At 32.7% G+C, this 123509-nt stretch overlaps 8 protein-coding genes across 10 annotated transcripts; 4 read left to right on the forward strand and 4 right to left on the reverse strand.

Annotated features, from left to right (window-relative positions):
- Nucleotides 1–4428: 4428 nt before the first annotated feature.
- On the forward strand, nucleotides 4429–11183 carry LOC129801520 (alpha-tocopherol transfer protein-like). Its single transcript, XM_055846686.1, has 5 exons — nucleotides 4429–4577; nucleotides 9628–9772; nucleotides 9845–10260; nucleotides 10327–10540; nucleotides 10604–11183. Exons 2-5 carry the CDS (start codon nucleotides 9628–9630, stop codon nucleotides 10753–10755), a joined length of 927 nt encoding a protein of 308 aa, XP_055702661.1. The 5' UTR covers nucleotides 4429–4577; the 3' UTR covers nucleotides 10756–11183.
- LOC129804850 (odorant receptor 83a) lies at nucleotides 11181–14876 on the reverse strand. The gene is made up of 6 exons (XM_055852545.1): nucleotides 14334–14876; nucleotides 13963–14162; nucleotides 13604–13904; nucleotides 13219–13305; nucleotides 12993–13148; nucleotides 11181–11260 (listed from the first exon to the last, which is right to left on the reverse strand). Exons 1-6 carry the CDS (start codon nucleotides 14874–14876, stop codon nucleotides 11201–11203), a joined length of 1347 nt encoding a protein of 448 aa, XP_055708520.1. The 3' UTR covers nucleotides 11181–11200.
- A 9940-nt stretch (nucleotides 14877–24816) lies between these two features.
- LOC129801534 (glucose dehydrogenase [FAD, quinone]) lies at nucleotides 24817–44918 on the forward strand. 2 transcript variants are annotated; one of them, XM_055846713.1, is made up of 5 exons: nucleotides 24817–25143; nucleotides 39453–39614; nucleotides 39693–39813; nucleotides 43172–44580; nucleotides 44651–44918. In XM_055846713.1, exons 2-5 carry the CDS (start codon nucleotides 39465–39467, stop codon nucleotides 44786–44788), a joined length of 1818 nt encoding a protein of 605 aa, XP_055702688.1. In that variant the 5' UTR covers nucleotides 24817–25143; nucleotides 39453–39464; the 3' UTR covers nucleotides 44789–44918. The 2 variants fall into 2 exon arrangements, with proteins under 2 accessions (XP_055702688.1, XP_055702699.1); XM_055846724.1 differs by lacking the exon at nucleotides 24817–25143 and adding an exon at nucleotides 35369–35462.
- Nucleotides 44919–46152: 1234 nt separating this feature from the next.
- On the forward strand, nucleotides 46153–50718 carry LOC129801535 (uncharacterized). Of its 2 annotated transcripts, none has more exons than XM_055846740.1 (3): nucleotides 46153–46184; nucleotides 49972–50376; nucleotides 50464–50718. In XM_055846740.1, the coding sequence occupies exons 2-3, from the start codon at nucleotides 49987–49989 to the stop codon at nucleotides 50563–50565; spliced, it is 492 nt and encodes a 163-aa protein (XP_055702715.1). In that variant the 5' UTR covers nucleotides 46153–46184; nucleotides 49972–49986; the 3' UTR covers nucleotides 50566–50718. The 2 variants fall into 2 exon arrangements, with proteins under 2 accessions (XP_055702715.1, XP_055702723.1); XM_055846748.1 differs by having other exon boundaries at nucleotides 46154–46242.
- Nucleotides 50719–56027: 5309 nt separating this feature from the next.
- Nucleotides 56028–63059, forward strand: LOC129801546 (microprocessor complex subunit DGCR8). The gene is made up of 4 exons (XM_055846761.1): nucleotides 56028–56143; nucleotides 56496–56653; nucleotides 56729–57021; nucleotides 61402–63059. The coding sequence occupies exons 2-4, from the start codon at nucleotides 56533–56535 to the stop codon at nucleotides 62668–62670; spliced, it is 1683 nt and encodes a 560-aa protein (XP_055702736.1). The 5' UTR covers nucleotides 56028–56143; nucleotides 56496–56532; the 3' UTR covers nucleotides 62671–63059.
- A 6502-nt stretch (nucleotides 63060–69561) lies between these two features.
- LOC129801557 (uncharacterized) lies at nucleotides 69562–77301 on the reverse strand. Its single transcript, XM_055846772.1, has 5 exons — nucleotides 76982–77301; nucleotides 74110–74343; nucleotides 72718–72894; nucleotides 72535–72649; nucleotides 69562–72477 (listed from the first exon to the last, which is right to left on the reverse strand). Exons 2-5 carry the CDS (start codon nucleotides 74177–74179, stop codon nucleotides 72342–72344), a joined length of 498 nt encoding a protein of 165 aa, XP_055702747.1. The 5' UTR covers nucleotides 74180–74343; nucleotides 76982–77301; the 3' UTR covers nucleotides 69562–72341.
- Nucleotides 77302–79270: 1969 nt separating this feature from the next.
- LOC129801567 (glucose dehydrogenase [FAD, quinone]-like) lies at nucleotides 79271–85452 on the reverse strand. Its single transcript, XM_055846784.1, has 5 exons — nucleotides 85240–85452; nucleotides 81398–82693; nucleotides 80105–80238; nucleotides 79734–80036; nucleotides 79271–79671 (listed from the first exon to the last, which is right to left on the reverse strand). Exons 2-5 carry the CDS (start codon nucleotides 82605–82607, stop codon nucleotides 79468–79470), a joined length of 1851 nt encoding a protein of 616 aa, XP_055702759.1. The 5' UTR covers nucleotides 82608–82693; nucleotides 85240–85452; the 3' UTR covers nucleotides 79271–79467.
- A 6403-nt stretch (nucleotides 85453–91855) lies between these two features.
- Nucleotides 91856–116914, reverse strand: LOC129801576 (uncharacterized). The gene is made up of 4 exons (XM_055846796.1): nucleotides 116668–116914; nucleotides 99920–100041; nucleotides 92615–92867; nucleotides 91856–92549 (listed from the first exon to the last, which is right to left on the reverse strand). The coding sequence occupies exons 2-4, from the start codon at nucleotides 100023–100025 to the stop codon at nucleotides 92219–92221; spliced, it is 690 nt and encodes a 229-aa protein (XP_055702771.1). The 5' UTR covers nucleotides 100026–100041; nucleotides 116668–116914; the 3' UTR covers nucleotides 91856–92218.
- Nucleotides 116915–123509: the final 6595 nt, after the last annotated feature.

The following is a 123509-nucleotide window of genomic DNA, read 5'->3' on the forward strand; positions in this document are numbered from 1 at the left end:
CGATTTTAAGTTTTGCATATATATAATGATTTCTTACCCCCTGAAGCGACAAATTTTGGTAGAATTTTGGAAATTCGAAGGTTCGAAATTGTATTGTCACCACGCTTGGTGAGGTTTTATCTGAATAAATCGTGAAAAACCTCTTGAATAAAAATTCTCCCCAACAATTTGTGATAATTGTACCTGAAATGAAGAGAATACATGTCTGTTTATCATGGCGAAGGAGGATCAATAAAAGTATTCCTCCGTGTTCTTCTGTGCAGAGGTTTTTTCTCAAAAGCCTCAACTCGTTGGGCTGGTTGTACGAAGCTGCACAATTTTCCAATTTTCTTTAGCACATGACATTTTTTTGAGACACACTAGACTAGGGACTTCACATGATGAGGGTTAACTTAAACAATGTATGCAATCTGCAGTCGCGAAAGATAACTTTATAATATAATATTGAATGAACACAATCGATTTGAACTTGAGAAAAGGAAGTAGAGAAAAAACAGTCCGTTATTGAGCAAAAATCATTAATCACTGATGCATCCATGAATCACTCAATAGCTAAATACGCTAGAATATGTCTACGGATAAAAGTAGGAAATGCTTTTTTGCGTGAACCACACTGTTTGTCCGTCTGATCCATTCAGTCGTTACCATCTCAAAAGGTCAAACGGTTAGGGGGAAACGATTTGGGATCTTCCACCAACTCTCCTCTTCCCTTCCAAAACTAATTTTTTGGGTGTTTTGAGACTACTTACAGTAAAATATTCTAATTGAAAACTAGGACCACCTGAGACTAACGTAAAGAGCCTAAATATAAAGAATGGAGTCATAAATATAATTCACCATTATTGAGGGATATACAAAAATATTTCGTTTCGCATTTGATCTGAGTCTGTAATGTTATGGTCCGGTTAAGCCACGTAAGTCAATCTTCCCTAGATACTATTTTCCTTTTTCTGCAACCCATATGTTCTTTCTTATTACCACTAGAACTATATTTTTGTATATCCCGATGTCAAATTTTTTAAATATGTGAGAAATCTTCAAATAAAAATGTTCTATTTTAACGAAAAATTCTCAGTGTGTAGAAAGCTTTAAAAGACCCATAAACATTTAAACACCTTATACATTATACTTAAACATTTTGAAGTGTTCTTGTAATACTGAAAGTTCTTTGGATTTTAACTCTGTTTTAACAGCAAATCTGAAACTTCATATTATTTTGTCTTATAATAAAGATGAAGAGTACAGCAGAATGCAAAATCTCAATGAATTGTAATCTCAATGTGTTTGCAAGTTTTACCTACAAGACGTGTTTTTCCACTCAAATAAGGAATATTTTCTTCTGATATTTTTTAAGGCTCACAATTTCATATGTGTGGCTTCGAAATGGATGAAATGACTTCCCAATGTGGTATGTTTTTTTTGTACTAAAGAAAAATAACAGCTAGAAAGTCAACCAAGTTGCGTGAGAAAGAGTCTCATTCTTGGGCTTTATTGCAACATTTTATGACAAGCAATCCAATATCTCCACACCACTGTAACCCTTCAGAAATCTTTCATACCGTGATTTACGCACACGAAATTGCTTCTTTTTTTCTCGCCTAGCTCCTCTTTCTCCCTACCATATCAGTTAGTAGAGCGCAAAAATTTTATTAATTACTCATTAATTTCCAGATCGGTAGAGAGAAGAAATGGCATTCTGCACGAAAATTTTCATTGAACTCAAATAAAAGCCAATTCTCAGTAGTTGGTAGATGATGTGATTTTTTTATCGACTTGAAGAAAAAATATTACTGTTAACAAAGAAATTGGCAGCAATTTGAAATAAAACGTTGAAGTTTGGCTTCCAAGTGGCAACATGAGGTGAATGACGTCTTTAGCTAAATTTCAATTTCAACGTTGATCTACGTGGTGCGTTTTGTTTTGCTGAGCATCAAGTTCAATTCCACCGCCAAATTAATCTCACTCCCATCTCTAAGCTTTGCTATATTTTCCCTCCTTTTTTGCACATGTATTAGTTCATAGGTACACGTTGGCACTATTACCTGTAGAATTGGAAATGCTTTGTGTTGCGGTAGCGGTTTATGAGTCATAACACAAGATCGCGCGATATCCATCAGGAGTCCACAGCTTTCGTAATTTTCGCATTTTATTGCGATATAATTTACAATTACATTGGAAGAGAAAAATGAATAACAAAGGTACAGAAAAAAAAGATTTCAAATCAAATTAAATCAAAAAGAGAAACTACTGGCCGAGTACTGCATTAAATAAAGACTGCTCGTATGATTTCTTCATTGAGAAATGCACAAAGTTTTAGAGCTTTTGACGCATGTACTGATACATCATAAAAGCTCATATTGATGGTGTTGTAAATAATTAATTTTTATTTATTTTCAATTTAAATTCATTCCAATTTGTTATGCTGGAAAAATTTTATTGAAATATTATATATAAATGAATAACATCAATGAAAATTAAGCTTTGAATATGAGTTGAAATCAATTAAACTATGTTTGGGAAATGTAATATATTTCCAGTCAAATAATTATTCTTTTGTTTGTTTATTAGCTCTTATCATTTAATATTATTACTTATTCTTATCAGGCAACGAACATTGACTTTTATATAAAATAAATTTTATCTGAAAATGCATACCTTAATGCAAACCTAATTTATAAGGGCGAATAAAAATTATTCTTCTATTAGTTTACTCTATGTGATCAATGATTATATCCTGAAATTTTATTTCAAAATATAATAAGATTTCAAAATTTTTGATTCTTTTTACTTTTTTTAAGGGGGTTCGAATTTGGATGATAAAAATTTGCCGTTTTTTTGTCAGTTTTTTTGGAAAACACAGAAATACCAAGCTTTCGAATTAGCTTTTAAATTTTTCATGGTATATTCTTAGATAGTTTGTCAATCTATTTAAAAATATAACAAAAAATGTAGATATCTTGTGATAATGTAATTAGGCGAACCCCCTTAAAGGAATCAGAGGGAATAAGAAGAGAAAGAAGCAGGACTGTGAATTCTCATTTATCTATTAAAAAAGAATAATTATTTTTTTATAATGTTATTAATTCCTCTTTCGAATAAAAAGAGACATTAATAATATAAAGTAATAGTTTTTAAAAAGGAAAAAAAACAAAACATAATTAAGAAAAACGATTATATATATATTTTTTAATTCTTTAGCGTTTTGTTTAAATTGACTATTAAACTATTATAAAAAGGAATGGCAAAGCGTTGCAGGCTTTGTAAAATCCTTGAACTCCTGACTTGATACTTATACCTAAAAGTACTTTCGCATTATTTTCCGTTTACAGGTTCTCAACTGATATGAATCGATCCATAAATTACTAAGGAAATCCCAAATATAGTTTTAAGACTAATTGAATTGAAAAACAGTTATTAGTAAATTGAATAAATATTTCTATATTAGAATAAGTAATCGAATGACCATAATGGAAGATGAAACCTCTAAAGGAGATCTTTTTAGCTTTATCCAAGTTTAAGACAATAACAAAATTATAACGATGAAATTGTAAAAATAAAAAAAAATACGTTTTACTCTTCGAATTATTATAAGCCTTAGGCTTAGAAAGACGTTAATTAAACTGAAATTGGCTGATATGTTATATTGAATTTAATTAAATTTAAATATTTCTAATCCAAAAATTTTTACGTTAGGTTTTAACAATACATAGCGTTATTTAGCAATCCTAAATAACGGTATCGGAAGTGAGGACAATCTCTCCATCCTGTAATGTATTTCAATATGCAAAATCTTTGTAATAATATTAAAATATTATAAAATAAAAGCAAGATAACAAGTTTCTCTGCAGAAATAATAAGGAAAACAGAAGAAAAATAGGTAATTTATAGAGATCAATTTTATGACTTTTCTTGCAACGCTGTTTAATTGCAAATTTTCCTTGTGATGATCACCACAAAGGTATAAAGTTCTCCAACAAGCTTATTAGAAGTGGACAAAATGCCAAGTGGAACAACAAAATGTGGTGTAATTAATTGTCTTGAGTTTTTTTTTATATTTATAGAAAATTAAATAGCGGGATCATTAGTGATAAATATTGTGATTTGCTGTGAAGTAGTGTTCTCTCCTAATTTAATTAGAAATATTACAAGCACAGCTGTAACCAGGTAGTGATATAAAAAAATATGAGTATTGGGTAGAATCATCCAGGCGAGAAGAGTAATTTAATGTACTTTCGCGTTGTATTACTTTAATGTGTCTCCCACCCTTTCTTGAGGAGTCAAGAAATTTTGTATAATACACCAGGTCTACCACTTACCTGCTAAATTGCTCACACACATTTACAAGATTTTTACACTATCATCCAATGTATTTTGCTGATGTCTGAGGTGATGGGCCCCAAACGTATATAGTTGTGCAAGTTCCCAAGCACTGCCAGTCTTCTTCCAACTACCAAAGTGGTTAGCAATCTTACACTTTAAGTAAAGCTAGTGAAGGCGCGATCGCTCAGTGGATTACTCATAGCACCTGTGCTCCCATTTGTGATCATTTTCCCAGTATCAATTACCATTCAATAAAGGTAAATTTACAGCCAAAGGATTAATTCTCAGAGCCAAGAACAGTGTGAAAATGGAATACAATGTGTTCCTATAAAGATCATCAGAGAATCTTATAATACATAGTATTTACTTAGAAGATCGTATCACAACAGTTTTTGCTATGCAATTAAGCGATCGTCGTGATTAATTCGAAAAGAGATTGTGATGTGTATATATGTACTAGTATAAAAGAAGTGAAACTCCAGCGAGTTAAGTTTGTTTCTTCTCCTTCTCTTTGGCTCAACGTAATGCCAAATCATTCAAAGTTTTTACAACATCCAAAGTTTCAGTCAACATTTCAATACACAGAGATCTTATTGCCAACAATACACGGAAAAGTCGGTAAAGCATGCGCTTTCTCTTTTACTTTGCATTAAATTTTCATGTTGGTGGAGATAAAAGTACGATATTCCTATGCTGAAGGCCAACATGGGTATTTTACGTAAGATTTACCAAAGGAAAGAAAAAGTTTGCAGATGTATGACAAATTCAGCTGAGTTATTATTTTTTCACCTGAAGTACTTTGCCTTACTCAGCAATAAAATACATTATTCTAATTGGCTTGATGGGAAATCTCCAAATGAGCCAACAATCCCTGAGATATAATAATTCCACATACGTGCTAATAATATTCTTGGAATTGTGTGTAAGAGTGAGACAGAAGCGGGAATTTCCGGAATTAACGATCATCGACTTTATGACCTCAGAACCCTATTGGAGGATATTTTTTTACATTAAAATAATCTATACGTTAGTATATTTTTTCTGAATATACAATAATGATTTAGCCATAGCAAATCATTTGAAACGCATTATAATTACTTTGGCTACTATCGTCTATACTATTCAAGAGTGTTCTAATAAGATTTTTTTTTTTACATATATGCAATTGTTGTTTTGATTACTACTGTTTTATAACTTCATAAAAATATTCTTTTCTTACATTGTTAGGAATACTCTTAAAGAAGAAGTTTGTGCTTCAAAAAGCATTTCCTCCCACATAGAATTTAAAAAATATATCTAATCAGGATCCAATTGGATCTTAAATATTTAAAAAAAAAAATGTTCTTAAATACAAAATCTAAATAAAAACAGTTTTATCAATTTGGGTAATTACGTTCTTATTCACATATTTAAAATAATATAAACTTGATGGCATTAAAAACCTTTGCTTTATCAGTAGTTAAATTAGAAGCGCAATTTAAAACACAGTCAACAACAAATATGGACGATCTAATAAAGAACTCAATAGATTATTTCTTTGTCAATGTAACTTAATTTTCATGTTATGTTTCGTGTTTAATGCAAAGAAAATTTAAAACAAATCTGTGGTATTAAAAATAACAATAAATATAAACAAATAATTGAAGATGCTTAGAATGTTAGTGAAAGAAACATCAATCAAATGTCATAAAATATGATAAATTATCAAATATTGTAGTCCATTTGGTGCTCTCTGATAGGATAGATGTTAAAAGCAGTGAACGGATTCAAAGTACTACCCAATCACAGAGACTTAAATATTTTATAGAATTAAATATATAATCACATGCGAATAATTTTTCAGATTGACATTTTATAACATTTTTTCAAAATTAGGATAAGTCTAATAGACAACAATGAATAATATTGCGTTTTCTTCATTATCAATACTTTAAATGATTATAACCTTAGCCAGAATCCCGGGATAGGTGAAATTTTATGCCTTAAAGTTCATAAAGCCAATGATATTATACGTTTTATGATTTTGATTAATTAAAAAATACATATGAAAGGATATATCTTTGCAAAATTTATTATTACTTCTGTATTTTTATTTTTTTATTTTTTACATAATTTATTAAATAAATTTTTAATAATATAAATCTTTGAAGTTAAGCTCTTGGGCTAATTTGTGCTTCTCACATCAGGGCCCTTATTCTGCTGTGAAACGCAGATTTATCACTAATTTCGTGATAGTGCTTGTGTGTGTGAGGCTGGCTTCGGCCCACATTAAATGAAATTGTGAACAAAATAATCACAGTAAAGCACACAAACACCTTTCACGAGACTAAAATTGTTGTCCTTTGACTTACCAACTAAGAAAATTCGCGAAAAACTCTGGAAAAATCCGTCAACTACATTTAACTCCACTGCAGTTGTCAATCTTGAGCACACTCTTGCTTTCGCTCGCACTCTCTCATTCGCTCTTTGGCTGCGTGATGAAATTTCAAAATAATTACCGTTGGACATTCTATTTCATAAATTTAGCCAATTTTAATAAGTTTTCTTGCAACTACTGTGCCAAGCAAGAAAATTAAAATTTTCAATGATTTTCTCTTTTAATCTATAGTTTTCACTATGTGTTTCTGTAAAACCTCGAGAAATCACAGGCAAGGAGGAAATATTAAGTTGGAAATGGTGTACAAATTTTGAAAGTAATTCATATAAATTATGAATTGTCGCAAATATTTTAGACGGATGTGTCAGAATTGGTATTCATAAATTTAGCAGTAATTTTTTCACAGCATGAAACTTATGCTCTTGAGTATGTCGCTGGAAAAAAAGAAGAAAAAACACGGAATTGTAGAACGAAGTTTTGATGGGTATTGTTTATGGAGTGATTGGTCTGAAATTTCGTAGATTTTGTGAAAGAAAATTTGTTTTCCCGGAGTAAGTAGTCGGATCGAAGCATCTACCGTCGCCACCATCGCAAAAGTTAATTACAAAGTCACCCATCCGGCAAATTTTGCTGAATTCTGTAGAATTTACTCTAAGATGGTTCCGATCATTGCATTGTATGAAAATACAATATTATAAATTTTCGCCACTTTCCACAAGGTATTGTTCTGTTAAAATAAGCTTGGCTTATTTTCTTTGAAATTATTTATCAACTTGGTGGAATTAACCATGATTTTCATAGTTTATATTTTAGATAAAAAATGAACACGGATTTGCCCTTTGACTCCTTCTCCTTTATTTACAAAACAACAATGTTTTTTACAAAACATATTGTCACAAATTAGGACTTTTCTTTGAACATACATTAACGTTGAAATCGAAACATAACTACTAATAGGGAACTTATATGGAAAATTGGAAAACTTGGGAATTATATTATATATTTCTTAAAATTAATAGAAAGAATATTAATAACTATTTCTTTGCGTTAAACAGCAATTTTCCACCTCAAATGCATTTAATTTTTCATCTCGGGACCTCCAGGAGCTCGCGAGATAAAATTTGCGTGATTTTTAAAATAACAGCCATTTTCACGATTTTTCCTCACTACTACACATGCTATGTCGCTGAAAGCGCCAAATCTCCACGCACACAGAGCGAAAGCTTTGTGTATGATGTGTATTTGCATCACGCAAAATCGTGATTTTTAGGCGTGATAAGCTCCGTTTCAACAGCAGAATAGGCCCACAGACTTCAAAATCCTCTGTTCAGATCACGCCAAATTAATAGACTTTTGATAGACTTCAGAGTCGCAATGACAATCATTTTATATCCGAAAACCTACAATGAACTTAATTCAAGACATGTTTTCTTGCAAAAAATTTTGCAAAGTGTTTAAATTTTTGCAATATAAGACTTTTTATATCGTACGTTTTTTGAAGCATAAGGTTCATGTGAGTATATAAAAAGATTTTCTTTGAAGAAAATACCGGGCGGAACAAACAAGTAGTTAAAATATTTTATTTTTAATTTCAACTTTATTGTCTTGTTACGATTGTGAAAATCTGAACTTTTTATTTTCAGTTTATTTTTTTTTAATTTTGAATCCTTCATTTTCGTGATGGGAAAAGACCTTTTAACAAAATTTTTAATGATGTCAAATTAAGAGGCTGCTATATTTTTTAGAATGGATTAAAATTCGCAGGATCCGATTATGATAATAAATAAATTTAAAAAATAAAATATAGATAAATAAAATATTAGATCTATAAGACCACTATAAGAAAAATATTCATAGCAGCAATTAACTTAGAACAGCTTTGCACGGTGCAATCGAATTTAATAACATTGGATGTAAAAACATCGTCATTCTATTAAAGAACAACACAAAATAGAATTGATGTTTGATCGTTTGGCACACGATCAATTATTGGACTGATTATAAGATCCACTTGTAATTAAGAAGTTTGAATTACATTGAGTAATGTATAAACAATTATAACAAGAAGTATATAGTAATACGTGAATCACTGTACTCTGTCCTAGTTCAACTAGACCATGAAATTTAAAACTTTTCCGGAACCCCTCACGCCACATCATGCAATATTTCACCCAGAGTACAATGCTCCAATTCATCGCAAAAATATAAACTTATCTCTGTGGTGATGATCAAGATTATTTTTATTTTCTCTTAAATTGACAAAATCATACACCTTGCGAAATTAGTCTTGTCTGTAGAGTATATGATGAATTTCTCTTTTCTTACAACAGTTATACTTCTACCAGCTAGAAAAACTGTGTTTATTTTTTTCTTATTCCATTTTCTCAGAGTCCCAATTTAGAAAGTTTCAATGAAATTTGGATCGCGCTCTTTCTCCCCACTCTTTCAATATTAGGCAATTCGTATAAAGTGAAAATGATGAAATGACAAAATCTTCAATAAAACACGTTAAACTTGAATCTTTACTATAAATGAATTTCGAAAGACATCAACAGGCATTGTACTAGAGATATGGAGAGAAACACTATGCTGATGTATAATATTATATAGTTTGTGTGATCTATGGAACAAAAACACAAGCAATTTCCTCACAACGTGCATATATCAATTGATAGAGCTACGTGTTCTTCAAACAAATCATTTAAAGATCTCTTAAAATCGATGAGAAAAAATGCTTAACCAATCAAGATTTTACGTCTTAACTCACATATTTACGTGATTCACGGACAAAATTGCCAAATTTACGTTATGTAATTATTCAAATCTCAATTGATCGAGTGAGCTTAATTTGCATTATGACTTTGACTCCAAACTCAGATAATAATGGTTGTGACCTTTAGTCTGTATTAAATTTGGTTTGACCTTTGCAGATGACTCTCGTTCAGCCATCCGGAGATATGTGCGTGCAGATTCGCCAGGAGCTGCGTGAACCGGACTCACCTGAGGAGATTGACCGTGACATCGGACTTATCCGTGAGTGGCTCGATAAACAGCCACACTTGCCAAAAGATATGGGTAAAGCAGCTCCCCACGTTAACATTCAAGTACAATCACTTTCACTAACGAGAAATGTGTCCATTTATATAGATGACGGTCGTCTTCGGACATTCTTGCGTGGATGCAAATTTAGCTTGGAGAAGGTTAAGAGAAAACTGGACATGTACTACACCATGAGAAATGCTGTTCCGGAATTCTTCAATGATCGCGACATCGATCGGCCCGATTTGAAGGAAATCATGGACAATTGCCATATCCCACCTCTACCCGGACTTACTCCCAACGGTCGTCGTGTTACCATCTTGAGGGCTCTCGACAAAGATATTCCTACACCAAATGCCGCTGAAGCCATGAAGCTTGTCATGATGATTGGAGACATTCGTCTCCTTGAAGAATCTGTCGGTGTTGCCGGAGATGTGTTCATTTTTGACGCCGTTGCAGCTTCCCCCAAGCACATACCTAAATTTACGCCACAAATCCTTAAGAAGTTCTTCATTTGTGTACAGGTACTTCAAACATAAATCCAAAGCTGAGCTTAGTATATAATGGAGCAATTTTTTTTTGTAATCCAGGAAGCCTATCCAGCTAAAATCAAGGAAATCCATGTAATTAATGTCTCACCTTTGGTGGACAGCTTGGTAAACTTTGTTAAACCATTCCTCAAAGAGAAGATTCGCAACCGTATCTTCTTGCATAGCAATATTGATGAACTCTACAAATACGTTCCTAAATCCATGCTCCCAAGCGAGTATGGTGGTGATGCTGGACCTATTCGTGATATCAATGGTAGTGCAGGCTTACACCTAAATAATTGTCAATAAGATGTAACAATTATTTTTTTCTTTGCAGAACAATGGCGTCAGAAATTGAGATCATACACGCCATGGTTCAAGGAACAAGAGAATTCTAAAGCCAATGAATCCCTTAGGCCAGGTGCTCCAAAGACTGCTGATGACTTGTTCGGAATGGATGGTACCTTCCGCAAGTTGACGATTGATTAGATACTTAGAGAAACAACTCATATTCAGATTGATACTCTTCCAATTTTGGGACAATAGAGCCACCATATATCACAAATCTCATATATAGAATCGAAAAAAAAAAAACTATTCCAATCTCATCTGTGACCTCCAACATCCATCTTTTCTAGACCAATCTTGCAGCGAACCATGTACATAACTTTTCTCATGTGAAATACAATACACAATGTTGTAGTATTAATCAGAAATTGTCACTCATTACTGCACCACATTTTTTTGTTTATAATATTTGCACAAAGCCAATTGCATAAATTTTTTTATACATATTATACATAATACATAGATTATCATGTGATAATGTGTTGATTTCTATCATTCTTTTTTGTATACGTAAATTTTTTTGTGAAAGAAAATTTTGAATAAAGATCTTTAATCCGTTTCTCAAGGTATAGGAGTGTTTTCAATTTCAATCTACACGTCGAAATTTGGTGAGAAGGGTGTAGTACGAGAATGATGCAGTCATCGTCTATAAAAAAAAATTGAAAAAATTACTGTATATTTCGGAAAAATAATATCAGAATATTTTAGTTACAACTTCAAAGCATTTAACCCATTTAATTTTTTACCCAATCCGAAAAATTTAAACCTATTATAGGATTTTATATTATATAATTAATATATTTTGAAACATTTCCGTAGGTCAATGTCAAAAAACTTCAATTGAACCATTTGACGTTATCTTTTATAAAAGTACTTAATATTAATTCTAATCCTAGGAAATCTCGAAGGCTTTTTGAAGACTAGATACGTGAGTGTTTCTATTAAGTGCTTATGACATTGCTTCAATTGAATAACCTGAATCAATTATGAAAGTTAAAAAATATATTTGCGTCATTGATGATTCATAGTGGCAGTGGTGAAAGGTAATTAAAAATGTAAAATTATAACACTGAAATTATTTTTTAACACTTAATAGCAACTTCGGACACTTTTTGTTATTTTCGATTGGATATAATATTAAAAGTGTGTATATTTATTAGAAAATTCAAATATTTAGTATTATTGTAAAAGAAGAGCGAAAAATAATAATCTAATAAGATTTGCAAGTCTAAAGCTTGAAACATAATGATCCATACGACCAAAGTTTTCTAATTTCTTATCAGGTCAGATTTTTGAGAAAATTTCAACTTAGAATTGGATATTAAGGACAAATGATCCATCGGGTTTTTGAAAAATAACCAAAATTCCTTGTTATAAGATTTCGATGCCTGGCAAGAACTGCACTAAACCTCCATCCTGGGGCGGGGGGGGGGGGGGTAAATTCTGTAACGATATGACTATGTCATATGACAAATTTTCATGGTAAATTCGCGAGCAGGGTAACATTAAACTACAGTGAGCATCCATGGTCATTCCTAGCAGGTCAATTAAGCTCTTAGTAACTAATATGAATTTGATTTCCGATTATTTTTTCCGAATTTACCAAATAAATATATTTAAATTTGTCATATGACATTATCACACTGTTACAGAATTCCCCTACTAGCTAGCTTATAAATAATGTTATGTTTCCGTTGGAAAAAACATGGAATAATAAAATTTTGATTTTGTCATTCAATTTTTAATTTCTAGTTAAGAATCTAAATTCTAAATGTTTAAAATCTGAGCTTTCATCATTTCAGTAAAAAAAAAGATTTGTATACTGTCATTTTCTGCAGAGAAAAAGCCAACAAAGTATCTATGAAAACACAACTTATCATTCTAGTGATCTGGAGTTTTATAGATAATGAAATAATCCCGTTTGGAACAACCGCCCTTGTCAGATCTAGCCCAGCTTCCTCTTCAACATTACTTTAAAATTCTATAAGTAGCATAATATCAATTTAAATCTTTAAGAATGTATGAAACTTCCCGGTTCTCTCATATCATTAGCTCAGCATAAAAAACTTTTATTGTCCTGGGTCATTTTAATTACCTCAAGTGAGCACTAATAAAATGGAAATGCGAATAATTGTTGATGCTGCTGTAAAAGTGTAAATGAAAATAGCTTTTATGTGCAGTAATGTCTATTAGTTATTGTTAAATTATAAAATTAAAATGATTGAAACTTTCAAATATGTTAATGTTTTCCTCTTTTTCTCTGTCTCTAGAGATCTGTATAATTTTAGTTCATTAGTTTTCTTAATGTCATGTAGTTCGACAATAACCGTAATTTTATTAGCTGTAAATTTAAGATATAAATGAATTATGAAACATACCGTACGAAAGTTATCAATGGTTACTTGGAAAAACTTTCCACCAGTAAGGACGAAAGGTTTCACGGTATTTGTCAGCATTATTAACATATCTCTCCTCACTGGTCCACCACACATGTACCATGGACTACGAATTATGGCCTCATTGAGACGAGTACTCTGAAAAGCAAGGGAAAGGTGAAAAGTTTCTATGATGTTCTCACCCCTTTATTTAACTAGTTACTCGCACCTGATATGTTATCATGCTGGCATAGTGACAAAATATTAGCAATTCTGAGGAGGCCAAGCTGAGGTATTCAGCTGAAAGGAGTAAATTCTTAGTAACATAAAAATATCATTGAAAGATATTTAGGGAGAAGCGGGGCACCTTTGAACTGGAGCAGCCTTGAAATTGGGCTTTTTTGTCCTATTTTAAATAGAATTGAGCTTTATCATTGTGTAATTTAGCTCAGCAAACTAATTTCAAAGATAAAGGTCAGTTCCATTTAAAAATATAAGAAAAAATCCAATTTCAAATTTTTCCCACTTCAAAGGTCCCCTACTTTCCCCTAAGTAATCGTCTTACTTATTGTTATCATTTTCATTAGTGAATTTTGTCCTGTGGTCGCTGTTACGGCTAAGAGGCAGATGAGAATAGTGACTTGAAAGAATTTTCCAAAGTTGAAAGCATTGTAAAAGTCTTCTAATTTGTTACAGAATATGTTAATCATTTGATGATGTTTTATGCAGTCCCTGAGAGCCATCATCAATTCATCGTTGTACTCCATCAGATAAGTATCTTCCGGTTTCCTCTTTGAGTGTGGAACTTGTGAGCATTTTGTCTCTGGAATGTCTGACAAATTCTCCAGAATGTCTTTACTCACGTAGTACTCATTGACCTCACTCTTGGACCAATCGATAGCATCTTGTAATTTTCTGCAATATAGAAAACGTGGTATATTTCTATGTAAAGCTAGATATCCGGAGAGATTACTTCAGCTCTTTCATACGATTTCCCTTGAGTATCATTGCGGTGTACAGTAAATTTTTAATACTGCAGAATAGCATATCATACTGCACATTGACGAGTGTTATCTTACTCATGAGCATTGCACCAACAATTCCAAATCCAATTGCTACGTTAATTTGGCCCAGACATTGGCAAGCGTACAAAATTTCGTATTGAGGACTCTTCTAAAAACGACGTTAAAAACATTAACATATCCATTATGGCCTCTACACACTAGAGAAATTTATGTCCATATTTAAGTAAATTCCTTACATTGTAGCAAAAACTCTTCAATACATAAATTTCTCTAGTGTATAAGGGGCTATTAGTCAGGATCAAGAGTTACAATATTTTACCAGAGCATCAAATGGGTACCAAGATTGGAGCGGAAGTGCACGAACACCGGTCAAAATGGGTGAAAACGCCCAATGCAACGTGCCAAAAATGCAAGATATTACCCAGATATTGGTGAATCTTTTGGCAGCTTTGTAAGCTGGTTCTATAGTAACATACGTAAGTCCTTGGGCTGAGCGCATCTCAAAATTCTCATTTATATAAGCGATAAGTTTTGCATGAGAGTTGTACTTGAATTGAAAATAGGTGATGATGAAGTATGTGAAAAGATAAATGACGCTATTATTCAGATACGGCGAAAGCTCATCCAAACTCTCCCCCCAATAAACATAGACACTTGCAATCTGCACAATGGCAATATGCATGCTGATGAGCTGCCAAAAAGCAAAATACATCCGGTTGAGAACACTTGAGAGGAATTCCAGACGTTGAGGGAGGAACTTGGCATAATCGATAGGAAACATTCCCACTATCTTCATGTAAGTTATCTGAACATTGAGATAATTTTCACGGCGGAATAACTTCTCACTAGGTTTTCCGGCCATTCTGAACTGAACTTCAATACAACTCCTAATGCAGGTCTCTTACGAGAACCCAATCTTATAACCAAAGGTGTTAATCTCAGATTAAATTATTTAATTAGTAGGAAAAGGGTGTCAGAATATATAATTATTAAACTTTGAAAAAATGCATTGTAAATATTTTAGAGCTCCCATGAAAGTTTTTCCAAGACATATCACACATATTATGGCAAAACATCAATTTACACTTTGAAAGTTTATTAAAGTTTTTTTTTAGTCTTCCATTTTACGTGCAGTAAATCTCCTACAGTTATGTTAAATAATTTATACCTGACTTTCATGGAGCTTGTAGACCATACTCAAACCACTCGAATTCCTAAAAAGCTAATATTTTGTGATATTTGTTAACAAACCTCTCGGCTAAATAAAGTACCATGAGTATGTTCCGTGAAGCTTAAATTTTGTCGATATATTTCTCATTATCCAACTATAGATAGCAATATGGTTCTCTTCGGAAACATTCTCTTAACTTTGTCATACTCTACGGAATGATACGCAATAAGTCCTTTTATTATTAGGTGAGATTCTTAACAATCTCACCTACTATAATCCTAACAAAATTTCATGTCCTCCGATCGCGCTCAAACTTGGCCAAAATGTGTTTCGCCACTTCCTGATCACGAATATATGGGGGGCTAAGTTACGTTCCCGGCCGGCCGGCCGGCCGTCCGGCCGCTCTTTGGAGCTTAATAGCTCCTAAACTAAAAAAGATATCGACTTGCGGTTTTCGGCAAAGGTTATATATCGCATGAAAATTGCAACTTGGTGCATTGACCCCCCACCCCCCACCCCTCCTTCCGCCATTTTGAAGACCCCCCTTTTTTTGTTTTCTCAATAGCTCCGCCCCTATGGCATCGATCGGGCTCAAATTTTAGTATGTTATAGCTGGGCCTTAGAGCTTTCCATCAATACCAAACTTAAGGTCCCCCGACCCCCCTGACCCGGGCTATAAGGGTCCAAAAAAAATTTCTTAAAATGGCCATAACTCCGGTTCTAATTGTCAGAATTTAAAAAATGAGGACTTTTTGGAAAGCTCTCGTGAAATGCCACTTCCTCTTCTAACATCGCAAGTTCATAAAACCACCGCTAGGGGCGCTTTTTTTAAAAAGAAAATTTTTAAATCTTAAAAGTTAAATAACTCAAAAATTCCTTATGCGATCGGGCTGAAATTTTAGTATGTTGTAGCCGTTGATTATACCTATCAAACAAAAAAAACCTTAAGTCGATCCATAACCCCTGACCCGAGCTATAAGGGGTCAAAGTTCGAACATTGACCGGCCTCTATCTCCGGTTCTAATTAACATATCGACATAAATTTTACCTTTTTGGTTTCGTCTCGATGAGCACTTTCAGATGGAAGTTCAAAAAATCACCACAGGTGGCGCTGTGATAACGTCAAAATTCATCGAAATTCAAAGACATTTTTCTCAAAAACGGCATTGTGCAAGTTAATCAAATTTTAGTATGTTGTAGTCCAGTCTAGGACGTTTCCAAAATGGTGCGTATGTGCGCTGTGGTTTCAATAGAACCAGAGATATGAGGGGTCAAAGTTCACGAAATTCAAAAAATCATATCTCCGGTTCTATGTGACCGATTTTGATGAATGAGGGCTTAAACGAAAGATCTCACCAAATGCTACAACTTTCTAGAATATTTGAACTTCGTGGGACCAACACCAGGGGCGCCACAGTCGAAAAATCAATTTCAATATCACATAACCTCAATTATCTCGACTGTCGCTGAACCGATTTTGATGATTACTTCGACATAATTGTAGAGGACATTTGTCTCTACATTTCGTCCATACATCATTTTCCGCTCAGACTACGCTATCACTCCGATTTTGCCGTTTAAGTGTGAAAAAATTGATTTTTCCAATAATAACGCTTTGAAATCACTCAGATGCCAATTTGACTGCCTCTACTCCACCAAGACACTTAAAATAGGGTTTTAAATGGAAAATCCCACAGAATACAACAATTCTTTGATATAGTTGAAGTTCAACAAATGACTACTTGGGGCACTCTGGATGAAAAAACGAGTTAAGAAACAAAAAACCTCGATTATCTTGGCTTCTGAGTAATCGATGAGATCATGTTCTATGGGAAAATTATAGAGAACATTCTGGTCTACATTTCACCCATATAACACTTTTCTGTCAGTTCATCCAAATCCTTGATATTTTGGTTTAAATACAAAATTTGTATAATTTCACGAATTTGATTCAAGATGACTGAATGGCGTCTCCCAACTTCAGCTCTAAATCGAATTTGCATGCACTCCGAGTTAGCTCACGTTAAGAATCTCACCTACATAAGCCGGTTAGGATTATCTGTCCCTTTACTCTGACATTAAGCAACAAATTTATAATTCTCTTTGAGCACAGATGTACGATTTATCGGACTTTACGTTTATGGCAATACGTTTAATTTGAACTTAAGTAAGTAAGAAAAGTAAGTTAAGTTTAATTGGAATCACATCCATTAAATAATCTATTTATCGTGTTACATTAATTGTTAAATGTTATAAATTCTTCTTATTCTTTGTTGATTTGTCTTATAGTCCTAGTTTTTAGTGAACTAAATTTGATTGCTGAGTATCCGTTGAAAAAGTAGTTAATTTACACTATCGTCAGTTAAATCAGCATTTGTTGTAATTTAGTTTTGACGATTTTAGATTACATGCGTATTTTGGAATTTGTATAACTTTGTTATTAATATATAACTTGAAGAAGCTGACTTCTCAAGATGAAAATTTTACAACCCTAATAAAAAAAAACATTGTAAATAAAAATTACAATATAAAAACTTTCAAGAATATGTAATTTGGCTAATTTAGTCAGATAAAGATGCCTATCATTGATATACAAAGTCACTCATATTTTGTATTTCGGCAAGTTATCGTAACTTCGAAAATCTTCACACCGTAAAGTAACGGTTTTGTAAACGATGGAAGTTACGATAAAGTTATAGGGGAGACCGGGGTAGATCAGCCACCAAATGAAATTTTTCATTGCATATAATTTGTACAAAAAATGTTTGTTTGGCTGATAAATATTTCAATGAATAGTAAGGGAAGTTTATATTTAGAATAAAGAGTAATTCTTCAATATTCCTTCGAAGACAAACTATAAGATAACACTGTCTAATACTATACATGACTAATTCTGCTAATTCTACTCCAATCTCCCTTACTGTTTAAAAAGAGTCTAGAGAGCATATTTTTCAAGGGATTTTGAAATGCTTAAGATCATTGGAATGGTCTTACCATTGATAAGTCTCAATAATCGGTAACGAAACGGATCTGAAATGTTAATTTAGTTTTTATTCTAAATTTTATTCTACTATTTCTAAACTATTTTTGAGGATCTTTTTATTCATTTATAAATCGATTGAAATCGGTTCGAACAACGGTTAGAGAATTTCTAAACACGCTTGTAATCACCTTCACCTCACAATTCGACATCATTTTATAGATATTGTTAATGATGCCTGAGTTAACAGGGGGTCTCCGGAAGATCATATTTAGTTCCTATCTCAAATCTCTTGGTTTGCTAATGGCTTGATAAAAGCGTTATCCTTTTTCCGAAATCGTTTCACTTAAAAAGAAAGGTCAGAAATTGTATCTTGAGGAGCTCGAGGGGTATAAGATGGAAAATTTTCTAGCCTTGAATTAAACTGGTTTATTAACTGTTAATTTTCTTTTTTGAAATGACATTGTACTACTTCAGTGCATCTTTAGACATCAATTAATTTACACCAGTATCGAGAAAACATTAAAAAAAAAAACGAAATGTGAAAGAAGTTTGTGGAAGTCTCGTACTTGTGAATGCATGATTGTTTTTCTTATAAGTTGGTCCGCTAAAGAGTTCTAAGAATTGACAAATGATAGTTTGTGAAATAGTAATGAGAGATATAGGATCAGTGCTCCGAATTCGAGCACTTCATCAGTTCGCGCGCGGCTTTTGCCCATTGCAGACGTGTTTTACCAAGTGCTCTGTGCATAGTGTTCAATAATTGCTGATTTAAATACGCCGGCGAAGAGAGGTCGTTCTGACGATTCAGACGACTCTCCTGCGCAACCTTCCAAAATGCCTTTATTTGGAAAGTCAAACAAAACCCCAAGGACCCCGCCAGCCACCCTGACGACGACTTTCTCAACGCCTACAACTGCCACGATCTCAAACACTACAATTTCATCTCTGTCATCTTCATCTGCGACATCTATGTCCACTTCAAAACTTAAAGTTGTTCCAAATATCCCCACGAGGAACACGTTCGATGTCTTGGATCATGAAAAAAATGACGATAATCCTGAAATGAGTGGTGATGAAATTAACCAAAAACCACCACCAATAACAGTTATTCGTGAGGGCAATAACACTGTAATTGCAACTGAAATTGTGAATCGTCACAATATCACAGACATTACTCTGAAAAATATGTCTATTGGTGCGAAATTAATGCTAAAGAAAATGACCGATTATGCGACACTCGTCCGTGAGTTCAAAAATGCTGATGTGAAGTTTTACACTCACGATGTGAAATCCAATATTTCGATAAAATTTCTTTTGAGGGGCCTTAACTTCTCAACAGACGATGATGATGCATCAAAAATTTCAATTGTTGAAGATGATTTGAAAGCCTCCGGTGTAAATCCTGAAAAAATCCAAATATTGAACCCGAGGGAACGGAGATATGAAGGAGAAACTCTGTTCATCATTTTATTTCCTAGAAATACGATGAAACTTGCTGATCTACGCAAAATCAAAGTAATTAACTACACAGTGGTTCAATGGAAACCATTTATCAGGAAAAACAAAGGACCTACTCTCTGCCGAAAGTGCAATCTCTACGGACATGGATCCCGAAATTGTTTTCTTCCCGTGTGCTGCGGAAAATGCTCAGGAAGTCATGAAACTTCCGCATGCAACGAAGTCATTAGATGTTGCCGAAATTGCAGAGGTAATCATTTCGCCGATTCTCCAACCTGTCCTAAAAGACAGGATTTCATTGAACTCAGACAACGGCTATCGGCAAGAAACAACAAGCGATCAAACCCTCCCCCTACTCGGACTGAGGAGCAGCCTCCACCTCCAAATCCCCAGCGGAGCCGAAGACAATCTTACGCCAATGTGGTTCGTGGGGGGCCTTCAAACTCTCAACTTTTCTCCCCCGTGGAGATTTCTACTATCTTAAAAGAAGTTTTTACGAGGATGAAATCCTGCAAATCCAAGGAGGACCAAATCGGCTTGATGTTTGAGATCACCTCTAAATACATCTACCCATGATGATTCAACCCCAATTGCTTAATATTGCATTTTGGAACGCACGTAGTATAAATCAAAAATTAACTGAAACTAACTTTTTTCTTAATAGCAATTCAATTGATGTATTTTTAATTTCAGAGTCATGGCTCAAAAGTGATTCAAAGTGCTATTTGGCTGGCTATCGAGTTTATAGAAATGATCGGAAAGACAAGAGAGGTGGTGGCGTTGCAATTGCAATTCGCGATAATATTCCTCACAAATTACTACCCCATCTAAATACAAAAATAATAGAGACAATTGCCATAGAAATAAGTCACCCAAAAAATCCTTTTACACTAGTCGCCACGTATTTTAGTCCAAACCAATGCACAAATGATTTTACATCTGATCTTAGACTATTATTTAATAAACCCAATGTTATTGCCTGTGGTGACTTTAATGCACGTCATAGGCATTGGAATTGTATCCGGGCAAACAAATATGGGACAATTTTATTTAAGGATATGTGTAAACATGACTATCGAATTATTTCTCCTAACTCTCCAACTTTTTACCCTTCTCAATCTAACTCCACACCAGCTACTTTAGATATAATTCTCACGAATTCAAACTTTGCCCTTGATCAAGTCAGAACTATTCAGGCGTTGTCATCCGACCATCTCCCCGTAAACTTCAAAATCAATACTACTTTTCAAATGAGAAATTACCCAGCCCTAATTCAGGATTATGCATCGGCCGACTGGAAGATGTATAAACAATTGATCAACGAAAATATTTCTTTATCAAACAAAGAAATCAAAGACAAAACTCTAATTGATCATCAGATTTTAGATTTCCAATCTATCATTTTATCAGCTGCTAAATCGGCTATTCCTTTAAGGACACTAAAATCCAAAAAGAATTCGGATATTCCAGACTATTTAAAAGATCTCATTTCTCATAAAAATAAAATTCGACGTCAATGGCAACGCTCTAGGGTGGCGGAGCTCAAAGTCGAACTTAGGAATCTTGAAAAAATAATAAAAGAACAAATTAACCTTCATGAAAATGATAATTGGCAATCACATGTTAAATCACTAAATTTCAATCGTCCCAATTTATGGAAAACTGCCAAGTTACTGAAGAATAGAGCTCAAGGTATTCCACCCCTTCGGAAGGGTAATCAAGTTATCATAACAGATGAACTTAAATCTCAAGAAATTGCTGATAATTTTTCCAAATTTCATAAAAATAATTTACCTAAAAAAACAACGATTACTGAAAAAGTCGCACAAACTTTAAAATTACAAAAAATTATAAATTCCCCTGTTAAGGCCGAACATCTTCCTACACCCCGGTTAATATCTACAATAATTAAAGACTTAAAAAATAAAAAAGCTCCAGGCATGGATAAAATTAATAACAAATTAGTCAAAAATCTTCCTAAAAAAGCAATAATATATCTCAACAACATCTTCATAAACTGTCTGAGGATCAACTACTTTCCAGACCCCTGGAAGATAGCTCAAGTTATCCCCATTCCCAAACCCGGTAAAGATACTTCTTTAGCATCAAATTATAGGCCCATAAGCTTATTACCAGTATTTGGAAAAATTTTCGAAAAAGTGATCTATAGAAACATTAATAATTTTGTAAACAACAACAATATTTTGTTAAACGAACAGTTCGGTTTCCGACCTGGACACTCCACCAATCACCAACTGCTTAGAATCACTAAAGAAATTAAATCTAAATTAAACTCCAAGACTTCAACTGGACTTATTGCATTTGATTTGGAAAAAGCCTTTGACTCCGTATGGCATGATGGCCTTCTATATAAAATGAACCTTTTCAAATTTCCTATAAATTTTATAAAAATTATTGAATCGTATCTTTACAACCGTAAAGCATTTGTACAAATTAATTCTGGGAAGTCCTCTTTGTACTCTTTAGATTATGGTGTCCCTCAAGGAAGTGTCTTATCTCCTCTACTTTATAATATTTTTACTTCAGATTTAAAAATAAATCCTCCTGTAAAAATAGCATTATATGCTGATGACACAGCTTTTTACTACTCTAATACAAATCCAGATGTAATCATCAACAAATTATCAAATGCTTGTGCTCAGTACATTGATTATTGTTCTGATTGGCTAATTAAAATTAACATGGATAAATCTCAAGCAATTTTCTTTACGACCAGAAGAGCTAAAAAACGTCTTCCAAGTTCGCCCATTCGGATTAAATCCATGGAAATAAAATGGACTAAAGAAATTAAATATCTTGGTATGATTTTGGATCCTAAGCTAACGTTCAAAGATCATATTAACTATACTATAAATAAGTCATTAAAGGCACTCAAAATACTTTACCCTTTAATCAATAGAAAATCGAAACTCTCCACTCCCAATAAAAAGTTATTATATATTGCTATTGTACGCAGTATTCTTCTGTACGGTTGTCCCATCTGGGAAGTCTGTGCTAGAACGCACAAAAAGAAGCTTCAAATTATTCAAAATAAATTCTTAAAAATTATTTACAAGAAATCATGGGACTTCTCTACAATCAAACTTCATGAGATTGCCAAAACTCCTCTTTTGCAAAACCAAATTTCTAAGATTAAAGATAACTTTCTTCTGCAATGCAAAACCTCCCACCACTCGATTGTAAGTCAATTAGCACTTTAAACAGTATCATTTGTATAAAATACATATCTGTCTCGCATTAAATCTGTAAGCACCATATTACCTTGTGCTTAATTTATTTTTTCTTAATCTTTTATCTCTTAATACAATTCAAATATTCTTAACAATGTATTAAAGTTGAAGCAAATCAATGATTTGGAACACTTACAATGTAATTATTTTGTAAATGTACAAAAAGTAGCTCAATAAAATATTTTATAATATAATTCGAGCACTTCGCAGAGTTGAAACGCATTACCATCATTTATACATTTTTTGGGAGGGCTAAGTGTGAAGCTTTCGAGCAATAAAAAGCTTAATCAGCTTTTGACAATTCTAAGTCAGTTTAAAGAATACTGCGAATTTTTAGAATCAAGTTAATTCATAATTTCACTGAGAAAAAAAGAGTGTGCGATTAACTTCTTTTCTTCAGAACTTTAACACTTTTTAGGTGTAAAAATATATCAACATTTTTTAATGTTAATTTTACACATTTTAAGGTTAAAATTAACATGAAAAAGGTTTACTTTAACCCCTAATACACCTAAAAGGGGTAATATTTAATACTGCAGGGTAAAATTAACATTTCCGGAATGTTATTTTAACTTTTTCGGATTTCTTTCAGTCAGTGTTGCAGTAAGTTGAGGATTCGGCTCGTTTAATCCCCTTGGATTTTTACATTTTCAGAGTTGACACGATTTTAATTAGCAATCAATTGACATTCACCCAGGGAATCCGTCTGGAGAGTACATAATGTTCCAAAGGGAATTACACAAATTGTTTACCAATGAGATAATTACTAAAATTACTAAGCAAAATATTATTGTATGCAGATAAGCTTATGATACCTGGAATTTTATGATACTGCAGCTACTCGAAAATAATTTACATAAATGAAGTTATACCTTATATACTTTTATAGTTTTGCAGGAAATAATCTTTCTGAAAATATTATGAAATGTTGCTTTTTCATTTTTGTTCTAGGTATTAATTAAAAAGTATTTAACAAAAGGAAAGTATATACATGGTATTGCAAAGAATTTTTGACAAATAAATTACTTTATCAAACCCAAAGGAAAAACTAAAATTTCTCAATTTGTATTTTTCATTCTAAGTTTCAATAGCTGCAGTAAGAATAAAACTTACATAGTGATGTCATGATTTATTACTTCACATGAAAAGATGCATTAGTGATAATTGATGACAGAGTCAATTGAATGTTCTACCCGATTCCCATTAATATTATGTTCGACATTTCGCAGCGGGCAAAAAGGTAAATTTGCAATATACGTGTAGTTGAGAATTAATTGCTGAAATTGGGATAAAAAATTACTTCCTCTTGGATAAACAATTGGTCTTTTCTTTTTTCCCACCCCGATACAATTAATATAATCCAATTATACCGTGAAGTGGTTCCAATTTGCAATTACTCGGAGCACTTTTGTGCTTTCTTACGTAGAACATCTCAGCTTAAGTAGGAAAAGTTCTTGAGGAGTCTTGCCAGGAGAGTTTTCTTTTCATTGAAAATTCCTTAAGGGAGCTTATACTAGTAGTGTATTCTATTGAAAGTGTGTCATTATATTTTTCATTTAATTTTTTTTAAATGAATATTACAGAGGAAAGCCGAAGGAAGTGTTTAGCATGTCATATGATGCATGGTTAAGTAAAACCCATAGATGGAAGAATTTACAGTTTATTTAATCGATTAATTATGAGCTAATTGAACTCATAAATAATTTCCCTCTTGAAATTGTGATAGTAAGATAAGGTCTTAATTAGGATTTGAGTACTTTTGAAAGAATATCTTTACCATGCAGTCCAACTGCATGTTATGTATAACATTTACAGTACCGGGAGGAGAAGCCGGCGAAAGACTATAGGCCGAAGACATGAAGTAGAGGCCCCAAGTCTTGTTTCCCTCTCTCTTAATGCTGGAAAAAAGCGTCTTGAGCCGCAGTGTCGGTGTTGTGCAGAAATAATATAACTCCAAGAAGTAGTCATTGACCAAGTCAGTCGATTCCCCTACCTCGACGGAGCAACAGTAAGATTTCGAGTGGTGGTGCCTCAAGATTGGATATATCTCCTAAGTTTGGTTTCATCCTCGAAAGATCGTGAATCTGAGCTGTGCAAGATATACATCCAGTTACATTAGTGAAGTGATTAGTTCAAGGAAATCTCTGCCGGAGACTTTAATACAGTTTCTGCAATATTTCTGCCTAGGGGAAAGTAAATGTAATTAATTTGAATTGAAAGATTTTAAAACGTGGTTCTTCTCATCTTATAACATTTTCCTCTAAAGGTGAGTGAATCTGTGATTTTGCGCCAAATATAAAACACCTCAAATCTCAAATGGTGATTGAAGGCTTTTGTTGTTCTGATTTTATCAAGATGGTTTTCAATCTATCTATTCAATCGTGCACCATAACATCTTAAGACCCTTGAGTACGCCAAGAGATTGCTAAACTTTTCTTGAGATTTAAGGTTGAGACAGCCAAAAAGCATCATGCAAATTGAAGTGAAAGGAAACCATAGAGCGTATTTGACATAGAACCAGTCGAGATCCTTATGCCGAATTGATTGGGTGTTAGAATATTATTTGGTAATATGGCAAATTGTGTGGTGAATTCAATAAACGGTCAAAAGATAATTCAATAAAGTGGACAAATCAATTTGTCGCTAAGTGTTTCGCAAATAAGTGGAAAAATACGCTAATGAGTTTCACAGTGTTTGCTAATTTATTGTGACCATAGCGCAAGAACAAGAAATTTACCTCGCGAAAAATGACCTCAAGATTGCCTGTACAGCTGAACCCTTTATTCAACCGTCTTTTGACGCGAATACCTGTCACCGGATCTTTCGCATGTCTCATCACTTGAGGTCTTTGCACTTTCCATATGCGGCAACATCCATTGATTGAATTGATGAAAAAAAAGTAGACTTCAGGTTGTATATCTGAAGCTCACAAGATGATAGATATCGCATGTATGTCGCACGAGAGACACTCATTAGGGATTTCCTTTTGCACAGCCTGGCAAATAAACAACCGCCACAGTTTGATGAATGGCTATTATATCATATAATCTTTTCTTGTTTTTCACACAGTCACAAACTTTATCCAATTCGCTTACCCGCAAAATGCATTTTACATTTGTTGGCAATGTCGACGACTTTTCAACACCTGTACAACCACCCAGATAACATTGGACTCTTCACATTTTAAAGCGCACCATTTCCCAATCATTTTTAGAAAATCAAGTTCAACATTCACTCTTGCACTTTGAATTCACGGACTGTTCTGTGTCCGCCCCACAAGATTGATAATCAATTTACATACACCTTACGTTTTTTTTTTCTAAACTTTCCCCCCACAAAACCCTCGTATTGTGGCCAGATCATTCAACTTCCTGGCAACAAAAACCACCCACTCGATAAGTATTTAATTCCTGAGCACGTACCTGCTTCGATGGGGATGATTCCCAGTCCAAGCTACCCAATTGTGCGGTGGAACGTGAGAAAAGTTTCTTCCATAACATCAATTGTGGATGGTTGGCACTCCCTTAGAGTATTGTATTCAAAAGAATCCACAATATAAAGGAGATGATGCTTATGCTTTAAAGAGGGGACAAATGACAAAGACCATGCGTTATGCTCGAAGTCAGAAAAAGTCTTTTGAAAATTTTTAGATAACCGGTTGAAAGTATTTTGAATTATTCAGTCATGAGACCCATATAATGTGGTATTCAGACTTGAGGTTTATGTATAAAAACTCTAGTTCTTTCCTTGTACAGTATAATGGTTTCGATAACGCATAGGTGTTATGTGAAGCTTAAAATTTGAAATTATATTAAATTGAATTTTCCGCTCATAAGCATGCGTCTCCAAAATGTTTCAATTATTTTAATTTTCATGATAGTGAAACATATTCATTTTAGGACTCTAATTTTATTTTTCATCCAATTTTTAGAATTTAGCGTTTTCTGTCCTATAAGTGAAGTGGGGCACCTTTGAAAGTGGAGTACCTTTGAAATTGGGATTTTTCACCTATATTTAAGTGAAACTGAGCTATATCATAATGTAAATTATGTTCTCAATCGATTTGTGCAGCTAAACTATATTATGATAAGGCTCAATTTTATTTAAAAATAGGTTAAAAATCCCAATTTCAAATGTGCCCCACTTCCCCTTAAGTTTGAAGATTTCATATGGAGCTCAATTGAAAGTAATATAAAAAATGTAGTTATTAACAGTTACAACAAAAATAGATTCTAAACTAACCATTTTTTAATACTAACTAAATATAGTTTTTCACTGATATGATATTTTATTGACAAGAAAATGAATTTTTATTTGCCATAATCGAACTAAAATTGATTTTTTTCTAACCAATTTTGAATTATTCAATCGCGAAAATTATTTCTGTTAATGAGTGTAATTTTTTTTACTGAACAAGTTTTTTTTTTTGACCAAATTGGATGAATAGGTAATCAGTTTGATTTTTTTACCGACCAAATTTGCTATTTTGCTGATGGAAAAATATTTTTTTTACTGAATAAATTTGAGTTTTATAAAATAAAAGGTTGTAAGGGTATACTATCAGTGTATATAGGTTCTTGGTAGTTACGCAAAATCTCTCAAAGGTAGTTTATTATATTAATTTGATGATTTTATTTGTCGTATTTTAAATTGTTTTAAAATATTCTTGTATAGAGAAATATACAATTATACAACATCGGATATTCAAATTACGAGATTTGTAATACGAATCTGCCAACTTTACATAGCTCTTCTGCAAAAGTCAGTCTAAATCTAAAGCCCCAGATAGATTTAAGCTGATCTTTGAGAATATTTAATCTGTCAAATTTGGCGGTAAAATATCAGAAAAAACTATCATACACTTAGGAGTTCAGGATCAGTGATTAGAGGTTATTTATACATAAATTTTGTATTCCTGACTAAGTAATGCTAAATTTTACAAACAAAATATCCTTAAGGATCAGCGTAAATCTATTTGAGGTTTAGTTATACCAAAATTACGAAAATTAGGGGCACAGTTTAATGAGGACTTGAGACTTCATAAACTGAACTACACTGACGTGTCTTATCATAATTGTTCAAATATTTAGAAAACTACAGTAGAGTTCCTCAAATTTGAACATTTGGGGAGTATAGATGACATTTCTCACTCTTCAAATTTGAACAATATTTTCAAAAACGTAACGAAATTCATGTAAAATTCACTTTTCCTAAATTAAGGAAAATAACTTTAGAAAATTTTATCAATTGAATTTGTTGTTAAAAAGGTGGAATTTGTTGAGGAAATTAATATAAGACGACAATATTGAGGAAACACCAGAGAAAAATAGTTCTAATTCAGACTCCATGCAAAATTTCTTTTACATAACCTTACATTTTGAATGCAACCGTGTCGTTCAAATTTGAGGAACTCGACTGTAAAACAATAAGCATTTACGTCTCACGAAGGATTTTGGCTTTTCAAGTTAGAAGATTTATAGAAATTAAGTAACACTGTATGCAATATATGTATCTATCATGGTGTTGGAAAATTCATTAACTCGAAAAGCATTTGATTCTTATAAATTTCAATGGTAAAGCTAGCGCCACAAGTCAATCGTTGATTTGATTTTGTTAAAATTATATATTTTTTCTCAGTGACTTTATCATTTAGCATTTAGCTAAAAGTTTTATTTATACAACGGTTTTCGAGATTAAAAACGTCAAATCGATTTCTGTATAATATCTTTTCCTGTGAGGACCCTCAGTGAATATTAAAACGGTAGATGACACCCACATAAAATTCTTTTCGTGAGAATGTTGTCACAAAAATTTAGCACCGTTGCTCCAAGTAAATTCCCAAAAAGACAGCAAAGTGCTCAAATATGCGAGGAAGATATTGCGAAAAAAATGTACAAATTATTCTCGAAAACCATCTGTGCTAATGACTTATGGGTAGCCTTGAACTTGGACGTGCAAGAATACAAGTTGACTGACTTGACATCATCTTATTTGAAAGCTCCCAACCAGTTCTTTTTTCTTGCCATTGCCCATCCACCAAGTCATTTGATGTGATTTCTGCATTCTCCACTCAAATGGTTCGCAATTTGACTCGCAAATGGAAAAAGTTCACCTCATTAACATTTCAATGTGCAAGACGTCTTCCATACTTATTTGAAATTCCGTCATTCTCAGGACTTTAAAAGAATGTCCCACTCTTCTATCGCAATTCAGAGTGATGTTGAAAAATTCCATCCAGCCATCAGCACTCTTCTATGTGCATATATAGAGCAATTAATTAAATTTAGAAAGCGAAATAGCACCACAATTTGAGAGAGTTCTGTAAAAAGCTTTTCCTCTTGCATCCACTTTGAAGTAAAGATCTTCGAGACCTTTTTGCCCGCAGTTTTCTTATGGTACTGTTTTTTTTTGCTGATTCTCATTCTTTCCATAAGACTAAACACAGCTTCCGTTAGAGATTCAAAATCAATATGCTGTCTTTATGTAACTTTCCGACTCACTTGCTTCCGGTTGGTATTTGTTTATCTAATCGTATTAGCAAACTGTAGGGTGGAAAAAAAATCACAGACAAATTTTAAGTATGTCTGAAATTGGTATCAAAGTGAAAGAACTTTTAATTCCACTGGCTTTTTTTCTGCCTGACCCAAAGAAGAATTTCATCTCAACTCATATAAATTTACACACCATTTTCTGGCGCTTCAAAAGATGTGCGGAATTTTTACAACTCCTCTTATCTCGGCTCTTCGTGCTGGGACTTCCCGCAAAAGATCTTTTCGCTGAAACAGAAAAATTTAATTGGCGGTCGACGGAATGGCAAGCTTAAGAGATATTAAAACAGGCTTTTTGTGGAACATTCTGACAATTAAAGTTTGCAATAAAGGGAGGTAAGAAGAAGATACACTGTATCCGATACAGCTTCAACCGCTTCAACCTTTCACAAATGATGACACTGAACTTTTTCCCGTTATTAAAACAATTTATTTTGAGTAGATATGGGTTTTGATATATTAAGGAGAAATGTTATATCATAAAATTATTTAAAGATTTAAGTCGTTAATGGTAAAAAATTAAAACAATTAGAAAATCGAATGTTTTTAATTAACATTGAAGTCTAAAGACCTACAGAAATGAGCTCAATTTATTACATTATAAAATTAGTATCCAAGATACTGAACATAAAATTTTCTATATTTTATTTTTCCAAAAGGCTAAAGTTTCAATAATGCTCCTTATTCAAAAATTCTAAGTTAAGTCAACTTTATTTGTTCTTTCGAGGAAGGCTCTTCGGCCATTTTCCTCAGTTAATATCTAACCTGAAAAATATCATACTGTTTTTTAAGAAAGATCCACTAGTTTATTTATATAAAGTGATTGAACAGACTTCTGTTCCCTTGGTACGTAAGCCCAAGAAGTTTTGTGTTTATGCACAGAGAGCGACAATCAGAACAAGTGACTTCCCAACTCAACAATTCAACCCAAATAGAGACAGGAAAACAATCCCTGCCTCCACCCAGGCTTGAGCTTTATTTAAAGTTCCAAATAATTCAAAAATTGATATTTTGAAAGAAAATACAACAAACTGAATAATATAATACATTCAGTGTATTTAATGACTTTACGTAAGTATATAAAAATAATTTTTAAGGATCATTTCATACCGAAATTCGGTGTTCTTTGGTATTTTGATAATTCTAGATTTAAAGAAGGAGTTGGATTTTTTGTATTGAAAAGTAGTTATAGTAAAACTTCTACCACCCTTCCTTGAATTATTTTTTAAGAAAGATTTTCAATATTTTATTGATGACTTGTACGATACAGGATCATATATATTTTATATATTATTTTGCTTATTTTAACTTAAGATGAGCGATATGATCAGCTTATTAACGCCCAACAATTTTTCTATAGGGGAATAAAAAGTAAAGCACAGTCATTAAATTTTATGCAAAAAATGTAGGTCATTACATAATCTGTAACCTGTACCAAAAAGCACTTCAAAGTAATTAAAATAAGTAAAGCACGTTTTACTTCTTTCAAACATTACATCTACTGTTGAAAACTTAAGATTTCTTTAAAATCTTATTAAGCTCTATCAACATAAAAGTATTTAAGTGTGAAAGTCATTTCAAATACAATTTGTTATAGCTAAAAAATAACACATCATTTGAATTTCCTATAAGATCAGACAATACAACAGAGAATTTCTTTATCAAATTCTTTTACAATAGCAAGAATATGAGCTTTAAATTCATTTAACTTCACTATGTTTTTGTTCCTAAGAGCTTGAATGTACTTCCATTTCCGGTACTTGCAAATTTGAACAATTGGAACATTTAAGGGAGAAATGTTTTGTAGTGATGACTTCTATTGCTATCCAAAGTGCTTTATTCAGAAATATTGTACAATGATGGTTATCGAGTTTTCGCAAAGGAAACACGATTTGGCGAGTGTCACGATCTAAGTGATGTCCAATTTCTATTTAGGATGGTATGAAACATTCGGCGAAAGCTGTATACTGTAGAGATTTACCAGTCGAGAGTGTAATTTATGCATTTACTGTTCTGCACAAATCACTAAGCGCACACATATGGAAGAGCTCAGAAGTTCAACAATTTATTGCAATTGAGGTTTAAATATTTCGTGAAATTTAGGAAATGAACATTTCATTTCGAATTTTATTGACTTTATGCAGTTCTTACGGTATTTCTAAAAAAAAAAACTCAAAAATATTTAATATTGAAATTAAAACTGTTTTAATTAATAAAAATGCATGATTTTTTGAACGGTGTAAACAAATATGATAATTTGGAGTTTGGTTGAATTTTTCAACAGTTAAATTTGTATAATCAATAAATTTATGCACATGACCGTTTTTAATGAAAGTAAAAGTTCTGAATAAAGTTAGAACAACTGCTGTTAACTTTGAAATAGTGAGTAAAGATTCAATTGAAAATCTAAAACATTATGCGGATTTTCTTGAATTTAGAAATCCTCAATGCAATCCACTGAAGCATGATGGTATGATGTTGCAAAACGACTCCAAATGCCCCTCTTTTTGCTACTCTTCCCAAACACCACAATTTTTATTTGATTGACTGTGATTTCCACAAGATCTCCAATTCACATGCTGCTACCATAATCGAAATGATCGTGTGCTCCACTATTTACATTGACGATGTACAAAATTGCAAATTAATTTAATGATTTGATTTGTGCAGTGAGAGTGTCTGGTTTCGACAAACATCTCCCACTGGAGCTCAGACCTACAATCATCTTATATAATGGTGGTAGAGATGTGAGGAAATTTTTTGAGATCTTCACGTCTTCTTGGGCTCACCGGGGCTCATCTCTTTCGCATTGCCATTAAATCAATCGCACTGGATGAGAAATGGAACATCTCTACTTATTATTTTTCGCGCGTCTAGCACTAATACATGACTTCAGATAAGTTTCCATTAAACTTTCGTCGACTTCATGTGGATAGTGGATACTTCTTGTGCTATATATATACATATGGAAAATTGATTTACACCCATATATTACATTATAGTATACAAAGATTTAAAAAGGCGGACAAGAAAATAGTAGACTTAATAACAAACTAGTAATATTACAAATTCATTTAAGAGATAGTATCATGGGAACTGCTTAAATTATCTCCAAAAGATACATAGGAGGAAGTGGGGCACCCTTGAATAGGGATATCTTTGAAGTTGGGCTTTTCACTTATTTTCAAAAGGACTTGAGGCTCATTATACTGCACTGCTCCACTTCCTTCTATTGATGATAAAAAATTTCAATATAATTTGATATAAAATTCTAATTACGATAAAAAATATTAGATACATTAGCCGTACTCACTATGGCGTTGTTATCTCGTAATCTCCGTAATCTGTTATCTTGTTATAATTTTTCATTTATAAAATACATTACGAGAACATAACGAGATAACGAGATAACGATATTACAAGATAACAGCGCCATAGTGAGTACGGCTATTATATTTTAAATATAATATTTACCATGTGGTTTATACTAAATAAATAAATGTTTCTAATAACAATTTTAATTATTTTTAATTTCCTCTAATTTATCATAAGCTAACATTTATTACAAACATCCAATATAGGAAAAGTGCTCATAATTTTAGGACAGCTTCTAATTTTGGACACTTTGAATTTGAAGGTATAATTGGACACTAAAAATAAATAGATTAAAGTTATGGAATTTTCTTCCAATATTTGATAAATAATGTATTCAATCTATTCGTTCAATTCGTTAAATTTTGAATGTGATTTGAGTTGAATTTGCTTTGTTGAACCTTTAGTTTGAGCAGCTTCTTACGAGAAATTTGGGCATTATGTTGAGGCGAATAAACTGTCTAAAATTACAAGTAGTGTCCAAAATTACAAGCAGTGTGTCTGAAATTATAGTCAGATTCATCTCTACATATTTATTAATTTTAAATGTATTAAGATTATTTGTAGAAGAAATAAAGACGATAAACAAGTTGTCAAGTTTATAAACAACACTTCTGAAAAGGAAACTAATAAAATTTTTAATTTGTTTTGAAAATATTGGACTCCAAATTTAGGACATTGATTCTTATAAGCACCCTGTCCCAAATTATGAGCATTTTTCCTACACTAGGAAGTTGTAACATTTCCAAAAACTCAAACTTTAAATTTGAACCTAAAAGTTTCTTTCCATACATTTTAGTTAAATTAGAGATTTATCAATTTTTAATTATTCAAAACTGGTACTATTATCATAAATAATTCATCAACACCCTCTACTGTCATGTAGACAGTTTTTACCACAATATTATGAATATGAGCTTTAAGAAAAATTATAAAATCGTATTTATCCATACGTTTCGCCGTTACTAGGGGAATGTAGGCATGGTTCGCACACAGTGAACCTTCAAGCGATACGAATTTTCTCTTTGTTCCCAAAGAGCTAGTTTACCCTTTCTCATCTCTTTTCATGAGGTTAATAATTATCTATCTTATGGCTAAGAAATGATGAACTAGCTCTTTACAAGCAAAGAAAAAATTCGCATCGTTTGAAGGTTCATTGTATAAGAACCATGCTTACTTTCCCCTACAGCTAGAACTGAAACGGTGACAAATAACAACATGAGGGTTATGGGTCATAACTGTTCAGTCTACCTTCGGATCATTTCCAAATATATACGGTAATTGAAGTAATGGGTGTATTACAACCCAAGTGTTCCCAATTTCTACTAGTCAGAAAATTTTCTTAATGTACATAATGCAAAACTTGGAGTTAAAAAAAATACAAATTGAAAGCAATACACCGGTAAACTCTTTTTCTTTATGTGCATAAATTAAATTTAGATTGTAAACGAAAATGCATGCATATGTATACAAACCATTAAATAAATAGACAACAAACTTTTGCTCGCGTGCAACATTTATTCTAAAAGATTCTTTATAAGTAATATGATTAATAAATTTTAGTTTCTGTATGCAAAATAATGTATTATGTAGGGGGAGTTAGGGCCACTTTGAGTAGTGGGATTATGTTGAAATACGATTTTTCTCTATTTTTAAAGACAGATGGAGCTTGTCATAATTTAATTTAGATACACAATTGTTTTATTAATCTAAATTACATAAAGTAGCCCTACCTTCCCCTACTACATATAAAATCTAAATGTATTTAGGAAATTTTTCCGTATGAATTTCATTAATAATATTTTTCATGAAATTTTGCCTACCTGGATGAGGCAACAAACTTTTGGAACCCACTGTATATTAAGTCTGACCAGAATTTATTTTTAATAAAAATTTGACCTTGTCGGAAAACTTCTAGGACTTAGTATAATCCACTAAAAAGTTCGTAGAACTTTGTGTTTTTTCACAAACATTGCTCGTAAAATGATCACTTAATGAGCATTTTTTGTTCTTTTGAAAACATTTATTCGTAAATGTTCGTAAACCACACTAAAAATGTTTGTAAAATTTTCTCATTTGTAGAGACAAAGAAAAATGTGTGAACAAATGTTTGTAAAAGAACAAGTAATGCCCAGCGCACAAAAACTTTTGTTTTTAAATATGTTTTCAAAATTTCCTATGAGAGTGAGCGAGATGACTAGATCTAGATCTCACTCACTCTCATTGAAATGTCAAAAACATGTTTACTAAACAATAGTTATTCCGCGTTGGGTATAATGCCCAACGCACAATACCTTTTATTTTGTAAATATGTTTTTGAAATTTCAATAGGAGAGAATGAAATGTAGATCTAGTCATCTCGCTCATTCTCATGGAAAATTCTGAAAAGATGTTTACAAACAAGAGTTATTTTGCGTTGGTCATAATGCTCGTCAAGTATTGTTTGTGAAAAGGAAAATACAAACTTTTACGAAAGTTTTGTGGGTTGTATGATTTACGAGCATTTCGTAAGTTACAATAGGAATTCAAAAACATTTACAAACTACTTTACAATTTTTTGTGTAGAGAGAAATATAAATTTTTGTCCACCACCGTCTTAATATTAATTCTCAACCTCCAATGCATAACGGTGGAAAATCCCTCTCACTGCACATACGTACCAAATGTAATTTAAAGTAAATAATTCATTTTACATTATTAAAAAAAATCATAACTCATGTTATCTCATTACTATACAAATATTTAGAAACCAAATGGCTAAATTTCCCCTAAATAGAATACTAATACTTTGTTTTAGGAAATTATTTGACCACTTTATAAACTTTATACCGTTTGGTTGTTGGGAAAATTGTATGTGAAGTAAACAATGAAAATTTAGTGACCTCTTGGGTGGAAAGTCTTAGAAAGATAAACCAGTGTGGGAGTAGATTAAATGTCTGGAGTCGAGATCGAGAGTTGTCTTCTTTTCCTAAACCATTCAGATCAATTCATGTGAATCGAATCATAAAATTGCCACGATAAAATTTTAATTATCATCCTCTCGGTCACGTTCATCACACAAAATTCCCAAGAAGATTAGTTTAAAACAAAATGTACAATTAGGTTTGCACTGAGGCTCAAAAGCTTCATGTATGTAAAAGTGCAAATATATTCTGCTAAATTAATACTAATACAGAGTTTGCAGTCCACTTTATTCCATCCCTATGTTTATTGCTGCAATTATATCATTTTAGAGAGGACTAAATTGTGTCACGATAGTGTGTGAGTTATCTCTCACTGAATTAAAGTGAAAATTAAATTGTATAGGAAGTGCGGGAAAAAATCACAGAAACGTAACACGTATGTAAAAGAATTAAATGAATTTTGCAACAAACATTCAACGTAACATAACCGATTTGCGTTGTTTTCATTTTTCTCACTAATTATGATAAATTTTCTTTACGACTTTCCTTCACTCTCTCGATCCAAGAAAATAGGTTGAAGTCTGGGCCTGAGTGGATAAAATTATATACATAAATATAAAGTCTCTTTCTCTTAACTATACATAATACAGCAAAAGACAATATTGCCATCCTCATCACTCTTTTGGTTTCTTACCTAAAAACGGATGTGACTTGCAAGTCCTAAGCTTGAGTCTTTTAATTGATGGTTCTGACAATATATAATTTACTACACATAGCCAATTTTAAACTATATTCTTCACGATTTCTATTGTTTAAAACCACAAAGCTTTGCCATAAACAGAAAATGAGACACTACAGAGCAGCACAACCAAGGTGTTCTAGTGCTTATTTATGTAATTCACTTTCAATAATATCCCAATTATTACAATAACAAAAGAATGTAGGTATATTGAAGAAAAAATGTTATTGCAGAAGACATCTAGTCTAGTCTTTATTGCTGTATCAATATGCAATCGATTGAATTCCCATCGAGATCAAATTTTATTTAAATATAACTATAATATGATATCTTGCAAAATTTGCAAACATTTTACTAATAACACCATTTAAGAAGCGTATAAGCAGCATATAAGGGAATAAATCATTGCATTGAATGGTGGCGGAACTAAAGATTGAGGCTATTGAGCTTTTTTACATCGTGCAATCGGGTTAAATTTTATAATCGAAAATAGAAAAAAAGAATTCGTGATTAATTTAGAGACATTTAACAATCCCATTGTAAAATGGAACGTCTCGAGAGTGGCGCATTTTCTGTTCAAGTATATAGCAAAGTCGAGTTATTGATCAATGTGTCGCCTGAGAAGACTTCCCAGGGCAAAAAGAACTGCCACAATATGTGAGATTCAGAGACAAGAAATCGAGAAGATGTGCGATATTGCAAGTGAATTCCATTACATTGATACAACAAAATTAATATCTTAATTAAAACGAAGAATTTGCCTACGAAATCATTTCAAAATACCCTCCTGCACTAGATATGCAATTAAAATATAATTTGATTAGATAATATGAATAGCAATGAGGTCGGCTGACTTTACATTTGCAATTACCATCGTCGTTGCAATAAACGATGGCAAGAGCAAAAGAAGAATCCATCATGAAAATTTATAGGGGAGGTAGAGAGTGTATACATTGTTATGATGTTTTGATTTATTTCAGTATGTTTCATACTATGGAAAAAAAGATCAAATATTTCTCGATTTTTTTTTCACCTTGCACATAGTACACGCCATTTATGCCATTGTAGCAGAAAATCTCATATAAATTAACATGAGTTGCTAATTCGGTGATGAATCTTTCATCTAAGATGTAATTTAATTTTGGTGGTCTCGTGATTAACTCATAAAATTTGAGAGGATATCATTTTCAGATACTTTTTAATTTTTGCTTTTCTTTTCTGTTAGCTCAAACCTCACATTTGAGGCATTTTACTAACAATAAATTATAAACTTTATAAATTTTGTTTAATCTGAATTATTTAAGAAATTACATTTCTTATACAAAAAGTTTTTTTTTATATATTTATTCAACTTATAAATATTCCTCTCTGGATTTATGATGCAGAAAAATTAATTGAAAGCTTCCGTTTGAAGATGATAAAAGTGATAACTTTGCATAAAATCGTGAACCAAGTTGAAGGTGATATTGCCGATACTTTATAGAGAGGGATAATTGAAGTGATTCGGTATTGCAATATGAAACGATTTAGATACCTTTGATGTTGTAAAACTCTTTCTAATAAACAGACTGTAGCTATAACTAATTACAGTTAATATGCATAAGAAGCTAATATTTTATCGAGTCTGAATATAGCTTGACAGGAACACAATAAATCAAACATTACAACTTTATTCAATAGAATCATCTATGAAAGCTTCTTAAAGTAAAATACATCAATTTGTTGCAAGCTTACATGAGTTTTTACTAAAAAAATTAAACGTAAAGGCAAACAAATAATAATGTAAGAAAATCAAATTGAAGAAAATATAGTCTTAAAAATATATCAGTACTGTACAAATCAGCAGTAAAAAATTAAATTTGGCCAAGAAAAAATCAAATTTGATCATTATCTAAATTTAAAAATCTTAAAGTAGTAAGTTATGATGGAAATTTTGATAAAATGAAAATAAAGAGTTTTTTTTGACGAACTTGAGTTCGTCATAATTCAATTTATCACAATTGGTTTGTCGAGTTAAATTACATATCATGGTAAAGTTCAGTTCTATTTAAAAAGGTACTCCAACTCAATGGTACGCCACTTCTCCCTAATCAAGAAATAAGTAGAAATTTCAAAAAAAGAAATTTTGAGAAATGACATTTTGATATTAAAATAGTAAGTGTTAAAATGTAAATTTTTCGTGACTATTGAAAAATATTAATTTAATTTTAGTTATAAAAGTGATGAGCAATAAAATAAGTAAATTTTATTTTTAGCGGTATTAATGAAAATCTTTCATCTGATAGATAATACATAGGTATCATATGTGACATTAACAATGGAAAAAATTAAAAATTCATGTCTCCTAATTTTTGAATAATGTTTTTTTTCGCGTAATAATTTCTTGTACGACTTTTTTCAGTACATATATGCATTAAGATCATCGAGGTAGGGAAATTTAAAACTTTATCTTGTAAAGTTGACATTGAAAAGTCTTTCTTTACTTGCAATAGTACATTTTACATATAAGACATCTAAAATATTTTTCAATTCAATTCTTTCTCTTTGTAAAATTTGACTTGTCGAAGTATTGATGTAAGTACAATAGAAATATTAAAGAAATCATTATGTGGTATTTCCAAGAATATCTTTTCAAGACATTAGACTTTAGAATAGAGTTATTAATGCGCCAATTACATAGAATTTTTAGTCATTATTGGGGTATTTTGCTCATGTTTTTGCCAATCAACAGAATTCCCCGCTGTCAGTATGTTTTTTCACCCAATGCATATTTAATTTGTTCGAATCGTGATTGAATGTCTCGTTCAGATTGATAAATTATTTCGCGATAGGAATTTTCATGAGTTGAATATTTTTCCTGATAGACCAAAAGTGACACAGATTAGCATTCAATAAACTTTTAATCGCCATTTTTGAGATTTCTGACCTCGTAAAAAAGGCTGAACTATTTTAAATGTATGTAACTTCTGGTCCAATTTAAATAATTTTTCTTTCTCTTATGGTATTATTTCAGTGTGAGCATCAAATGCCTCTCTGTGATTGTCCGGTGGGGCCTCCAGTTGGGCCCACCTTGGCGTCAGCATGTGGCGGGAGTGCTTTTATGCTGTTTATGGGTCTCTTGGAGGTCTTCCTGCGTTCACAATGTGATCTCGAAGATCCTTGTAACCGACCAAAAGTAGGATGAGAAAATCCATTAACTTCTTTCAGTGTCAAAACATCTCACAAAGTCATTTTTATCCCCTCATTTTTGCAGACTCGATCGGCTCCAGACATTGAATATGATTTTATAGTTGTGGGTGGTGGTTCCGGAGGAGCTGTTGTGGCTTCACGTCTTTCAGAAGTCCCTCACTGGAAAGTTCTTCTCATTGAAGCCGGTAAGTTTGGGGAAGGCGGAGGCAGAATTTTAAATCTCCCATGGCACAGTATACAGAATGTGACAAGGGGACACTAACGTTCTTCATAGTCATCGACTTCTTTTTTTTTTTGTCACTAGCAGTTTAAAAAGGCACATTTCCATACAATCTTGGATATAAGCAGTGGGGGAGTGGGAGATTGACGAAAAAAGAGTGCGCCAAAATAACAATGAGGGATTCTGTGAAATTTCGAAACACTTTCCCGCGTCAATTGCTTCACAATTTATCAATCTTATACATGGCAAATCACCGACACTGCTGAATTCTCTTCATATGGCACAAAACATAGAGATAGACTCGACAATGACCTCGTTGAAAGTAAAATTGAAGTTGCAGAAAATCTTAAATTCATTCACACTGTTTCCATCGCAATGAAATTGACTTTAGATTCCAATGTATATTATATACAATGTATACTTTCCGTGTATTAATTATGTAGATTTTGCTGTCTTATACCAAACGTGCCCATGGCGTTTAAGACTCTCTGCCATTCCCCTCCCATCATATCAATCTCAGAGCCTAACAGACAAATACACAATAAACAGGGGCTGTTAAATGTATAATTATAGGCTTAACGGTTCCTTGAAAATGGACTTAAATAATGTTTTCTTAAGTTTTTAAAAAGCTTTTCAAAGATTTTGAAAATGTCTTTTTTTTGTAAGTATTTTTCAATTTCACTGGAAAATTTACGAAATGATCAAGAATTGTATAACTCATTAACAAGTTCGCTAAACTCTGTACTTTTTTTCTTTAAATTAATTTCAGGTAAAAATTAATTTATCAATCAAATTTTGTGATGCACCTTTACAGTTTAATTTCTAAAAGAAAACATATAAGGAAGCACTAAAAAACTTTATATTTCTAATCTCACTTATCTTTCTTATTCAAAATTTTTCCTATGGATTAGATAAACAAGAAATTCTCACTCTCGTACATTCATACAAAAGTATGATTTTTGTGTATTACAACACTTGTAATCTGTGCATTTTTGAGATTCTTAAAAATTATGATTTGTATAATTATTTTTTTTCAAATTGTACTCTTTTCAAATTTTGGATATATTCCGATTTGCAACTCATATTTTCTCGTGCTGTTTTTTGTTGTCTCATTATATTTCGAATTTTTAAATGAATTTAAATAGGGGAATGTTGGCATGGTTCACACAGAGTGAACCTTCATACAACGCAAATTTTCTCTTTGTTTACAAAGAACTAGTTCGTCATTCCTTAGCCATAAGATAGATAATTATTAAGCTCATGAGACGAAACGAGAAATGGTAAGTCAGCTCCTTGCAAATAAAGAGAAAATTCACATCGTTTGAAGGCTCACTCTATGCGAACCATGCCTACATTCCCCTATTCTATATACACTGAGAAAAAAAGGAAGTGCGATTAACTTTTATTGCTCGTAACTTTACCACTTTTTAAGTGTAAAAATATATCAACATTTGTAATGTTAATTTTACACCTTTTTAAGAGTAAAATTAACATGAAGGAGGGTAACTTTAACCCCTAATACACCTAAAGAGAATAATATTTACACAGATTTCGGATCAATAATGCAGGGTAAAATTAACATTTCCGGAATGTTATTTTAACTCTTTCGGATTTCTCTCAGTGTATAAGTCCAATATAACCCTAGACCAATCTTAAAATATATAGGAAATCGGATAAACTTGTAAATCATAAGGCAAGGAATTTGGAGAGAAAACCGAATAATTCACTTAAAACCAAAAAGTGTCTTTAAGGAGTGTAGAGTTATGATGGAATTACAGGGAATTCCATAGCGATGTCTTTAACTGTTTCATCTACGCCTTAACTAACCCACGGAAATTGACTTTATCGATCTTATTCAAACTCTTGACTAGTTTGCAAAAAATGATCTGTGTAATGTTCAAACTCATTCGAAATATCAAGTCTTTTGAAAGAAATCCAATTTTTGACCAAATCAGTTGAGAAATAACTCACTGGTGTTTTACGGTTTTACGTTTATAATACATAAAACACGTGATGGAAGAAATTGGAGTCAATAAAGTAGAAAAAAAGGTAATGTCGACTTATATAGGAAATAGGCAGAATTTCGCCATGCAAAACCATATCTCATACTTTACACCTACACAAATAAATAGAATTAGTCGGATTATAATTTTTCTTGAAATTTTACTGGAAGATACCACTATTAAATCATTTAATGCATTTATTAGGTCTTTCAATGAGGAAGAAGTCTAAACGAACCTCAATACGACTAGTGTGTAATTCTTAAATAGCAAACCTACTTACAACTGAATAGCTCTTAGCCCCTTGCTGACAAAAGTAATCCTCCACCACATGTTAAATGGGTGTCTAATGTGTACGATTATGCTTCAATGAGCATAAATAATTTTTATATCCTCAACATACTCTCCTCTGATTTACATTTCTCCCACCGATTTTTCACACCCACGTTTTATGACATCAGAGTAAGGGGGGAAGGATGCTGCCACGAAGGAATAAGCAATAATAGAGTAGGAGGTTTGTTGTGCAAGTATAGGTAGCGGAGGGAGGCCTTCTCAAAGAGGAGTTGAGTGGAATGAAAAAAAAAGTAGAAAGATGAGAAATTGTTGGATGAGGAAATACCAGCAAAAATCAAATTAAAGAGAGAAATGGTGTTTTAATTTGGTACTTTATTGAATTTGAATTTTCGCGCTATGGGCGAGTGAAAAAAATAACAACCCAGAGGTGCTCGGTGGGAAAAATAGCATCTCCATTAAAGACATTAAAGTCTGTATCGGCCTTTCAATTGAACCATCGAAAACCTTGAGATGTGACATTAAAGAAATCTTTTTCCAAATTGCCATCGACGTGTAAAAGAAGCCAATATGACTATCAATTTCAATGTAGAGCAGTCAAGAGCTCTCGGCATGAATGGTGTATTTCTTGTCTTCTCCTGGAGCAGTATTGCTCAATTGAGGTGTTAGCATGCGAGGGTATAAGAGAGCAAGTTAACCTGACAAAAAATAAAAAAAAAATGTTGGTCAGAACTGGTATTAAATGTCATGATCTCGCGCAAAAAGAGCACTTCAAGTTGAAAAAAAAATCTTTCAACAAAATTGCAACATTCAAATTTTGTTTAATCTTCTCTGGGGCTCGCACAATTTCGGGTCATGAAAGTATGCAGCTGAACAATGGACTCATTAAGATTGAATGAATATTTGAGAAATTCCATCATGTGCAGACATCGCATAAGGTTTAATTAAGAGTATGCGAGCTGTAATTGCAAACAATTTCTGATACCTATCCGAGCTTCATCTTCCAATATTTTATTTGTTTTTTTTTTGCAGGAGGGGACGAACCGACGGGAACGCAGATTCCATCAATGTTCCTCAACTTTATCGGCAGCGACATCGACTGGGCTTATCGTACGGAACCGGAAACGAATGCTTGCCTTTCGTCTCCGGAGCAGCGATGCTATTGGCCACGTGGGAAAGTCTTAGGCGGTACGTCAGTCATCAATGGTATGATGTATATCCGTGGAAATGCTGCAGACTATGATGATTGGGAGGCACTAGGTAATCTTGGCTGGGGTTATGATGATGTACTGCCATTCTTCATGAAATCCGAAGATAATCAGCAAATAGAGGAAGTGGACGAGAGGTATCACAGTTGTGGTGGACCTCTTCCCGTCTCCAAATTCCCCTACCACCCACCGTTCTCATATGGCATTCTCAAGGGTGGTCAAGAGTTGGGATACAATTTAGGTGACCTTAATGGTGCCAATGCCACGGGATTCATGATCGCCCAGATGACAAGCAAGAATGGCATCAGAATGAGCACAGCACGCTCATTTATTCGACCAGCTCGAGATCGTCACAACCTCCATATAATGCTCAACACTACAGTGACCAAAGTTCTCGTCCATCCAATGTCAAAGAGTGCTCACGGTGTCGAGATAATTGACAAAATTGGCCACACTCGGAAGATACTCGTTAAGAAGGAGGTTATTGTGAGCGGTGGTGCAGTAAATTCACCACAGATTCTCATGCTAAGTGGTATAGGGCCTAAAGAGGATCTCATGAAAGTGGGTGTTCGTCCTATTGTTGATCTACCAGGAGTTGGACGAAATCTCCACAATCATGTTGCATATTTCATCAATTTCTTCATTAATGACTCTGACACTGCAGCACTTAATTGGGCTACAGCTATGGAGTACCTTCTTTTCCGAGATGGCCTAATGTCTGGTACCGGTATCTCAGATGTAACAGCTAAAATAGTCAGCAGATATGCTGAGAACCGAGACAGTCCTGATTTGCAATTCTATTTTGGTGGCTTCTTAGCAGATTGTGCCATGACTGGTCAGGTGGGTGAGCTTAGATCCAATGGTTCCCGATCAATTCAGATCTTCCCTGCTGTGCTACAGCCCAAGAGTCGAGGGTATATTACCCTGGCCTCAAAGGATCCACTTGACCATCCCCGTATTGTAGCCAATTACCTTCAAGAGGAACATGATGTCAAGGTTTTGGTGGAAGGTATTAAATTTGCGATAGCCCTGTCTGAGACTGCAGCTCTCAAGGCTTATGGAATGCAATTGGATAGAACTCCAATTCCTGCTTGTGCCAACCTCGGTTTTGGCAGTCAACAGTATTGGGAATGTGCTGTTAAACAAAACACCGGACCTGAAAATCATCAAGCCGGATCATGCAAAATGGGTCCTCTGCGGGATCCGTATGCTGTTGTTGACCACGAACTGAGGGTGAGTGCCATGCTACATGATTATACAATTTTCCTCTTATGCAAATCAATTCCTCCCACATCCTGTTTAGGTTCATGGAGTGCGTGGTTTGAGGGTAATCGACGCGTCCATCATGCCGAAAGTAACATCTGGGAACACAAACGCCCCCGTTATCATGATTGCTGAAAAAGGCGTCCATCTCATCAAACGGGCCTGGGGCGCTCGCTAAGTAACTTTCCCATCATCCCTCCTTTTGTATGATTTTTTTTTCTATACACAACAAAGAGACAACAACACTCTGAGATTAAGATTGTAATAGGATGTCCCTTGGAGACAATAAATTTAATTAGGAAATTTGAGATTTCGCTTTTTCATGTGTGGGCGGCACCATTTTTTTTTTTTGCACCTTACCTTGCACATTGGGCAAATTAAATGAAACGGAATGGAGATAACCTGGTGGCTAAATGGTTGTCAGCAATTTGTGAAAATTAATCAACAAAATTGCATTTCCCCAATCAGTGCAACCTAGTTCCTTAATTGGCAATAATTGACAACTTATCACCCATTTCGTGTTTCAATTTTGAGTATATAAATCCCTGCGAAAGTCATGGTAGTCAACACAAGTTCTAAAGCTTTCTCAGAGGTAAGGAAATATATACATAGAAAAACATTTTTTGTGAATATTTTATTTCTTTCTTCACAGAACCCTCCAGCTAAATCACAAATATAAAGTTCGTTAAAAATGGCTAAAGCAAGTTTCTATGTCTTTGCATTGGTTCTCTTTGCATATTGTACTCTTCTCATCAGTGGTAAATAATAACTTTGCATACAACTGAAAATTAAATTTTACTGTATATGTAAGTCATGAAATGATTTGATTTACACCAAATTATCTTTACAGAAGTTTCAGCAGCACCTCAAATTTCTGGACCTGTATCTCAGGCTGAGACTACTGCCCAAAACCAAACCAACTCGGCTACTCAGGCTCAGAATGACACCATGCAGGAAACGCAGCAATTAGCATGCGGAGGTGGAGGCGGAAGCGGAGGAGAACAACCCTCAGGAGAACCCGATGCCGAATCCCCGCCAGCGGCTCCCAACAGCTTACCCAACAACATGATGGAAGGCGTTCCTGAAGCTCCAAATTCCAAAAAGCACCATCACTAAATGTTTCCCGATTATCAATTCACAAAAAAAAATTCAACATCCAGGATATCAATGACGTCAGGGCTTAAGGGATGCAAATTGTAAATAAATTAAGTCAGCAAAAACTCCCAATTGCTTTCTCATTTGCTTATGGTTTTGCGTTCTCCTTTTTGCTGAAAAAATTGTCGGGAAATTGCATAAAATTGACATAGTGGATGGACTTCATGTCCAATGTCACACTAATTGAATTGGATATTATCATTACTAGTATTTAATTGGATGTATATTTTCTCATTTACCGGATACTTCGTGTTTACGTTGGAAGAATGAATCTTCCGGACCTAATACTTCTGACCACTGATCACGCATTCATCAATGGAGACACTTTTCATTCATCAACCGTAATTTTGCCATGGTTATAAAAATGCATTTTCTTGCTTGAATATTCATCACTCAGGAGAGATTTATTCAAGTGGAAGGTAATATAGAGTTTAAGTGTTTTTCTTTCGCTCCAGTTGGGAATTATTGCAGCGCAAGGTGTGTGCTTTTATTGGAAATCCTTTAGTGCAAGAAGCAAGATTCATCTAAAATTTGGTTCAACGACAATATTGACAGAGAAAATGTTTGTCGTATTTTGCTTTAATGGAATATTATTAATGAAAATTTATAGAACTTTTCATTCGTTGAAATTAGAACGTGCTTAAACTGATTATTTTGCATATAGTGAGTTTTATATTGAAAGTTTTCATTCGGTAGAGTAGGTGATAGCACAATAAATGAATAATATGTAAAACCACTGTAGCAAGTGTTCTATGAGGAGATAGCCATTAAAAATTTAAATTATATTATTAGAATTCTCTATCTATCTTTTGTGCTATATTTAGTCATAATTCTTTTTGAGCTACCAGTTTTCTAGTCCATCTAACACTTTTTCTCCGTAATTGATCACTTTGTCATTCTCTTAAAAACGTTAGAAACTATTTTTTTTGTGTAAAACAAATATTAAATAAATTACATAAATTTTTAGAATATCCCTTATTCATTATAAAATCTTAATAATAAAAAGGAACTTATCAAAGAAAGCATCATATAACTTCCTAAAATTATAATACTGTTTTTAATGTTCACTTCGAAAACCTTTTTTCAATATAGGGGAAGGCTTTCAGGCTTTGTACATACTCTGGCTTCAAACACTTCATATATTTTTCCCATATTTTTTTTTAATGAATCTGACCTAATTTTAAAGAAATGCGTAACTTAATACTAGCTATTAAAATATATTGTCATAGGTTAGATTCACTAAAGGAATATGGCAAGCATATGAAGTGTTCGAAGCCAGAATGTGTACAAAGCATGAAAGCCTTCCCCTACACAATTTATGGACTTTAACTCTCTGTAGAATTTTTGGGTAGAAAATTAATTTTAAGAATTTACTGCTTTTAACAAAATATTTCCCACTGAATAGCATAAAGCATTTGGTCAGTAGAACTATATATTAAAAAAATGTGTATTTTTTAAATTTGTATGTATTTGCTGCTGTAAAAATGAAAAACATCTTATTTATTTTACTGTTTGTCAAAATTTATATGTTGCTATTAAAGTCATAAACTGATCAAATTTATTTTTTACTAAAAATAAAAAATCGAATATTTTGAAGTGAATGTTACACATACAGTGGTGGCCAAAATAATACGACCACTTTTTAAAGCTTATTTTTGATTCAATTTTTGTATATTTTCCCAACTTGTTCCCATAATTTTGATGTAGAAATCTTTAGATTATTAACATTATAGAATAAAAGTTGTTTTTCCGCTAGAAGTCTCTATATTGCGCAGAATACATCAATACTGAAATTAAATTTGGACAATAAAATAGGAAAATTGTCATTTATACTTTCTAAATATAGCTTTAGTTCCACTTATTCGATTTATAGTCACATTCATTTATTTAAGTGAAAGTGGTCCTATTACGTTTTTAAAACAGAATTTCACTATTGACATATTCTGTGAAATATAAACACCTCTTGAGGCCAAAACAATATGTATTCGACGTAAGGTAATTATTTGAACATTTCCACATCAAAATTATTTGAACGAATTGAAATAAAAAAATACAAAACAAAATATAATGGTTTTTGCAAGGGTGGTCCTATTATTTTGGCCACCACTGTATATCGCACTTTCGCTATTTTACTGACATTTTGAGATTTTTCGAATATTCGATAATTACAGATTTAGGTAGAGAGTTTTGTGTTTTTTTAAAAATCGGATTTTATCTTAAGAAAATGTGTACTGAAGACTTTCTATAATTTTAGAATATCCTTGTTTGCTGTATAAGTGACGTTTTTGAGATTGTATGGAAAAGATTAGTAAAATGTACTAGTACTTTTGCATAGTTATATACTGCACACAACTCATCTAATGATAATAATATAATAATCAAGCACTAAAATTAATTTATTTTATTAATAATCGTAATGTGTCGCATTTACGAAAAATTTGAGTTAAGTTAATAATAGCGTTTTTCTATTTAAGAATAATAGTGTCGTATTACACTGAAAGAACATATTTTGCTTCAAAATATTTAATTTTTCTCAAAACTCAACAAATTCCTTTTATTTATATTTCATAAAGTTGTATTATATTATTTACATTTGGATGACTTTTCCATATGATATTGAAATTAAAAGGTAACGTAGATCACGCAGACAGCATATTTTTTATTTTTTTTTTCAACCTAATAAAAAATTTTAATTCAAGCTCTTACAAGTATAACATTTCAACAATATTTTGTAAAATTTTTTACCTGTTTTTAAGACGGTTCTTTGGAAAAATTTTCTTTACGGTCAACAAGATTGTTTGACTAAATTAAAAAAAAACTAAATATTCCTGTTAGCTGATGGATTAAACTCGTATGCGAACGGTGATTTTTTGTTGTCTTGATCACAAGTTTACGTAGTATAAATACACCAAAAATGATAAAATCGTGTATAAAAATCTCACAAAAATATAATTTTTTTTTCAAAAGTCCACCGTTCAAGTGGCTCAAGTACAAGTTTAATTCTCATCAGTTAACAGAAAAATTTATAGTTTTTTGATGTCAGATACTCAGAGTGATTTTTGCACTGCAAAGTAAGTTTTATTCAAAAAGTATATCCAAAAATAAAATCCCAACTGCTGAATTTTTTAGATTTTTAAATAAAAATTTAAGATAATAATATAGCTTAAATGTTGTACTAGTACATGCTTAAGAAGTTTATTTAAATATATTTTTTTATTATATTGAAAAAAATAAGGGAATATGCTGTCTTATAGTCTTTTCGTTCTTAAGTGTAATAGTGAAAGTTCAAAAGATCCATATGCTAATAGTGCCACTAAAACAGTGTAATTGCGGTATTTTAGTATTCAAATCCTTTATTTAATATTAGTCAAATCTAAACATAATTTCACAAACCAAAAGTTTTGATAATATTTGCTCATTCTTTCTTAGACTACAATAATCAAAGGCCAAAGTATGTGAAATAGGGACTAGTATTTTTAAGACACCCTCTCATAAGTTTATAAAAATTATTACCACTTATTAATAATTGTCGCCATTATTTAATAGTGTGGTTCTCCTTGGTGAGTAGACTCTTTTCAGCGACTACTATTAATATACAAATTCTAACAAAAACACTATTTACTAATTTTGATGCTTTCAATGATCCATATTTCAAAAGCTTTATATTTCTTTTTTTCGTAATTCACTGAGACAAATCCGAAAAAGTTACAATAACATTCCGGAAATGATTATTTTACCCTGCAGTATTGATCGGAAATCGGTGTAAATATTATGCTCTTTAGGTGTATTAGGTGTTAAAGTTACACTTTTTCATATTAATTTTACCCTTAAAAAGGTGTAAAATTAACATTACAAAAAAATGTTGATATATTTTTACACCTAAAAAGTGTTAAAGTTGTGAGGAAAAAAAGTTAATCGCACCCTCGTTTTTTCTCAGTGTTCAAATAAATTATTAAGCGCTGCTGGACAGAATGTTTGCGATTAAATTTTATTTATTGATAAAACCCAAATAGAGAAATTTATATTTATGATAAAACTGAATTTATATTTATATACAACTGATATATTTTCAACTGAAAAAGGTCCAAGTGTAATAATGTGTTCTCTCAGAGGCATAAAATGCCGCGCAACTTTTCATAGTAAATTCAACCCTTGAGAATAATTTGTCTTAATTTTCCATTTTCCTTTCTCGTCTCCTCTACTTAGGTATAGAATATCGAGATGTTTAGCAAAATATCTAAGATTTACCTTCTTGCCTTCGTGGCTTTTGTGGTAATTGCCGAAGGTTGCAATGCTACGAAAATGCTTCAGCAAACAGGAGGACCGGGAGGAGGATCTTCTGTAGTCAGTTCAAAGCGTTCAACACATGAAATGTCGACACTTGAAGCAATGGTTGCATGCAATGAGAGTTTCAGAACATCGGAGGAATTTCTGCAGGAATTGAATAAGACCGGCAGTTTCCCAGAGGAAGCAGACAAGACTCCCATGTGCTTCCTCAAGTGCTACCTCGAGAAAACGGCGGTCATTAGCGACGAGGGTGATATCAACGAAGAGAAGGTCCACGAGATATATCCCACTCTGGCAAGTGATGGAATTGACGACTGCAAGAAGGTAGACCAGAGTTAAATGTGAAATATTGGACCAATTTATATTCCCATCTCTTACCTCCCCTTATTCGTTGGGGAATTCTCAATTTAGGAAATGGACCACACAAATAACGTCTGTGAGAAGGTTTACTTCCTTGTACGTTGCGTGATGACTCGAATGCTGGTTGATGGAAGAAGCTCCGACAATAAATAGAAACGTGAAACACGTGTCATGCAAAAGAAGAGGGTACTTTTTTAGATCTTTGTAAATAGATATCACTTGACATTGCATAACACTCCCTAGGACATTTACTAACAACTTGTGTGCAAATAAAATGAGTCATAAAGACGACAGTGAAAGCATCAATTGGAAATTTTATATTTCGCGGCCAGCAAAGGTGATTGAGCATCATCTGATAATTATTGATTAATTTATTGGAAATAACGAATGCTATTAAATTTTATCTTCTTCAAATTTCATGGATTTAAGGATAATTTTGTTGAATTTTATAAGTAAGTAATTAAAATTGAATTGAAATTAATTCTAACAAACATTAAAATAGTTCTACATTGAGGCTTAAGAATACTCACAAGTAGGGGGAGGCTTTGATGTTTCGCACATACGCTACCATCGGACACTTCGAATTTCTCCGGTATTACTTTATAACTTTCACTGATGGCTATATATTTTAGTAGCTAGTCTTAAATCACACCTTTCCTGAAAAAATTGGGAGTCTAATCCTTTTCCCCTAGTTTTAGGAAACAAAAATTAAAAACAGGTCCAAAACTGTAATTTTGCTGTGCAATATTTCATACGATTGTGCAGAATTAATATCACTTTTCTGAAAAACTACTATCACAGAGGGTAGAAGGGTTATTAGGAATCAGATTTAAGTAAAAATCTTTTAGGCTGAACAGGCACTTTTTGTGGGTGGAACAAAATTCACAAACTTGACTCAGATTCATCGATCGCACATAGAAGACATGGCTTCTCTCACATTTTCCAAGAAACTTCATTTTAGATGCGATCCCTCATATTCACATCTATTGTAATCTACCGATTTGATCCACCACTAAAAAGGAAAACTTAAAAATCGTAAAGTTGATAAACAAGAAGTAATTTGACTCAAATAGGTTGCAGTTGAGTAATTATTAAGCAATTTTGGATTTCTTTGATATAAAAATATTTTTCAAGCTTGCACAAACTGAATGTGCAATGAAAGAATCACATCTGCAATAAGCTCATACAGTCCATACAGTTTACAACTGCTTTTTGACAATCTTTGACATAACCTCACTATTGTGTTGTTTTGCATGACAAAGAAAAGAAATTGTCCGTAAGAAGATGTTTTGTGAAAATTTTAGCTTGTTCACCTGCTGAAGCTCAATATCTGTGCTAAATCCCGATTCCTGCAGCTGCAGGAACAGAGAAATCTTCAATGATGCGCATTCAAACGTTTTTGTGCATATCCGGCTCCGTGGTGGAATCTTGTGTGGTATTCTCGCTTGCTGAGTTTTAGTCAATTTTTAGCTTTAAAAACTTATTGATTCGTGTAAATTTGGTGATATTTGGACTTTTCAAGAAAGTATTCATCAGATTTAACCGTTTCCGGAGTGAAATTCTCGTAGAATCAAGCAAAAAAATGGTTTTTAATGTCAATAAAACATCTCTCAGAAAAGTTCCAAAAAAGTGATATTAAAATGTTTTATTCCTTATAAAAATGGTTTAATCAAGTAGATTAGAGTTCCCTTTAAACAATGATGTGCAACTTTTAGTGTCCGGTGCAAAATTTACGGTGAAAATGGGGTGTTCAATGATGGCGTGAATCGTGTGCGATAATAGAAACTTGATTCATCTATCGGACAAATCGCCATTAAATTTTCATTTTCCTCTGGAGGAAAATCTAAGGATTTCCTGGGATTTTGTTTGGTGGGATTATGAACCTTATAAGTAAGACATTTTTTTGGCATAGTTGGAGAATCCATACGGTTTGCATGGTAGTCAGAAAAACTCACTGAACTTGAACATCATTTTTGTGTGCGAAAGTTCAAAGCCTCCCCCTAAGTATTAATTTCAGTCTGGTTAAATAGATATTTATTTAATAAAATAATCCTCAGAATTCTACCTTAGACCTTCGGTTTATCCGTATGGCTTAATTGTTCTAATTTCTTAACAAGCGCAATTTGTATTTCTCTTGTATTGGATTTATTTTCCAATATGTGCTTTTCATATGCTCCCTATACGCCTATAGGTACTGTGAGTCCACTGCCGTCTCAACGTTGGTGGCCACCTGTAAAAGCGAAACATCGGAAATGTTTTTTTTTTCTCATGATGTATACCACCGTTTTCACTCCGGAGTAGGTTGGTAACCAACACTCAGACGGCGGTGGCCGCAGAAAGACATTTGCAATGTATCGCAATCCCCAAAAGCATTGATGACAATAAATATCTATCTATCTATAATATCCTGCGTATTTTGCCATATTAAACAATATTTTTTGCGGCTTTTTGGGGTAGCTTTCATTGGGTTGCATGGGAGAGTTTATTTCACAAAATTTTCACTGATGTCTAATTTTTTTTATAATGTGCAAGGACTTCATTTTAATATTTTTTCATTTTGACTAAAAATTTGAATTTAGTCAAAATTAGAATTTAGAATTTAGAATTTGAGATCTACGGATACTGGATTGAGCCTCTAACTAATCTGAAGACTGCTTCAGAAATCCAGTAAGGTAACTCAAGGAACTCTTCAGCAAGTAAATTTTAAATTAAATATGTTTTAAGTTGTGTTATGATTTTTAAAAATCTAAGATGTAGAAATGTCTCATAATATAGGTCACAGAGCTTCTGAGGTTTCTAAAATCTATGCTTATGCTCTAGAAATATCTTGTGCATTAATAGTTCTGAGTTCGCAAAATTCTAAGTTTGATCTAAATTCTTCTGCATTTGCCTAAAAACGCGTAAATTATTCAGTAAATTATTAATCTAAACCCGTTTGAAACTCGTTCAGATTCTTCAAGGATTCTTTGAAAATCCGTACTTGCCCCAAACGATTAGAAATATTTTTTCTAGAACTGATTAATCCTTGACCATGGGAAACATATAGAAGAAATGGTAAAAGTTATTGACTTACAGATTAGAAATCTGCCTAGAGAACCTTTAAAGTATAACGGAAAATAAAAATATCTCACCCCATAACGAGTGTTTGAGATATTTTAAAATATATGCTTTTGAAGAAGAGTGGAGGGAAAATGAAGATTGTGTTGTTATATGACTCAATTTTCGTTTTGCGTTTATTTTTTTTTTTAAGTCCATATTCTTTCAATTTTTTAGTTTTAGAATTTTTATTAATTGTTATAGGGTAAGTGTGCCAAATTCCGGCCAGCTTGCAATTTCGGCCACCTTTTTTGTTCCTCAAATTTCCATGAATTTTTAGTTTTTACATACTGTAGATTATACAATGCAAAAGAATAACAAAAAATGTAACTTCGACAAACGAGATGACGTGAAAAAGATATTGGAAGAATTCCCGAAGGGCAAGGAACTATGAGAATGAAGGTGGTCGAAATAGGGCACCAAAGCTATGTCTATATTTTTATTAATTTTAAAGTGTATTAAGCATGATTTTAGAGTAAATAAAGACGATAAACTGTCTACAAGGTTCCAAGGAACACTTCTTATGAAAAGGAATACAAAAAAAATTAAATTTATATTAAAAGTATTACATTTCAAGCTTGAGACTTTAGCGCTTGCATGCAACTATGCCGAAATTTGGCACACTTACCCTACGATTAAAAATTAAGTTTAAATTTAGCTACATTTAAAAGTTTAAAAGCCTCATTTATAATAATCTCCAGAAAAGCTATGCAAATCACTGTGAAATAACCTTAATCCCTATCGTCATAGGTACAGATAGGAGGACTCTATGGCTAAAATTAATTTGATCTTTTGCCTAGGATCGTCTTGGGATCGACAAGAATATAGATTCCAACCCGGGCGTCAAAAGCATTCGACCTTGATTGGGACAATCCGTTAAAAATAAATTATCGAAAGATTTATTCAATCTTTAATTTTGATTTTTAAATTTTTAAGCCTTTATTCAAAAATGTAACAAATTTCATAATACAGTAGAGTCTCCTAAATTCGAACGCTCGGGGGGTATTTTTGACATATCTCACCTCCCAAATTCGAACGATTTTTTCAAAACTAACGAAATTTGTGTGAGATTAAATTGTACTTTGAAGCAAATTCCCGTACTTTCTCGCAAGTCTTAGTGGTAACATACTTACTTTTCATTTTATACGATCATAATGTATGTAAACATTCAGGAAGAAGCATATAAATATGATTTTCATTCACCAAGAATACGAACTTTCTAATATAACCTCACAATTGACATTTTGAATCCAAACGGTGTTCGAATTTGAGAGATTCAGATTTGAGAAACTCTACTGTAATAACAACTAAGCTGAAGTGGAAATACCAAACTACTTTAAAATTTTTTGAATAGAAAGATCAAGAGGATCTTTTATAATATATAATTTTTAAAAGCTTTGTTTGTATTATATGAAGCATGGAGTCTAAGTCAGAATAAGAAATCTTTATTTTACAACTGCAATCTTTCATATTTGCAAAGAAATTCGCAACTGCATTCCTGAAAGGGTATCAAAATGCACTCCTACTCTATAGATAGGATATAAAATAGTTTATCAATTGGAGTTAAAAATTTGCTACGAGCCAGCGTGGGTTAAATAAGTGCAAACTGAGGACTTGAGACGCTTAAAAGACAAATTTCGTGTAAAAACTCTCCCTTGTGCCGTTCTTATATTTCCTGCTGCCATCAGAGTTTTCCGTGATTCCTTCCTCGAGAGTAATTTAGAATCATCGATGGGAAAGAAAGATATATTTCCCAACCTTTTCGACGTGCAGAAGCCAAAAACACACCTTAACCGTCGTAAATCCTTTTTGATTGATTGCGTTACTTCTACATTCCCTCCAACTCTCCAAGAATTCTTCCCTTCGCTCAGCATTTGCTAATTTCGTGTTTTCCACCACCCTATCTCATACTTCTCATTTCAATTTGTCGCCGTGTTTGGGTATTATTCGCAATATGATACACCTTCAATTTGTTAGCACCAACTTCTCCACAAACGGTTAAACTTACTGTTGGTTTTTTAAGCGACATCATACTTATCACCAGGAGTAATGCTGATTTTCCCTGTTTTTAGCGTTAACTGTGATTTATTCCAACAGCAGATTAGTGTGATTAGTGGATGTTTAGATAATATATTTAACAGAAAGACTTCAACAAGGCATTAGTTGTTAAAGGATTCCGTACGATGAAGGGGGTATTCTTTATGACAAATATTTTTTTTTTACAAATTTCATTGATAAACCTACAAATCCCGTATAAGATAAGTTTAATAAAAAACAAGCTAGTAAGCTTAGAGAAAATAAAAAAACGTGAAAAAGTACATTTTAACTTTATCTTTAGTATTTGAAGTATTAGTACGAATGATACGAATGGTAGGCGTACGAATTCTTCTATTAGGCACTGTTAAAATTTTTAAAGAATACAGTTACTTTTCAAATTTAAATAAATTTAGCAGTTCCATCTAGCTGTGAAATTTTTGAAGTAAAAATGTTGCTGGTAAAGAGAGTGTATTGATTGACGTTTTCAGTGGAGGGCCGAGGCCATTGTCTGTCACACAGTTCGAGATTTTTATTGTATTTTTCTCCTCAAAAATATTAAATTTTGATTCATAAAATCTATATTATTGTGTTATTAACAGTAAGTAGACGACCGAGGCTATTATATAGTGATGAAATTTAGTAGACAAATTCCCCGGAATACTGTGAAGTTTAGTTTTCAATTGGACTCTTTCGTGACTTCTGAGAGTTCATTGTAAATAGAAACTTCACGATTTATCAACTTTTTCCCTCAATTTTCTTCATAAATCATGCTGAAGAACAGCTTCTTTATGCAAGCCAATGTGAAGTAAAGGTCCAATTTCTCAGTAGTGATTATTGGACATTGTTAACATTGGTTTTTATGTAAAGAAGCCGACTCGTCCAACACTTCTTTTGCCCGTTTTGTTGATTAGAACATTTTTCTGTGTTTGCGATATATTTGGGCTTGGAAGGGAATTTAGCTGATCGGGAGTCGATATTCTGAGTGATATGGAGGGTGAGTGTCCCTACAAGAAGGTCAAGCTGAATCACGAAGTTGAGAATGAGAGTGAACTCAGGAAATTCCGTGTACTGGACGAACTTGGCGAGGCTTCAGAATCTGAAGATGAGGGCATGTAGCAATTGAGGTAAACTACCTGTCTTTTCCCCATTTGCTCAAAACCACCTTTCTCCCTGTGCTGAATAGGATCCAAATCTGAGGGTGAAGATGATGAGAGTCAGTCGGATTTTGAAGAAGAAGACATTGAGAATTTACTGGATGCCGGACTTCCGGAAGAGCTACGTAACAAAAAGAAACAGTGTCAGTATGAAGAACGCTCCAAAATTGTGCTGGAAGAGAAGGGTCGCAATCACTTTGAAGTACTGCCCGAGGGATGGGTTCAGGTGACGCACAACAGCGGGATTCCACTGTATTTGCACAAAGTCTCACGCGTCTGCTGTGCCTCCAGGCCTTATTTCCTTGGACCAGGAAGTGTTAGGGTAAGTGGAAAATTTTATGATAAAAATCATTCTGCATAAATTAATTCACTTCGCAATGTAAAATTTACAAGTTCAAACATTTCCCCAGAAGGTTTTACATTTTTCATCTTCCTTTATGTATGTTTTTTTGGCTGCTAGAAGCCAACTGACAGTGAGTGTGCGAGTGGTGCTCAGAAAATTCTCGGCAAGCCGGAGATAGAGATATTAGAACCTCTATCTGCATTAGGAATCAACACATTTGTAAACATTAGACAAGTAATAGAAATATCTCTAATTAAAAAAGTGATCACAGTCATTCGGGGAGAGATGGACCACCTTTTTTATACTCAATATTATGGACACGTTTTTAACGCGTGATAAAAACGAATTGCACTGGTTTGCCATTTGAATACTACTTCACTGAGAGAAATCCGAAAAAGTCAAAATAACATTCCGGAAATGTTAATTTTACTCTGCAGTATTGATCCTAAAACGTTGTAAATATTACCCTTTTTAGGTGTATTATGGGTTAAAGTTACCCTTCTTTTATGTTGATTTTACCCTTAAAAGTTGTAAAATTAACATTAAAAAATGTTGATATATTTTTACACTGAAAAAGGGTTAAAGTTATGGCGAAAAAAAGTTAATCGCAGCCTCTTTTTTTCTCAGTGTTGTTATAGATTTAAGATACCAATTTTAGACAAGTCTAGATAAAAATAGACCAGAGGTGTGCAAGAAACCGATGAAACCTAATTAACGTCAAAATAAGTTTGTTATAGTAGAGTTTTGACCATTGACGTACATGTTTCATTTGACGTTAATTCGGTTTCAACGGTTTCTTGCACAACTCTGAAATAGACACTTCGATTTTTTTTTACAAAAAAGTGGCAAAGCATCCCAGGCTTTGTGAACTCGAGACACCTTAAAACTTAAAAGTACTTTTGCATCATATGCCGTTTACCGGTTGCCAACTAATTGGAACCGATTTATAAATCATTCAACGCATTGCCCAAAATAGCTTAGAAGTAATACTATTGATTTTCTGATAAAAATTAATTATCGGTTATGAATCGGTTATTTACCGGTTCATTACTGGTTGGAACTGGTTCAGTTTTGTCAGAAGTTCCAAGACCTTTCCAACGAGCCCTAACATATTACCATTAGATTTCAAAATACGCTTTCTAGAACCTACTTAAACTTTGACCTTGAAAAAAATCATTGAGAATGATTCACCAGTATTTTCGTATAAGGATAAAAAGTCCATCTGGGTAACTCTAAAACATATCCAAAATTACAACAAAAAAAAACAGTGATAAGCCCAGATAAGATTATGGTAGCTGAGATTCTTTACATGCGACCTCGAAATGCGTGCAACTCGGGGTGCTTGCACACTGAAAAAAGAGGGTGCGATTGACTTTTTTTCCTCATAACTTTAACACTTTTTAGGTGTAAAAATATATCAACATTTTTTAATGTTAATTTTACACCTTTTTAAGGGTAAAATTAACATGAAAAAGGGTAACTTTAACCCCCAATACACCTAAAAAGGGTAATATTTACACCGATTTTGGATCAATACTGCAGGGTAAAATTTACATTTCCGGAATGTTATTTTAACTTTTTCGGATTTCTCTCAGTGAAGAGACGGACTGCCCAAATTTTGGCCAAACAAAATGGCGATCGTGCGTATGGTGTAGGCAGCAGGCGAAGTGATCCATCTCTCTCCATTTTACTATATACGTAAAGAGAAATTATTGGCTTCATTTTTCTATTAAAAGAAAATTACAGAACTCTCATTTTAACATGACGTAAGGAAATAATAAAAAAATTTTTCTCAGAGTTTGATTGCATTGAAATCACAAAAAAAATGAAATCGTTTTTGGAATATGGTTTTTACTATATTTGTAAGACGCGAATATCGATCTGATCACAGCCGGGAAAAAATCACATGAGTTCCATTGCTTCACGGAACGTAGGGTAGACGGGGGTATTTTCGATCAGTTAAGGAAATGATCAACTTTAACAGACAAAAAACCATATATATATTCGTAGTTTTGAAGTAGAAACTAGTTATAGTCAATCTTGAAGATGTCCTCTACAAGATCGACCACTCACATTCTTGATATATTTATTTTGAAGTGGTTTAAAACACGAAAAACCTTTCGAAGTGCATTTGCATGTAATATCGATCAGCTGATGGTATTATCGATCAGTCGATGCTTGTAATATCGATCAAGGAAAATATGGGTTTTACACGTAGGGGAGACTGGGGCAAATCTTGTCAAAACGCATATTTAATTCTTTCACGAGCTCTGAGAAAACTTAAACGTTTTACAATGAGCATATTCTTATAGGAATTTTACTGCTCTACAACATTGCATAAGACTATTTTCCTCTATCTCGAAAGAAATGTGATTTTCGAATCATTTTCTAAAAGTCGATTTTGTGGAGATTCTCAAAATTGCTGGGGCACATTTTGTCACTTTTCGCATAATTTGTGACGTTTTACTCTCGCAAACGTTAAAAATATCAAATAGACATATTTTTATATTAAATTTATTCCTCTACAACTTTGTCGAAGATAATTTTTCTCTATCTTAACGAGAAATGTGCTTAAATTGAGCTAATCAGTATTGATATTTTCTGTAAGCCAAATATTCCAAAAATAGGACTCAAAATTTCATTATTTTTTATTATGCATAATCCTTCCTCGAATTCCTTGAAACTTTGTAAGTTTAAGAAGGTTCATGAAGGCTATCTATTATAAAAATTTCAAGCCTAAGTCTCTTTTATTTTAGAAAATAGTGAATATTGAAATTTTCGTTTTGACAAATTTAGCCCCAGTCTCCCCTACCACTAGGGAATGTGAATATGTATTTTATATTTTCCGATAAAATACAAAAAATAGATAATTCAAATACTTAGCTTTAATTTCTAAAGGGACCAATCACAATAATTTAATACACCACAAAATTGTTTGGAATTTTCAACTTCCTGCACAACATTTTCACACTGTCTAGAAGTTGATCCTTGGTAATTGGATGATCCACAGTAGCCCATCCGTGAAAGGACCCAAGCTTCCAGTAATTCCTCGTGATCTCTTGAAAAGACTGCAGAAGCGCCGATACGTCTTTCTTTCGGACTGGTTCCCTTCAACTTCCCATACAGTGTTCCGTACCGCACATTTTGTATATCCGAGCTGCCTCTCTAATGCTAAGTCCATTCCTGTCATCCTCAAGGGCTTTTGCCATTTCATCATTCCGGTATTGAAGGCGTTTTTTTGTGTTTTTTCCATGTTTTTGTTGAAGAAGAAGGTGATCGATATTACATACATCAGAATTTGAGATTATCGATCACAGAAAATCTCTCATTACGCTCAACTATAACAGTACTTACCTGTGAAATCTTCACATGTACGCTTCAATTCTTAATTGCTTTCCAATATCTATACTAATTGATCCCGATAATAAGCGCACAAACTGTTCAATTCACTGACAAAACTGACTGGCAGCAGTGTGAATTTTTGGAATGGCTAGTGTTGTAATTTTGTGCAGACATTTTTAAGAATCACATTTCTTGTGCAAATATTACCGGAAAAATTGTGAAATTTTTTATTTGACATCGTGAAACATAAAATAATTAAATAATCATATAATAATTAAAGTTCATGTAGAAAAATTATTTATTTATCCATCAATTGGAAGAGAAGTCGATATTACAAGCATCGCTTAATCGATATTAGGAGCGTTTTGGTAATACCAGCATCTACCCTATTCCAAAAAACCCTAAAGCCGTCTCCTCGTCTCTTTACTTATAACAAAAAGCAACTGGGGTATAAGTAACCGAAAAGTCTGGCAAAATCTGTGAAAAAAAAATGAGCGGAATGTTCGAACACACGAGATGAAGTTCTCCGTTATTACACATTGTTTTTGAGTTCATAATAGTTCGCTGTAGATTTTGGATTATGAATTATCAAAAAAGCATTCTAAAATTAAAAACTGGCTAGGAAGTACTGAGTTATGGATGTTTTGACCATGTACTTTGAACTTAAAGGACCTTAATCTTTGAACCGTGTTAGAAATATTTTCCTTTTGGTTGTTGAGGAGGGGATGTGGAAAAAGAAAAAAACTCTTGAGCTAATGTTTACTTATGAAGGGCGGTCACTAGAAGCCGCTAGTTGATATCTCTTAACGTTTGCGTTCACGGTTTTGGTAAATTGAAAAAAAAACACATTCCGTAAAAAGATAAATTTCTCAAAGGAAGTAATTCGTACAGTATTAGGTATGGGCTATGGGTCCAAGTCCATAACATATATCTCAAGATGGACATAATATAGCTCCCTCCAAAGTTCACATAGTAAGAATTTCCATTTGCCACTATGTTGACTGGAATCATTTTCAGAAACACGAAATACCACTAAGTGCTGTTCCGTGTTTAAACTACCGGAAAGCGCTGGATAAAGAGGCTGAAGCCAAGAATGCATCAATTGTTGAGCCAGTTCCTGAGACCAACGGAACAGCTATGAACGGACACGAACTGCTGCCATTGCCTAATGCAAAAATTGAGACAGTTAAAGAGAATTTGAAAGCTCAGAGTCTGACATCGGCTGAAGTGACGGAATATTGTCAGAGACTCTTTAATTTTAAAACGATCAAAGTGAGAAGATTCAAGTCTTGGTCAGCTCGGCGAAAGTTCACGAAGAATAAGAAGCAAATTAAGAATCTTCAGAGGCCAACTTTACCAGATGGCACGAAGTTAATTACGTTTCCTGTGCTCAATACCGAAGGTGAAAATTCAAGTGCTGTCCGGACAAAGAAAGAATGGATCATGAATCCTAATGGGAAGAGCTTTGTTTGTATATTGCATGAATATGTTCAGCATGCGTTGAAAAAACAACCGTCGTATGAATTTAAGGAATTGGAGAATGCAGCAACTCCCTATTCGGCCACTGTGGCCATTAATGGATTGAAATATGGCACGGGTTATGGGACAAGTAAGAAACAGGCAAAGAGTGAAGCAGCCAGGGAGACCTTAGAGATTCTCATTCCACAGATGAAGGACAAAATAACGGGAGACAAAGAAGCCAGTAGTTCGAATTCAAGGAGCAGTTATCACGATCTGTCGGTTTTCGATGAGATCAAAATTGAGGATCCTCGAGTGGCGGAATTTTGTGCCAAGACTACAGAACCATCTCCTCATGCCATCCTCCTGACGTGCTTACAGCGAAACTTCGGTTTAGGTGATGTTCATATCCAGTACGAGATCAATAATGTCAATCACAAAAAGAATGAATTTAAGATGATCGTGGGCAAGCATACGGCTTCAGTTGTGTGCAAGAACAAGAGAGATGGCAAGCAGAGAGCGTCTCAAGCGATACTGCAGATTCTGCATCCGCACATCAAGACCTGGGGCAGTTTGTTGCGTCTCTATGGCAATCGCAGCATTAAGAGTTTCAAAGAGAAGAAACAGGAGGAGCAGGAGATAACGGTGCTGCAAAGCAAGGCTGCTATTAATCAGCCCAATTATGCCATCCTGGACAAACTGAAGCTGGAAATGACGAAATTGATGGAGAGGGATGAAGCTGTTAAGCCAATTGGAACATTTGTTCCACCAACAGACATTAGTTTACCCACAGCTACAGGATCCAATCTCAAGAACGTAGACTTATAGCTCTAAAATCCCAAATTCAATTCACAAGCTTCCCTTCCAATCACTTAACTTAAGAAGACATATAGGTTCATAGTTCTAGTCGATAATGTCCCAGTGAGGCTGCCTAGCATGAAAATTCTACTTCAAAATTCTAAATTATTTTTAATGCATCTTATCGTGATTTAATATTTTTTTCCCAACAAAAATTGTAAAATTTCAAATAAGAAAGTTGTATTAGCACTCTAAAGAGAAGCAATATTGAATGCTGCAAAATATACTAATATTATTTTATACATTTAAGAAAGAAAAAAAGGACAAATTTTATGAATGCTTTCAATCACTTTGAAAAGTGCCTTTGGAAAAGCTTTCCGAGGGTCTTTAGCAAAAAAATAAATGATAACATCTGTTAACACACCGTATTCTCTTTTAAGAGGTATTCATTGTGCTGCTTTGTGGTTGAAATATTTAGTTATTTTATGTTACAAAAATTTACTGAATAAGAAATGTAATAATTGGTAAATAGACAAAACTATTTCCAGGCATGACTGAAAAGCATTTTGTTTCATTTTAGAAATGGAAAATCTCGCCAGTAATTACACTGTGCAACAAAATGAAAACTTTTACCGTGTGATTTCAAATAACTGGTATTTTCGGGTTCCTTGGGGTCTTCCGAGTACATATCCCGAAGAAAGTTATGGCCCATAACGTCTGGTTTCTGAGCTAGATTAAGATGAAAATCTTTAAGAAATTGGTTAGGTTTAGAAATATTTTGTGAAATCTGCTTTAGGGGAAGTGCTTATAATTTTGGACAGTCTGCTTATAAGCATCGAAGTTCCAAGTTTGAAGTGCGATATTTTCTATACTAATTGACATTTCTTGTTACTCTCTTTTCAGAAGGGTTGTTTAGAAACTTGGCAAGCTATTTATCATCTCATTTTTATTAAAATTAGTTTTAATACGTTTAAAAATGAATTGATATGTAGGGGGAGGCTTTGATGTTTCGCACATACGCTACCATCGGACACTTCGAATTTCTCCGGTATTACGTTATAACTTTCACTGATGGCTATATATTTTAGTAGCTAGTCTTAAATCACACCTTTCCTGAAAAAATTGGGAGTCTAATCTTTTTCCCCTAGTTTTAGGAAACAAAAATTAAAAACAGGTCCAAAACTGTAATTTTGCTGTGCAATATTTCATACGATTGTGCAGAATTAATATCACTTTTCTGAAAAACTACTATCACAGAGGGTAGAAGGGTTATTAGGAATCAGATTTAAGTAAAAATCTTTTAGGCTGAACAGGCACTTTTTGTGGGTGGAACAAAATTCACAAACTTGACTCAGATTCATCGATCGCACATAGAAGACATGGCTTCTCTCACATTTTCCAAGAAACTTCATTTTAGATGCGATCCCTCATATTCACATCTATTGTAATCTACCGATTTGATCCACCACTAAAAAGGAAAACTTAAAAATCGTAAAGTTGATAAACAAGAAGTAATTTGACTCAAATAGGCTGCAGTTGAGTAATTATTAAACAATTTTGCATTTCTTTGATATAAAAATATTTTTCAAGCTTGCATAAACTGAATGTGCAATGAAAGAATCACATCTGCAATAAGCTCATACAGTTTACAACTGCTTTTTGACAATCTTTGACATAACCTCACTATATTGTGTTGTTTTGCATGACAAAGAAAAGAAATTGTCCGTAAGAAGATGTTTTGTGAAAATTTTAGCTTGTTCACCTGCTGAAGCTCAATATCTGTGCTAAATCCCGATTCCTGCAGCTGCAGGAACAGAGAAATCTTCAATGATGCGCATTCAAACTTTTTTGTGCATATCCGGCTCCGTGGAGGAATGGTGGAATCTTGTGTGGTCTTCTCGCTTGCAGAGTTTTAGTCAATTTTTAGCTTTAAAAACTTATTGATTCGTGTAAATTTAGTGATATTTGGACTTTTCAAGAAAGTATTCATCAGATTTAACCGTTTCCGGAGTGAAATTCTCGTAGAATCAAGCAAAAAAATGGTTTTTAATGTCAATAAAACATCTCTCAGAAAAGTTCCAAAAAAGTGATATTAAAATGATTTATTCCTTATAAAAATGGTTTAATCAAGTAGATTAGAGTTCCTTTTAAACAATGATGTGCAACTTTTAGTGTCCGGTGCAAAATTTACGGTGAAAATGGGGTGTTCAATGATGGCGTGAATCGTGTGCGATAATAGAAACTTGATTCATCTATCGGACAAATCGCCATTAAATTTTCATTTTCCTCTGGAGGAAAATCTAAGGATTTCCTGGGATTTTGTTTGGTGGGATTATGAACCTTATAAGTAAGACATTTTTTTGGCATAGTTGGAGAATCCATACGGTTTGCATGGTAGTCAGAAAAAATCACTGAACTTGAACATCATTTTTGTGTGCGAAAGTTCAAAGCCTCCCCCTAGAGGTGAATTTGACTCTTATTTTGGACAACTTGGTTATTAATTTTTACAACTTGTCTGTAAATTTGGACAGCTAATCCGCCTCAACAGGATGCCCATTGTTCTTCATTTCATGAACCAATCTTACCAAGTCCTCTTCCTGGTCATGTAAGGGAAACGTGGAATGTCACAGAAGCCCGGAAACTTTCCATATCATTCATTAAAGTGAGTTGACTTCGATACTCCAAGTACGTGCAGATTCGCTCATTCCCTGACCTTTCCGGGAGCCTTTTAAGGTATTTCTCGCTACATCTCTTTCGTAGAGATGATGCTCCTTTGTTTCTCCAGGCATTTGTCCAACCTAGTCATCACAAAAGCTAAAACTTCACGAAATTTCGTGAGAAAAACACCTGTCCAAAATAAGAATCATCACCTCACTGGTGAATGTCTTAAAAAATTTCCCATTTTTCACACGAAAAATATAATTCACAAGGCAAATCTCACTTCAGGTCAAATGTACAAATCATCAGTAACGTGAATCAACACAATATTCAATGAATATTCAATAATATCACTCAAAAACAGCGAACAAACTTTGTTAGTACTTCACCAAAACTAAATAAGACTGAAGTAAGCCACAAAGTTCTGTCATATTTCTCGTAAGCAATTGCTCACATTGAATTTTCAACAAAGCAATTTCAACTCAAATCATATTCAAAATTTAACGTATTTAGTGTCAAAATCTTCCAAAAAGAACAAATATTTAGATAGAATTCATTTTTCATCAAATATTGGAATAAAAATCCATCATTTTAATCAATTTATTTTTAGTGTCCAATTTTACCCTCAAAGTGTCCAAATTTAGAAACTGTCCAAAATTATGAGCACTTACCCTATATCCTAATATTGTCGTAGTCCGTCACATGGACAAAAGACTCACTTTAGTCAAAAAACGTATCCAAAATAAATAAATTGAATTATCTCGGCTACCAAGCAACCAAGTAAGAACCTAGATTCCCCTATGTCAGAAATGTGTTAGATAGTTCGTTACAAAGAAAGGTAAACTATTAGTTATTATAATTTTATATTGGTAAGATCTGAGATAAAATGTTGAATGTTGTGAGAAAAGGCTGTTGTTCATAAGTAATTCAAATGCATAATTTCTGGATAACGATAAGTTTTATGATCATATGATATTCAGGAGAATATTTTTGTGAGCGGTGCAAGTCGTCCTGTGCACCGCACCCTTTTAATGGATTTGAAGGATATTTAGGAATTTATGGGGATAATCTGGAACATTTCAAGGAAAATGAGGAGATAGGGATATGGTTCGTTCCTGGAATATTTTCCTTGAGTCCTGCTCTAAACATCATTGAGTCATTCTTTGATACCAACATCCTAGGATATACCATTTTTGAGATAAAACAAATTTCACAAAATATTCCTAACCAATTTCTTAAAAATTTTCATCTCAATCTATCTCAGAAACCAGACGTTAGGGGCCATAACTTTCTTCGGGATATGTACTCGGGAGACAACAATAAACCCGAAAATACCGGTTATTTGAAAAAAAAATTTTTTTTTGCTGTTGCACAGTGTTATTGAATGCATTGAATGGGTTAAGTTCGTTTTCTTTTTTGTTAACGACTAAAAAAAATCTTAATTCAGGAATTTAGATTTTCAAAATATTCCTGATCAATACAAAATTGGCAAAAATTAAATCAATTAAAATGGGATTGGAAATATGTACGCAGAATACTCGAATTCTGAATTTTCTCTTGAAAGAAAGAGAGAGAGCAGTGAGTATAGAGTACTTGCTCTATGATGCAAATGTCCCGAGTTCAAATCCTTTTTAATTTACGAGGATTTTTTCTAGCATTGAAGTTGTTCCTGATGGCCATTATGCACTCAGTAATAATCAATATATTTGATTCCACGGAATATGGAACTAACCATTCTATCGCTGTAAGGAAAGAAAGGAAAATGCACATTTAGAAATGTCACTTGCGAGAAGGCCTAGTTCCTATGTTGGATATTGTGCCAGCATTATTATTACCCTTATTACCTATTATGATGATCTCGTATAGTGAAATAGTTCAGAGTGACAGCTCTTTAGCAAAAGATGTTTGGCTTTATCCCTTATGGCCTCTACACATTGGCAGCAATTTTTGTCAAAAATTGCTTTTTTGAAGGAAATTCCCTGCAGCGTTGTAGGAGGAAGCGTCAAATTTCTGTCAAAAACGCAATTTTTGACGAAAATTGCTCCCAATGTGTAGACGCCTTTAAGGATGATTGGGCTACTGAAGACCCATATTTTTTCCAAACGGCTATTTAAAATTGCGAACTTACAACTCGAGAGGGTCAAGTCAGTGATCTCACCGTCCAAGACCCAACAGTCTTACCGGTCTGGCCTATTGCGCCACTGAAAGTCCTAGTGATATAATAATAAATTACCTTAAAATGAACTTCAGTTCTTCACTGAATTCGGGGCAGGGGAGGCTGGGGCAAAATTTGTCAAAACGAAAATTTCAATATTCAATGTTTTCTAAAATAAAAGAGACAGGCTTGAAATTTTTATTATAAATTGCCTTCATGAACCTTCTTAAACTTACAAAGTTTGAAGGGATTCGAGGAAGGATTATGTAAAATAAAAAATAATGAAATTTTGAGCCCTATTTTTGGAATATTTGGCTTACAGAAAATATCAATACTGATTAGCTCAATTTAAGCACATTTTTCGTTAAGATAGAGAAAAATTGAGAGTAGGGTAAAATGGTACAAGTTGGACAGTGGTACAAGTTGGACAATGGTATAATTTGGACAGGGCTTTTCGTCTTGATAAATTTACTACTTCATTTTTATTTGTATACTTTTAATGCTTTAGTTTTATAATTTGGTTCCTTGTGCTTAAAAACAAATTTTGTACTGTATTTATCAAGAAAAAAGCCATGTCCAACTTGTACCGGCAAATTGTCCAACTTGTATCACTAATTCCAAATTATACACTTTACCCTAAAACGTCACAAATTATCCGAAGACTGACAAAATTTGCCCCAGCAATTTTGAGAATCTCCACAAAATCAACTTTTAGAAAGTGATTCGAAAATCACATTTCTTTCGAGATATAGGAAAATAGTCTTCTGCAATGCTGTAGAGCAGTAAATTTCCTATAAGAATATGCTCATTATAAAACGTTTAAGTTTTCTCAGAGCTCGTGAAAGAATTAAATATGCGTTTTGACAAGTTTTACCCCAGTCTCCCCTACTGAAACATCGTTTCAGTTTTTCAGTGAAATGGGTGTATTGTAAGAGATAAATTATCCACTACGAAATTTCTGGTAGTAAATAGCTAGTCGACTTATGGGGGGTTCCTTGAACATTTCACATCATTATCTTTGACCGTTTAGCCTCTAATAGCAATTAGATCAGGCGGATAAACAGCGCCACGTCATTAGTTGTTTCGGGAGGACAAGAATACAAGGATGTGGAAGTCGCAAAATCGAAAGATTATACTGCTCTCTCGGTAAAGTTTGAGCAGTAAAAAATGCAGATAAAGAAACATAGGGAACCAGAAAGAGTTAAAAGAGTACGATGCCAATACCTTTACAATTTTCCTTTTATAATTCATGACACAACGAGCAAATTTTTGTCAATTAATCTAAGTTAAGGAATTTTGCGTAGAAATAAAAGTTTCAGATATTACCCAACTACAAACACCACAATGTGATACCCATATTGTATTTATTCCTTATTCAACATCGATAAAATTTTCATGGAGGGTGTTCTCATTTGTATAATACAATCATGTTTAAAATCTATGAAAAGCCAAGAAACATTTTAAAATATTTAGGGATAAAACATCTAAATTGTCCTTTAACAGTACTTATGCAAATTTTTAAAATGTTTATCTTCACAGTTTTCTTTAATGCTTTAATGATTATTTTTAGGATACTTTAGTACATGAGTCAATCGTGCACGATATGGAATAAGTTGATAGTTCATACATAATCTCTGTTGATATGACTGCCATGTTTTCTTTCCATTAGACTAAAATCTATGTTTTTCCTTTTAGTTAAAATTATGATCTTCTCCACACATTGCATTATTAGGTATCTTTCTTCCCATTTAATACATAAGAACTATTTTATTTAGTTGTAGAGTTAAGCAATTGATAGTTTCTCAAAAATCTTATGTTTCGTAAAGATATATTGAAAAAAGTTGTTTCGGGAGGACAAGAATACAAGGATGTGGAAGTCGCAAAATCGAAAGATTATACTGCTCTCTCGGTAAAGTTTGAGCAGTAAAAAATGCAGATAAAGAAACATAGGGAACCAGAAAGAGTTAAAAGAGTACGATGCCAATACCTTTACAATTTTCCTTTTATAATTCATGACACAACGAGCAAATTTTTGTCAATTAATCTAAGTTAAGGAATTTTGCGTAGAAATAAAAGTTTCAGATATTACCCAACTACAAACACCACAATGTGATACCCATATTGTATTTATTCCTTATTCAACATCGATAAAATTTTCATGGAGGGTGTTCTCATTTGTATAATACAATCATGTTTAAAATCTATGAAAAGCCAAGAAACATTTTAAAATATTTAGGGATAAAACATCTAAATTGTCCTTTAACAGTACTTATGCAAATTTTTAAAATGTTTATCTTCACAGTTTTCTTTAATGCTTTAATGATTATTTTTAGGATACTTTAGTACATGAGTCAATCGTGCACGATATGGAATAAGTTGATAGTTCATACATAATCTCTGTTGATATGACTGCCATGTTTTCTTTCCATTAGACTAAAATCTATGTTTTTCCTTTTAGTTAAAATTATGATCTTCTCCACACATTGCATTATTAGGTATCTTTCTTCCCATTTAATACATAAGAACTATTTTATTTAGTTGTAGAGTTAAGCAATTGATAGTTTTTCCTGTTTATCAAAAAGTGGGTACACCAAAATGGTACATGAATCATTTCTCCTGTCCTGTTTCATTTGTATAATATTGGTTCTTTGAGGTGTTTTTTTTTATTCTGAAAGACTTATCATTTACATAAACAATGTATGATTTCAGCAATATTGCAGTGATTATATATTTAATTAAATGGTTCATGTGTATTCAGTGGCTGGAGCATATTAAGAGCTTATCTCAAATATGTCTATAATAAAGGGTATTTTAAATTAAATTGGAGAAATAAAATGTCTGAGATGTAGGCACTTTCATCCTATATGCATTTAAGTGTCTGGGTTTGTGGGTATCAGAGAATGAGGCCTTTCCACTCCCTAGTCTATTTAGTAAATTGATCTTAAATTTTCTTTAACAGCCAGATGAGAATAATGTCTTTTTTTCTTGTAAAAAGCATATAATAAAAATATTAAGGTAAAAAATGAGAGTTTTTTATTTTGCATAAGGAGTGGTTATGATACCGAAGGGTCAATTGCTATTCAACTTTAAGCGTTTTATATAATTAATCAGTTCCTATTTTTGATAATCACAATTTTATTCTAAAATCAAGATTAAATTGAAGTAAAATTTTTTTCAATACAATTTGGAATTCGTCCTTAAAATTTAACATTATTAGAAAACAATGTTTAGAGAAAAAGGTATAATCGCAATGACCGTCAAATTTACCGGTTTTATTTTAGTAACAACCAAAAAAATTGCTATTACAAAGTTTCTTGCAATTTCATCTTATTTCTTCTATATAAATATAATTATAAGTAATCTAAAATCTTGTAATTAGCAATTCATGAACTTAACAGGTCTATATTAGCCTGATAATTGCTATAATACTTACTCTTACATAAATTTCTTAAACACCGTGAGAGGAAACGAAAACGATTTGACGGTCAATGTGGTTCTATTCTATTATAGGGAAAAATGCCCATGCTTTACACGATCCCAAGCTTTACAATGACTAAATTTTTCGTATGTTTTTCAATAAATGTGACTCATATCGTCCATATTCTAAAAACTACGGGAAAGTGTCTTGTTTTTAAAATATATTGCGGAGTCGCAATTATTTAGAATCATAGGAAAAATTTAGTCATTATAAAACTTGGGACCGTGCAAAGCATGGGCACTTTCCCCTAATTGTATTTGACAAAGCAAACTTTTATCCCTTTAAGGGCGACTAAAATGGGATATACCGGATATACGGTTTTGATCCGCAAAAGACAAGATAACTTAATTTTAAAAAAATAAAATAAGTAAATAATTAAGAAACGTTATAAAACAATCCATTTTGGTCAGTAAAAAACTAAAGAGGGATGAATCATTGAGGGGAAGTCAGGCACCTTTGAATTGGGGAACCTATAAAATAGGACTTTTTTCTTCTATTTTTAAACGGAACTGGACTTTATCATGGTATTATTTAGCTCGACAAACTAATTGTGTAGCTCAAATACATTTTAGAAGTAGAAGGAACATGCCCAATTTCAAAGGTGTCCCATTTTCCTCTTTGGTCCTTATAAATTTAACTGAACATGCCAAAATGATTCATAAATTCATCATTTTGATTTTCGAATAAAATTTCCCTATCTTTGAATATTTATATATTTTATGATTTCCTCTTTATACTGACGACATTTCATTTTTCTGATCAATTTTATGAAAATATGCTGCTTAATCAGCTGCAGTTGATAAAACAACTTACTGCGTCAAAAAACTAATTTACTAATTGCTAATTCTTATAGCAAATATTCTTTATAGAGAAAATGTTTAGAAATATAATTAAAAAAATTATTGGTACATATAGTATGTTAGTTATGTCCTTAAAGGACTGAAGTCCAGCTACAAAAAAATTCCGAATACCTATTTTTATGGAGAAGTGGGGCAACCTTAAAATTGGACTTATTTCTCCTATATTTTTTTAATAGAATTGGACCTTACCATGATATACTTTAGCTCCAGAGACCAATAACGAAGGTTCCCCAATTCAAAGCTGCCCCACTTCTCCCTGTATCCTAATTACAAAACTATAGAAGAGATAATTTTAAATTTTCTTTACTAAATTACGAGAAGAGAATCTTTACGTAAATAGTTTAATCAGTGATTTGCTCCGGTATTCTGCTATATCTTAAAGCAATTGACCCTTCTGTTGTGCCAACACATAGCATAAAGGAATTGGTGGTGATAAATTATCATCGGAAGGTGGGAAAATGGGTGAAAGTGTGAGCAAGCGAAGGGAGATGTGGTATTTTGACGATGGCTGCAGTTTTTATGGGTTAGACGTGGTAATACCCTGGGAGTGTTATCTCGGAAGCAACGAAAAGACTTGGGCTAACGTGAAAAGAACCAGAGTTAGGTGGACGTCGGTATTGGCTAGGTGAGGTGCTGCATTGCAGGCATCGGCATCGTTGCAGCTTTGGAGGCAGCCATGTACGTATCTGGAAGGAAGTATCTTATTTCAGGTATTTCTGACTCAATAAAAGCCTTTAGCTCACCTGTTGTCGTAGTAGAACCTTCCACAGTGCGACATCCGGATGATTTCCGTATCAGTCGTTAAAGTTCCACTATCTAGGGCGCAACCCCGAACTGTTATCGTTTCACCCGTATCATCTTTTTTTTGCGAAAGAGAAATAATGGTGATAAAGATATATTGAATTTTGAAATGTTCAAATACTTACCGTAGTATCCGGCAATTTTAATACAGGATGTTGCCGGAAAGAGGCCATCGCGCCCTTTTCTTCCGCCCATACAAGGAGATTCGAGGATCGCTGTAGAGTAGTTATTGTGGAAGGGGTCATCACACGCCTTATTGGCGCCATTGAAGGAGACGCATTTAAAACAGTCGATTCCACTAACTGAAATACACCACATTTCATTATTCATAAGATAAAAAGCAATTTTATTACCTAGGGGGAAGTGGGGCACCTTTGAATTTGGAATTATTCACCTTTGTTTAAATGAAACTGAGCCATATCATAATGAAATTTAGCTTCTCAATCTGTGCAGCTAAATTATATCACGATAGGGCTCAATTTTATTTAAAAATAGGTGAAAAATCCCAATTTAAAAGGTGCCCCACTTCCCCCTACTTCGTTTATTAATTTTATTCTTGAATTTAGCATGTAAAGTCTAATCTCTTAAATGTTAAGTTTTTCTAATAACCAAATTCGATTTCAACTTAATTCAATTCTTTTTATAATTTAATTTTTCGTCTTTTCTTTTACCGCCTGTCCTTGAAAATACCCATTCACAAGCTGTAAGGTTACTAATTTTAAAACAAAGCTTAAATCCAATCAAGTTCTCAAAACCGATAAAGAAATATCTAAGTATTAGGATAAATATATGCAGAGATACTTTAAAATTCGACATAATTTCTATATTTTCCTTTCTGTTGGGAATTGCCTCAAATCAATATACTGATATATATTTATATCATTTTAAATTCGCAATCAACAAAATGAATGCATTGAATGCAAATTTCCAAATTTTATGCATAGTTTCCCATGAATTTCCTCTCGCTTTCGAGTGCGAATATTCAAAAGGTTTTACTAATTCTAATTTATGATTGCAATTGGTCCAGTTCTAGCTTTATTTTAATATAGACAAATTTTATATTTTATTTTCAATTCAATGCATTTTGTCTCTCGAGAAATAAATTTCCCATCCCTAAAGACCTCTTTATACTTGAAATTTAGGAACTTGTACAACTTCAATAATTTGATAAAAGGAGAGACTTTGGCCAAATTTTGATTAAGCTTAGTAAGAGGAGGGTAAATAACCCTAAGGGCTCTTAAAAGTCAATGCTTCTGTTTTCCATTTTACGAATTAAGAACTTTTGGGAATGGGGTTAAACATTTTAATTTGAAAATCGTTAGTTATATGTTATGTCAACTTAGTAACTAAACTGAAAGAAAATTATATTTTATTGTAGTTAATTTATAAACTATGAAGAACTTCCTTCAAAAGCTCTATTCTATTATCGTACTGTTCCACAATTTATTAGAAGAGATAGAATTTCAGTGTTCCATATTATGTGGACGGTTATTTAATAGAGAAAATATTATATATACCTGGGTGAAAGACCATTGCAATAAGAAGTGTTAAACTGGTGAGAAAACATGATAAATTGATCGCATTCATTGCAGGACAATTCAATTCCTTCACTTTATGTGAATTCCTTCCTATGAGAACAAATATATTCTCTAATAGTAAATTCTGTGGTGTTGTGTTTTGAGCTCAATATTCTTCCAAATCTTGTCACGATTCCTCAAATTGTCGAAAACTTAGACGTCTCATTGCCAAATCTGAAATGATAAAAATGAGTATAACTAACAAAAATTGTATAAATTATATCAGGGTTATGGGATTTAGGATTCTTTAACAATTGGAAAAGAATTCTTTATACATGAGCATATTATTTTTATATCTTACAAATTTTCACGTCAAACACATTTTTTATTCTCTCTCTATAGGTCACAAAGCTTCATACTTCTATGATTTCATTCTAGGCACGAGTATATTATTTTAATGAAAATTTTCCATTAGAAATTAATCAACTCTTTGTCTGCTTTTCGTTAAATTTAAATAAGTTTCTGGATGAAGAAACATTTAGTACGAAAAGAATCCTTATATCAAACAGTTTTGCAATAGAAAATACATTTAAAGATCTATCTTTTAGCAAATTATAAATTGTTTCAGAAGAAAAGCACACATAATTGTTGACAAGATAGTAAATTGAAATTAAGCAAAATGAAAACCTGTGACTTTTCTGAATCAGTAAATTTGTCTCTTCTGAAAAAAAAAAGTTTTGTTAAACAGAGAAATGGATATTGCGAAAATTTTATGAAAATGATGTTTTTTACTAATTTGGCAAAACTTTTCCCACATTTTATGTTTAAAAACATTCTTTTCACAAAATTTTAACAAAATCCAGTCGCATACCGATTTGACGAAACTTTTCCATATTCTATTTAGAAGAAGTATAAGAAAAAAGTGATAGGTGCTTATTTTTAAGTTTATTTGTGTCTATTTTTGGAGTTGATAATTTATCTTGGAATAAAATTTATAATATAGTTTTTTTAAAAGCCTTATAATAACCAAGAAATTTTGTTCTACTCACAGCAATTCACCTCAGAGTGTCCCAAAGAGAAATTTCTATTAATTAAAGAGATGAAAAGTCGTCTCATGCTTTGTGAAATGCTAGAAATCGACTCTTGGATACTACATAAGAGTTCCGATCAAAATCCCGAACGCCAAAATTCCGAAAGCCAAATTTTGAAAGAAATTTTCTGTCCTGGAAAATTATTTTACACATTATACTCTATATTATTTCATCCCTAGGATTTTGAACATTAGGGCGTTTGTCTTTCGGGATTTTGACTGCCTCTGACTACATACATTTCTATAAGTAGTAAGTACTAGTAGAAAGGCAATATTTATCGTTTTAATAAAATTATTTTCTGGTGTTCAATTTGTTCCTAAAAGGCAATGGACATAAATCTATGGGATCTGGTCCAACCTATTACCAGAAATTGAACTTGACCTATTAGGTATGGGAATGCATATATTCAGGAAAGAACCTGCAAAAAGCCTGATTTATTTAATTTAAAATCATTAGATATAATCTAATCATTAAATTATGATTACTTATAGTTTTTTAAAAAAGAGACAAGTAGGGCAGACCAGGGTAGAATTAGCCACCAAATAAAATTTTTCATTGCGTATAATTTGTGCAAAAAATGTTTGTATGAGGCTGACAAATATTTCAATGAATAATAAGGGAAGTAAATATTTAGAATAAAGAGTGGTTTCCTCAATATTTCTTTGAAGGCAAACTATAAGATACCACAATCTAATACTATACGTGGCTGCCCTATATGGGGAATCCCTGTTTCCCGTACTATAAAAAAGCGTCCTCAAGAGTCTAAAAGTTTAAAATACCTTGTGTTCGCTGTTCAAGGTAATTCAAGTTTTATAATGATATTTTAAAGAAAATACCAACAAATAGCAAAGATTAAAGATTGAGCGTTTCATATGATATGTCGATATTATTTTTTTAATTCTAAATATATGTATATGGAATAGATTATAACATAATTTGGAACGTATTTATCAATGGAACAGAAAAAGCATATCCTCTGTTATTGATCCATACAAAGGACATACGTGATTCAGGGAGAATATAACTTTTGTATAGAGAAATCTCTACGATATAGGTTCATAAATCATTTTTCTTTAAAAAAGAGTTTTGTGAAGAACAAGTTGATAATCCAGTAAAGTATAAAAACTTTTCGTATCAAAATAAGTGAACTATCTCCTGAAAAACTTTAGTAAAGAGTTTACAATTCTTTCTAACTTTTTGGATTTATAATAACCATGAACAGTTACAACTGTAACTGACTTTAAGATCCTATCATTATAAAGAGTTAATTTTAATGCATACAATTTTACATTTCAAAGATTTTAAATTAATTTGTACTTGTCTTGAATTAGATTATACCGTACTCAATTCAAAATATAAAAGTCTTTTCAATAAGTTATCTTAAATATAATATTATGTATAGTTTCATATATCTACGCATAATAAGTGTAAGTAAAACGAAGAAAATATTTATAATTTGTCGAGAAAATATATGGCAATAGGTTTATCGTCAAAATTGCACAAATTTCAAAGCGTGGGCCTCTCTGGACAATTATTCAATAGACAGAATAAAGTGTTGGGAATATAATTAGAACGATGAGGAAATTCTCTTTATATTTATGCTTTTGTAGAGTAAATATTTTGGGTGAAGATGTAAGAGAACTGGGATAGAGTATGGAGACGCCCCGAAAAAAGACAAGGTGCAAATTTGAGGTGTATTATTGGCATTTTGTGCGTAAGGACTGTTTCGAAAATATTTATAAAATTATTTATTTATTCCCAATGCGTTGCTTTCAACTTACCAAAAAAAACCCTCTATATTGATTGAATTTTCCTGTGAGCTTTCTGTCCTTAATCCGAAAGCTTTGAGGTATTTCTCAATAAAACTTATTTTTGTGTAGACTACATATAAATTAACTAAAATATGTGGTTTATAAATCACTTAAAGAAGGAAATATATCTCAAAATTGTAAATTATTCACAGAGTTTTGATTCAGACACTTTCACAGGAATTTTCTCGCAATCTAAAACTAACTCGGTGCAACATGAAGAGAAAAATGACTCTGAAGCCAAAGGCAAAAGTTGGAGCAAAAGCAAAACTTTGACGGAGGAGCAGAATCCAAAGAGCGTCGGCGTCGTAACACCTCACGTTTTCTCTTTGTGTTTACACTGCAAGAAAATTCCGGTCAATATTACCTTTTTTTCTTAAAAAAATCTACTTTCATAAATAAATAATATTCTGATATTCATTGTTTTTCAGATAGTTTTCATATGATTCATATTTAAAAAAAAATTCTAAAAATAGTTCTGAAAACTTTTAATTCGGCTTTTTTCCATATCACCCTGAAGTCAGGGGAATATGTGTATAAAAGTATGCGCATGGCTTCTGAGAATTTACTGGTTTTGTTTATTTATGAAAAAGTAGAAATATATTAACTTTATAATATGCTCATTGATTGATTAACGGCTCATTTTCTGGCGATTTTTTGAGAATACAAAAGAATTTGGTCCAATGGAAGATTTTTTTCGCTCTATTTTCACAGAAAAAAACTTAGATTGAAAAACTTTCATTCAATTGATTAAAATATACGTAATTTCGGAAGCGTTTTCATTAGACTAAACTAAAAAAAAATATATGATTACCAATCGCTTTTGTTACCAATCGCTAAATTTCCAAAAAAAATAGTGTTATAAATTATAAATCAATTTTTCTTTAAAGGTAATCCGGTAGGGTTTAATTTTTTGCAGTTAACTTTAAAATTGGAAGTAGCAGCGTCAAGTTCGAATATTCAAAAGGTATTTTGTCACATTTTTTTATCTTAAAATGCTTAATATCAACAAGTAGGGGAGACTGGGGTAAAAAGTCACAAATTGAAAAATTCAAAATTCAATATCTTCCAAGATGAAAGATATAGCGTCTTGAAATTTTTTCCATAGATGGCCTCCATAGACCTTCTTCAAAGTCGTAAATTTCTTGGAATTTGAACAAGGAATTTAGAAAATAAAAAAATATTGAAATTTTTAGTCCTATTTTTGAAATGTTTTCCTTGCAACAGATATCAATTTTTACCTATTTATTTTCCAAAATTAATGCACTGGTAAGTATTTCCTAAATGATTTGGATTCTTGGAATACGGAACCACTATCTATTTCAGAATTTTAAAAGATTCTTTTCTCCAGAAATCTTTTTATTAAAAATGACCACTTGGGGTAAAAAGTAACAAAAGTTATGGAGCAAAAAGTAACAAAGACCGAAGCAATTTCTGACGTCTCACGGCGAGAAGAAACATCATTTCCGCTTCTCGCCGCTTTTTGTTTTCATTGGTCAAACGATTAGCAGTCTCTTGTATGTTTTTTCTAAAATAGCTTGAAAAGTACTTTTCTCGTTCAGATAGAGAAAACTGTGTTTTAAAAAGGTGTAGAGGAATAAATGTCCTATGAAAATATGTCACCTAGCTATTTTTTTTAAATTTACGAAAGCTCGTAATAAAGCATAACAAAATGTAATAACATCCAACAGATGTTACTATTTGCCCCAACATTTTTGAGAATGGTCACAAAATTACCTTTTAGAAAACAGCTCGATAAATGTATTTTCTTACAAAATAGAGGAAAATGACTTTCACAAAGTTGTAGAGCAGTAAATTTCCTATAAAACTGCACTAATTAGAAATTTCTGGGGCGTTAGGGTAGCTTGTAAAAAAAATAAAATATCCGTTTTGTTACTTTTTGCCCCAGTCTCCCCTATATTTTTAATATTATGGTTTTCTCATACTTCATATTTTATTTATTGTATTTTACTTATCTACACAATAAAAGTTGCTTAATTCGAGAAGACCATCTAGCCAATTATAGCGCAATTTTTAAAACTGTACTACCTACCGAAAATCTGAGAACTGCAAAGTTTTTCATAAATTTTCAGCAATAAATTTGTCAGCTTTACTCTCGTCCATGAAATAAACAGTTAAATATCAGCAGAAAGTACTTTACCTGACTCTGTGGTATTTTAACAAACTCCATTGTTGGATATAGGTTTTTTTGTCCTTGTCCTTTCCGTGTTCTAGTAAAATGAGCAAAGTGAATGACATAAATTCTAATTCATTGCAATATAATTTACCTTTTCGATAACAAAACAATAAATCTTATACTATACTCTATTTTATTCTAAATATAATTTTGGAATTTTTAATTTTTATTTAAAGCAATTCTATCTAACATTTGTTTGATTAAAATTATGACTAGGCCACTTTTACTCCATATCCAAACTTAATCATGAGATACTTCGAAATCACACAGAATTCCCCCAGAAATCTTTAATCATATCGGCTGCCTTTTCGCCAATCATCATCGCAACAGCATTTGTGTGTGCTGCCGGAATAACAGGAATTATAGAAGCATCTGCTACTCTGAGATTGCGAATTCCATGAACCTGGAGATAAGGATTTACCACTGCACTCGAATCACTTGAAGGTCCCATTTTGCAAGTGCCGACCTATGAATAAGGAACAATTTGTAACCACAATGTAATTCCAAGTTTTAAATTAACAAAATAACCTGGTGTTGCAGGCTCGAGCCAATTTCTCTGATGCAGCATTCCCAATATTCATCGCTGCCAAATATTTCATTTTCACATCCCCGATAGGGTGTTCTATGTAGGCGAGCTCCGTACTTAGCAAAACTCTCACTTTCTCCAATTTTTACACAGAGTTTTATCCCTTCAACCAGATTCCTCACGTCCTCCTTATCCTTGTTGTAGTTATGAACCATTTTTGGCCAATGAAAGGGATTAGTACTTTTTAAGCTGATTCTTCCGCGGCTATTAGTTTTCATAGATACTGGCACTAAACTAAAGGAATGCTATAAGATAAACAAAATAATTGAATATAGAGCAGATTATGTAAAAATATTTTTAAAATGCCATGTACCTTTCCAAGAATAGGCCCATAAGTCTTTCTATAGAATTCTTCAGGAAGGCCCATCAGATGACCAATTGCTCTTGAGTCATCATTGTTTAGGGCACCAGTTCCAAGGACAATCTCAATGTCAGGATAGTCATTTGCTGAAGAAGTACGAAATATCATTAATTAAAATTTATAGTCGTCTTGCGAAATATCTGGTTTCACTAGCACTGTAAGAAATAAAGAATGGATATCTCAACTTGTAAATTGGGAAGCGATAAATCTCTATAATCAAAAATTTTATGAGCATGGAGAACAATAGGTATAGTGCATTTTCTATGATATTTAAATAATATTAATTGTTTCGAGCTTTTAATCTTTCACGAGATATGTAATAATATAAAAGAATAATAAACCAAAATGCAGGAATCGTGCATTTACGGTAAATTAATAACTTTATGCTGAATATTACATTTCAAGGTAATCCATAGCGGAAAAGTGAATTTAATAAATATAAAAAAATTTGATATCTCACTCCAATGTTGTCCGAAAACTTCGTTATTACTTATTAATAAATTCATCATAATATTATTAACCTTGTTGCCTGGCAGTTATTAAAATCCCATATCGAGGCGTGTTAGAAAATTGTCAAAATGTCTTTTAAAATGAAAAAAAAATAGAAAGTTGTTCTAAGATATTTTTTGACATTTTGACATTGCAACTCCAGCAATTTGAACAGTATTGAAAAAATATGTAAATTTTATGGGTAAAAGACAAACTTTTAAACTACTTTTGATAACTAAGAACCTGAGACAATATTTTAATGAGTGAACTAATTTCCACAACAAATTAAATTATTTAGTTTTAAATATTTTTGTTTATACCATAATTATTTTAACTTATTTTATTTTTAAAAGTGAAGTATATAGGGTAAGATAGGGTAATTTGGAATTGTAAGTTTTCCTAACACTTTTAGATGGCAAAAAGAAAAAAAAACAACGAAGAAGTACTCTCGAATATGAAGCTTTATACTGACCATCTGCAAGAGTGAAAAAAATTTAAAAATTCCAAAATAGACATGCTTCAAAATTACCCAATCTTACCCTATTCAATTGAGTTTTTTTTAAAGTAAAAATGAAGAGAATTTAATTTCTAAATATAGAACCATTTAACTACCTAAGATACTTTCGCAAGTTGCAGAAATCATAATTTTTCACATATTCTAACGGCGAATTAAAATATTACTAATTTAGTAATTACTTGCCAGCTGTTTAATTAGCATTAAATAGTAAAAGGAGTAAAATAAAGAGATAAACTTACGCAGTGTTGAGTTTGGAACTTTTACAAATGCATAACCTTCAGATCCTCCTGGAAGTGTGAAGGGTCCACGCGAGAATAAAAAGTAGTCAATTACAGTTAAGGGATTGTTAACATCCCTCTCTCGTACAGATAGAGGTTTATCAATGAGAAATACAAGTCCTGGCAGAGACATATGATCTTGAAGATTGTATCCCACTTTGAGATCCTGTATTACTGGTATACCAAGGCTACTCAGATGGTCAGTAGGTCCTACACCTGAAAGCATTAACAACTGCGGTGATCCTATTACTCCAGCAGAGAGGATCACTTCTTTGGATGCTCTAACGATGTACCTCCTCTTCCTTTTGAGAAATTCCACACCTGTTGCGGTCTTGGTAATTGGATCTATTATGATTTTTGTTACCCAACTCCTCTTCGAGATGTGAAGATTTGGCCTATTGGCCATTGGTCTGAGATAAGCCTTAGCAGAACTGCATCTTCTTCCATTACGCAGGTTTGCTTGAATCTTCGAGAAGCCCAACATTTCAGCTCCGTTTGGGTCATTCACCTTGTAGCCGAGTTTTTGACCAGCCTCCAGAAATGACTTCAGCATTTTGGTTTGGAAAGACGAATGCTCTATAGTGACCGGACCATCCATACCCCTATATTTAGGGTCACGTAATTCCGGTATTCTCACACTTTCAAGTTTTTTAAAATACGGCAACACATCTTTGTAACTCCATCCCACATTTCCTGCTTCAGCCCATCCATCAAAATCCTTTCGATGACCACGATTGTAGACCATGTAGTTGAGAACACTGGTACCCCCCATAACTCGTCCTTTTGGCCAATTACAAACTCCACCCTTAAGACCAACACATGCTATAGGACTTGGATCAGGTTTATAGCCCCAATTGGCGCTCGTTAGTTGATTAAGACTAGCCGATAGGGGTACGTCAGTCATGATGGTTTCGTCCTGCCCTGCTTCCAGGAGAAGTATATTAAATTCAGGAATTTCAGCTAGTCGACCTGCTACTGCTGCACCGGCACTTCCAGCTCCAACCACAATGAAATCATACTCCGGCAGAAATTCGACCGTGTCCCTGAAAGACTGATTGAAGTATATGTTGTTGGTCATGGCAAACAAGCTCTGCAGAAGCTCTTGACCACATATCTGTGGCATAAAGTGATTAAGAAAAATTAATGCAAGAAGTCGTATTCTGCCACACATGGTTCAGTTGACATTCACTTCACTAATGGCAAGAATTCCTCTTCAATTGTTCAAATACTCAGGTGTTTTCGAGTAACTCCTCCAAGCTGAAAATTACACAATTAGTGCGGGAATTCACGTTTCTGGGCAATTTTGTGAGTTCAAAGTCAAGTTCATTCAAATCTTGCTTCTCAGTTATGTCCACAAATTAAATGTTATTTTTTCATCCACTTCTTTTGTCACAGACGACTGAAAAATTGCCTCGATGGTCTTACCATGGGTATGCAAAAAGAGTGACAATGAAATATGCTAACAAGCTTTATGACTGAGGAAGAAGAGTGTAGCTTGTGCAATATTTATGCAGTAAAACTCTGACAATTTCGTTGGGATTCAGAAGGCAATTTATATGCACTTGTAAAGTGATTTGGATGCTGGATCTCGCTGCATATAGCAAAAATGGTGCAGTTATATTGTAAACAATGTTTTACACTATTTTAATGAATTAGTTCATATCTGATGATGAGGTTATTAGTAATCTTAATTTTCTTATAATATTTTAAAGGATATTTTTAAGAAACTTAGGTTGGGAGGGAATGTGCCACATTAATGCGCCAATTACAGTCTTAAATTAAATAATTTTAATTTTTAAAAAGTAAGGCAGAGGATCAGTAAGTATGGGCTGCTAACTTGGATGTTCTAAGCCCGCGCGACCTCAATAGGGATATTTGGCTGAAAATGATGATGATAATGGTTATTATAATGCACAGGTCAGCTCTTTAAGTCAGTAGTTTTTCTATTAAAAGTAATTTTTAAAAATTTAAAAAATAATAACATTACTTTACCGATAAAATAAAAATAATAAAAGGAAATTAAAAGGATAAAGGCTTAAGAGGGCCAAATGATGTTAGGAATTGTTTATGCTATATGAGTCTTATGGGTTAATTTTATTTAGGTTTTAAATTATATGTAGGGGAAACTGAAGCACCACCAAACACGGGGTAGCACCAAACACTGTGATTTTTTAATCAGATATTCAACTTCTGATGACAAAACCTATAGAAATTTTTAGGCTTGTCCACTAAAGAAATGGTAGAGATAGTCCAAGTAGTTTAGAAATGAAAATTAGTGTTTGGTGCTACCCCGTGTTTAGTGGTGCCCCAGTTTCCCATAACCCAATTAAAGCCCATCTAGAAATGATTGGTGTCTTGCTTTTTCAGTTCTTATTTAAAACATAATTTTTAACAAATTTGAAGAATATGAAATATAACTAAAAATAATTAAGATTTTTTATAATTAGGTTAATTGGAAGGCACTCAAGCGCTATATATTTTTTGTAAGAAACTGCTCCTAAATTATGTCTTTATAAATAATGCAGTGCAATATTAAAAACGCCACCTAAGTAAACTTAGCAGATTATGAATAAATAAATAAATAAATCAAGCGCTATGATGAGCTTTTCTTTTAAAACCCTATATTTTTTATCAAATATAACAGCTGTCCTTCAACTTTTCAACTAGCATTGCCTCACCCATCGTAATTATAAATATAATAAAAAATGTCTTGGGTGAGAAAAAGAGATGAAACAGTGACATTTGTTTAAAAACAATACGCATCGCACATAAAATGGACAATCTCTCATCTCATTTTATTAGATACAAACCTGCTGACCTACATAAGATAAACTTGAAACCGAAAGTGGTTATGTAAAATCTCTATCATATGTGAATTCATGTTTTTTTTTCTTTCCATCGAAAGTGATCTTGAAACTGAGCTCATATTTACTGAATGGAACTGTAGCAGATGCAAGAAGTACGTGACCACACTGACGTAGTACTTTGCGTATAGTTATCAAGTGCAGTGTGATAGTTAGTGAGTATCTTATTTTATTACTTGATCAAACGAAATTCTTACACTTTAATAAGTTTGTAATATGCAATTTGATGCAAGTATGAGGATCTCAAGGTGATCATGAACAGCAGCAGGTTGCACTATAAAAAGCAAATTGTCGCTGGTAAGATTATGGCAATCGTTTATCATAATGTTTAAAGAGGAGTCACACAAAATGCTGCTAATCCGTCCACAACTTTAAATCACCATGAAAAATTTGCAGTTGCAGAAAATCTATGTCAACCTGTTCATCCAGCGTTGTGTGTTACTTTTTTTGGGAGGAGACGCTTTTGTGAAGAAAATATGCATAAAATTCCAATATTGATTTTACTGATGCAGCATCATATGCACCATTAGCCCAGAAAATTTTCGCTTCATCGCATTAATTTTGGGTAGTTTATTGCATAATTTTTTTTTTTATAAATCACAGAGATCAGTTATTTAACGAAAAAGTAATCTGAGTGCCATTGAAGAGTTTGGGGTGAAAGGCAACCCACTTGTTGGCCAGCGTCTGCCCACAAAAGACACATGGAGCATAATTTAATTTTCTTCTAAATTTTCGCGGGAAATGGTTACAATTTTAACAATGTTAAATGATCAACGAGGTGATCTAACACATCCAATTTTTCACACAGTCACCTCAAACCTAATAAGTTCGATTCGGATAGTTAGACAGATTAGATCCAATTTTCACGATTGATCACAGAATCTGTGCAGTAGATCTGTTGACTTTGAACTCACATTAACACTTGTAAAAAAGACTCACAAAATCACAAAATCTCCCACTGCAATATTATCTCAAAAAAATACGTTGAATCTCAGGGATATCACTATAAACTTTTGCAACTTTAAGACCAATAAAGCTGACACACCTAATTAACAGTGAGCTTTTCACTTGCAAGTACGCTGGAAAAGGCACTGTCCGTCTGACCAGCTCCACGTTCCTCGGAACAGTGTCGAGCAGTTTCCACCGGAGAATGCGACTTGGCGCGGAATCAAAATACCATGCTGCACAGGTTTTCGCGGGCCATTGAGATACCACCACTTCTTGATCAAAACTATCAATATGCGTCTCCTCGTCCACCGAGACTATATCAAAATATAGCATTGGCTCTCAATTTGATGCGACAGTGAGGTAACTTTGCGGAAAATTATGAAATCACAGAGCGAAAAATCATTTCTTTGAATAACAATGTTATTAAATCCTCTGTTCTTTGTTTAGGTGACGATTTTCAGTAAGAATAAGACGTAGGGCAAGTGTACGAACTTTCGGCATAGTTGCATGCAAGGGCCAGTCTTATGTTTGAAATGTAATATTTTTAATACAAATTGAATTTATTTGTTACTTTTCTATAAGGAGTGTTCCTTGGAACCTTGTAGGCAGTCTATCGTCTTTATTTTCTCTAAATTCACTCTTAATACATTCTAAAATGCATAAAAATGTAGACATTACATTTGTGGCCTATTTCAGCCACCTTCATTTTCACAGTTCCTTTGCCCTTCTGAAATTCTTCTAATGTCTTTTTTAGATCATCTTATTCGTCGAAGCGACATTTTTTGATATCTTTTTCATTGTATTATTTCTAGAGTATGCAAAAACTAAAAATTCAATGAAATTCGAGAAACAAAAAATGTGGCCGAAATTACAAGCTTGCCGGAATTTGGCACACTTACCCTACAAAGATTAATAATGAATAAGTTTACATTGTTAGTTGGTAAGAATCTTGCGAATTCTTTGCACAAGATTCAAAGACGTGTTGGCAATATCAATAAGAGTTCTGAAAGTCGTTCTGAGATAAAAGAGAATAAGTTAGTTCTTTATTTAGAATATTAAGTAAATCACTTAAGAAATACCATAAAATTTACATTAACTTCTTTAAATAACTTAAACAGAAAGGGGTTTTCTATTGTTTAACTGGATTAGTTAGGGGGTGTACAAGTAAATTTGACTGAATTGTGAGTGGTAAATCGGCAAACCAGCGGTGATCAATAACCGTGTAGCTGATCGGAAGCCAAATTAGTACAAAAATCGATATTTCCGAATTTAATGATAAGGAATTTCTAAAAGCTTAATTTACTATTTTTTTTTTAAAGTTCATATGGATTATATTTGTGGCGGAAACGGAAGCGAATTTTGGAAAGGACAGGAAATTCTGTGGAATACTACCGATCTCCGCAACGATCGGTTCCACTCTGACCGGTCTCACAGAGGCAACCCACCTGTGGAAACCAGTTTCCACAGTAGCACAGCCACTCGATACAGAAAGGATAGGGAGATCTATGAGCTTTATCTACTCTTAAATGAGAAGAGTAAATAATGGAGAGTTTTTTTGGATGGTATCGCTACATATTAGCAAAAAATAATTTAAAAATAAACTATAAACCCATTTAACCCCTCAAAGGTTCTAGTTATTTTAGGTCACATCTCTTCAAAAGTGCTAGCCAATTTACTAATTTGGAATTTCAGAACTTTAAATTGAATATTCACCTTTATCATTTTCATCTGTCTATGAAAAAACGCGCCTCTGTATTTTAATTATGAATAAGGACCTAAATAATACTATCCTTATTAATTTAAGAAAAGAATTGTAAAGACTATGTAAGGGATGAATTTTATTCTTATTAATAAAGTTTTCGTCTAAAATCGCAAATTTTATAATTCTAATGGAAATAATAATTTTTGTGTTCTTTTTCTGCAAAATTTAAAATATTGATGATCCTTACAGATACGATTTCTACAAATTAATGAAATCTTTTAACCCATATTGAAATTTTAAAACCCAATGCTGCATAGACTTATAATAGGTACCAATTAGACTTAAGAATCTCGTAATTAAAATAAAAAGTAAAAAGCCCTATAGATATAGATCATAATCGCTCCACTTTAAATTTATTTGCTGTTTATGCTTTGGCCTGCCGAAAATGCCACTCATTCCAATCACCTTAGTAATAGATAATAAAAAAGACATTTGATAACTTTGCATATTAATGCAGTAGACAAAACCTGATAAACAAAATTACAAAATTTTCTGTACAACATTGCACAATATTGATTTATCTCTTGGAGAAAAGCGACGAATCTTTAATGAGACATATAACAGCCAAAATCCGAATACTTTTCGCTGGCGAGGAACTTGCCATAAATTTTGTATCTTTTGGATAATTTTGTATAAAATGTAACACCATTGTCGCAATTTTAGCATATAGTGTCGAAAACCTTCATGGAAATTGGCTGTCATATATCCGCTTAACCTGTCGTTAAAGTTCAGATTAGGGGGGCTTTTGGGGACCCTGAAGGTATAATTGAAATTATTAATTGTGCAACTTTGAACAAGTTTATAAGATATTACAATTGTGATTATCGCGCAAGGTGAACGTCATCTATAAGTTACAAGCGCGAGGTTCATCGAGCTTCTTCTCTACGAATTTAGATACAACTATATAACACCTTTGCATGCGATAAAGCCATGAGTCAACGATGCTTAGAATGGTTGCATCCGTTCATTACAATTTAAAAGTAATTTTCTGTTCTATCGAATGCATATCTTAAATTGTCAATAGAAAATTGACTGATGATGTGATGATTTTGCAATTTGTGATTATTCTTTAGCCTTATTCAAAGGCAATTATCACAGAAAAGTTTTTTATTCTATTTTTTTGTGCAACATTGAAGTATTTTCACGTGCAGTATTGTAATATTATTTTTTAGGTTGCAATACTTCGCATAAGCATGCTGTCTTCCACGAAAACTATAAATTAAAAGTTTGGAATTTGTTACATTTACTTCATTTCCAACGAAACAATTTCACTAGAGCTTTCACGAAAATTATTTCTGTTCGTTTAATTCAAAATTATCCGATTATCCCAAGTGCGAGTCTCGACTTTGAGTTACCAGGCGCCCCCACTGCATCACATCTCACCTTCTGTCCATCAACAGTTGTTGCCTATTATGAACGCTTTACAATTTACTTATTTTATTTATATTTACAATTTATTTATTTATATCTAGAAATATGAATTAAATAATTTAATTTCATAAAGAAATAAATAGTTTGTTACAATTTTTTTTTAGAAAGTTTGCAATTTCTTTGAAGGTTTGCTGAAATATTACTAAAGTACCTAACACATGAGTACTTGAACGCTAATTTTTTCTATTTCCTAATTATCTTATTAGACTTTACCATTGCATATACGCAAGAAATATAAATGTTACTTTGCAGGGTAATTTGGATAATTTATGATTAAAATTCAGCGGGTCGGACAGCCTTTAAACTTCAAAATTAGCACTCGTTCAAGAAGATTCACAATTTCTAAATCACGAGCAGGAAAATTAATTTTATTCATTGCTCTTATTGAATCATCCTAGGTAAAAAAAAAAATCCTGAAAAGCTCGCCATTAAGAGAAATTGGGGCAAGGTTAAACACAGAGTGGATGTAAATACTTCAATAATTTTAATCAGACATTAAATTTCAGAGTATGACACCTATATGAATTTACAAATAGAGCTTTTTGTTTCCTGAACAAATATTCGACATAAGTCCGAGTAGTGTAGACATAAAAATTAGTGAATACAACTACCCCATGTTTACAACTGCCCCAGTTTCCCATACATCTAAAATGGTCATAATAAATATAAATAGTTTACTAGAAAATTTTTATATTATTTTATATTACGAGAAACTATCGCAGTTTTATTAATAATTTGAAGTTTTTCTTACCCACATTTAGAGAGAAATGGACTAAAAGGTCTAAAACCTTCATATTATTAATACATAACACAATGGGCCTATTGCCCCTTAAAATCATTAACTTTATATTGATTGAAGTTTAAATTTTACAATTGATTTTATAAAACTAAACGAAAATGAAATCTTCTGATACTAATATTGCAATTATTATCTAACAAAGTAATATAACTACAACATTTTCTAGTAATTTCACTGAATAAATCTGATTGTTCTAAAAATCTTACTATGAGGGACAGTTTCAGGTCTATTGATGAGACAATTTCCCAAGTTCAATTATTAATTAATTAAAAACAACATAATATTAATAAAATAAAATATTATTTATAGTTTTACAGGGTTCAGAAAAAGTACAGTAACTGAAATTGTTTTAATAAAAAAAAATTTAAAGTCACTTAGGTCCGAAAATCTGTCCATGATTTAAGTGTTCTGAGAATTCTATATTTCTAGATTTCATTTATTAAACAGTTTAATATTTAAAAAAAAAAGTTTTAAAGCGATACATTGATCTTTCAGTGTTCAGATGAATTTTGGCACTTCCTAGATCCAAAGACAACGCACTATAAGGCTTTTCATTAGCATTTAGTAGATTATGAGAACCGTGGAATAAATAGGGAAGATGACAAATTTCCTGACTTTAAAAAATTATATTTTTGTGATTTACAACTTTAGAAATAATTAAAAAAAATAGTATACTATAGTTCAGTATTCAAAATTTCATAATCAAGGTAATTTTCTTTATCAGATTTTGCTTCTCTTTTTCTGAGGTATACTAAGAGAAATTCAAGAGAGAGGACAGGGAAGTTCACTCTTACATGATTTTCAATAATTGACATTTAAGATACATCAATATCAAAAATGTATGTTCGATATTTTTGTGTAGATTAACTCATTAACCCTTTAAGGACGAGAAGGTCAAAAATCGAGGGTCAGAAAAAATCAGTTTTCTAACTTTTTAGAGCAAAATACAGCATAAGGCCGTAGGAAAAATTTAAATTTTGGGCCACCGACCGGTGACCCAATCGGTGGCAGACAAAATCCCGAAAGCCAAAATCCCGAAAGCCGAAATCCCGAACGCCAAAATCCCGAAAGCCAAAATCCCGAAAGCCAAAATCCCGAATATCCAAAATTGTAAAATGGATAAAATTATATGGAGGAAAATGTTCAGAATGCTTTCCCAAGACACAGAAGATTTCCCTTACTATGACACTTTTAAGAATTCGGGATTTTGGCTTTCGGGATTATGGCCTATTCGGGATTTTGGCTTTCGGGATTTTGGCTTTCGGGATTTTGGCTTTCGGGATTTTAGCTTTCGGGATTTTGGCTTTCGGGATTTTGACCGGGACCCGACCCAATCGTTCTTAAAAGGTTAAAAAATAATAGAAGTAGCTGTAAATCACTGTAATATATAAATTTTGATTTTGTTTTATGTGTTTTTCTTTTTATATGTTTACTTTCTTTTATAAAAAAAGTCTCAGTGTAATTCAGATCTAATGGCTGAAACTGCCATACTCCTTTAGTCTTCCTGAACTTAGGGTAGAGTCAGTACTTTTTCGCCAGTAAGCACTTTTTCGCCACCTACAAATAAAATCACTTTTTCAGGGAATTATCAGCTCAAGGAACTACGAAATGACTATTACTTCGTAACCTCTAGTCCAACGGATCAGAAAACCATAACTGGTGCTCCACCGACTAGATTATTTGCAAGTTAATTGAAGAAATTGTCGACAAGGTGAAGTCACCAAAAAAATATGGAGTTCTTAATAAACTTGTCAACGCTCAGACAAATTGTTTTGCAATATTTTATGTTTTTGCAGTGCAGTATTTGATATTTTTTCACTGAAAGTCACTTTGTTATTAACTAAGCTTCGCTCTAATATAATTATTTAATAATGTTTTCCAAAAAAATAAAGAAATACGGATGTGGTGAAATAGGGCTTACTTTTTTCGGTTGTGTAAGTACTTTTCGCCACTCATTTTTCCAAACATTTTACAAGTGGCGCACCTCGCGGAATTTAGTTGAAACAGACGTAATTGTCAATTGATTTTTGTCGCAAACAAAAAATGTGCAAAAAATCATTCGAAATACTCTAATAATTGTCTAATATAAGGTGTTAAATAAGAAAAGTACTGTGCAATGTACTTTTGCGGGTTTTCGAAAGCTGCTGTTTCTTAAAAATCAATTAAAAACAAGTGGCGAAAAAGTGCTTACACAGTGGCGAAAAAGTGTTTACAAAGTGGCGAAAAGTACTGAAACATGCATTGTTGCAGGAAATGTACTTTTTCAACTAGATGCCCAAAAATTCCCGGAAAGTCTCCAGGTTCATTAGAGAGACAATGCTTTAAAGCACTTGTACAGAAAATTTCTTTTTATTTCGACAAAAATTGTAAGAATTACAAGGGTACAAAACCTTAAGGTGGCGAAAAGGGCTTACTCTACCCTATTTATTGAATTAAAAATATGTAAAATAATGTGTAAACTTAAGAAAAAAAAATATTTTCATCACTTACCAATTCACTAAATGAAATTACAATTGAGACGTTGCCGTGCGTTTGATGACTACTGTAAGATATATAATATACCAGGCGCCTCCATCATCATTGTTTATTTAACAGTAAAACCAATAAAATGCTTCTTAAGATCCAATAAATTTTATTGCCACTATTTGAACATCGTCTGATATGTCTACTTGCACATTATAACGAGGAGGTAATTTATTAGCTGAAGAACACAAGAAGCATAGTCAATTTTGTGGAAATGACCCCTAACCTGCTGATCCAGGTTTTTCTAACAATTACGTAACCAAAGTGATTGTCATTAAATTTTTTTCATGTCTGATGCGCTTTGCTCTAAATGTATGCATATTTTGAAGTTTGCGGTAGACTATATATTAGTGAACAATAACTTAAATGTAATCTTAGCCTTTTTATAGTCATTCAAACTTTAAGCACAAACATACAGATTTTCATTCATTCTCGAACTAAAAGTATTGGCTTTTTTATGTCTCATCAATTTCTGGAGAAGATAGCGATGATTCCCTGTCTGAGGAGTACATGGCAACATCTCTGTTCTCTGGATTAGCCATAACAGAAGTAATAAATGCTTGAGTTTCGGCCTGCAATTGAGCCAATTTTGCCTGAAGTAATTGATTCCGTTGGATTAGTTTAATTGTCTTAATGGCAATGTCCAGAAGGCCCTTTGTATTGTTGCCGCTGCCTTCCCAGCAATTCCTCTCAGGCCAAAATTCTACCCTTGATGGATAACACAAGTTGGTCTTGTCCTCCTTGAAACCATCATCATCATAGTCTGACATATTCAAAGAATCACAGCTGCAATAAAAAAAGAAAACATCTTACTAACGATCAGGGAAAATTTTCAGCAAGAGGAAATTTACCGGCAGTGCTGAGAGCTAGAGAAGTCCATGGAATGACCAGCTGATGAACAGCCACTGCTGGAGTCACTTTCACTCATGGAACTTGTTGACTGTCTTCGCTGGAATCTCAAAACACTTACTGGACTCCCATCAACATCATCGTCCATTTCGCCTTGAGTTGACTCCCTTCGATTTTCTCGATTGGGTGATTTTCCCATCACTGGAAAACGCGAAGGACGTTGATTCCAGCACAAGCGTCTCGAACTGGCTCGCCCTGAAAAATCAATGAAATGCACAAAATGCACGTGAAAGAAGTTTAAACTTTCTGAATTTGTTCAACTTTATCCATCCTCTTTCAGAAAGATATTTCCTAAAGATCATAGTGAGTGAGCTACATTTTAGTTCAGCTTTTGAAAAGTATATCAATTTGTTTCAGATTAAAATTCACTCGGACTTTGATCACTTTAAGTGCTTTAAGTACAATAAACTATTAATCGTCACTTATTATCCACTTATTTTGACCTATATATTCAACAGCCTGGTTTTATGAGATTTATAGCTTATAGATATTAATTTCCTCAAGTATCTCTGTTTAGACTTAAAGATGATACATTGCAAAATATTTAAAATCTAATTCTTCAATTCTATTGCATAACAATACTAAATGTAAGAGCGAAAATTTTCTCATTTTGCTCAATTCATAATTATGTTATGAAAATTTAGACAAATGTATGAAGGTTTCACTTTAACTTTGTAAAAAATGGTCGGACAATTTTCATAGAGTGACCGGTTCTACCTAACAAATATTCGGAGTATAGTAAAATTTTCCAATTTGAGTAGGTGCCTTTGAAGGGTAGGGGAGACTGGGGCAAAAAGTCACAAATCGAATATTTTAAAATTCAATATCTTCCAAGATAAATAAGATAGCGGCATAAAATTTTTTCCATAGATAGCCTCCATAGGTCTTCTTCAATGCCATAAGTTTGTTAGAATTTGAACAACGAATTTAGAAAATAAAAAATTTCTAAATTTTTAGACTTATTTTTGAAATATTTTCCTTGCAGAAGATATCAATTATTAGCTACTTATATTAAATTTGATGCACTGGTGAATATTTCCCAAATTATTTGGATTCTCTGAATACGAATCCGCTATCTATTTTAGAATTTTACAAAGATTCTTTTCTCCAGAAATCCTTTTATTAAAAACGACCACATGGGGTAAAAAGTAGCAAAGGCCATGGAGCAAAAAGTAACAAAAAGCGAAACAATTTTCTATGTTCCACGGTGAAAAGAAAGGTCAATGCTATGTGTCGCCGCTTGGTTGCATTGGCCAAACGATTTGCAGTCTTTTGTGTGTTTTTTGTAAAATAGCTTGAAATGTGCTTTTCTCGCTCAGATAGAGAAAACGGTGTTTTACAAAGGTGTAGAAGAATAAATTTCCTATGAAAATATGTAATCTAGGTATTTTACTTAAATTTACGAAATCCCGTAATAAAGCGAATCAAAATGTGATAGTATCTTATGCCTGATACTATTTGCCTCAGCATTTTTGAGAATGATCAAAAAATTACCTTTTAGAAAACAGCTCGATAAATATATCTCCTTAAAAAATAGAGGAAAATGGCTTTCACAGAGTTATAGAGTGGTAAATTTCCTATAAAACTGTGCTAATTAGAAATTTCGGAGGTGCTCGGGTAGCTTGTAAAAAAATAAAATATCCATTTTGTGACTTTTTGTCCCAGTCTCCCCTAATATTTTATAGTAATGGAATGATATTTCTATTACCCTATTATTTTTTTTATATATTCTATTATAATTTATATTTAGCTGTTGGACATTGTCATTTTTATCGTAATAATTACTTCATTATGAGGATCACTTCCCCCTTCGAAAGTATGGCATGACCTGAAGGTGCCAATTAATTACTAAACATATAACCATACAAAAAAAATTCCATTATGCTAACTTTATTTTGCTACTTAGGTCCTAATCAATTAAAAAAAAAACTGTGACTTTGAAAAATCGTCTTGGTATGAATCAGGTTTTTGACAACCTGAATTAATTGTTTTAGGGGGCAGTTGGGCACATTTGAATTGGAGTAGGTTTAATGTTTAAGGTTTAAGGTAAAATGGTTCTCTTCTCCTATTTTTAATTTTAAGATTAATTTTAAATTGAACTGGACTATGCCGTAACTATTTAGCTCCGCAAATCCATTGTGAAAATAAATTACATATGATAACGCTGAATTCCTTTTAAAGTAGGAGAAAAAGGTTCACTGTCCAGAGGTATATACCTATTCAAAAGTGCCCCACTTCCCTCTATTGTAATTGTGCTTATTATATTTCCATGTTTAGTTTCAAAACTTATTAAATAATACATCACAATGTATATAATTATTTGTTTACCTTTTCTGTTTACAAATTTAAAATGTACATTTATCATTTACTTTATAACCACCTCACCTTGGGATAGAACAATAAGATTACACATGATTTTTTTTTAATTTAAAGCAATTAGTCACTTGTGTTTCTCTAAATACTTTCAAATTCTTCCTAATCGCAACCAAGTTTATCAACAACTCTGATATTCGACTTGGTAATTTAAGCAGATGCAACCACTGCGAGCGAGAGATTTTGTATTCAAGGGAACTGTAGGATTTTAATGGGAAGGTCTTATATATAGTTATGAGACATACTGTTGCGAGAATTTGGGTCAGAATTTAGATTCAATCGATTTTTCTTGAATTGCATAATACTGGGCATCAGGGGGCATCAATGTGACAAATATTAGCACGTTTTTATCATTAGTGCATCCATCTACTTCATGCTTTCCGCTTTTATTTCATTCATAATTTCCATCACGAGGGCAAAAAAGTGTTTATCATCAGTGCGCCAATTTGCATTGTATTGCAAAATTTCATCATCACTATCGCATGTTGACTTCATAATGCTCCCTGCACATGTATTTAGTGTTTCTAAATACATTCATTTTCCTCAATTGCAGTGACTAATCTCTCCCCGCCTTTACCAGCCTATTTTCTTGTTCGTTTTCCACTCGTGCCTCTCAACTGGTCAACATGTGCACTTTCTGGGACACTAATGTGCTTCTTCAATTGATTTTTAATTGCCACTTCAGGGTAAAATAATTAACTTAAAAAAAATTGCTTAAACACCTTTCTCCAATATTTACAGCTTTTTTTTATAAAACGCCTTGAGGAAATGACGTCGTCTCAAGCATGGCAATAATTCCATTTCAATGTGTTTCACATAAATAAGTGTACGAATGCAAAAGGCGCTGGATGGAATTGACGACGCGTGATAAAACACGTGACTTGATATTGCGATATGAGAATGGCGATTTTTCTTTACTCAAGATTACATTAGGCATATGATGGGAATATCACCGAGCTAATTGATTTTATGGTTGTCTGAGAAATCATGTTGATTCAATTGAGCATAAACCCAGGAACACCAAAATAATCACAATTCTCAGCGGAATCTAGTTTTGCACTAACAGTCTGAGAGAGAATGTTATCAGATAGATGATACAATATTTTGTACGACTTGAAAACAATAATAAGCTCCTAATACCCAACGCACAATAACTTTTGTTTTTTAAACATGTTTTTTTACATTTCAATAAGGGTGAAAAAGATCTGAATCTAGTCATTTCGCTCATACTCTCACTGAGAGAAATCCGAAAAAGTTAAAATAACATTCTGGAAATGTTAATTTTACCCTGCATTATTGATCCGAAATCAGTGTAAATATTACCCTTTTTAGGTGTATTGGGGGTTAAAGTTACCCTTTTTCATGTTAATTTTATCCTTAAAATGGTGTAAAATTAACATTAAAAAATGTTGATATATTTTTACACCTAAAAAGTGTTAAAGTTATGAGGAAAAAAAGTTAATCGCACCCTCTTATTTTCTCAGTGCTTATGACCAGCGTACAATAACTTTTATTTGTAAACATGTTTTCAAAATCTCCAATTAGAATGAGCGAGATGACTAGATCTAGATCTCACTAACTCTCATTGAAATGTTAAAAACATGTTTACTAAACAAAAGTTATTGTGCGTGGGGCATTAGAATATATTGAAAGTATGTTTACAAACAGAAGTTATTGTGCGCTGGGCATAATCTAGGAGAGTTTACTAAAATATAAATTTACTGAAAAAATAAATTGGTTATTTTAATGATTTGAAAAAATATTAGGGTATTGCTCTAAATCACAGTTTATTTTTCTTATTAGTTAGATTCAGATAGATAAATAAATGAAAATGGTTACTATTTCAACTTACTGTGACTATAGTCATCTTCACAAACTATAGGGGTTTATTTAACCCAGTTCCGGAAGGTCTCAAAATTCTAAATAAAAACAATTATATTGGTTTTTCAGAATCTAACAGGTCATTAATCCTTAATAATTCAATCCTAAATTTTTTTTTGCAAAAAATCTCAATTGATAAGAAATTAGAGCAATTAGCCATATGACTCTGAAAACCGTATATAAATTATGAGCAATATAATTTTCGCTGATTTATTGCTCATACTCAAAGAAAGAGAGCAATATATAGACAGTCCGTGTTTTTATTTAACTTGTTACCAATCTGGAGCTCAAACGGTAAGAGATATTGACTTGTAGTTTTCAAAGCCCCCCCCCCCCAAACTATAGGCTAACATTATCTCCAGGCGTTTCCTTTTTACCGCACTGTTCTCCTTTTCCTTTAAAACTATTTTATTTTTTTTTTATTTCGATAGGGGGAAGCGGAGTACCTTTGAAAGTGGGGAACCTTTGAAATTGAGATTTTTTACCTATTTTTAAACAAAATTGAGCCTTATCGTGATATAATTCAGGTGTACAAAACAGATTTAGATGCTAAATTACATTGTGATATGGCTTAGTTCCACTTATATATAGTGGGACACCTTTAAAATTGGGATTTTTCTCCTATGTTTAAGTGGAACTGAGCCATATCGTAATGTAATTTAGTTTCTCAAACTATTTGTGCTACTAAATTATATCACGATAAGGCTCAATTTTATTTAAAGTCAGGTGAAAAATTCCAATTTCAAAGGTGCCCCACTTCAAAGGTACTCCACTTCCCCCTATTGGGCCATTTGGGAAATGTCCTCCCAAGTAACATAAAAGAAAATATGCAAAAGTTTAAAAAATAATTTTCAAGCAATCTAAAAAACATGGTTTGGACGAGAAGGGAAAGAAGGGGGAGAAACAGTTTATTTTAAGGGATGTTTCATTGCCAGGGGCCAGGAGTTCTTTCATTGCCAGGGGAGGGGGTTGCCGAAATTCTTTAATCGTTATTTCTAACCGTTTGGCCTGTATGTCTGAGAACAAGCACAACAGTGTGATAGAAGTTAAAAAAGAATAAAATACCGAATAATTTTTCGGGTTATAATATAATCGATAGTTGTACACAGATATTGTGGTATACACACAACATTTTTCTGGTTCAGGGTTTCTGCCGTTTACCTGATGAGATCGGTAGTAGTAAGTCGGCGGCAGACGCAACTAAGCATAATTGAGGAGAAATATATAATTGAATTGAATTGAATTGAACATTGAGGAATTTTCAGATGTAGAAATACGGAAGAATTTTCACAAAGCATTGGTGTTGAAATAATTCCCATAATATCTCCTTCTTGAAAATACATGGAGATTTATTTATGTAAAAACTTCACGTCTTTCTTTGTAATACGTCCAACAGATCAGTGTCATAAAAATTTGCATTAGTTCTGAAAATTTTTCCTCTCAAGTGTATTACTCTACTCCTATAATAACTTTGCTGTAGACGCAAAAAAGAAACAGTTCAGTATGTCAACTGCGTGGAAAAAGATCATCAATACGATTTAGCGACAAGAAACACTTAAAGTTGAAAATAAACAGCAGAAATTAATGTCACGTGGAAATCTTCAGTTATTATTCATTCGTTTCATTCAGTGAATCAAGAAAATTATGTATTCATCCTCTAATCTCCATTAATACACTTTTATACCAATAATAAAAGGCTATATTGCACATTAGGAACATAATGTTGGGAATCTAACATCTGATTGAGCGATTTAATCAGCATGATCATTATCATTTTATTTATATGAAGTTCATATATTTTCAAAATATAGCTTCCCCTACGAGTGGATTATAACGTTAAAGAGCAATTAAAAGTAATTGCACAGTTTGTATATTAGATTTGAGGGGAGAATGAAAATCATCAAACATCATTAAGAATTCATATGACATCCAGTATCAATAGAATATGCCATTTGAATTTTAGATATAGAAAGAGAAATCATACACTTCATAATAACTAAAATGCGCAGAAAATCAGTGTTGTATAAATGTTTTATAAGAAATATTTGTACAAATTCTTGGTAGAAAAAAAAAAAGATTTATGGAAGAAAAATACAAAAAGCATTTGAAAGACTCTGTAAAAAGGACTTTTCTAAAAATACAGCTTCCTTTATATAGCAGATTTTCCGGGCAAGTGAGATTTTTATGAATAGAAAAAGGTCAAAGAACTACTCGACAGGGATTAATGTTTCTTTTTCCCTTCACAATATATCTCCTCCATTTCTCCATGACCTAACTTTTTTTCACAAGGCTCTATTATCCTGTAAGCTCCAAGAAAAACTCTGAAGAATACTTAAAAGTTTTTCAAATGTTTCAATTCATGACAAAGTACACAGTGATTTAATGCTTATATTTGTGTTTCTGACTTTAAATAAATGTAACAAATTATTTATATTTTTTTAAAAATAGTTTTGTTGAGAAATAAATATTGAAGTTAATTAAATTTTCTTGCTGTCCGCCTATAGCTACATTTCTGCATTTAACATTTGTAAACCCACAAAACTTGATTAAAACAAAAAATTAATTACCGTCACGATAAAAGAGAGTGAAACGTTCTCGTTTCATTTATCAAAATCTGTCCAAAAGCTCGCTACGCAATTTTTTCCCACCCGTAGAGAAGGCTTTTAGCTGGAATAGAAGGAATGTTGTGATGATTGCTCAATCATTATAGAGTTAAATTTAAATTTAAAGTGCAAAAGCGACACGGGGTATAACGTGACTTAGGCGCAGGTCATGACCCATGCTCAAATGACATCGTTAGAGTTTATTGCGAGGCAAGTTGTAAAATGTTGCCCAGCTAAATTGGTGTTTAGAGCTCGTTGCCCTTGTTCATCACAGCATTTTTCGGATTAAGATGGATTTGTCGCGAAATCTCTATAATAAGCTTAATTTCTTTCTCACCAGGTTTTGCATATTCGTAGGATTTTTTTTTAAGATAAAGGTTGTTGACTAACCATAGCTGATAACAGATACTGCAGATGAGAGTGTTTGATGATTATTCCTCTGAGATCGTCTGCACTTTGTTTTGCGCTCATTTGACACACTAATTGTTGGAGCCATGTCGCTGGGTGAGTTTCTGAAAGAATGGGCAAAAAGTAATAACATAAATAAATTTAATAAATGAAATATCAAGGGAGAAAATGGATTTTTGCGTAGAAATAAGTTAAGTGTGACTCAAATAACTCTTCATTTTAATCATCTTCACGTGCTGTCTAATGAAAAGAGTAAACAGCATGTGTTGCTGATGCGGATTGATTTTTAATTATCACCCCTAACTCTTCACTCACATTAATGATTAACACAGTGATTTTAGGGATCATTCAAGAAACTACAAATATTCGAAAATGTGTTATTATTCATTAAAAGTATTAAAATATATCAAATAAATATTGTATTCATTTTATATTGAAATTGTAAAATGAATATGACTAAAGAAACATTACTCAATTTTTTTTTTATTTGCAATATTTGTCACGAAAATTTATTAAGTATTGTCATTATCTTAAGTTAAGGTGTAATTATATGATACAGCTTTTGTCCATGATTATTTGAGTTATGAGGAATGTGGACAGTTTTGGCTTCACGCATTGTTATCAGAATATTGTTATCTTGAATTCAGTTTATATTCGTTTAAAAAGGGAAGTGTGAAATCGCTCTACTCTTACTAAGGGATTAATACATTATTTAATTATTCTATTAAATTACATGAGTACTATATTATTTCTAGATCCATTAAATTAATCACTGCTTGGATTACAAAAGTATATATTAAAATGAGATTGTTTATAATTCCAGCTTCAGTATTTCGCAATAAGATCTTGACCAATTCAGACCAATTTTCTACAAGAATAATGTTTGGATATTGAGAATCGTCTAGTAAATCAATTTTTTGGCCGACGACACCAACTATTTCGACAACTCTTCGGCGAAATTATATTACTCCTAGAGATAGGGGAAAGTGACTATGCTTCATACTGTAAAATGATTTCCAAGGTTTGTGATTTTTTTCTGATTTCCACACAAACCGAAGCGATTCTTCCACTATGATAAAAAAATGTCTCACTTATTAGGTTCATAATCCCACCTCAAATAGTTCCTGAAAAACCTTAGATTTTCCTCAAGAAGAAAATGGAAATTCAGTGGCGATTTTTATACAAGTTGGGTCCGGGGCCTTCCTGTATAATAACTGATTCGACAATTCGGAGGCCCATTTTCACTGTAAAAATTTCACCGGATACAAAAAATTGCACATCAATATTTAGAAGGAACTCTAATCTATCTGCTTAAATCGTTTGTACGACTGGTTATTAGTTTTAAAATCACTGTTATGTAATTTTTTCTAAGCCATGTTTTTATGAGATTAGGGCACTAGCGAAAACCATTTTTTCACTTTGAGTCCAAGAAAATGTCACTTTCCAACCTTAAAATTCAGGCAACAGGGTTGAAGGTTCTGTCAATTGTCGATAAAATTGGCGGATTACAATAGGTGCAATTATGAAAGAATCACATCTAATGATAGACTTGCCACATTTAAATTATCATTCATGGACCCTTTTTAAAATATAGGATGGACACAGGTAGAATTTATGAATTTGTCACCACCCACAAAAACAGTGTTCCCAAGTAAAAATATTTTTACATAAATATTAATACTGATGACCCCTCTATGTGCCTATGATAGTAGTTTTCCTGAACAGCGACATTAACTAAGAAAAACTTATAAAATATAATGTATTGAAATTACAGTTTTGGACCTATTTTTGACTTTTGCTTCCTGAAACTAGGAAAAAAGAGCTACGTTCCTAATTTTTTCAGGAAGTGTGAGACTTAGGACCAGCTATTAAAATATATTGCTAAGAGTCACAACTATTGATTAACACAAGAAAAAAATAGTTATTATCAAACTTGGATCGTATCAAGCATGGTCACTTTCCCCTATATTGTTCCTTGGGCTGTGATTTACAACTGGTGAAAATTTGGTGATCATTCGATGTTCTGGTAACGGGATATTCAATTTTTTCGAAAAAAGAAATTACACAGGCAACATAGGAAATCGCCAACTTCAAATGACTCTCCTGAAAAGTGGTCATTCTGAGATAGAATAGTGTGGAATGGAACCGTCGATATGAAAGTGATAGATTATAGATGTTAACTTTCGGTTTTGAACAGAAGTCGCATTTTTATTGATGACTAGGGGAAAATGTCCATACTTCGTACGATTCCAAATTTCGTAACGACTTAATTTTTTCCCATGCTTCTCAATAAATGTAATTCAACGCACCCATATTAGGTGAGATTCTTAACAATCTCACCTACTATAATCCTAACAAAATTTCATGTCGTCCGATCGACCTCAAATTTGGCCAAAATGTGTTTCGCCACTTCCTGATTCCGAATATATATGTGGCTAAGTTACGTTCCCGGCCGGCCGGCCGGCCGACCGCTCTTTGGAGCTTAATAGCTCCTAAACTAAAAAAGATATCGACTTGCGGTTTTCGGCAAAGGTTATATATCGGGTTTAACGTTCAAGTGTGATAACGCCGTTACACTGTTTTGTCTTTTTTTACTTAAATCTCTAAACCTTATTTATCTCAGAATTGAAATTTGAAATACAAAATTCAATAAATTTCACAATAACTTAGCTGGATAAAATGGGATAATTTGGAATTTTGAGTTGCCCCCGCACTATTTCAAATTGTTAAAAAGGAAAATAAAACCACGAAATAGTTTTAAAAGGGACAGATAATCCTAACCGGCTTATGTAGGTGAGATTCTTAACGTGAGCTTACTCGGAGTGAATGCAAATTCGATTTAGAGCCGAAATTGTGAGTCGCCATTCAGTTATCTTGAATCAAATTCGTGAAATTATACAAATTTTGTATTTAAACCAAAATATCAAGGATTTGGATGAACTGACAGAAAAGTGTTATATGGGTGAAATGTGACCAGAATGTACTCTATAATTTTCCTATAGAACATGATCTCATCGATTACTCAGAAGCCAAGATAAGCGAGGTTTTTTGTTTCTTAACTTGTTTTTTCATCCAGAGTGTCCCAAGTAGTGATTTGTTGAACTTCAACTATATCAAAGAATTGTTGTATTTTGTGGGACTTTCCATTTAAAACCATATTTTAAGTGTCTTTGTGGAGTAGAGGCAGTCAAATTGGCATATGAGTGATTTCAAAGCGTTATTATGGGAAAAATCAATTTTTTCACACTTAAACGGCAAAATCGGAGTGATAGCGTAGTCTGAGCGGAAAATTATGTATGGACGAAATGTAGAGACAAATGTGCTCTACAATTATGTCGAAGTAATCATCAAAATCGGTTCAGCGACAGTCGAGATAATTGAGGTTATGTGATATTGAAATTGGTTTTTCGACTGTGGCGCCCCTGATGTTGGTCCCACGAAGTTCAAATATTTTAGAAAATTGTAGCATTTGGTGAGATCTTTCGTTTAAGCCCTCACTCATCAAAATCGGTCACATAGAACCGGAGATATGATTTTTTGAATTTTGTGAACTTTGACCCCTCATATCTCCGGTTCTATTGAAACCACAGCGCGCATTTGCACCATTTTGGAAACGTCCTAGACTGGACTACAACATACTAAAATTTGATTTACTTGCACAATGCCGTTTTTGAGAAAAGTGACTTTGAATTTCGATGAATTTTGACACTATCACAGCGCCACCTGTGGTGACTTTTTGAACTTCCATCTGAAAGTGCTCATCGAGACGAAACCAAAAAGGTAAAATTTAGGTCGCTATGTTAATTAGAACCGGAGATAAAGGCCGGTCAATGTTCGAACTTTGACCCCTTATAGCTCGGGTCAGGGGTTTTAGATCGACTTAAGGTTTTTTTTGTTTGATAGGTATAATCAACGGCTACAACATACTAAAATTTCAGCCCGATGCACAATGGAATTTTTGAGTTATTTAACTTTTAAGATTTAAAATTTTTCTTTTTAATAATAGCGCCCCTAGCGGTGGTTTTATGAACTTGTGATGTTAGAAGGGGAAGTGGCACTTCACGAGAGCTTTCCAAAAAGCCCTCATTTTTTAAATTCTGACAATTAGAACCGGAGTTATGGCCATTTTAAGAAATTTTTTTTGGACCCTTATAGCTCGGGTCAGGGGGGTCGGGGGACCTTAAGTTTGGTATTGATGGAAAGCTCTAAGGCCCAGCTATAACATACTAAAATTTGAGTCCGCTGAATGCCATAGGGGCGGAGCTATTGAGAAAACAAAAAAAGGGGGGTCTTCAAAATGGCGGAAGGAGGGGTGGGGGGTGGGGGGTCAATGCACCAAGTTGCAATTTTCACCCGATATATAACCTTTGCCGAAAACCGCAAGTCGATATCTCTTTTAGTTTAGGAGCTATTAAGCTCCAAAGAGCGGCCGGGAACGTAAAATAGCCACATATATATTCGTGATCAGGAAGTGCTGAAACACATTTTGGCCAAGTTTGAGGTCGATCGGACGACATGAAATTTTGTTAGGATTATAGTAGGTGAGATTGTTAAGAATCTCACCTAATAAAAGGTCCAAGATTTTTTTACTTAAATAATTTAAAACAAACAAAATAGCTGAAAGATATAACTTTGAGCAACTTTTATTTGTTTTAAACGTCGATTTAATTTCCTTTAAAACGACTTTTATTATCAAAATTCAACTCAAAAGCGAATATCCAAGTGCAATGAGGTCATGCTGTAGAACACCCTGCTTATTAAATCGTATAACTTTCTGATAGCTAGAACGGGTTAACATAACTTAGGGGGAAGTGGGACTACTTTGAGCTGTGGGACTACATTGTTATACGATTTTTGCGCATATGTTTAAAGAAAAGTGGGTTTTATCATGATGTGATGTGAATAGATAAAACAATTGTGGATCTGAATAAAATAATTGTAAGGACCAGCTTGATTTAGAAATAGGCGAAAAAGTCGTATAACAATCTAGCCCCACAGCTCAAAGTAACCCCACCTCTTCCTTTAACTAGTTTTTGTCCGAGAGGGGGGAGGTGAATGGCTAGAAGTATGATAGAATATCCTGCTTTAGTACATTATCCAAATGAGAAGGTTTTATTACAGAAAAATGGAAAATTCTTAAACAGAAACATCCAGGAATTTATTTTCAAATCCTAAATCCTTGATAATTTAGTTTTAATTGTAATTTGCAAATCTCAAGACATTTTTTATTTTTCAGCTAATGCTGAACTTAAACTCCCGATCTCTTAGCGTCAAAGATATAGGGATTCTAGCCCATTTCATTGGCAGAGCTTCTGAATTTAAATGCCTCGGGGGTTCACGTCTAATTTAATTTCACGGAGTCTTATAATATTCTTAAATTTAGAGTCAAAATTTTTCTGTGTGTAAAACTTATCAACATGTTTGGATGCTTGATTTATCTAAAGCGCAAAGAATCAAATAGTAAGATTGCGATATAGATAATATATGTAAATTAAAACAGAAATTACCAAACTGTTATTAAGGAAAAATTCTGTATTCCTATTTGGAGTTTTGAAAATTACCCATTTGGAGCAGGTTCTGAATTAATCTATTCAATATACAGCCTTGCTCTTCTTAAATCAAAATTGTTTCGTTAATTAAAAAATAATATTTATAACTCACTATTCCCTATCTTTGCCAATATATTTTAATTGGTCAAAATATTTCAAGAAATTTTTCAAATTGCTATATGGAGTCAATAAAATTTCACGAAATGTTTAACCTTTTCATTTCACCAGCTCTTCATTTACATTTAAAGACATTTTAACAACTTTTTATGTGTGGATCCATGTGGTTAATTGTTACGCAAATGTTGATGACACCCCTTGATGACTTTATATTATAACTTTTCTGTCAACGACCATTGAGATAATTGATTCCTCTTGGAAAATAAGTCAATAAAACTAATAAAGAAATTATTGGTCGCCAGCTGAGAAAATATTGGGGGAAGAATTAGCATAACATGTGTGGCTAATAGTGGGAGTTTATTGGCATGTGGATCAACACGAGCATGCAGAATGTCCCAATGCGACCTCATCGATCTTTGGCATAAAATGACTTTCTATCATTAAATTCTTGTGCTCAGCGAATTTCATCAAAGTCAAATATTGAGGTATGATTAAAACCAGTTTTTTCCGCGGTGCACTTGTAAAGTTCCTCGTGTCTACCTTTTCTTTCTCTTTCTGTCTATCTCTCGGTCAGAGTCAGCAGTTACGACAGATATGACTAAAATTATTTGGCACGTGTAGCAATCACTCTCCAATCTCTATGATTTTTTACGCGGTGGGCCAAAAAAAGCGCGTTCATGTGGACTCCTCTGGGTGGTTATGAAATCTCAGTAAATATTATGATCCAATTAAATGGAGTGTCACATCACAACTTTTTTCCGCGATCCTTCCTCTCCTCACCATTCTCGTTTATTTATTTTCCTCATTTAATGCCATTACATCGTGACAATGGCCAATGACTTAATTGCAAACACAAGCCACTCTTTGGCGCCTTTTAGAAAGGCATCTTTTTCCTACGAGAAATTTACGATAATGTCATGAAAATTATCTGCAGTGACTCCAGCAGAGCCAAGGTGTTAAACTTACTCAATGATTTGCATTTCATAAATACAAGCTGCACAAGCAAAAGAAATGTGTTAATATAAAAAACCTCTGAAGTGTGATGTACGAAGCCGATGATCTTGAAAAGCGGCTTAAAGATCATCAGAAAAAATGCCAACCATAGATCACTGAATCCACACAACACACTCCATGAGGAATGTTTATAAATAATTCCCGATTAATTTTAAAGTGTTTATTTTTGCTCACTCTCTGGAGACACGTTCCTCAAAATTTTAGCGATGTTGATGTTTGTCAAACAAAACAGCTTTATCAGTGGTATAAGAACACTTGGTATTTTCCAGAAGAATACCTCAATTTAAAAATAGCATTAAATTTCCCGTGTGTCATAGCTTCTTTTTATCTTTAAAAATAGCTGATCGTCGGTAATTACTGTAAATTACTGAATTACGGAATATTTGTTTAGTAATCTAATCACTTCTTCAAATAATACAATACATCTTAAAACTTTTATAATTTTTTCATAATTAAAATAATCTTATTTAATGCTCAGTGATATTTTAAAAGAACATATACAATAAATTCGAACTGTGCTAAAAAAAAGTAGGAAAATGCGAAAATTAAAGGTGAACAAAAAATGGATCTGATATAAATAATTCAATAAAAGTTTTATATACTTTCGAAGAATTTAAATTTATAAACCAACAAGTTTTAATCAAAATTCCAATCAGTCATCCCCTTTAATAGTGTTCTAAGTGAAAACTACTTTTTGACGGATAATATTTGTACTTGATTAAAAAAATGTCGAGATTTTTAAGAAATTGTTATACCAAAACAATAGTAATAATTCATTTTAGTTTACTCTAAATTTGGTTTACTTGAATATTTTACATTACTTCAATAATAATGTAATAAAGAAATAAATTTAATATATAATAATAATTTTTTAGTCCAGCGATTCAATGTGATTACCCCTGCAGATAAACATCTGATCTTAGGTAACGTGAACTTCAATTTTCAAAACGTTTTGATTTTGTTAAGCATAAAAATATTATGATAGTATCATTAGTAAATGGTACAGAAAATAGGTTTATTTACAGAAAAAATGTGGCGAGAAAAATTATGTAAAATTTCACTTTTAGTTATATATTGTACAAAAATTATAAGTCGCTATCTAACTGTTCATCTTTTCGATGGGTAATGAAATGGAAGGATATTTAGTCGAATGACATTTTCTTTCTGTTACTTCCTGAAACATAAAATTGTCAGAAAAATCAATTATTAGCTTTATCAGTATTAACTATCAATTAGTGCTAGTATTAACCACTAGCCTTCTTCTTTATTAAAAAAATATTAAAAATTGAGCAATTTTAAAATATAAAAACGTCCCAAATTTTCCGAATAATCAAATATTATGGTCACTATTTTTCTTCTATAAATATTGTCAAATAAATATTATCATAAAAAATTAGGCCATGTATTGATAATCCTTATATCAATTTTTTTAAAGGAGTTCCCCGAAAAACCCATGAGTTGATTTCTCTAACTATTTGGTCTCTTGTCCTTATAACATACAGACAGATAATCAGGGTGACGCGTGAAACATTATTAAATTTAAATTTAAATTTTCGCAATTCTACGAAAAATGTTAAAACTCAAAAGTTAGGGATTTATTTCGCTCTCTATGGAACTTCAGCTTTAAAAGTATTGTTGTGGAGAATGAAAGAAAAACTACTAGAACACATCGATCGCTCAGAATAAGAAACGAATAACTCGCAGTTGGCAAAAGGAGAGTGATTTGAAGCTGAGATTTTACATGCAGTGTATATGATTTTTGAGATTTAAAATCTCTATAACTTTAAAAAGGCATAGAATAAATGAGCAGTAAAAAGTTAAAATTGATCAGTATCAAAGAAATTTGAAACAATGATATTGTCGTCCAAATTTTGGCAAAGGGAAAATAAAGGGCTTTTCACTCTATATGGAACTATTTTAAATGTTAAATATATAAATTAGGCCCATTTTTGTAAAGATTTAAGTTTTTTACTGACCATAATTAGATATTTTACCGCTCATTTTTAATTTTTTACTGATCATTTAGAATTTTTTACTGATCGTTTGTTTTTTGCCCTTTAAAAATAGTTATCTTTAACGTATAATATTCACAGGGAAGGTAGAGGATATAAAGAAGTATCCAAAGAGCTAATAAAACGATTTTTGTACAAAATCGAGTTGTTCGACTTATATTCTGAGTCGTCGATATATCAACATGATCACTTATAATTTGAACACTGTTAACAAACTTTGTCAAGTTATAATGAAGGGCCTTTGATACAATATGTCAATTTCACGGAGATAACCAAAATCCAAAATGAAAGGAATTTATATGGAGGATAATGTGTAGAATCATTTCCCAAGCACAGAAAATTTCCCTTTTCCTCCAGCAAGCGCAGGTGCAATCCTGGGAGTAGCTACCACACTTTTAACAATTCGGGATTTTGACTTTCAGGATTTTGGCTTTTGGGATTTTGGCTTTCAGCATTTTGACCGGGACCCCAATTTCAATACATCCTTTCTCAACTTGAATAAAACCTAAGATATTTTATGATATTAATATTGAGTACAAATAGAGTAGTAATAAATGGAACGTTCCATATATGAGAATTAATATGCATCACCTAATTTTGTCTGATATTATTATAAATATTAAATGTCTGGCATTTAGAATTAGGTGGAATTTGGATTATGATGTCATAAAAATCGTAAAAGTGTTATGTATATCAAAACTTGCCACGGGTTTCCCTCACATGACTTCGCAAAATTAATAAATTGATGAATTGCATATATAGCTTCTTTATACGTATACATACACAACCACGGCGAATTTATCGTGTTTGTTTTTCTGGAAAAAAATGAGTGCAAATAAAAAAGATAGGCAAACAATGTCACTGATATTGGATAATATTAATGTGCCGATAAATTGGAATGGTAAAGAGCCAAATGTGTGCCGCAACATGAGAAATTTATTAATTCCACGAGTTTACAAATTTAAATTATGTGACTATATTGCATTCAACAAAAAATCAGATTAAATCGACACGCGACGTTGTTGTAGCAACCAATCCTGCAGTCTCATGGAAAATATATCTATATATCTTGTGATGCTTATGATGATTTGTAGACTATTTTTCTGTCTCTAATTTTTGCACATAAAGATAAAGGAGACCACAAGTGAAGAGCACCCAAGAGGCGGCAAATGATAAATCGGATTCTTAATGGACTATCCTAGATTGTTTTTAGTTTCGAGTGCCAGACTAATTGGCACAGTAACATTCAACTTTAATTTCTATTGAAAAAAAAACTGTTTGTCACTTGCACGTGGAATATATCCAAGGCGATCCTACGGAGTGTGTTTGAGAATGAGATGCAATGAAAAATTGAGGCATGTGGTGTGTGAGAAATGTGGGGGCAAATGCAGGAAGTACCACTGACTCACGTGGAAAGAGATGCTCACTCAAAATTTACCTTCATATTACAAAAGCACTGAAATTAATATTTCCTAGAATTGAGGAAATCTTTGCGGAAGTTGATTTATTTCACTTGAAACTTTTGATCGAATTTGTAGGAGAGATAAATTTAAAGTATATTGCTTTACATTGGTGATAAAATGCTATGGTACATGTACAAAAAATTTGAAAGGAAAATAATGGAGTTATCACAGCTAAAGATATTAAATAAAAAAAAATATTTTTTGCTTCAGGTATGCCAAATATTCTTTTTAGTGGTCTCTAATGAAATTCACACATCTGTCATTTAATTTAACTCTTTATAGAACACTAAATCAGACATTTATTTACATACACTGTAGATTTAGTTGAAGAACTTAAGGAAAATTGTATATTACTCCCTTCTTTTAGAATTAAAAATTACCTAGTAACTTTTAATTATAATTCGGTAACAAACAAACGAAGATGGTTTTATTTATTTTAACAAAGATTCAAAAAATGTCTTCAATTAAATTAGAACATGTATGTACTAAATGAAGTATTAATGAACTTTAAACATGGGCCATGTGTAATAAGTACTTAATCCCATGATACATTTTCGTCTCGTAGAGCATTTTTCGATTAGATAGAGCTTAGAAGCATACAGAGCACATAAGACCTTTCAGAGGTTAAAACCAAGATATTTTGTTCGAGATTAGATATTTTAGTACATGCGAATTATTCTCTTTCAAGGCTAAATTAACTCTAGAGACACAAGTTATGGAACTTTTATAATAAAGGGGAATGGATAAGCACTTTGAAAAAGGATTAAAAACACTATAAACCGTCATGAAAAAAAATTTAGTGATTTGTAACACTGAGAAAAAAACGGGGGTGCGATTAACATTTTTTCCTCAGAACTTTAACACTTTTTTAGGTGTATAAATATATCAACATTTTTAATGTTAATTTTACACCTTTTTAAGGGTAAAATTAACATGAAAAAGGGTAACTCTAACCCCCAGTAGATCTAAAAAGGGTAATATTTACACATATTTCGGATCAATACTGCAGGGTAACATTAACATTTCCGGAATGTTATTTTAACTTATTCGGATTTACCTCAGTGAAGAGAATAATTTTCCTTCAAAAAATATCTGCATTAATTCTATTAATGCTATTTATATCTATATCGCAGGATAGAGTGGAGGAGTTGACACATCTATGACTTTAAAAAAATATATATAAGATTTTGGGATATTAAATTAATATATAAAAAATGTACTATATAATATTTTCAAATACTTAATTCCAAAGAGAAACTAATTGGATTGGACTTAATTATATCTTGAATACAATTATTAAGCATTTCACTAAGATTCTTTAAAACTCTTCTCTAAATATTCATTAACAGTGGGAAATTAAAATAGGGGAGACCGGAACAGAATTAGCCAGCAAATGAAATTTTTCTTTACCTATAATTTGGGAAAAACTTACTTAAATTGCACTGATAAATATTTCGATAGGAAAGAATGTAATCACGTCTGAATAATTAATAGTTTACTCAATATTATTTCTTAGAAAAACTAAAACACCCTACTATCTTCTTCTATCGCTGGCTAAGTCTGCCCCACTTCCCCCTACCTCAATTAATTAGAATTGCAAAATTACTCAAGATTATTGGGAGAAAATTGTGTTATTAATATCTTCTTGCTTCAGAAAAAAAAGATGCAACTAATCCCTTTGATATTTAAAAAAAAACTTAAGTAAAATACTTTTTTTTTTAAATATTAAAAAACTGAAAATAAAGTCTATATAGGGGAAAATGGGGCACTTTTGAAAATGATTGGGATTTTTCACCTATATTTAAGTGGAACTGAGACATATTATAATGTAATTTAGCTTCCCAATCTGTATGTGTAGCTATAAATTATAGAACGATAAGACTCAATTTTATTTAAAAATGGGTGAAAAATCCAAATGGTGCTCCACTTCCCCCTATTAATATGTCTATAATTTCTAAAATTTTTAGTGAGGTAAAATAGACAGACATGTACTAAATATTGAACTTACAACTGAAATAGGTGTGATTAGAAGAAATCACATCTAAATGTTTCAGTGGAAATTATTGAATTATTAATGAACAACTTGGAAAATTTATCAACGTGTTCGGTCTTTGTTTTACAGATTAAATAAATTGTAACTTTATAAAGCATCATTCTGAGAACATAATTACTCAAAGATTTTCTTGGAAGCGACGTTTTCTGTTTATTCTTAACGAGTGTAATTTTTCAGTAATCCACGCGACGAGTGATACAGTGTAACTTTTTCATCAGAATTTGAAAAAAAAAAAATAAAAGAAAAAACAATCGCGAAGGCCTTATCAATCGACCAGTTGTGCTGAGAATCTGCTATTTGCTTAAGAGAATAAATACAATTTCACTTTATAAACACGAGCCCAAAGCTATTTGCATTATTTAAAACTCGATGGCCCAGAGAGTTGTTTCATCAAGCACGTGTAGAGGCGGTTCCTCGAGTATTTTTTTTCAAATTTATTTTACCTAGTTTCACCTCTTCCTTGCGTCTTTCTCTTCCTCCTAAACCTCAATGCTCGATTACTGCAGTTCGGAGGCAAAACAAAGACTATTTGAGGAGAGAAGAAAAAGTACACGCGCGCATAATACGTAAGAGTTTAGCATTTGACTTGCAAAACTTCTTTTTTTTTACAATCTTTCTCCAAGTTCAAATAAAATCGACAATTCTTGTTTTTTCCTGTGTTTGCAACCTTCAAGCGGGAATATATGTATGTACAGAGGAGAGATGCCTCACAGAGCTTCAGTCCATTCATGTATACAAACATATTTGGGCCGAGGGGTCAATAGCGCGGAAATTTGGCACTATACGTACCTCAATTATTATTGCTTCAACCAGTAATTTCACATTACCACTTCCTCAATTAATGCTCTCTCCTCTTCTGTCATTAAAACTCAAGACGAAAATCGACTAATAAAAACTTTAGTGGATTTAATTGTACCTGCTGCTTTAAAGGCAACACGTGTGAATTTGCAATTACTTTTTTGGATTGGGAAAGCACGAGATTCTGCAGAAAATGGATTTTAATTGCGAAAAAAAAGCATTCTTGCACGGTTTATAAAGTTAATACAAAGGTTAAATTGCTTCCGGCCATAACAAAATGAGAAGAATGGGGCATTCCCAATATTTAGATTTCTCTTATGTTCGCATTGCTAAATTTAAAAGTCTGCTGCAGACTGTTCAGAATGATGTTAAATTTGACTAGAAAATGAAACAAATTGGGTACATAGATATCTAATAAAAAGAGAATAAAAAAATTAAATGGATAAAATTTATAAAGTATTTTTGGGATAGGAGAAATTTGAAGTAGGGGGAAATGGGGCGCCTTTGAAAGTGAAGCACCTTTGAAATTGGGATTTTTCACCTAATTTTAAATAAAATTGAGCCTTATCGTGATATAATTTAGTTGCACAAATAGTTTGAGAAGCTAAATTACATTATGAATGGCTCGGTTCCACTTAAACATAAGAGAAAAATCCCAATTTTAAAGGTGCCCCACTTTCAAAGGTGCCCACTTCCCCCTATTGATCCATATTGGCAACTTAATAGTACGGTTTACCGACAAAATTGGTATAATTTACTGTATATCTAGAATGTTTACTAATGAATGTGAACTTTTATTTCATAAAAACATTTATTGTGATTTAAATAAATAAGTAATTCTGGAATTTTTGAAGAAAAATGCAGCATTTATAAAATATACTTGATAAAACTCGAAATATTTAGGGTAAAGTAGTACAAGTTGGACAGGGCTTTCTTTCTTGATAAATTTAGTACTTCATTTTTATTTGTATATTATTTTTGATGCTTTAGTTTTATAAATTGGTTCCTTGTGATTAAAAAAAATGTAGTACTGTATTTATCAAGAAAAAATCCCTGTCCAACTTGTACCGGCGAATTGTCCAATTTTTAACACTATGTCCAAATTGTATCACTTTACCCTATGTTAGAGTTCACTGTAATTTTCCTAAATAATTTACTAAAGAAAAAAAAACGCAATTTTATACAGCATTTTTCTTGTCAATGAGATCAGTACAAAATTACAGCAGATAAGCGGGGAGATGTGTTAAAAAAATTTATGGTAATGTAGTTTAATTATTATGTTATAAATTAAACAGTAAAAATAATATTGGCCGTTTCATCATCACTTTCGTTGCACATTTGTATAAATAGAGGGAACTGGGACAGATTGGCCAAGAGTAGAATTGACAGTGGCATGTTATAGTTTGCCTATGAATTATGTTATATTATGAATTAAATACCTAATGGACAAAACCAAGATAATATTTGCAATGGTAAATTGGTTCGGCTCGGAGCACCCGATAAGTTGAAACAAAGGATTGGATCTATAATGTGTTGTAGTATTTATTTTAAATCGATAAATCCTCTGTTTTTGAAAATTGTTTTGTTCACAATCTTGTATTAAAATGAGCTTTTCTCAAAGAACGCTCGCTTTTTTCTTCTTCATATAGGTAACGGACTTTTTTGAATTTAAAAGCAATTTTTGAAAAAGTGTTTTTACTTCTTCAACAACTTTATGTTTAAATAAAAAATATTTAATATTATCTTTTAATAGAAAAACAAAACCGATAAATTTTCTTTAAATAGGGTACTATAGCCCAATTCAGAACCTTCTTTAAATAAGATTTTTCACGACTTTTAATGAAAACAGAGAATTTATCCTTTATTTAACACAATACTAAATTTTTATTTATAGGGTAAAGTGGTACAAGTTGGACAGTGGTACAAGTTGGACAATGGTACAATTTCGACAGGGCTTTTTGTCTTGATAAATTTAGTACTTCATTTTTATTTGTATATTTTTAATGCTTTAGTTTTATAATTTGGTTCCTTGTGCTTAGAAACAAATTTTGTACTGTATTTATCAAGAAAAAAGCCATGTCCAACTTGTACCGGCGAATTGTCCAACTTGTAACACTAATTCCAAATTATAAACTTTACACTATTGAAACTTCGAACCCGGCTGCATCGTTCTTCGTCGGTAATGAATAGGTTAGGTACCGATAACTTTTTTTAATTTATGAATCAATTTAAGCGGTAGTAAACCAGTATACACCCAAAACCCCCAAAACCCATGCGAAAATATATTTCACGGAGAGCTCTTTCTCGTCAGTTCGAGCACTCTGCAAAACTGAAATGCTTTGCAATCTCTGTTCACAAAAGAATACACAAGGAAACCTTTCATTTGTTGACTAATTTAGCCCCGATATTTTCAATTATATTTTTATTTATAGTTACCATTAATAATTAGTTAATTATACTTGATCAAGCATTACAATTTATAGTACAAAATTCTATTAAAGAATCGCTTTCTAGAAACAAATCTTTAATACGATGAGTACGATGTACTAGAAGAGTCTCTCAGCGTGGAACATATTATTATAATAATTACAATTAATTTTGATGATTATTTTAATAAACCTACTGAAAAAACCTTTATTTGAAGTTATAGTATCTATCGATTTAATGTGTCAATTAAGATGAAGAGGCCCCCAAAGAGAATGTCAAGATAGCGGAATATGAATAAATCATTGAGCTGTGCGAAGTCGACATCGTGAATTTTGCAAGAGATTATTCTTTTAATCACAGATCTCGTTGCCCCCTAATTTTTCTAATGGTTATAATATTTCATATCCGTTAGAAATTGCGATTTTGTACAGAAGTTTTCTTTTTTTTTTTTGTAAAGGAAATACCTCGGTATTATATTGGCCCATTATGGAATTATGAATTCTTACAATTGAACTCTATCCAATAGAAGACGCGAAATTGTAATGGTGAGATTGAGTAGGAATAAAAAGAGCGGGTAAATGACTCTCAAACACGTGTAGCAATAAAGCTATCAAAAGTGATTTAAGAATTTTATTGTCCCATTTCCGATTGATTTATTCAATTCGCCTGAGAATTAAACTCAAGTATATAAACATTTTAATGGCAATTTCATCGACTTCTTTTTTTTCTGCTTCCCCAGACAATTAATCTACGGAGCTATATGTCCGAACTTTGTAGGTTTCTTTGAGGCTCAAATTGGGAGCAATAATGAGAAGAAACTTTGTGTGATTCTCTGTGCCAAAATTAATTTACGTTCACAAGATTATACGGAATGTCTTAGAAAATGGATCAAGTTGGAAGGGAGATTTGCATGAATTGCTGTCGACAAATGACGCGGGATCATTTGGAAGCTTTTTCAAGGAAGGAATAATTTCTAGCAATTAAACCGTAAATGAAGACACGTGAAGAACAATGTGGAATTATTCTGTCGGTATTTCACCTTTCTGGTAAGACATAGCTTTTTTTATTTAGCAATCTTCTTAGCATTTAAACAGTTGGATCACATTGAAAAAAAAACTAGTCATTGTAATTACAATGAACTTCAATTTTTCCATACCAGCTGTGTTTTCCCTTTTGAGGTATTAAATGGAATTTTTATTTGAGTCACGATTCACCATAAAATCTTGTTTTTTTTTTCTTTCGAAGAAGTCGTTCCAAAATATTAAAATAAAAAACAAAAACAATAAGTTGTACTTACATGACTCATCTAGTTGAGCAGGTAATGAAGAACAAGTATTCCTCACACGATTTCACCTAAAAAATCAATCCTTCTAAATTCACACTTTCTTAAGAAAATTGCACGGAAATTATCAATGAGATAGTAAACTATGGTGTTTGGCGTGAGAAGTGTCTTGCTTAAGTGACCGACCACGAATGAAGTCGCAATCAGTTGCTCAGACGAGTTGAGAGCCCAATGTCTCTCGTCGACAACGAGCTGCACGAAGACTCCACGTTTGTTGCCGCATTCTGCTATAGACTCGTCAGGGAATGCGCCTGTGAAAATTTCACACGTGAGGCATGAAAAGTTTCAGGAATTTCCAATCACCCCGCAGAAACACGCGATGACCTCAACTGCCAAAGATTCTTCTGCATGTTTGTTCACCAAATATTTTGCAGATTTTCAACACATTTCAGACAACACCTAAAAACCAAAACTTCAAATAAAACATTTTTATCTTAATTCGCTGTCAGAAGAGTAAGCATTGTACAATGCAAAAATAGCCTGTAAATAGATATAATTTGGTTTAATAGACATTAGTTGAAGATTATTCTACAAAAGTAGCATGGTCAAATGAATAACCATGGCGGAATGCTTCTTCAATTCAATAATTTTACGCTATTCCTCTTAATTCGGTTCCCCGTAGTTTGTCTGCTCGAATTTCACGTAGGGAGCAATAATAGCTAGTTCCAGTTGTTTAGATCTCGAACTGAAATCCTACATTATGGTAGAACCTTGTAAATTTGAAAATAAAATCTTGAATCTTTCTAAAGAACGGCTTTTCAAAGTCAAATGTTGAAAAAATAAATGTATTATTTAACAGATTTTTACAAATTTGGTTTCGTTCAAAAAGTTTCAAACCATTTCAAATCTTTTCAATCTCTAATTTTTTTTTTTTTGGAGATCTTTTTAGCAATTTATAAATCAATAAATTAATGATGTTACACTGAATAATAATTTTCTAAAAGTGCCCAAAGTCGTTATGACAATATTTCTTCGATTTCTTCCCAAGAATTGGACGAATTATGTAAAACTACGAAACTATCTGATGAGGTATGGCATCTGAATCACTTTATCTTAAAGTTTTGCATATTTTTGATAGGTTTCATAATGGCTTAACTGAAGCATTTTGTTTAAAAAAATTACTAAAAATTGTACATAATTGTTTGCAACTTTGGGAACAATTTAAATTTTCATTTGAAAAAATTGAAAAAAAAAATGGAGAATCGCATTATTTAAATGGATTTATTCGATTTTAACCAATTTTTGCGGATCATATCTATCTTTTCATCAAATCATAGGTCATACTCTGAATATTAAGTTATTGAAACAACATGTTTGAACGCACTTTAGCAGCAGTGACTCATATTAAAATTTTATTGAATAAGTGTGATAACACAGTAAGAAATGGCTAAATTATGAACTAATTTATTAATTAGTTTATTAGCGATTCAATTTGATTGATACATGCGGAACAGCAGGACTATTCCAAATTAAATTCATCTTGCCCCTTAGCTAGAATCTTAGTTAAAATGGCACATTGTCATCTCGTATAAGAAAGTACGGGAATTGTATAAATGTTTTACGGTTCTCTATAAAAAATTAATATCTCAGGATCTAATTTATATTTCGCCTCAAACTTCTTTTCTTTGAGAGCCCTATTATAAAGCTACAACTATGCCTGATAAGATCTTTTTAGCAACAAGACTGAATATGTTTTTTACAGCCTTTTAACACTAAACCTACCGACCGTTTTTGGTCTTTTTTCGGTCAAATGACAAACCGCGGTAGGGTAGGATACTCAACGAATTTGTCTTTGAAAAGAGCAAAAAAAAAACAAAATTTAAATACTGAAAAATATATTACATGCATATTTTAAGAAATTTATAAAATTTGACAGTGACATTGTACCGCTTAAAGTTAATTTTAAACCGGTCAATTTGACCGAGTCTTGGTAGGTTTAGTGTTAAAGGTGTTAAAGAAAGGATGCATTGGTACAATTTTGTGCCTTGTTCTAAAATCCAATAACAGAGTTAATAAACCCAATAACATGCAAAAATATAATTCACAGTGAGCTATATCTTGTGAGTTCGAGCATTCCGCAAAGTTGGGACGCTTTGTTAAATTGAAAACTCTCTTTTTGTGTGTGGAAATTCGGATTAATAAATTCATACAAATTTATAAGTACATATACACATACATTACGCGTTACATAAGTATTTTTTAATTACAAAAGAGACTATAAAGATTTCTAATTAAATATTTCAATATCATATGAAAATTTCTTGGAATTTTCCTACGTGTCACAAAGAAATTTCAATAACAAATGCGAATCATCAACTGCCGCAGCACATTTATCAACATTTCCCAATGTTCTGTACAGGCAAATATAAAATCAAAGTGGATCAAGAGGGATGGATAAATAAACACACGCTTCCAATGTAGAAACAGTCAAGAGGAAGTGAAGGGGGATACATGAATCGTCAAATTCGTCATTCGTATTTTTTCAGCAACTCTAATGTGAATAGATTTCCCTCCTGTTGAGAGATTCTCTCGATAAATTCATTATCAGCTTATTGATTGTCTGGGCATTCCAGTGGGAGTTTTTATTTTTTTTTTTTTTTTGTTCAAACATTCACAGGGTCTTTGTTCTAAACACATCTCGTAGCTTCCGGCTAAAATTGTCACCAAAGTGAAATTGGCAACTTCCTACTTCTCCACCAAAATTCTGCACATGAAACACTCCCGAAGCGTTACAGTATACCAGCAAAGGTTGTATTTGTGAGAATGTAGCCGGATAAAACGACGCTATGGATGGAGTGTGGGTCAGGCACGTGCTTCCCAAACCCTCGCAATTCTCTCTCAGCTCCACCCACCGCCCGCGTTTCCCCACAAAATATATGCACAGAGAGGCCGATACGCAGCAGACAAAGGCAAAACACCGAAAAAGCTCATCGACCTCTTTAACGCAGGATCCTCTCCGTACCCCTTGCACTACCCATCTCATCTCAGACCCCTCTGTTTTCGCAATAACCTAACCATGTCCTCTCACTCGCACCCATACAACCATCGGTAGTGCGAATTTTGCCACCAAAAATATCCAGTTTTGCGAGTAATTTCATCATGAACATGTCACGGATATTGCAATAATCTCAGATGCAATGCATAATATAAAAATAATAGTAGCGTTGTAGAACATCTCGTAAGGGAAATAATTCTTCTTGTATGAGATGAGTTTGAAAAATTAAACCTATCTCGTATTAAACCCTAAAGTTGACTGCCCTGTACCATAAGATTGACTTTGTTACCGTTGATTTTATTTATAGGCTTCTTTACATCAGCAAATTAAAGTGGATCGAGATTTCAAGACCCGGTACCAAGCGGAGCTCGTAGTTCTTGAGTATTAGGGCCTCGACAGACCTGAGGATTAGCCGAGGGACGACTTAGCGTAATTATATTCGAAATAATGATTAAATTACATTTCCATAATTTTCCACTAAGTCGTCTCTCGGCTTAAGTCGTAAGTGTGTCTAGGGCATTATAAGGGCTTCACACCTAATGGCCTCTACACATTGGGAGCAATTTTTGTCAAAAATTGCTTTTTTGAAGGAAATTCCCTGCAGCGTTGTAGGGGGAAACGTCAAATTTCTGTCAAAAACGCAATTTTTGACGAAAATTGCTTCCAATGTGTAGACGCCTTAAGGCTTAGCCATCTGGCTTAACTTCTCTAAATTCTAATGAGTCATGATTTTTTTTTAGGAAATTGTTGTTTTGGATTGGACATTAAGGGCAAATGGTCCATTTACATTTTGAAAAATCAATTAAATTGCTTGTTAATTAGATTTTTGAAATCTTCGGGAACTGGGCTAAACCTCCAGTCTGAAGCCAGCATTAGGGTAGGGATTATGTATTCCTATAGATCTATTGCAGGATTTTGTTAAAAACAAATAAAAATATTAATTTTAACGCGATGCAGACGGCTTCCTGTTTCATGTAGCTTATATTTGTTCCTCAAGCCCTTAACCCTTAATAATCGTAAATGTTTAGGGCAAGGGTTGTCCGTGGTGCAATTGGTAAGAGCTTTCGGTTCTTGGGCAGTGTGCCCCCGACCCGACTCAATGTCATACTTGTGAGTTCGAGTCCTGCCCGGTGTAAAATTGAAGCGTCTGAACGAGTATATTCTTCATAATATGTTGTAAATCGAATAAAAAAATTGTAAAATGAACAATGTACTACAAAATGGCAAAAAAACCCGGTATATTAAATAAATAATAATAATGTTTAATACAAAGTTTTATACAGAGAACAGTCTGTCGTATCCTTTTCGAAATAAATTGAATTAAATTGATTAAGTAGAGTGAAGCTTAAATCGCCGTTATTCAAATACCGTTAAGGTACTTGACAGACTTACAACTTAAGACGAGTTGACGGTTTTTTATTTCAATTTTGGCCAATCGGTAAAATTTTATTACTATTATTATTAAATCATCGCATAGAGATATTTGTATTTACAAGGTAATTATTTTTACAATGTTATATCCCGTAATAAAAGAATCTGCTAAATCCGTATTGTAGACGCCCAAGAACACCTTCCTGTAAAGTGGATGCCTCTACCGTGCTCCCGGAGTTGCTAGGCTAAATCGGTGCATTATATTACGCTTTTATTAAACGGATTAAACGTGAAAGTGGTTTAAATCACACATTCAGACCTTTCCAATGGACAAGACTCGACTCACAATGTGAGGCAAGTCAAGAATCAATCCGCCTAAAAGCAAACGCTCTTACAAATTTCCCCATGAGATCTCCAATCCGACAAATTTGACATCACAAAGTTTGTAACTGAATGCTACTGATATACAAGAGACGAATACTCCGACGGATATTTGAAGCTGTTTGGGATGTTTCGACGGGATAATTTCGTATTAGAATGAACTATGAACTGAGGCAATTCTACGAACAGCTCAACATTGTTGCTTCCATCCGGGCGAAGCAACTGAACAGATAATGCCCAAGAAGATACTGAATACGAAGCCGAAAGGAATTCGTCAATGCTCCTTAAAGGATTGGGCCTTTAAAAGGACCCCTTAAAGTATAAAGGTTCTTAAATAATTTGGAATGTTGAGACGCTGAAAGGTTATAGGTTTGAATCGTGGAGAATGGCAGGGGTTAGTGAGTGCAAGAGACCTTGTCCCTCAATAGGACGTAGCGTCACCTCAGTAAGTATGTAACTGAAAGTTGGATTCAGGACACATACTATTAACATGACTTCAAGTATTCGACTAAGTTTTTCTACTTTGTCACACATTTTTCATTTTACACTTGTAAAAGCAATTTGTAGTATCGCTTCTGTAATGTAAGGGACACGAAAAATTTTATTGTGAATAAGTTATAAGAGAAATCTTTGAAGGGAACTTTCTTTTGAAAATAAAATTTCAGATTCATATCCAATTTTAACAAGTTCGTGTAAGGAAATCGAAATGTTTTAAACAAATTCAATCTTTTCCTAAACAGGTGACGAATACGCAAAGTAAGATTGATCTGAAAATTCATCAAATTATCAAAAGCCGTTCGTTGCGTAGAAAAGAAAAAAATCGTTTCTCTAATTAAATAAGTGATGTGGGAAAAATTAGACAAAAACTCGAATAAAATCCACAAGAGATAAATATTAAGAATTACTAAAGAAAATACAATAAGATATCGAAGGCTCTGATAAATTGTGTTTAAATTTTTAGAGTGCATTGTACCGGAAGGACATCTTGTTCTAAAAAACAGATTTCTCAACCATTGTCTGCACATTTGATTTAAAATTCGTTTGCCTTTCTACTCTAGTGATATCCGTACAGAAAAGGGATTTAATAAATACTGTAGACTCTCACTTAATCGGCTCTTTTTCAATCGGGCGAAAAAATTTGTTGACAATTTCCACGTTTAATTATGAAGCTAATTCGCTCAAATCCACTGTAGTTGCTCTTGTTTTATCGTGATTCCTTACAATTGAGCGCTTCTTGTGGAATTTACAAAGGCTTTGACGCCCAAATCTATCGATAAACCGGATGACATTTTGCCCCAAATGCCCAATTGAGAGAGAGTCTACTGTATAGCTCTATTCATAAAATTCGAATAATATAGGGGAAAGTACTCTCCTTTCGAACGTACATGCCTTTGAATAATGTGAATTTTCTTTTATTTTTGCTAAGAGGTTTACATATTTCTATTAAATATTAGTTGGCTTATCATCAATTGTTGATAGTTCTGTGATAATTTAGTGTAAATCTCTTACGAAAAACAAAAGAAATCCACATTATTCGAAGGCATGAACGTTCGAAGGGAGAGTACTTTCCCCTAATTGCAGAATGCGCTTTCTAAACATTATTAAAAGTGGTTTTGTGGTGAAGAGAAGAGAAGCAGGAAATATAAAGATAATATTTTGTTTCTTAGGGTGAACTTATAGAAGGCAGTGTTCTTAAAGACCTTAAGGTACTGAGTCTTACCGTTTAGCCTCTCAAGCAGTAGCAGATGAACGGGAAGCGACAGGACACCATTTTTAACAACACTTTAAAATTTCACAATCGTAAAAAAATCACAATTCGAATACTATGTAGAAACATTGCAGGTACTTCAAGTATCAAACTTTGCTAATTTTTGGTCAGCCTATTAGCAATATGATCATGATCAGTAAGAATCATTTTTTAGTATAAAAAAATGGATTGTGAAAACTGCTTTCTTTTGGAGTTCGAGCAGTTAAAAATCGTTATGTGCAAAATATTCCATTTTTTCCAATTAGTTCACAACTTTTTGATTTGATTTATATGTCTCCGGCT

This window comes from Phlebotomus papatasi, chromosome 1 (genome assembly GCF_024763615.1).
Source record: "Phlebotomus papatasi isolate M1 chromosome 1, Ppap_2.1, whole genome shotgun sequence".
NCBI lineage: Eukaryota > Metazoa > Arthropoda > Insecta > Diptera > Psychodidae > Phlebotomus > Phlebotomus papatasi.

Bases quoted from the DNA above. Each gene is read 5' to 3' on its own strand.
- LOC129801520 (XM_055846686.1), top strand. From the start codon at position 9,628: ATGACTCTCGTTCAGCCATCCGGAGATATGTGCGTGCAGATTCGCCAG. The intron at 9,773-9,844 runs GTAAAGCAGCTC...CCATTTATATAG, and splicing joins ACACTTGCCAAAAGATATGG to ATGACGGTCGTCTTCGGACA. The intron at 10,541-10,603 runs GTAGTGCAGGCT...TTTTCTTTGCAG, and splicing joins ACCTATTCGTGATATCAATG to AACAATGGCGTCAGAAATTG.
- LOC129804850 (XM_055852545.1), bottom strand. From the start codon at position 14,876: ATGGCCGGAAAACCTAGTGAGAAGTTATTCCGCCGTGAAAATTATCTC. The intron at 13,306-13,603 runs GTAACAGCGACC...TATGTTACTAAG, and splicing joins TTCTCATCTGCCTCTTAGCC to AATTTACTCCTTTCAGCTGA. The intron at 11,261-12,992 runs GTATGTTTCATA...TTTTTTTTATAG, and splicing joins CCATTGATAACTTTCGTACG to ACGATGACTGCATCATTCTC.
- LOC129801534 (XM_055846713.1), top strand. From the start codon at position 39,465: ATGCCTCTCTGTGATTGTCCGGTGGGGCCTCCAGTTGGGCCCACCTTG. The intron at 39,814-43,171 runs GTAAGTTTGGGG...TTTTTTTTGCAG, and splicing joins AGTTCTTCTCATTGAAGCCG to GAGGGGACGAACCGACGGGA. The intron at 44,581-44,650 runs GTGAGTGCCATG...CATCCTGTTTAG, and splicing joins TTGTTGACCACGAACTGAGG to GTTCATGGAGTGCGTGGTTT.
- LOC129801535 (XM_055846740.1), top strand. From the start codon at position 49,987: ATGTTTAGCAAAATATCTAAGATTTACCTTCTTGCCTTCGTGGCTTTT. The intron at 50,377-50,463 runs GTAGACCAGAGT...TTCTCAATTTAG, and splicing joins GAATTGACGACTGCAAGAAG to GAAATGGACCACACAAATAA.
- LOC129801546 (XM_055846761.1), top strand. From the start codon at position 56,533: ATGGAGGGTGAGTGTCCCTACAAGAAGGTCAAGCTGAATCACGAAGTT. The intron at 56,654-56,728 runs GCATGTAGCAAT...TGTGCTGAATAG, and splicing joins TTCAGAATCTGAAGATGAGG to GATCCAAATCTGAGGGTGAA. The intron at 57,022-61,401 runs GTAAGTGGAAAA...AATCATTTTCAG, and splicing joins TTGGACCAGGAAGTGTTAGG to AAACACGAAATACCACTAAG.
- LOC129801557 (XM_055846772.1), bottom strand. From the start codon at position 74,179: ATGAATGCGATCAATTTATCATGTTTTCTCACCAGTTTAACACTTCTT. The intron at 72,895-74,109 runs GTATATATAATA...GGTGTATTTCAG, and splicing joins TGCAATGGTCTTTCACCCAG to TTAGTGGAATCGACTGTTTT. The intron at 72,478-72,534 runs GTGAGCTAAAGG...ACTTCCTTCCAG, and splicing joins AGGTTCTACTACGACAACAG to ATACGTACATGGCTGCCTCC.
- LOC129801567 (XM_055846784.1), bottom strand. From the start codon at position 82,607: ATGTGTGGCAGAATACGACTTCTTGCATTAATTTTTCTTAATCACTTT. The intron at 80,037-80,104 runs GTACATGGCATT...TTTATCTTATAG, and splicing joins ATGGGCCTATTCTTGGAAAG to CATTCCTTTAGTTTAGTGCC. The intron at 79,672-79,733 runs GTTATTTTGTTA...CCTTATTCATAG, and splicing joins GCTCGAGCCTGCAACACCAG to GTCGGCACTTGCAAAATGGG.
- LOC129801576 (XM_055846796.1), bottom strand. From the start codon at position 100,025: ATGGCTCCAACAATTAGTGTGTCAAATGAGCGCAAAACAAAGTGCAGA. The intron at 92,868-99,919 runs GTTAGTCAACAA...TTGATTTTTCAG, and splicing joins AGTATCTGTTATCAGCTATG to GGCGAGCCAGTTCGAGACGC. The intron at 92,550-92,614 runs GTAAATTTCCTC...TTTTTATTGCAG, and splicing joins TCTAGCTCTCAGCACTGCCG to CTGTGATTCTTTGAATATGT.